Raw genomic sequence first — 144,179 nt, forward strand, 5'->3', positions numbered from 1 at the left:
AGAGTTTCTGTAAAGATGAAATGCATGCAGAATACTTAGCAGTTTGGCAGGCACACGGCAAGCAGTCCAGAAAGGTTGGCTCTTACGCCTACCCCTGACGACTCAGCATAGTTACTTCCCCTCCCGTACAACCTCCCCCTTCTCTCCTTCGGTGATAGCTTGTGTTCAGGGCCTCTTTGCTGCACTCCTGGATTGTGGCAGTGGTCTCCTATCTAGTTTCCATGCCACCTGTCTCATCCTACCTGCCTATCTGTCCTGTGAACACCTACTGAATGTCTTTGTAAACCAGCATTTCGTTCACGTCTCTTCGAAAACATCTTTAAAGTCTCTCTCTTCCCACCAGATAAAACCCAAATCCCTCAAATGTGACAATTCAACGTCTGACACAATCTGCTCTCATCTCCCTTTCCAACCTTACCTTGAGCCCCAAATATGAATTACTAATTGCCTCCCATAACCCACCAAGAGCCACCCCCTTCTCTGCTGCATACCTTTCCTTCTCCAGGGGCCATCTTAATTTCCTTTCCTCCATAAAGTCTTGTCTACCTTTCCATCACTACTGACCCATCCCTACAACAAATAAACTCTGCTTACTATTGCCATAGCTCATTTGGCACTTAGTTATAAACTATAACTATGCTCTATGGTCAGTGGGCTTTTGGGGAGCAAAGACTATATTTTAGACTGTTCTAGATTTCTGCCACTTCCACAAAGTAGATGCTCAATAAAAAGTTTGTTGAATGAATGAATAAATGGAGAGACATTAAAATACAGTAAAACCTTGGTTTGAGAGCATAATTCATTCCAGAAACATGCTTGGTATCCAGAGCACTTGTATATCAAAGTGAATTTCAAGAACCACCGGCTCAGTTGTGATCATGTGACATTCGGTGTCACATACTACTCGTATTGCAAGACATTACTCATCTGTCAGTTTAAAATTTATTAGAAATGTTTCCTCGTCTTGCAGAACCCTCACAGAATAAGTTACTCGCAATCCAAGGTTTTAATGTATAGGATATAAGAGGTCAGCATTTTACAATCTAAGAATCACACTCAATGATAAAGACCAAAGGCCCTAATTTATTATTACTATACTAAACTTTTCTACCCTATAAATGCATAAAATGCTATCACTCATAGAAATGATGTTGAGATATATGATTGACATTCCTTTGGGCTATTTCTTGTGGATTAATATTTCAGAGAATTTGGTCAAATCCAAAATAAATGCAAAAAAAAAAAGGTATATTTAACTATCATATTAATCTCATTTCAGGGGCATAATCCTCTGAGATCTATCTACCTTCTACTAAATGTCCAGGGAACAAAGTCCATTAAAGATTATCTAACCTACATACACCAAGCCATCAAATATAATAAGTTAGAGATTCAAACAGATCTTTATTTTCTAAATATATACAAAATACCCCGAAGCCCCTTTTAAACCAATATTCACTGCAAAGGCAAGATAATTTGCTCTGTGCATGGAGAAATTTGATAATGTTTCAACACTGCCCAAATGTCTGAGACATATGCTACCCATCAGACCCCCCAAAAATGTATAAATGCATCTGTTTTTACTCAGAGCCCCCTTTTACCTCTCTATGAAGTGAGCAAAACTGAAAAGTCACAAGGAATAAAAAGACGTCGTAACATACACACACTAATCCCTTAATCCTCTTGCTAGCGCCCAGGGTGTCAGGGCCAAGGACAGTAATGCCGATGCTAATACATGCTGTCTGCGGGAGCTGTCACCGCCGCCCGTGTCCCCAAGTTCTATGTGTCAATACCAGAGGGATTACAGAGAGGCAAAGTACATAACTGAGTAACATTTGTGTCCAACATGGATCCAGTTTCCCTGTGTGTCAGTGAATGCTGAGGAGCCAGGAGCACAGCGATGACACCAGCTGAGCTCTCTGCAGGCAGCTGCGGGGGAAATTCGTGTTGCAACACAAAGTAATGGGCCCAAGAGCCCAGAGAGAACAATTCGGCGGACCTGATCTCCAAAACAGCAGGGCTCGCTTAACTCATACTTCACCAGACAAGTTCCCATACAGGTGAAATCTAACAGGAGGACGTGTTGGCTTTTGAAACATCTGGGTGCTTGGAAACCAACATCAAAAACCACCTCCCCCGCTGTTTGAGCCAGAGCAACCACATAACTGTCTCAGCCTCCCACTGCTCTGTATGGAGAACAACTGCTGGGGGGTTTAGTGAGGCTAAGGGAAGCAAAGGACACAAATGTCCCTGGTATGGCTCCTGCAACTCCTGGAGCTGGCTTGCAAGGTGAGAAAGCAGAACGCACTGCTTGGTGGCCCTTCCCTGACTGAGGGCTACACACCTCTCTCTCTGCTTGGGCTGGGAATGTCCAGGTCAGGGGAGGCGCCACACTTGGCTTATCTTTATTTGAAAACCATCATCTAGGGGCACCCGGGTGGCTCAGTCGGTTAAGTGTCTGACTTCGACTCAGGTCATGATCTTGCAGTTGTGAGTTCGAGCCCCACGTTGGGCTCTCTGCTGTCAGCACCGAGCCAACTTTGGATCCTCTGTCTCCTCCCTCTCTGCCTCTCTCCCACTTGTGCACAGTCTCTGTCTATCTCTCTCTTAAACATAAATACACATGTATACATAAATAAATGGCATCATCTAAGACACCAGTTCTGCCCCACCACATCTTCCTAAAAGCCTCCATTCCCACCCAGCTGGCATTTGGAGGCAAAATGGCAAAATGGATTGGGTCAAGAAGCCAGTGTTCCCGGGAGTCAAGGTTGATTATGGTTAGAAGAATGACAGGGAGGCGATGAAAGGAAAAACTCCTCTCATGCACCAGCTCTGTGATGTTAGGAGCTTCATCGGGCCTCTTGCCTCACCTGGAGAGTGGCGATCATCATGTCTACCACTTTAGTCCAGTGAAGACGGAAGGAGATGATTTATGTAAACAGGACCTGGCATTGTTTCTAGAACTTTGTAGCCACTCGAAAATATGCTATTAACATCCTCTTCCTGAACACAGAGAATTCCCAGAACACGAAATGAGTAGGGACAGTGAGACCAGAGTGGCTGGTCCTAGACTCTACCAGATCCATGGAGTATAAGAAAAAGGCACTCGACCCCAAGGAGAGAAATATTCTAATACCTTCACAGTTGCTCTGACAAATAGGGGCTTCACTTTCCACATCCCGCTGTAGGACATAATGTCACTTTAGCAGGAGGTAGGAGGCCTTAGCCACAGTCCTTTGTGCCTCAAGAGAGAATGGAAAACACAAAGGTTTGGGGGTTCTCAGCCTGTCATAGCAAGTGCTCAGTCAGATTTTCTGGATACTTTGTCTCTTATAAAACAGAAAAATGAGCTGGGAGGGCTGGGCACAGTGGATATCCAGTTTAGGGGAGGGACAAATAGATTAGGGGAAATTTCGTGTAGGTATTAACAAAATTGAGGCTTACTTTAGCCCAAAGTTTGCTTTCCATCACACTATTCCATTTTTTTTTATAAATTTTTTTTTTTAATTTTTTTTTCAACGTTTATTTATTTTTGGGACAGAGAGAGAAACAGAGCATGAACGGGGGAGGGGCAGAGAGAGAGAGAGAGAGACACAGAATCGGAAACAGGCCCCAGGCTCTGAGCCATCAGCCCAGAGCCCGACGTGGGGCTCGAACTCACGGACCGCGAGATCGTGACCTGGCTGAAGTCGGACGCCCAACCGACTGCGCCACCCAGGCGCCCCCACACTATTCCATTTTTAATGTGACAGAGAATACCACGTGTTACGTTTCTTACTAAATACATTGTTTATATTCCAAATCTCTGAGGACCAGTCTAGACGAGGAGTGGGTAAAAGGAAGGACTTGGGGCAAGCCCTGGTCCCCCTAAGTACTGGGAATAACAAGCCAGACATCCACACTTCAGGGCCTCTGGTTCCCTAACTTGCCTGCTGGTCTTTGAAGATGGTCCTCCTTATGACCCCGATGAGGTTAAATGACACAGTGTCATGTAAAGAGAGACTGTGAGAAGCCAGCACCTAGAAATTAGATAAGAGTTCCAGATGGCCTTTGATCCTCTGCCAAGGTTCACATGAGCACCTGTGCTGGGCCAATTTTTGAGAGTTATTCTTGTTACCTTACAGAATCCAACACCAAGATGCCTGCTTGACTTCATCTCTTCCTACTCTCCCCTGGCTTCACACAATCCAGAGCCAACTGGCCTCCGTGATATTCCTTGAAAATGCATGCATGTTCCAACCCCAGGGCCTTTGTACTTACTATTTCCTCTACTCAGAACACTCTTCCCCAGATACCTTCATGGCTTGTTCTTCACATCATTCGGGTTTCTGCTCCTATGTCAACTTCCTGGAAAGATCTTTCCCAATCACTGCATCTCAGATAGCACCATCAGACCTCACCTGCCCCCCCCATCACTTTCACCCCTTAGTCTTTTACCCTACTTTGCTTTAATTCCCAGCAGTTATATATTCTTGTATGTTATACATTCATTTGCATTTGTTTATTGTCTGTCTCTCTCACCAATGTGTAAGCTCCACAAGAGCAGAGGCTTTTCTTGTTTTGTTTATTGCTGCGTCCTCAGTTACTACATGTGACTTACTAAGTGCTCAATAAATATCTGCTGAATAAGGAGAAGAATAGTATTCCTCATATCACAGGATGCTAGAGCTGTAAGGAGACTTATAAACTACATGCTTTCATCCTTTGTTTCACAGAGGAGGTGTCTGAGCCTGCTGAAGGGAAACCGCTTACCTGAGAGCCCACAGTTCCTAAATCTAAGACCATAGGAGACAGGAGAGGTGATCAGCATAAAAAAGCAAACATATCTAGTGTGGAGAAAAAGCAGTTCTTGGGGCGCCTGGGTGGTGCAGTCGGTTAGGCGTCCGACTTCAGCCAGGTCACGATCTCGCGGTCCGGGAGTTCGAGCCCCGCGTCAGGCTCTGGGCTGATGGCTCAGAGCCTGGAGCCTGTTTCCGATTCTGTGTCTCCCTCTCTCTCTGCCCCTCCCCCGTTCATGCTCTGTCTCTCTCTGTCCCCAAAATAAATAAACGTTGAAAAAAAAATTTTTTTTTGAAAAAGCAGTTCTGGCCAAAAAGAAAAAAATTGAAAAAGAAAAAGAAAGGAAGAGAGAAGGAAGGGAAGGAGGAACAATATCTACACATTTCACTGGCGAACAAGAGACTAGAATCCAAATATGTTTAGATAAACCTGAACTAATATTTTATATCTAAAAAAAGTACTTTGCAAATAATATCTCTTTTTCAAGTAGACAGTCTGCATATAGGAATGGCCCCTAAGAGGTCCATCTGTCCATTCATCGTTTCGGTGCCATGGGAATATCCTAACTGCTGAGGTTCATCTAAAGAGCAATTACTACTTGGGGTCAACTCTCCCACGTGCAGCGGAACTCCTCATTCTTTCTTTCTTTTTTTTTTTAATTTTTAAGTGTTTATTTTTAAGACAGAGAGAGAGAGAGAGAGAGAGCACAAACAGGGAAGGGGCAGAGAGAAAGGAGACCCAGAATTCGAAGCAGGCTCCAGGTTCTGAGCCGTCAGCACAGAGCCTGATGTGGGGCTTGAACTCATGAACTGTGAGATCCTGACCTGAGCTTAAGTCAGAAGCTTAACCAAGCCACTCAGGCACCCCAGAACGCCTCATTATAGACAGAACAAGGGAAGGGGGAGGAAAGAGACATTGAACTAGGCGCTCTGCCAGGGGCTTTCAATGGTCTCAGTTAATTTTCATAACGTCCCTGCAACCACTTTCCAGATGAGAAAACTAAATCTCAGAGAGTTAAATGAACAGTTCAAAATCCCACAACCAATCTGTGGCAAAGCCAGGTCACTTAACTTGGGTCAGTCAGTCCAACTCGAGAGCTCATGGCTTTTTCACTCTACTTGGCTGTTCTCTCTAATTTGTAAAGAACTTCAGAGAAGAACCCCTCAGCCCCACTGTGTGTGTTTTCACTAGCTTTTTTACACCCACCCTGAGGCAAGGTTGAGTCACTGGTCTTTTTGAGGCTTCTCAGTTTTCACAGAAGGATCTGATTCTACCACCCAATCATTAGTCTGCAAAAGCATTCAGATTTGGCCACACAGAACACACGCATCCATCAGTATCCCCAAAGCCACTTCTAAATAAACATACAATCCAAGTAAGAGCAGAGCACTTGCTGCGTAACAGCAGCGTTGAAACTCCTGGCCTAGCACGAGGCTGTCCAATTATGCAGGTTTGCCTGGGACCAAGGTGCATCTGGGGATGTGGGATTTTCAGCCCCTAAACTGAGAAAGTTCTGGGCAAACTGGAAATAGTTGCTTACTCTACCCAGCATCCACACTGTCAACCAGACTGTCCCTCTTAAGCCTCCACCCCATGAAGAAATTCTGAGGCCACTATTTTCCTTATATAACATCACACTGTCTTTTGCCCAACTGTTGATTGAAGCTCCATTGATAAAAAATGCCATTTATAGAAAATGGATTAAAACATATGCATTTTATTCACTTTTAAATTTTAGCTTTTAATCCTGGATTCATTGGAGCTCTACAAATACGTACCAATAGATGAAATTTTTTAGCGCTTTCACGTAATTCTTTTCAGGGGATGGGCTTTGGTATTTTGCCCTTCTGTAATATTGAAGACACAGTAACGATACTATTGAATTTAGCAGGGAGGAGGGGAGTGATGAGGACAATGGTCACTATATTGACACTACTCCAGTGTCATCCTTAATCTTCTAGAGAATTTATTTCAGATTTAAGTGCCAGGAAACTTTCTGTCTCCCTTGAGAAACTATATTTTATAAAAATTAGTATTGTATACCTAATGTTGTTTCCCTTCTTATTTTGACCAGCAGGCAACTAATTGCCAAATTTGTTGTTCAGTATTAAAAATTGTGTAAGACTCTTTTGTCTACATATTCACATTTTAACTTACTGCATTTTCCAGATCTTAACTGTTTGTGTACCGTAACAAGATGATAGGTGAGAATAAGATCATTTGTATATTTCATTATAACTTTCACTTTCTCCTTACAAGTGAAGTGGGTATTATTTAGGGGATTTAAAGTTCATGTTGGAATCTGTCAGACAAAAGAGAACTTCTGGTTCAGCACTGGAATGGGAACTTAAGACCAGAGACAGCTGAACAAACATAGAAATGACTGGTTCACAATTTCCTAATTTATTTCAACATTTGTCAACACCTTCTATATATTACCTAGGAAAGGTGGAGAATACCCAACTGAAAGTTTCATGGCTCCCACCCCTAATTCACTCTATTCACATGATCTCGGGTAAAGTAGGAAACAGCCAACAGTAGGTCCTGTTGATCACCAGGTGACAAATAATGAGGCTTAGGACATGCAGTCTTATATTCTCAAGTTACCTAATGGCAGCCTGGTACAGGGCAGGTGATGGGTTTGGAATGGACTCTCAGCCCCAGTGTTTGTCACCAGTGTCACCTTGGTATGTCATCTAAACAGTTCGAGTCTCTATTTGCTCATTGGTAAAGAAGGAATAATAATATCCACCTTAGAGAGTTATTAGGAACACTAATTAAAATCACGCATATGAAAGCATCTCCCCCACCCCCACCCCCAGCCTTACCCCCCTGCACAGTGCTTGGCATAGAGTGAGACCTTAAAAAAAAAAAGGTCTTAGTTGTTACTACAGAAAAGTTAATCCTCAGACTGACAGGGTTCACACTGTCCCTGGCAGTGACTGGAGATTTTATCATAAACCTCTGGCAGCGTTGTCTAATATAACTTTGGCCACTTTTGCTCATTTGTTAAAGGATACTACGCAGGCCCAAAGCAGAGGCCCCACATTAAAGCGGTTATTATAGTGGGTCACTGGGGTTCTTTTTCCCCAGGCAACAATGAAACTGCATTAACAAGCATTCACCAGGGTAAACCATAGGCGAGGAACATTAGAACTTTGCAAAAATAATAAACTCTTAAAGAGATACGCTGCTACCCAGGCCAGCCTTTGGTGATTCTTGCTTTTTGCAGATACCTCTCAGATTTTGTTAGCTAAGGACACGTTGCCTTGTTCTGTCCCTCTCACCTCCGGCTCACTTCCTTCCTGTCTCCATTCATCATCCTCCCCTGACTGAATTCGATATTCTGTGAGCTTTCCCACCACATCACCCTCTCCAAATTTAGGTGCTGAAAGAGGCAGGATAAACAGAACTGGTTACAAAGTTAGCCTCATTCTTGAGATCACAGATTCCACCACCAGAAACAGAGAGACCAACAAGGAAGATCAATAAGGTCAGGGCTCCTGAATCAACAGCTGGAAGCATCAAAATGCTTCTGAAATGCTCCAGGCTAGAGATTCAAAGAGGGAAGGGAGAGCGCCAGGAAGCAGAATGGCAGAGCACCTCCAAATAAGCTCGGTTCCAGGGTATGATTTGAATATGTGGAGCCTTCAAGCACAAATTCGCAGAGCTGACTCTTAAAGGTTGTTTGGGCCAGCCCTGATTTGGTAGATAAATCAATCTCAGAAAATTTTCACTAGCAGAGAAATGAAACCTGCCTGAGAGGCAGCCCACACCCCTTTTGTAAGAACTATACAAACTGGCCTGCAGTTCCTCTTTCATATTGAAACTATCTCTGTATTTAATGAGCACCTGTTGCGGTGTTGTGCTTTGGGCAAAGGGGGTGCAATGGGGAATTCTGAAACAAGAGACACATTCCCTGTCCTCGTGAAGCTTACAGTCTAGATGGGGAGACAGACATTACTCAAACTTGACTGATGGGCATGGGATAAGTACTCTGAAGGAAGGAGAAAGGATAGTTCCATGGCACTTAGGCCGTAGGGAAGGGGACAGGGGAGAGGTAGCTGGAAATCCTCTCTGTTAGAGCATTACCCTGGGGGCACGTGGGTGGTTCAGTCGGTTAAGCGTCCAACTTTGGCTCAGGTCATGATCTCACAGTTCGTGGATTCGAGCCCTGTATCCCGCGGGCTCTGTGCTGACAGCTCGGAGCCTGGAGCCTGCTTCGGATTCTGTGTCTCTCTCTCTCTCTCTCTCCCCAACTTGTGCTCTGTCTCTTTGTCTTTCAAAAACATAAATAAGTGTTAAAAAAAACATTTTTTAAAAATAGGAGTTAACCCTTGAATGGGGGTAGGGACCAAGGCCATGCCAGAAAAAACAGCTCGTTCTTTGTGGCAGGAGGGATCATGATGCACTCAAGGAAGCAACAGATAGCCCACATGACTTCAATGTAAGGCAAGTGAAAGAGCCAGTAGGCCATCCAAAGGATTTTGTCTTTATTCGCTAAGTGGTGGGAACAATTCAAGGTGTGTGTGTGTGTGTGTGTGTGTGTATGTGTGTGTGTGTGTGTTGGATGCAATATATGCACCTACTCATATTCCTGCCTCAACTCTCTCCCCGACCCCTGGCTACTTACTTTTGGGGAGCCTTAGATGACACAGCCATGGGAGCTGCCACCTCACCCCTAGCACCAGCCACTTTCTAAGCTCCCCCTGCCCCCCACTGCATGCATGTCAGGCTCCAGCATAGGCTCCAGCAATGGCCCCGGCTGGCTTAGTCCTGCCAGTTGGCCCCTATGGAGGCTTTGCCTCCTCCCGCCACTTCTGGGACCAGAGGAAACTCCATGTCTTAGGACTGGGGTCTGACTTCTGTAGGAGCTGCATCCAGAGGAGATGGGAAGGAATCAACAAAGAAATTCTTTCACCCTGCTTATCCTTCCTCTTATGGAATGTCAGAGTCCTGCTGGTTCCACATGGCTTGTCTGGAGATGCCCAGCTGATTAAGCCACTACCTGGGTCTCTTTGTGGAGCTGTACTAGCCTCATAATCACACCATCATCTCCTATTTCCTTCCTTTTTTCCATACCTTACTTCTCTTCTACCTGGCTCTTTGTTCCAGACCTCCAACAAAGTTCTGCCTCAGGCTCTGTGTTCTGGAGAAATTGTGTTATGTAGGCGTGTGTGTGTATGTACATGTGTATGCATCCAGTGTATCTGGTGAGAAGAGAAGGAGATGGGACCATGACAAAGTCATGCAGAGTCAAAACATTCATGTTTTGTAAAGGTCACATGTGGCCGCATATGGTGAGTGGAATGGGGTGCTGAAGGCAATGGCAGTGGTCCAGGTGAGAGGTGATGTTAACTTGGCCTCCTTGTTCCCTGTTAGTTCTTTCAATGTTCCAAGATAGTAGTTGCCCGCCTGTGAAGCCTTCTCTTCAAGTTAAATACTTGAGCTCCTTCAAGAGCCTTCTGTTCACGCTCATCTGCAGAGTTAGCTTGTCAATATTCGTCTTAACATGTGTTTCCTGGAACTGTATGCAATAGTCCAGGTATCCTCTGACCAGCCAGAGTAGAAAGAATTGTCAATTCCCTCTTCCAGACAGCATATTCCACCAACATGGCCCTAGTACTGAACCACCATTTCCTTCCCGGATGCGCTTCAAGTCTTAGAGCCACAGCACCAGTTCTGGAGTCAAAGACACCTTGCTCATTCTCTGCTTGTATCCTAGTTACTGCTATTTTTGTTGTTGTTGTTTTAACTGGCATGTTGGGCCTTGTATTCATTCCAATTAAATTCCATCCTATTGCGTTTGGCCCATTGCCCCAGCCTGTTGCAAGTTTGAAAGGAGATACCTTGTAGCGGTGAAGAGGCAGGGGCTCAGAAAGCAGACAGTCCTGGCTCCAGTCCTGGCTCCTTCTCTTATTAGGTGTGTGATTTGTGGGTATTGTTTTAAGTTCTCTAAACCTAAATTTACTCATTGAGGAGATGGGTGGAAAAAGAGTACTGCCCTCTTAGTCAGTTTCTGTTGAATAATAACAAACATTCTCCAAATTTCAATGGCATACAGCAACCCATTTATTTTTACAGTCATGGGTCCACAGATTGGCTGTGATCTGGCAACCAGGGCTGGACTCAGGCTCCCAGTTGCATTCGTATCTGCTTTACCTGAAGTCCAAACTGGTACGTAGGCTAAAGGGCTAGAGACTATCTGGGGCTTGCTCTTCATATGCAGATCACAGCAGTGAAAGAAACCAAGCCAAATGCCCCAAAGTCACATAAACTGTTCCTTTGATGTCTGCTAACATCCCATTGGTCACAGCAAGTCTCTTGGCCAAAGCAAACATCGGTGGGGTGGGAGCTCACACTCTGCCTACACTAATACTGCAAAGTCACATGGCAAGGGGAAGGATGTATAATTTTGTAACCAGAAGAGAGGGAGGAATTGGGAAGTATCGTCTTATTTTCCATCATTACCTTCACTGGCCTATTGTAGGGAATACCCAGGTCAGGTCTGTGAAGGGCTCAGCACAATGCCCCGCAGAGTCAACATGAGGTAAGTATTAGCCATCATCACTGTTTGTTCCCAAGCTGTCACCCAACATTCTCACCAGTCTTTCCAGATTTAGGTCATTCAGAGCCACACCTGTCCTCTTTAACTGGCAAATTCTTTGCCACTGATATAATTCATTGCAGTCTGATGCAGAAAAGGTGCCCTGCTGCCAGAAGCCTGGGGAAATGAGCAGTGGTAAAGAACAGCCAGCCCCAAATAGGCAGAGACTACATGAGGCAACCATGCCTCCCTTAGGCTTCTGCGACATCGAAGACCCCTTCTTGCATAAGTAGGATGGGCATCAGGGAGAAAGGGCAGACTTTTGAGAACTTTAAGAATTTTTCAGGAGATAGGTGCCTCGGTGGCTCAGTTGATTGAGTGTCCGACTCCTGATTTCTGCTCAGGTCATGATCTCACAGTTTGTGGAATCGAGCCCTGTGTTGGGCTCTGCACTGGCAGAATGGAGCCTGCTTGGGATTCTCTCTCCCTCTCTCTCTGCCTTTCCCCCGCTCATGCCATTTCTCTCTCAAAATAAATAAATAAACATTTTTTTAAAGAACTTTTTTTAACGTTTATTTATTTTTGAGACAGAGAGAGACAGAGCATGGATGGGGGAGGGTCAGAGAGAGAGGGAGACACAGAATCTGAAACAGGCTCCAGGCTCTGAGCAGTCAGCACAGAGCCCGACGTGGGGCTCGAACTCACTGACCACGAGATTGTGACCTGAGCAGAAGTCGGATGCTCAACCGACTGAGCCACCCAGGCACCCCGAAATAAACATTTTTTTAAAAAAAGAAGTTTTCAGGAGAATTTTGCCACTAACATGTTTTTAAAAAAAAGCCCCATATTATCACCTAGATGACTTTTTCCCAACTGGAAATGAGGAGAAAATTGGCAAATCGGCAAAGAAGAAAAAGTGACTTATCTCAGACTAAAGTGAGCCTTCTCTCACCAGCTTGCTTTTGAGGTATCACCTGACTGGAAGCACTCCTGGATGGTTCAACTGAAATGTTTATGACAAGAGAGCAATTTCTCAATACAATTTTCACTCTTGTATTTATAATAGAAAAAGTAATAGATAAACATATGAAAAAGGGCTCACTCTCAATAGTCTTCAGGGAAATGTAAATTAAAACCACAATGAGATACTGCGGCACACCCAGCAGATTGGCTAAAATAAGAAAAACTGACAGTAATAAGTGAAGGTGAAAATGTAAAGCAACTGGAATTGTCAAGCACATCCCAGTGGAAGTGCAAATTTATACAACCATTTTAGAAAACTGTCTGGCAGTAACTGTTAAATCTGAGCATACACACACCCTACGATCCAACAGTTTTCCTCCTCAGTATACACCTCTCAAAAATGCTTACATATGTGCACCACCAAATAAGAATTTTCAAAACAGCATTATTCATAATAACTCCAAATTGGAAACAACATAAATTTCCATCAACAGTAGAATGGATGAATAAAGTATATGATACATGATGAAATATACCATATGTCAACTAAAATTAACAAGATACTCTACATGCAACAATATGGGTGTATTTAAATACGATGTTGAATAAAAGACACCAGATGTAAAAGACAACACAGTGGGGACACCTAGGTGGCTCAGTCAGTTGAGGGTCTGACTTTGACTCAGGTCATGTTTCACAGTTCGTGAGTTCAAGCCCCACATCGGGCTCTGTGCTAACATCTCAGAGCCTGGAGCCTGCTTCGGATTCTGTGTCTCCCTCTCTCTCTGCTCCTGCCCTGCTCTCACTCTGTCTCTCTCTCTCTCAAAAATAAAACATTAAAAACTTAAAAAAAAAAAGACAACATAGTGTATGATTCTATTTATATAATTTTTAAATAGGTTAAAAATGACCTCTCCTCTTAGGAGGGATAATAATTATCTATGGAGATCAGAGAGGGGTAGAGACTGGCAGGGGACATGAGGACATTCTATTTCTTGACCTGGATGGCAGCCATATTGGTAATACGGGCTGGATTGTATCCCCCAAAAGATATCCACCTGGAACCCCAACCTTATTTGGAATAAGGGTCTTTGCAGATGTAATTAAGGTAAGGATCTGACGAGAAATCACCTGGATTAGGGTGGGCCCTGAAGCCCACGATGGATGTCCTTATAAGAAATGGAAAAGGAGAAGACACACAGACACAGAGTGGAGAGGGTCATGGGAAGACTCCTGTGAAGACAGGGTCAGAGATTGAAGGGATGCCACCACCAGCCAGGAAATGCTTGCAGCCACCAGAAGCTGGAAGAGGCAAGGAAGGATTCAGTCCAAGAGCCTTCAGAGGAAGCATGGTCCTGCTGAGGACCTGGATTTCAGACTTCAGTCTTCCAGATCTGTGAGAGAATACCTTTCTGTTGTTTTACACCATCGTGTTTGTGGTAATTTGTTATTGCAGCTCTAGAGAACTAGTACAGATTTTGGTACTAAGGAGTAGGGTGGTGCTGTAGCCAATGCCTACAAATATGGAAGTGGCTTTGTAATTGGATAATAGGTGTAAGCTAGAAGAGTTTTGAAGCAAAAGATAGAAAAAGCCTAGGTTGTCTTGAAGAGATGGTGGAAATATGGGCTTTAAAGGTGATTCTGGTTAAAGCTCAGAGAGAAGTGAAGGTCAAGAAAGGGAAATCTCTAACCTCTTAAAACTACGTTTGTTATCATAAATAGAGTCTTGAACGAAAGGCAAACCTTAAAGGTACTTGTAGGGAGGGACATGTCTTTAGAAACCGGAGAAAAAGCAACCCATGTATAAAGTATGAAAAAAGTTGGCTGAATGGAGTTCTGCTGTTGGGTGGAGGGTAGAACTTGTGAGCTGTGAACTTGGATATTTAGTTAGCAGAGGAAATCTCCAGGCAAAGTGTAGAAGATGCAGCCTGGTCATTCCTTGCTGCTTATAGTGACATTCAAGAGGAAAGGGATAAATTGAGGAAAGGAACTGCTAAGCAGCACCTGATGATACGAGAGGTTCTTGGTGTATCCATAGGAACTAACACAACAGGCATGCTGTGCTCGCTTTGCAATGTACTCATCAAGCTGGTGCTTACAAGTTATATACTTTTATGTACATGTGTTACACTTACATTTTTTTAAAGGGCAATACAAACTCATGGCTGAAAAATTAGGAAATAGACAAGCACAAGTAAGAAAAATGTTTAAATTTAAATTTAAAAAATTTTCACTACCCATATTTCTAATACCTAGAGACAACACCTGTAACATTTTATTTTATATGTATTAAGATTTTCTTCTACATGGTTTTTTTATATTTCTACATATATTTTTGCCAAAATGTGAAATGTCTTATCACACATTCTGACCTATTGGCTACTTTTTTCTCTTAACGATGTATTTATTGGCAGATAATTTTTCCAATAAATATACTCCTATAGGTCACTCTCAAGGCACAAGATAGAAAAATCCTAGGCTGCCTTACCATCAAAAAGATGGTAAGTGCTTTACAGATTTACACAGATTTCACAGTAACATGCTTTATTCTTGTTATTTTAGTTGAATGTCCTTCTTTAAATGTATTCAGGAATATAGACATTTATAAAGTTAAAAAAAATATCTTATTCCTTAGGGTAACTTATTTAAATTTGCACTTCTTTGATTATAAGGAATATTAAATACATTTTCATATTTGTATTGCCATTTCTATTTCTTCACTGTGAACTGCCTATTAATAGCCTTTGCCCCTTTATTTCTATTATAGTGTTTATTTTTTTCTTATAAACTTGTGATGATTCTTTACATATTGAAGATAGTAATTTCCTATTTGTCTGATATGTTATAAATATTTTTCTCAGTTTTACTATTTGCTTTTCATTTTGTTTATGATAACTTTTTATGCATAATTTTATATTCATGTAGTTCCATATCTAAACATTTTTCATGGTTTCTGTCTTGGGGTAATGCCTGAAAAGACCCACCACATACCCAGATTACATGAATAGTTAACTAAGGTTTCCTCTAGTGCTTTTATGGTATGCTTATCTTTTTGATTTTTGATCTTCCTGGGATTTCTTTCAGTGTATGGTGAGAGGTAAAGGATTAACTTGCTTTTTTAAGTAAAAATTATTCTAGCATCATTTATTGGATAATCCTTCATTCACATTATTTTTAAATGCTCGGTTTTTTCCCCCAGGTACAGAAAATAGACATATCCTTGCTTTGGGGGTCCATTTAGTTATTCCATCTATTCTGTTTCAGGTTCTGCATGTTTATTTGAATGCAACTTTATGTTTCAATTTACTACCTTTCACTGTAAGGTTCCCCTCCAATTTCTTCCTTTTACATATGTTTTTGTTATTCATGTGCACCTATGCTTGCAGATAAACTTTAGAAGTTACAAAACCAAATCTATTTGCATTTCAATTGTCCCCTCATCTGAGGTGGATATGTTCCAAACCCCTAGTGGGTGCCTGAACCCATGGATAGTGATGAGCCCTATGTATACTGCTTTTTCCTATACATACAGACCTTTGATGAGTTACATTTGTGAATTTGGCACAGTACGAGATGAACAGCAATAACTAATAAGATAGAACAGTTATAACAATATGCTATAATAAAGGTTATGTGAAAATGCTGCTTCTCTCCCTCTCAATATGTCTTATAGTACTGTACTCACCCTTCTTGCCATGAGGTAAGCTGATAAAATGCCTACGAGATGAGGTGAAGCTGGGCGGATGATGTAGGTATCGTGGCATAAGTTCGGTGACTGACTGTCTGATGATTCATCAGAAGGAGGATCATCTGCTTCTGGGACCGCAGTTGATGGTGGGAAACTGAAACTATGGAAAGTGAAACACAGATAAGAGGGTACTACTGTAGATTAATTTTGTGGAGAGCTGCCATCTTCTTAATAAAGACAGAGTATTCAGGAACAGAAATGCTGAGTATCTGGGGAAACGGTAACAAACACACCTGCGCGACTGATGGAAAGTATTCCTGTAGAATCCTGTAGAAGCAGAGAGACGGATGATACTGCATCATTAGGCTGTGGCCAGACGGCATTTAGATTTCTCTTAGAAGCAGTACAAAGCACTTTTAAGAAAAGTTAGTCTCACAAATGCACATACACTAATGAAACTGGAGAGACACAGGATGCAAGAGACTGACGGGGGGGGGGGGGGGGGGGCGCAGTGGGGAGGTGGCGGAGGGGGGGTTGCTCCTGCACTGGTTTCAAGGCAAAAGGAATAAAAGGATCACAGAAGTCGGGACCTGGGGCCTCTCTGCAGGTGTGAGGAGAGAGAAAGGAGGCTCTTGCAAGATTGCTGATCTGTCAGGCTCCTCTGACAGGGAGAAGCCGCTGCCACCAACAGAAACCACGAAGTCAGGAAATAGCTCCTAAAAGGCAAGGGAGATGCCCAGCTCAGGTTTAAACAGGCTGAGATCAAGAGATGGTGTGACTTCTATGTGGAAATGTTCTGAAGGTGATTATAGATCCTTCCTGAGAGTGAGAATTGCAGAAAACAGAGAACCTGGTACACAGGAAACCCTTGATACATGTATGACGTTGAACGGAATAAGCGGTAAGTTTGATAGGATGTGAGAGCTGAAAACCACGTTGCAGAAGAGGGAATATTCACGGAGCGTCCCTAAATCTTGTTGAATACTTTATTTACAGGACAGAAGGAAAACTAGAGTCAGAAGAGGAAGCAGGTAAAACAAAGCAGCAAATAAGCAAACCAGTGGGTAGGATGGTTGTGAGTGTAAGCAAATATTGCCAAACATTATCTAATGATGACTTAAGGTGAACACAAATGCACAAATGCAGGTTTTAAGTCACCTCATTTGATCCTTGTAACAATTATGAGGGTAGAAAATGCTAGAATGCTCCCACCAGCGAAGAGTGGCTCTAATTCATCCAAAATTTGCACAGCTCATTTGAGCCCCATCATTTGTATTTGAGAACATGACTTCACGTCTACGCAGCCAGCAAGAAAGAAAAATATCAATTTAAATAGGATTGTCATGGGGACAGAATGTGTGGACTGCTCAGCGCAATCTGTAGAGAACCCTCACCTCATGGTTTATCATTGTTGTAACAGGCTGTGTGCACAGATATGTACATAGAACATGGTGAGCAATTCAAGGGATTTTCAAGGGTAATCTTGACTCTGCATGATTTTTGCCCTTGGCAATGACTTCCATATTCTAATTCTTTCATGACACAACTTCACTCTAACTTGGTCCTTTCACATAGTTTTTATCATGTCATTTTATTACACTCAAGTTGCCATGATCCCATTATCTGAGCTCAGCCTTAGAGTTCTAGGTAGAAATTTCACACAGATCACATAGATGGAAAGGATGTAGCTGGGACTCACACTCATATCTATTGTCCACAGACCGTTTCATCACTACTGGAGGGGGAATAATACAGTGGCTAAAATAATGGACTCTAAAGTCAAGCTGTCTGTGTTCAAATCTTAGCTCTACCAGGTTTCATCTGTGTGATCTTGGGCAAAATACTTAATCCCTCTGAGCTTCAGGGATCCCAGCTGTAAAATGGGGCTGAGAATAATACCTAGCCCATGAAATTGTGTTTAGGTAATTGTTAAAAGAGTTTGATATATGTGAAAAGTTCAGAACACTGTAGCTATTAATTTTAATTAGCACTCCACAGAATTTTCCATCTGGTTAAGTAGTTGGATAATTTACTCAAATACATACAGCTAGTAAGTGGCTGAACTTAGACTCATAGGCTTCTTGACCAATTCAAAATCGTGTCTACTATTTTATCTTTGCTCAAACATGTGTATACTCAAGGTAATGAGCTATGTCCAGTTTGGGTAACAATATATATTTGGCAAAAAGCAAAGACTGCTTAATTTAATTTATTTTCATTAGTGCAGGCTTTCTGTGGGGCATGTTTAATATAATTGTACACACACACACATACATACACACAAATACATTATTGTGTATGACTGACATGTTACTGATCATACCACTAAAAGCTATTCTAGGGCCACTAGGAAGAGTGAAGAGTCCCCACAACCAGTTAACGACACAGGCCCTCTTGTACAAACTCCCAAGTCTGAAGAATGAAACCAATAATGAGTACCATTTAGTGGGAGCCTATGGTATGCTAAGCTCTTTATAAATATTATCTCTAAGTTAAGTCTCATCACTCCTATTTTACAAAGAGGAAAAATGGGGCCTAGGGAGGTTGTATGGCTTCTTGCAGGTCAACCTACTAGTAAGAGATGAAATGAATATCCAAGTCCGGGTCTAATTCCAAAGCTCTTATTCTCCCCTCCTCAACCATGCTGCTTCAACCAAAGCTAACAGAAATTAAAGAAGAAATTAAATGGTTAGGATTTATAGATGATGAACCACCATAAAAATTCACTGTTGTGCACTTTAAAAGGGGGAAAGCTAGCCAGTTGAACATTGGTTAAGGGAATGCTTTTACAACAAATACATTTTTTCCTTTTTTCATGTTGTCCCAAAACAAGAGAACAAAGGGTCAGTCCAAGTTCATGGCAGGTAAATTTAGGAAAAAAAAAATATTTTTTCCTCTCAGCATGGAGCCTCTCTATGGAATTCCATATTTGCAGAGCCAAATTTCAGAGTTATAGTTTTTAAAGGCATTTGGTTTGATTTAATGCCCAACACCAATGCTGGCTGTTGACTGGGCAAAGATTAGAGTAACCAAGTCATGCACTTCGGGGCTTCAGCTGGTTTCTGCTGAGGCCAAAGAGGGAATTTTCTTCTTTCTGTCACTTTTGCCATCTGTCACAGAACCCAAGAATCCAGAGGTCCCCCCACTGTCTTGTGGGGTTCCAGGTTCCCAGCAGGGCCAGTGTGTCATTGACAACCCACCCAACCAAGGCCCAAAGACTCAGTACCCACAGAAGTAGCTAATCCAGTCACTCAAGGGTTACCCCCTCTAAACCCCCAGCCACAAAGTGAAAACAGAGCAGGGTCTTTGTTTATTGATTTGCCTAGGACCCTCTGACTGGCAAAAGAAGAAAAAAATTACCCGGCACAAAATAAATGTTCGATTTCTTTTATGTAAACAAGATCAGGACCAACTTGGCTGTACAAAGCAATTCTTTGCATGTAAAGCAAAAAATAGCTCCCCTGAGGAGGAAGGAACCCCAGCCCTACTCAGCCTTCTCTCCACCCTTCCCCCCAACCCTTTTCGGTTACCACTGCTTTTCCGCCAATGAATGTCTTATTCAGGGTCCCTGTGCGGGAGTCACTGCAGGCAATGAGCTCACCCCCTCCCCATCACCCTATTCAAAATGTTTTCTGATCAAGATAAAGGCTATGGAGTCTATGCTGAAAGTCAGTATTATTGCAAATTATCTCCATAAAAAGGAAAAACGTTTATCCAAAAATCGCAGTCTCCTATTTCTTTCTGTGGGGCTCTGACCAGTCCCAAACTGCTTTTATGTGGGTTTAGAAGTGGACCAAAGGGAGAACTAGAAAAAACAAAACAAAACAAAACAAAAAAACTCCAAACTTTTTTTTGTCAAATACCCAGATGGTGGATGGCAATTTGGATGCTAATCCCTTAAACAAGGGTCTCAAAAACTTAGTTCATCTTTTGGGACCAAGGAAGTTAATCCTAAATCCTTGTTCAATCTTTATTCATGCCAAACTCCAGTGACTTAAGCAAAACATCTGCCAACTTGGATCACATGACTCGGCTTCACTAGCCAGTATATCTATGGATAGGAACGTTTTAAGGAAAACAAAAATCTAGCTGAACCTTCACCCAAAACTCAACGCCAACACAAACGAAGACACTCAAATTTCAGAAGACCTGATTTCCTGTGGAAAAGGGGCTGCTTTCATTTTTATATAGGTCCCATTTTCTTAGTGCATTCAAAATGAAGGCAGGACAAATCTCTCTGGAAAACCCAGTTCCCTTACAGTGACACCAAGCCAACTGGGCATCAGGCATTTAGAGGAGAGGATATTAGTGATGCTTCTAAAGCTTTAACTGTTAGGGAAGCATCTGGGTTCATAAGGTTTCACGTTATTGAGTGAATGCAAAGGAGATAGAAAAGAAAGGATTCTTGTACCTGATGCACTATTTCTCCCACTGAGGACCCAAATTCTAGGGGAAGGCTCTGAGAGCATTTAAATGCCCACTGACTAAGGATGCAAATGCAAGAATTTTTTCTTGGACGTACTCAGTATGAAAAATCCTCCACAAGAACACATGGAGCACTCATGAGAATAAAAATGGGGCCATGGTGGTGTCAACACTATCTTTCCTTCCTGATTGCTATGATTTCATCACTTGGTAAGGAATGCCCCAGGAACTGAGTGTCCTTATTCAACAGGACAGGAGGGGACACAGGGGCATACCCTCTCCTACCTAATCCTGCCCTGTCCCGACCATCGTGGTGCTCAGGGGAGAGCTCTTGGGTGTGGAAAGAGGCAGGTATAAGAAACAAATGACCAAGTCTTATAGGGTCCCATGCAGAGTCCTAGTACCCTTACAGCTCCCCGCAGGCCTTGAGTGAACTTGTGGCAACTCAATTTTTCTAGGTAGTAATGAGAACAGCCTAAGAAAATGAGCAAGAAGAGCTAGTGAAATGTGTGTTCAAATAGAGATGCATTTATAGCCTGACTTACTCCGCCAAGGATTTTAGGGTGCAGTGACTTCATCCTCAAAGGCCCAGATGAAGCTCTTCATAATGGTTGACTCAAATAGAGGATTCCAAACAACCACAGGACAAAATTGGGGAACAAGTCAACAGGCCCACCTGGATGCAAGCCTTTGGTGGAAAATGCTCTGATGGTTAAGACTTTTCTGTATTTGGCATTTCCACCTTAGTACAAACTATGTACCACAGATGGGGACTTCTTTTCATTCACTATGACGTCTGTCTTACCCACAGGCTACAAACCAACTATCTTCAAGGCCAATCTCATCTAAGGTTTGCCAGAGGGGAAGGATCTACGGTACCATGGATATGAAAGGTGAGAATTATTATCAAGTGATATATGGCATCCACCCGTTTCGTATCAAAAAGCTGCAAATCTCTAAGGCAATTATTAGGAGACAGGGCAATTTGAATTAGAAAAAAAATTGGAATTTTAGACTTTATAAGAAGTAGATTTTATTTTTTATTTTATTTATTTATTTTTTTATTTTTTATTTTTTTTAAATTTTTTTTTTCAACGTTTATTTATTTTTGGGACAGAGAGAGACAGAGCATGAACGGGCGAGGGGCAGAGAGAGAGGGAGACACAGAATCGGAAACAGGCTCCAGGCTCTGAGCCATCAGCCCAGAGCCCGACGCGGGGCTCGAACTCACGGACCGCGAGATCGTGACCTGGCTGAAGTCGGACGCTTAACCGACTGCGCCACCCAGGCGCCCCGTAGATTTTATTTTTTAGAGGAGTTTTAGATTCACAGAAAGATCAAGCAGAAAGTAGAGAGTTCCCATGTACTCTCCCCTGCCCCCACATATGCACAGTCTCCCCTTCTATTAATATCTCCCACCAGAGTGGTACATTCGTTCAATTGATGAGCCTACACTGACACATCCTCATTACCCCAAATTCATAGTTTACATTAGGGTTTACTCTTGACGTACATGCTCTGGGTTTTGACAAACGTACAATGACACACATCACCATTAGAGCACATACAGATTGCTTTCACTGCCCTAAAAATCTTCTGTGCTCCCACTATTCATCTCTCCCTTCCCACCAGCCCCTGGCAACCACTGATCTTTTCACTGTCTCCATAGATTTTCCTTTTTCAGAATGGCATATAAATGAAATAATACAGTATGTAGCCTTTTCAGATGGACTCCTTTCACTTAGAAATATGCATTTAAGATTCCTCTATGTCTTTTCAAGACTTGATAGCTCATTTCTTTCCAAGTGCTGAATGCTATTCTATGCCTGGATGTACCACAGTTCATTTTTCCATTCACCTACTGAAGGACATCTTGGTTGCTTCCAAGCTTTAGCAATTACGAATAAAGCTGCTATAAACATCTATGTGCAGGTTTTTGTGTGGACATAGATTTTCTATTCATTTTAGGAAATACCAACACATGCAACTGCTGGATTGTATGGTAAGAATATGTTTAGTTTGGCAAGAAACTGCCAAACTGCCTTCCTTAGTGGCTGTTCGATTTTGTGTTCTCACAAACCATGAATGAGAATTCCTGTTGTTTCACATCCTCAAAAGCATTTGGTGTTGTCAGTGTTTTGGATTTTGGTCAGTCCCTAAGCAAGTCCAGAAAGTTTTTCCACAAGTACATAGGTAGCAGTGATAGGGAAAGAGCTTTGCCAATTTTTGGCTATGCAAGAAAGATTCTTACGGAGAATATAGAGTTATTGATTTCATCAGGGGTGAGGAATAGCCTTAGATATACTTGTAGAGAGTACTTTCTTGTGGCCAGCATAGTGAAAGACACACTCCTCTAATTCTCCTTACACCCCCCACCCCAGACCGGGAAGGACTGTACCCCACTTAATATATGAGAAGAATGGAGTTCAGGAATTTGCCAGAACTCAAACAGCAAGCAGAAGAGTCAAGATGTGACCACCAACTTGTCAGCTCACAGGCCCAGCCACACTTCTACTATCCCACATTGCAGAAGGCAGATAATTTTTGCCTAAATTAATTTTCCTCAAGGATCAATTTCACTTGCGCTCCCAGGACCTTCATTGTGAAGGGAAGGCTGTATGAGGTGATCTCCAAGGACCCTGTAAATTCTAGCACTGCCAGAGGCTTAATGTGATTTTTAAGCCAAGATGGGGCTGGTTTCACAAAACCGCTTAGGTAGAGAAAACTGCCTTTATTATTCCACCTCTGATATAAGTCCGAATTAACAGCTTTGATTTTCCCATTTCAAAAAAAAAAAAGGAATCCGTGCCAAGCCTACCACTTGCTTCTCTCCAAATATATCCTACATTCCTGAGAGGCATATTTATAACTAAACAAAAAATGAAGATTGATTATAATGTCATGAGAAAAAGCAGGGAATAAACTATTTTGCCAAATCTAGCAAGGTTATCACCACTCTTTGAAAGTATTCTTTTAAAAATGCTGCTCACTAAGTACAAAGCAGAGAAATCCAATCCAAAGCAAAGGATAAGGAATGGGTTGGGTGCTTCACAATCTCTGTCTTTCAAGTACGGGAGCTAGAGTCACTAGCCTCCAAAGGCAAGGTGGGGCCAGGAGTATTGGTGATAAATATTTAAATTCAGTGTCCACTGACCATTTAATCTGTGCCAGGCAGTTTGTTAACTTTAAGACAAAAGATGCCCAAGATATAGTCCTTACCCCCAAGAGCTCCTGGTCTTTTCTGGAGACCTTTGACTCTGTTTCTATCAAAACACACATGGCCAATGACTTTCATATCCCTGGCACACTAAGATAAGTGATTGCAATGTTCAGTTATACCCAATTCACATTCTGGGAACTATACCTCCATCACTTTCTCTGTCTCTATCTCTATCTCTGTCTCTGTCTCTGTCTCTGTCTCTATCCCTATCCCTATCTCTATCCCTATCTCTATCTCTATCTCTATCTCTCTCAGGTGTGTATATGTTGGAATAAGGAAAGCAAAACCAGCAAAGCTCACTCACAGTAACAGCGAACTAGCAATGATGATCTTGGCTTTCTTTAACTCATAACAAAGAAGGAACATGTTTGAAAATGTTTGTACTTTATTATTAGACGGCAGTGACTTGCAACCACCAACTAGTGTATTGACACAACAGCACACGGAACCTAACATGAGGCTAAGATTCATTGGTCATGTGGGAACGGAGGCTCAAGTTCAGGTTGCTGCAACCTGCCTTGCAGGTTGTAAACTACACAGCTCCAGAGGGTGCCATTCACATAGTCTGTGACGTGAACAATGCCCCCTGGAGTTGTGTAATGAGATGAGCCTGCCCAAGTTGGACTTTAAAACCAGTTTGGAACTTCTCACATACCTGCTTTGACCAGACTAAACTTCCACCCTACAACCTTCCTTGTGGCCAAACTACACGGACTGTTTTTCACAAGGGAGTCCCCTAACCTGACTTTCTGACTTTGTAGGGAAGAAGAGAAAAACAGGGATGCTGGTTTTCACCCTAATCAGTCTTTAGGATAACTTGGTTTCTTATGAGCCTGAGATCTTTAATACAGAGTACAATCCATCTGTACAGGAGGGAAAACTAAAGATGATAAGGGATGTCTCCACCCCCTTGTTTTCTGTTGTCAAAGGAAAACAATAATCAAAGCCTAGGGCCAATCACATGGGAAGGACCGGATAGCACAACACTTGCCAAACACCTGGCAGGTGCTGGGGTCATGGGGGTTCTGAGGTGGGGGCAGTGCCAGAGGCACATTCTAGGGACAGCAGGTAGCCCTGCCTCTGCTCTGGTGACAGTGTGTGACCTGAGCAATAAGTAGCTCCAAGAGGCTGAGAGGGATGCAGAGTGTCTTGACTTTGTCAGTCTTGACTTTGTCAGATTTTGTCTCCTCCTCACCAAACCTCCTTTAAAGACACTGTGTGAAGATGGTTTATGAGTCAGGTACTCTGGCCTGTCCTATGAAAATGCCTCCCGCTCGCCCCGTAAATGAGCTCAGATGTTTTGGGCACCTCTTTAATATAGCCTCATCAGAGTTTCTGTACGGAAAAAGGCCGTTAGGAGTAAGTGCTCCTCATTCCTGAGAAAACTTCCTAGTCGTCATGGCTGCTTCATTTCCTTGGACAAGCTGCTCCAAAGTTATTTCAAGATGGCAGCAGGAGAAAGATGGATTGCCTCTGTCAACAGGGAGTCCTAAAGTCCTGCCATTCACTGAGCAAAGAAACGTGTGCCTGCCATGGGCGGCTGATAAGGGAAGTGGACACAGGATAAACTTCAGCCCAGCCAGCTGACAAAGCTCAAACACAGCCTTTGAAAAAACAGCAACTCCCGGGCCTCTGCTTTGTGAAGGCAAAGACTGTGGGGCTTTGTTCGATTACCAGGCTGTTACCGTCAGTGGGAGGCTTGCAATTCTGAGCTACTACTGCCTGCTGCGGGGACAACAGGACAGTTTCCTCGTAGGAAACTAGAAGCATGAGTTGTCCAAAAAGGATCTTTCACCTCCAATGCCTCACCTTTCTGGTCCTCATCCCTGTCACATAAAGCTCTCCACTCTGATCATTATAAGGAGCATTTGTAAGAAATGGACTTCCCAAAGCTATTTCAGAACTGGACGACTACTAACACTTATTGGAGCATTTACTATAAGCTTAATAAAAGTAAAGGTTTTACATGCATAACCTCATTGAATCTTCACAACACTCTGGCGTCATAAACACAGCGTTTTATAGATGAAGAAATTGAGGTATAATAAGGAGACGTGCCTTGCCTAACATCACACAGTTAGTAGGTGGTAGCTGTGGGATTTGACCTCCAGCCAGATGGGTGTGATTTCAAGACCAAATCCTCTTCTATTAAGTGCCCTGCTTCTCTTGCCCCTTCTTAGTCTACGGAAAGAGGTCATACTGAGACAAGTTTCATAGCTTGCAAAGGCTTTGGAAGCCTGGATTACAGGTTTGGAGAATCATAAAGTGTGCATGCTCCAATGCAATAAAATAATAACCCTGATGCTAATAATAACCATGACTCGTTTCAGGAGTCCCTTGTGTCTATGCTTGTCCCCTTTCGAAAGATTGTCCACTTTGCTCTTTCCTATCTTATCTTGGTTAATCAAGCCATCTTTTACTTTTCTCTGGCTCCTATAAAGATCTCCTTGAAGCTCTCCCCTGCTAGATAAGCCTCCCAGGGTTCTTTCCCCTTGCCATTAGTCACAATTTCCTAATGTTGAGCTTCTGCCAGAAGACAGAGGAAGCGGCTCCAAGTGCAAGTGATTAGCTTGTGTGTGGGGCTTTGACACAAAGTTTTGGTCACTTACAAAGGCAAACACACAGCTGGCTCACGGGCAGTGGCTTGTCATTTTCCATCACTGAAAAAATGCAAATATCAGTAACTGGTTGCTTCAAAACATCTAGTCCCTTAACTTCTGTGGGGATGACGAGACAGACATCTGAAGGCGGTTACTGGATCTCCACAGCATTCAGGCCAGTCTGGGAGCTCAACTAATCAAGGCAATGTGCACATTACTGAGGGCTGTTTTCTAAAAAGCACTGACGGTCCATTAGGACCAAGCACCCAACCATACAGAGAGTTACAAATGAAACATGTTATTCATATGCCGTTTCTTTAACAAACATTCGCCTCATTGCAGTGTAGAGTCCAGAGCCAGAATACAAAACTGTATAGGAAACTTAATGAAAACTGTTATCAAAGAGAGCGGTTTTGAATTGCATTTAAGTACATTTCTCGAGTGGCCATTATTTTTTTAACAGGGGTGGAAATTCTATATTTTTATTAATGACTTTCTATTTATCTCTGGGATTTAAATACCTTATTTATGTATGCCTTCATTCAATTAACATTTCATTGAACAACTACTATGCACTTGCAAGACAATAGGAATGCCTAGATAATACACTGAGGCCCGATGAGTTCACTGTCCCATAGGGATGACACACGGTAGCAGGAAAGATTAGCCAGCTTATGCTGCAGAAACAAACAACCCTAATATCTCACTGGCCAAAATTAGCAAAGATTCTCACTTATGTTACATGCCCATTGTGGGTCAGCACTTGCCTTGGTTGATGAAGCAGTCACCATCTTTAACATTGCCAGTCAATATGCTAGAAGAAAAATGTCTGATGAGACTTGCAGAAGCAATGAAATGGTCCATTCCAGAAATGACACTCCTCTCTTCCACTCTCAATTCATTGTCCAGAACTAGTCATTGGTCTCACCCAACCACAAGGAAACCAGGAAGGGCAATTCTACCTTACAGTTAGATTTGGGAAGATCCGGAAACATTTAAGAATAGTCCTTGGGGTGCCTGGGTGGCTCAGTCGGTTGAGCGTCTGACTTCAGCTCAGGTCACGATCTCATGGTCTGTGAGCTCGAGCCCCACATCGGGCTCTGTGCTGACGGCTCGGAGCCTGGAGCCTGATTCGGATTCTGTGTCCCTCTCTTGCTCTGTTCCTCCCCTGCTCATGCTCTGTCTCTGTCTCTCTCTCTCTCTCTCAAGAATAAATAAAACATTAAAAAAAATATTTTTTAAAGAATAGTCCATACACGTTAGCAGATAATTGTGATACAATGTGAAAAGTGTTATAATAGAGAAACGGAAAAAAGAGGGACCAATAAACTAACAACATTTATGGAGTAATTACAATAAGTTCCTATAGGAGGTAGCATTTGAGTTTAGTGTTGAAGGATGAAAGGTACCTTTCTGGGGAGCTAGGATATGAGCATTCTAGGAAAAGAGGAATTATGAAGGCAGAGAATAGGAAAACACCTTTCATCTGAAGAGTGGAGGGAAATTCAGTGTGGCTGAAGCACCACATTTGGGAGGGGCAGAGGGAGAGGAGAGGTGGCAGAGAGCAAGAGGCCAATTATAGAGGATACTTTGCCTTTCATGGGAGTTTGGTCTCAACCTGTGGGCAACAGCAGAAAACAGAGAGTATCCTACAGGGGAGAGTCATGCAGTGGAGTGTCAGGAGTATGTTTGTTTGTTTTTTAGAAAGAGAACACAGAGGAAGCATGGATGAGGAACTGGAATGGAGAGGGAGGCCTGCTAAGAGGCTGTAGCTGTAATTTAGGTGAGAGACAGTGAGCCTGCCTCAGGCCTGCCAGGGAAGTCTGAGACATAAGAGGCATTTCTGAGGAAGAACTGATAAAACCCTAATGTTTTTTCATTAAAATTATTAATGTTTTTAATTAATGAGGGGCTGGTGACTTGGAAATCTTCAAGACCACTTCAAGACTGCTAGTTTAAGAAATGAGGCAAGCTCTGGAAAACAGTTTGGAGGTTTCTCACAAAATTAAAAATAGAACTACTCTACGACCCAGCAATAGCACTACTAGGAATTCACCCAAGGGATACAGAAGTGCTGATGCATAGGGGCACATGTACCCCAGTGTTTATAGCAGCACTTTCAACAATAGCCAAATTATGGGACGACTGGGTGGCGCAGTCGGTTAAGCCTCCGACTTCAGCCAGGTCACGATCTCGCGGTCCGGGAGTTCGAGCCCCGCGTCAGGCTCTGGGCTGATGGCTCAGAGCCTGGAGCCTGTTTCCGATTCTGTGTCTCCCTCTCTCTCTGCCCCTCCCCCGTTCATGCTCTGTCTTTCTCTGTCCCAAAAATAAATAAATGTTGAAAAAAAAATTAAAAAAAAAAAAAACAATAGCCAAATTATGGAAAGAGCCTAAATGTCCATCAACTGATGAATGGATAAAGAAGATGTGGTTTATATATACAATGGAATACTACTCGGCAATGAGAAAGAATGAAATCATACCATTTGCAGCAACATGGATGGAACTTATGCCAAGTGAAATAAGTCAGTCAGAGAAAGACTGATACCATATGTTTTCACTCATATGTGGCTCTTGAGAAACCTAACAGAAGACCATGGGGGAAGGAAAGGGGGAAAAATAGTTACAGAGAGGGAGGGAGGCAAACCATGACAGACTCTTAAATACAGAGAACAAATGAGGGTGGGTGGGGGGTTGGGGGAGCGGGGAAAATGGGTGATGGCATTGAGGAGGGCACTTGTTGGGATGAGCATTAGGTATTGTATGTAAGCCAATTTGACAATAAATTATATTTTAAAAACAATTAAAAAAAAAAAATGAGGCAAATGTGATACCATTCCCCAAGACAGGGAATACAGCTGGAGGTGATAAGCTTAGAGGCAGAAGAATGATGAGCTCAGATTTGGACATGTTGAACTTGAGGTGCTCATGGAGATGGTCTTCAGAATATAGGGCCCGGAGTCTAAATCCATTAAGAGATATGACTTTGTGATCGATGTGATCTGTGAATAATGCATGTAGTTGGCAGCTGAGTCCTGCTAATAATACAGTGTCTCATAGAGAAAACTAAAGAGTTAAGTGAGGATATATAGAAACATTCTGAAGTCAGTTCTGTTAAACATTTAAAAACATACATGTACGTATAGTAAAAATTCAGGGGCAAAGAATTTGGGAATATCTCATCCACCCAAATGCCCTGAGAAAATTTACTTCCAAAATTTTAGTTAATATCTACCCCCATCGAAGCAAAAAGTTCTTGCCTATGAAAATGTAGATAATTTAGAACAAGGAGATGTATATATTTCAGTCAGAACTGATTTGATGTTTAACCTGAGGAAAGAATTTTGAAACTGAACTTTTAATGACAATTATAAGTAATCAATGCAATTTTTCAAGTGACTAATCAAGTTTGCAGGCTTTCTGCAAATTTGGGTGGCCATCCATAGGAATTTTCACTAAGCTAGGGTTTTTTTTTTTTCCTTTTAATTTTTAATTAAATTGGCCTAAGTCAGCAATCAAGGTTTCCATGTTACTATGTAATGTATAGGGTAGCAAGTACGCTGGGCTCCCACCAGCTCCGAAAGAGATCATTTAGAAGGCCAGAGGGAGAAATCTGAACTCTCATTGTCAACGTTCCAAGAGATAAACAGAATATTATAAGTCGTTCTGAGGCAACAGGATCAGGGTTTTTAAATAAATCATATTAATATGTGAATAAGACAAGCATTATTCTCTTCTTTCAAAATTTAATAGAGCTTTTGTTTTTGCCAAGTAGGAAGGTAACTGTTGAGCTGTGTGGCTAGGGAACATATCTCGGACTTTCTGGTCTTGCCCAGGTTACACCCACTTTCTAAGTAGCTAACCCTGACTCATGGGGTCAGTCCACTTCTGGCAGGCCAGCTCAGCAGCTAGCTACCTCTTATGGTAGGAAAAAAAAAATCTTTCTTCTGGGATAATGTAGGTATTGGTAACAATCTACCCATTTCCAGAAGTGAAAGGAAAGAATAAACCAGTTGGATTCTACCAGGCTGTTTTCTAGGTGTGACTTTTTCATAAGCCCAAGTAACTGAGAGGGGTCCAAGCCTGTATTCTTCACACAACAGGCCCTACACGAAGCATGGGTCTGTCTAAACATACTTTTTCCTCCCTTGCTAATCTATGTTCTGAAAAGCACTGGCTTGCGAACTTTGGGGGCCCGACTCACACTAAAAAATACAAATATTACTGAAACAAAAGTCTCACAAAACACCATTTGCCCTTACAGCGTGCAACATGCCTGATATTTCCCAGTCTGTTCTATTTCATTAAGAAAGGTCTGCTTGTATCCTTCTAAATGACTCATGACCCACTAATTGATTTTGACCCACAGTTTGGCAAATAGTATTGCAGAGCATCCCTTCCTAAAATATACATTTCAAACTGCATTGAGGAAAGCAAATAACATTGGTAATGCTTTGACGCTCTCAACAATATAGAGAACTATTGAATTTCTGAGGTCATCAATTCAGGGCTGATTATCTCTCATTTCACATGGACACTGAGCAGATTCCAGTAGGACTCAACTCTGTGGAACCAGATGTCGCTTTTGAAAGAATTTTCACCACCAGCCCATTTACTGTGTTTGGCCTTTACCTTCTCAAAGCCCCACCCTTTTTTCACTCAACTTCCAGCTAAGAGGTACTTTAATTTGCTGATCCTAGACCAGCACTATTCAATAGAACTTTCTGTGTTGATAGTAAAGTTCTATGCCTGCACTGTTCAAAATGGTGGTCATAAGTGGCTGGGAACATTTGAGATATGGCTAATGACCCTGAGGAACAGCATTTTAAATTTTATTTAATTTCAATTTTTCAAACTTAAACAGCCATGCTGTAGTTAATAATTATCACACTGAATAGTGCCAGCTCTAGATAAACCCTCAAATATGTTTCCATTTTTTTCAGTATATACCTTCCCCTATTACTGCTTTTGGTTAATTGCATTGGCATCACTTGACTTTGTACTCTTCACACATTATCTGCTTCACTCTTGGTCCTTTAAAATTATGTTTATAGACAAATGATTCAATCCATGAATTCAGCACTCTCCATTTTCCTGCCATTTTCATTTTTTAATAAATTTTTCTTTTTATTTCCATCATAGCCTCATTTCCCTAGACCTTCCAACATATTCATTTTTGCAATATAATTTCATGTTTTTTTTTTTTTAATTTAAAAAAACCTAGGGGCGCCTGGGTGGCGCAGTCGGTTAAGCGTCCGACTTCAGCCGGGTCACGATCTCGCGGTCCGTGAGTTCGAGCCCCGCGTCGGGCTCTGGGCTGATGGCTCAGAGCCTGGAGCCTGTTTCCGATTCTGTGTCTCCCTCTCTCTCTGCCCCTCCCCGGTTCATGCTCTGTCTCTCTCTGTCCCCAAAATAAATAAAAACGTTGAAAAAAAATTAAAAAAAAATTAAAAAAATAAAAAAATAAAAAAACCTAAACACTGGGGCGTCTGGGTGGCTCAATCGGTTAAGTGTCTGCCTTTGGCTCAGGTCATGATCTCCCAGTTCGTGAGTTTGAGCCCCGCATCCACCTCTGTGCTGACAGCTCAGAGCCTGGAGCCTACTTTGGATTCTGTGTCTCCCTCTCTCTGTGCCCCTCCCCCTCTCATTCTCTCTCTCTCTCTCTCTCTCTCTCTCTCTCTCTCTCTCTCTCTCTCTCAAAAATAAGCATTTAAAAGTTTTTTTTTTTAAAAACAAACCTAAACACTAATCGTAGACTCAGTATGTAAACTATGGCTGGTGAAGAGGCAGTGGTTGAGATTGGTGGTGGTGGGTGGAATGGACTTGCTTTGGCTCTGGAATGTAACTTTTTTGCATCTGTAGGTTGGAAACCTGTATATATTTTGTATCTGAGATTGGAGAGTGTGTAAGTAGCGAAACTAGTCTACTTGAACAGAGTAATATGTTGGGGAGTAAAAATGATCTTTTAAAAAGACACTTTCTGTCCTTTTGATCGAGGGAGGTAGACAAACATAGGTAGAAGTAACTTTACTATGAGACTTGTAAGGTGATATCGCTGTGAGAGTGGTATATTATTGACGGTATTGGAGAAAGAAGAGTTCTGAGTTGGGAATGGAGGTATTGAGGGCACCTTAGAAGAAGTAACTTGTAGCTAAGTCTAATGCATTGGCAATTATAAGGATTTAGAAACAGAGAAGAGCACTCCAGGGTAGGAAACACACTTAAGGGAGAATTACAGAGCTTGAGTGTGTGGCATATTCAAAGAAAGTTAAGTTATCTAGTGTCTTAATGTCTGATGTGTCTAATCAAACCTGCATTTTAGGAAGATGAACTCATCAACAAATATTTACTTTGGACAGCAAGATAAAAATAATTGGTTAGAGGGAAATGAAACTGGACCAGGGAGATCAGCTCCTAGAATAATTAGATAAACTAAGTGAGTGATAACCCTCTAAGTCAGGAGATAGCAAACTGTCCCATGGGCTATTTGGGACCAACAGTCCATTTTTGTAACTAAAACTTTATTGAAACAGTCATGCCTACCTTCCCATTCACATATTATCTATGGCTGCTTTCACGGTACAAGGACAGAGTTAAATAGTTGCAATAAAGACAGTATGACTTACAAAGCCCAAAATATTTATTATCTAGCTCTTTTAAGAAAAAGTGGTCTTAAGAAAAAGGTCACCAACCTGTGGTCTAGAGTGGTAAGAGCAGGAAGGGTGGAATGCACACCAGGGAAATGATGGAAGTGAAATGCACAGGATTCAGAGACTGATGGCACCATGGGATTCATTGACATGGGAAGTTTAATTCAAGGTGTCTTTAGGCTCTCTAGCCTGGGAGACATAAAGGAAACCAATTTTACTGAGATAGGGATGAGAAGAAGACAAGCTAGGCAAAAAGGTAAGGAATGACGTGTTGTTTTTGAGACCCTGTGGCGCATACATGTGAAGACGAATAGATTCATCGTCTCTGGAGCCAAAGAGAGACATCTCAACTGGACACGTAGACTTGGGGGCCATTCTCCTGGAGTTGAGAGGTGATAAGAAGATGATGGACCAAAGAGAGAGGAAAGGAGAGAACAGGAACACACAGAAACTTGGGAAGGACATGTCAACATAAGCAGCACACAGAGAAAAGAGAACCAGTGAAGAATTCAACAGGAGGGTAGGAGGAATATCATGGCATTATGGAACTAACAGATGGCAAAAGACGTATGGGAGAGAGAGGATGGCCAGCAGAATCAAAAGCTGTCCTAAAAGTCAAACAGAATTATGATGTTTGGGAGGAGGTGACTGAACACATCAGAACATCACTGTTGGTATTTGCAGACAGAACCCAAGAAATTAACAGAAGAACAAATTGTGACAGCAAATGAAGACTAATCCTTTGAGATCTTTAGCAATTAAGGAAAGATGAAGACCAGATGGAAGGGGAAGCAGGTCTAAGGAGGGCTTTCTTGAGGAGAGGGTAAGCTTATTTTACACAAATGTCAATAGACTGGCATGAGGACATTTCCCAGACTTTGGACAGTTTGCAAATCACTCAGAAGCCTTTGTTTGCTTCCTTTGGAATGTACATCATTGCTATGGTCTGAAAGGTTGATGCTTCTGGAACCCAAGTGCAAGCAAAATGAAATGCTCCTTCTAACTCCATGTAAAAATCTTCTTAAGGTTTCCAAAAATGTACCAAGGCCTTTTAAAGATCTTTACATATAGATCTTCATGTCAAGAGCTTCATATCCTTTGAGTTCCAAAGGTGGGAAAAGGCATAGTGAAATCTGCCAAGTTGAGAAGAGGTTAGCATCTGGAGTCTTTGACTTCCCCAAGTGGAACAACCCTCTCTCCTAAGCCCAGAAGGTTTGCCCCCAGACTTACTTTTATGGAGCCCAGGGTTCCAGCTCTCAGGAATGTGCCTCATCTTCTGGTGCTGTCTTTGAACCGTCAACTTAACATTCAATTGCAGACAGCTTTACCTTAGAGAGAATGGAATAGGAAACGAAAAACTTTCAGGTTTGGAACCAGTAAGTCTTGGGGTTAAGCCACCAGTCCTCAACCAGGGTCTATTTTGCTCCCCAGCAGATCTTTGGCAATGCCTGGAAACATTTTTTGGTTGTCACAACTGGAGGTAGGGTACTAGCATTTAGTGAGTAGAGGTCAGAGATGCTACTAAACATCCAATAATGTATAGGACCTGCAACAAAGAATTAAACAGCACAAATTGCCAATAGTTCTATACAACATGCTCTGATACACCTATTCTACTGGAAAAGGTGTCATTCATTAATTCACACTATGACGACTGACATTATATTAATGTGTCATGTTTGCTGATGGTACTTTTGGTTGCCTGTCCAAAATCTATCTTCCACTTCTTTTTTCCTAGCAAACCTTCTGTTTACTTCAGAAAACCACCTATTCCCAGACATAAAGGGTAATTAATACATGGCAATACAGGTTTCGGGGTGCACATGGAAACTATATTGGCCCAAGCAAACTAAAGGACTGGAGAGTAGTACTAATGAATGTTAACAATAGGCTGTTCAAAGAAAAGTGTATTCATACATACATGTAGACACCTATGCCTAGAGACCTGTATGTATATATACCTATATGTATACCTATATACATTTATTACAAGTATTTACTCATCTAATGGATGTGTGGAAGCCAATAGGCACACACACAAACATAAAACATGCATTGCTCTTTAGTTTCAATTCTACACAGCCAATTGATTTTTAGAAAATATTTTAATCGGCCTTGCCATTCTTACGTCTATAACCAACCTATGTTTACAACGAACAGGTGAGCGAGTGTAATACTGACATGAGTGTTGGCTGCTTTCGTATATGTTAACAAGACGATGAAGAAACATAGTCAGAACTCCACTCATTTGTGCATGATGTGAATGACTTCTTTGCTGAATCAGATAACACTGGAAGAATAGCCCTGGAGTTTTTGTACTATTCACAATGTAACAGCTTTAGAACAACACTGTTTAAAGTTTCATCTTCATTGTTTGCCTTTCTCCATCACTTTCTTAGTAGACAACCAAAACATAATAAATCACGACCTGATTTATAGCATTTGCCAATTTCTGAGCTGTAAATACTCCCACCATGGCTAATTTCAAGCCACTGATGGGGGGTTGGAGAGGAAGTACAATGGTACATCGCTACCTTCCGTCACCCTCATACAGGTAGGATAGATGTAAACCATGTCAAGGGCATAGGTAATAGTGAAAGTAGCAAAATAATTAGGAAGTGATGAGCCTTGACTCTTTATTATCTTTGTTTTTTTATATAATTCATTTCATTTTACATTTATATAATTTAACTTTTAGTAACAACTATGTTTAACAACTAGCATGCAAAATTCCTAAAAATTTGGCAATTGGTACTCACAAGCGCGTACAAGCCAACACCAGCACACCAATGACTGGGGGCAAGGTTTTCTTTTTCTCTCCTGCAGGGTGCGAATAAGTAATCACATAAACCCAATTTCCACTGGCAGCCATTATAACCAGGAGAAGATCCCGCCTGTGGCAAAGGTCAGTGGTAAGGAAGGCAATTTGGAGAGACAGAAAAAGCCTGAGTCCTTCATGCCACACTTCAGTTAGTGATCAAACTATGTCTGGAAGACATCCCTCCACTGATCTTTTCTGCTCATGCAAAATAACTCATGTCCCTACTGTTCAAGCCACCTTGTATCACGGTTTTATGCTGTTTGTAACCGAGATCATTCCAACCAATACAGTTTTGTTTTTGTTTTTGTTTTTTCTCAAGAAGGAATGCCTTAATGAAAGAAATTATCCCTAATTATAGAAGTTTAGGCCTTTGAAGTTGAGAGAGTATTTTTAGAAGCTTCCAGAGGACAGGAGAGAGATTTGGCTTATTTTACCCATACTCTTTATTCTTTTCCCTGTCATCCTGCCTATGCCAGGCTCTCCTTCAAAACTCACTTCACTCTGCTTCTTGTCTTTGAAGGCTTCTTCTCCTCTTCCATTCACCGAAACAAAGTAGAATTTCTCCCTTGATGACTTGGTGTATACAAATTGCGTATCATGTTTCATGAGTTTTTTTTACAAGTCTATATGACTCCCAGCTTCCCAGAGTCCAGCTTGTTATATAATTTTTTTCTGTATCTCCAGTACCCAGCACAACAGTATTCAGTAAACGTGTCAAGGACTGAACTGTGTCCCTTCAAAGTTTATATGCTGTACCCTTGAACCCTAATGTGACTGTATTTGGAGATGGAGCCTTTAAAGATGCAGTTAAGGTTAAATGAGTTCAGGGTCACTGGGGTGGCTCAGCTGATTAGGTGTCTGACTCTTGATTTCGACCTCAGGTCATAATCTCACAGTTCGTGAGATTGAGCTCCAGGTCGGGCCCTGTGCTGACAGGGTGACAGCATGGAGCTTGCTTGGGATTCTCTGTCTTTCGGCCACCCCCGCCCCCCATTCTTCTGCTCCCCCGTCAAAAATAAACATTTTTTTAAAAAAGGTTAAATGAGGTCACAGGGTGAGTCCTAAACCAATAGGACTGGTGTGCTTATAAGGAGAGGAAGAGATACCATTGTTACAGAGCAAAGGCCATGTGAGAACACAGAGAGAAGGCAGTCATCTGCAAGCCAGGGAGAGAGACTTGGGGAGAAACCAAGCTTGATGGCATCTTGATCTTGGACATCCAGCCTCCACAACTGTGAGAAAAAAAAATTCTGTTGCTTAAGCCTCCCAGCCTGTGGCATTTTGTTGTGGAAGCCTGAGCAGATTAACACAAAAGGAGTGCTGAATGAATGAATAAGTGTCCTTTAAGAGAGATAGTTCACACATATCCGTTGATCCCCTGCTCTTAAGCACTTACATGCTTTCACTACACCGAGAGTATGATTTTACCAAAACTCTGACAAATTAATTTCATTTTGGCTAAGAAAAGGAAGAAAACAGCCTCTTTGCCATAGAAAACATAAAGAAAGGTATTTTCTCCATAAGTCCTTCCATATCCCTAATTTCTGATTTTTTCTCTTTTAGGTTTGCTTTACACAGAGAATGATGAACCCAGTGGAGACCTGGGAACTATACACAAAGAGGAAATATGACCAAAGAAAAGGGTCGCTTTCATCTCTCATGAAAGCAACGCTGTTTTTGTTGATACATATGGAAAAAATCAGGGCCAATTATGCATTGTGATTTGGCACTGGGGTTGCAGGCTCACCACAGGCCTTTTCTTTCTTTCCACAGATATACCGTTACAGTCCACAGGAGCCCCGAGCCCTCCGTTACTGGCAAAGCCACTCCTCGGCGAGATGGACCAAGCCAGAGGCGTCTCCGTCACTGTCAGGATGGGCTTCGAGCGCAAAGAGCATTTCCTGTCTGCTGGCTCTAAGGAGTCAGAATTATACTTGGTGAAGGCAGCCCCGAGTTAGGTTCCCAGGGTAGACAGTCACACGCTGTTTCACACAAGTGGGTGTGGGCACCCTGTCTTAGCGCTCTCTCTGACCTCAGGGAGCCCTCAAAACTAGTCTTCCTAGTATTTCACTAGCTGCTTATTTCACACGGGCTTCAGGTTGATGACGATCAATCCTCTTTCCTGATCTCCTGGTCTCAATCAACGATATTCAGACTTTTTTTAAAAGTGGAGACTATCAGGGTGTTAGGAGACATGGTTCTGGGCCTCTTGTCTGCTAACTCACTGTGTGACTTTAGGCAAGTTCCTGCCCCTTTACGGACTGGACCACAGTCTCCTCATCTATGAAACAAAGGTGTTGGATTAAGTGGGCTTCCAGCTGAAACCATCTCCTGTGCTGCCCACTACAGTAGCAACTAACCACACATTGCTGTTTAAATTTAAATTAGTTAAGTGAAATTTAAAATGTAGTTCCTCGGTCTCACATTTCAAAGGCGTTAATAGCCACATGTGGCTGGTGACTAGCATATTGGACTGCACAGATAGACTATTTTCATCACGGCAGAAAAACCTGTTGAACAGCCTGGATCTAATGCTCTCATTTTATCATGACTGTAGATAATCTCATAACAAAGCCTGACAGCTGACTAGCACTTTCGTGTTTATCACAAAAGTGTATATTTTGTGTATATTTCGATACATCATTACATTTAACCACCCAAAATAGGTAAGAGAGGTATTATTATGCCCTACCTTATCAGATGAGGATGCAGACTCACAGATTAAATGACTTGCTGTAGGGTCATGCTACTAAAGACCAAATGCACTTTCCAAATCCAGCACCCTAACACATGGCACTAAGTTACAGGGAAAAGACGTGCGTGGCCTCGATAAGGCCACTCCAACCCATGGTGGTGAAGGAACTAAGACCCAGCTATTAAGAGCTGATCCAGAGATGTTGTGCCTTAGTTGAGATTTTAGCTCCACACGCCCTGGCTGTGTGAACACAGACACATTATTTAATGCCTCTGGGCTCCTTTACCCTCTTCTATCAAATAGGGATGGCACCAGTATCTGCTGCTTGTGAGAATTACAGGAGCAGATGCAAAGAGAGTGCTTAGCTCAGGAAGTCAAGCACATAACAACTACTCGCCAAAACTTAGCTACTGTGATGATGAACGCGAGCACTACCTTTATTCTTCCCCAGGACTGCATTTCCTCTCCAGCCCAGCGGACACACTGACAGCTCCTGCAGACTTACTGCTAGCTTATCTGAGGAAAGACACTACTCTTACACATGGACAACAACTCCCTTTTTCGAAACCTACTGAGGAATTTGGCCTCATAAACTCCTGTGGCCATGAGTTCCCCAGATTAATTACAAGTTGTTTAGGAAGAGCTCTCTCTGAGGGATTGGATTAATCCTCCTGGGCAGTGTGCCATGAGCAAATGGCTTTTCCCCTTTAATTTTTCCAAACTTTTTTGGTGCCAGGAACACAACATGTGCCTGCCCTGGAGGAAGGCCTGGCCACAGTAGGTGCCACCAGTGCATGGGGATGAGGGGTGAGGAGGTAGGGGTGGAGGGCACCTGCAGAGCCTTCCTGGTGTCTCTCCTCGAGAGCAGGCTACAGCAGCCTGACTGCAAAGCTGGCTCTGCCCAGCATGCACTACGTCTTCTGGAAAAGGCACGCAGACACGTGTCCCCCAGTGATGACTTTTCCTTCCCTGTCCCACCACAGTGGAGTGCCTCAAAGAACAATATTTATGCCGACGGAGCCACAGAGCGTGGGGGGCCAGGCTACAAAGCCCAGCTCTACAAGAGCTTGGGGGTTGGGGGGCTGACCCCGAGCAGGCCGGCGGGGCACAGGACAGACTCCACAGGTGTTTCCCCTCATCCCGCCCACCCTCTCCTGGGGCCCAGCCCAGGACAGAGGAAGTAAGTGAGGATCCTTTGGCCATGCTTCATTTTCCCAGGAGCCGGGAATGGAACTGTGGTCAGACCCTCGGTGTCTCTCAAGGGGAGACAATGAAGTGCTTTTGCTACTGGATGCAGCCTGTTGAGCATCTCGGCACAGAAGTTGTGGTGCAAAGCACCAACGGGGCCCGTTTGTGGAGGCTGTCTGCTGCCTGTCACATAGCACCTCAGCCACAAACCACATGCACACCTGCGCCAAAGAGGCACTCACAGCCTCGTTCATCCGTCCATTCATTCATTCATTCATTCACTCACTCACTCAACAATAACTTACCAAGCACTTGGTCTTGGGATGATTCTGGGAGAAGTAAAACTCAGTTCCTCTCACAAGAACCTCAGAGACCAGGGGGGAAGCGGAAAGGATGAAAGAAAAATTAGGTGACTGAGACCTGAGCAGAGGGCTAAGGGGTACACACAGGTCCAACGGCCTCTCCACGAGGGGACGGCATGTGAGTTGCGTCTCAGAAGCTAAATGAGAGTTTAGAGGTGCTGGCTTGGGGGATGGGGCGCCAGGGAGAGCTCTTTGTGCAGCCTTGTCAACCACTATACAGACTTTTACTCTGAGGGATGGAAAAAGCCTCTGGTGGGTGGTGGGAAAAGGTGTGACGTGATCTGAACATACATTTTCTTTTTTTTTATTTTTTTTTTCAACGTTTTATTTATTTTTGGGACAGAGAGAGACAGAGCATGAACGGGGGAGGGGCAGAGAGAGAGGGAGACACAGAATCGGAAACAGGCTCCAGGCTCTGAGCCATCAGCCCAGAGCCCGACGCGGGGCTCGAACTCACGGACCGCGAGATCGTGACCTGGCTGAAGTCGGACGCGTAACCGACTGCGCCACCCAGGCGCCCTGAACATACATTTTCATGGGATCACTCTGGCTATTCTGTTGATAACAGATTGTCGAGGGGAAGAGGAGGGACAGATGCAAGAAGACCAGTTTGGGGGTCTCTAACAATAATTCAAAAGACAATGATGTGGGCTTCTTAACCCAAGCCCCAACAATCAGTGTTGAAGGAAGGACACACACGGGCATTATACCATCCACTTGTGATATTCTTTACCATCTGGTCAGATCAAACCTCCCTCCTTCAGCAAGGACAACGCTCAAATAATAGTTACAGTCTCTATCTTCTATTCCTTGTTCTAATTTTCCTCCAAGTCATCAAATAAACACTAGGCTCATTCAATTTCCCTTCACAGCATGCTCTCTGAATCTAAGCACTTTGCAGAGTGCCGGCTCCATGTTTAGGGTGGTAGGAACCCCATTCCATGGAATCAAGGGGACCCTGCCTTTGGAGAATAATACTGGATCAAGCCGGACAAGCACAGGGGGATCCTAAAAATCCCCTCAGACCCAACATTTCTCTGAGGCTTCAGTACCAGAGACATAGAATGACAGATACCTAAACGCCACGTGAGTACAATAGATACTATTCTTTCCAGAGTTCTTAGGAGAGACCCTGGCTGTCTTAGAGCAGACTCTCCTTTGTATCATTTCTCTCCCTTCCATGGTGAGCAGTGTCCTTCAAAGGAAGCATTTAGAGGAAAATGTCTCCACAGGCCTGATCCTTTTCTTTGAAAACATAATAACGCTCAAGAATGACAACAATGTAAATCACCAGAATCATTAGGCAGAATCTCAATGAATTAAAATTGCTTACATCAGGGTAAGATTAGGTCAGCTGCGTCTAAGGGAACTAGAGCGCTGGGGTTCGCTGACTCCCAGCCTTTCAAAAGCAAATACTGTCAGAGCTCCACCGTCTCGGTAGCATGGATAGTCAAGCCTGATAAGACCAACCTTGTCTGGAAAGGGACAAATTATCATGCCACTCAGTCTCTGAGACCCCTTCATTACCCATCCCACAAAGACAAATTACCCTGGAAACACTGATAGGATTGACCCTCCAAAAAGCTAGGTCTGTCCTGCAAGCATGGGCCACCTCTGCTCAGAAAGTGGGTGGTGGAAGAGGACAGGGTTACCCAGAAGGTCCAAGATGCTGCCTCGTGAGAAGGGTTACATTCAAATCACCAAGCGAACCCAGGAAGGTCTGAATGCCCCAAGGGGGGTGGAAATCCTAAAAGCAAAATAGAGCCATTATGTCTCAGGCCTAGGAAAAACCTGAGAGATTCTGGTGCCTGAAACAAATAACAGGAAATATATGTCAGACGTATGGCTGCAGCATACATCATGAACAAAAAAAAACAATTAGAAGACGACAGAGGAGCGGGTACAACTCTTGATAACTACTGAATACAATTTTCACCGCGGAGAGGCAGGCAGTTTGTAACCACACTTATTTTAGGACGTCAGGAGTGACTTGCCTTGGGAAACTAGGATGAGTTCCTTTTTCTTTTGTCTAGTTTGTAAGACAGTAACATTTATCTTCCAGAAATTGGGACTTGATTCCTTCTGAGAGTAGAGGGTACTCCAGACCTCCACTGACCATGACAGGAAGGAGAGAATCGCCTGAAGGATTAAATATTGCTGCAAATCGTCCAGTTGTGTCTGAATCCCACGTTCCATTTCCTGGTGTCCTTCCCGTTCACGTACAAGTCTTGATTTATCTAAATTGTGCTGCATGACTTGGGGCCTCATTTCTTCATTTGTGCAATCTCTCCTAATGGGGTGAACCAACACCTGAAGGCACAGTCCTTCATGCTTGGGTTCAGAGGTCAGACAGCCTGGGTTCAAGTTGCACCCTGCCACTTCTTTTTTTTTTTTTTTTTAATTAAAAAAATTTTTCAATGTTTACTTATTTTTCAGAGAGAGAGAGAGAGAGAGCATAAGCAGGGGAGGGGCAGAGACAGAGGGAGACACAGAATCCAAAGCAGGCTCCAGGCTCTGAGCTGTCAGCACAGAGTCCGATGTGGGGTTCGAACCTACAAACCACAAGATCATGATCTGGGCCAAAGGTGGACACCTAACCAACGAGCCACCCAGGCACCCTGCGCCCTGCCATTTCTCAGTCAGATAGTCTCAGGGAAGTTGCATAATGACTCCATACCTCCTCCCCTTCTCAGTGAAATTTTATTCTCAGGAATAAAAAGAAAGCATTCAAGAAGATTGAATTAGATCATCCACGTAAACCACTCAGCTCTCATAAAATACCTGCAGAATTGGGGCGCCTGGGTGGCGCAGTCGGTTAAGCGTCCGACTTCAGCCAGGTCACTATCTTGCGGTCCGTGGGTTTGAGCCCCGCGTCGGGCTCTGGGCTGATGGCTCAGAGCCTGGAGCCTGTTTCCGATTCTGTGTCTCCCTCTCTCTCTGCCCCTCCCCCGTTCATGCTCTGTCTCTCTCTGTCCCAAAAATAAATAAACGTTGAAGAAAAAAAAAAAATTAAAAAAAAAATACCTGCAGAATTGAATTAAGAATAAACTAGGGATGAGGAGAAGGAAAGAACAAGGTTCTGCAGAATCCATGAAACGTAAGCCTTAAACCCTTGGTCCTTGGGTAATCAAGAGCTGACCTAATGAAAACAGTAGTGACTATTCAACAGCAATTCATTTTCATTTTGGAGAAAAATGGTTTTTTTATTTTAAAAATTAGCAATCATTAGAGAAAATGATTTCAGATGGGTAGCAATGCAGTCATCACGGTCACCAAAATAAAGGCAAGTGATTCAAAGTGGCCTGGGCAGAAAGAAAGATCTAGAAAAGGTTTATCGGCAGTCTCTGAACATGGCCATTCTCTCTACCCAGCAAGGAATCCTCCTGGTTCATCAGAGGGAGTTTAAAATAGACGATACGGGAGCCAGCCTTCCCAGGAAATGAGAGGCCCAGAATGGAAAGGAAAGGTCCAACAATTCATTTTTTAAGATATTACATGATTCTCAAGTATTATTTAAATAACAACAGCTCAATGAAGTATCTCCATTTTACAGATGAGGAGAGTGAGGCTCAGGAAGGGCCCCAAAGTCAGGCCACAAGTTAAGCAGAAAAGCTGGGATTACACTCAAGTGTGTCTGACTTCCAAGTCAGTGCATCCAAACATCAGGTCACTAACCCACACATGCGGAAAGACATATCAGTTAATCTACTATGCCCCTTAACAAGCCAGTCTTTCATTAATGACAGATAGAAATGATGGTAAAGTGACCTTTATTCTTTCCCTTACTGGGTCTTCCCTCTCTACCCCCTCCCGTAATGTAGCTACCCTTGGGCATGTTTCTGTGAGACAATATGAGGTTTCAGTGTCCCATAATGTCAAGCTGCCAAGCAGGAAAGGAAAGCCAGTTTTAACAATGCATCTCATTTTTCACCTAATTAGTACCAACACACTTAGGGATGTTAAGGGTGAAGTCTGACTTGTCAGCTGCTGGCAAACACAGACCCATCAGTGTAAATCTCATCCTGGACCAGGGGAGGGGGTGGGGGGATTTCCCCAGTTGAAGGCTGTTGTTCTTGGCTGGGTGGTTGACGAAGCAGGGTCCCTTCCCTTCTACGTCTATGGTTCTGGGAGGGTCTGGTGCTGCCTCAAAAAAAACGCTGACCTCCCTTCCAGCTGAGGACTCTCATGTGATTCTTTGCACCTAAGAAGGCTGGCTCTGAGGGAGTGAAACGACAGGGCCACCCCTTCTTTCGCCCGGGGAATAGAAGCTGCATTATATCAACTGTCCACCACTATGGATTCTCCCTGCTCTCTATTTACAAAATGGAAACAGATGAATTCAATCAAACATAAGCCCCCCGAATTATGGCTTCCTTTATACCTTGTGGTAAAGGAGTTTATACATAATTGGCACATGATTTTCTCCGGTGGTTTCAAGTTGTTCCCAAACGTAAAAAGGAACCTTTCAGTTTGGGAATGAGATGGTTTTGTTTCAAACCAATCCATCATGCCTTCCAAAGGCAGAGAGGGTGGGTCGGCTCAGTGAAACCAGGAAAGCGGCCAGCAGGTCGTGGCCTCGCTGCTTTAATTGGGCAGATTGAGGCAGGCGGAGGGTCAGTGAGAAGAGAAACACAAAACCTCCTTTTTGGCACTTGCGGTGGTTCTGGGGTGAGACTCTGTCACGTTCGGGATGGAAAGGCACTGGCTCCCCCACATTTACCACTGCAGTCTCTGTTATTGGACAATGAGATACAGAGGTAAGTCCTCCCCTTTTAAAGGTCAAGATCAACCAACACCAAACGACTCCACCTCTTACAGATTCTATAGATCAAAAACACCCTCCACCAGCAAAAGCCAATTTCCATAATTGGCTGGCACCAAAAAGCAACATAGTCATCCTTCAGCTATGTTTACGCAAATCTTTAATGAGAGTCAACAGAGAAAACAAGGAACGACCACTCTACACTTGGCTTTAAAAAGCTGGGTTTGGAGCCTGAGAGGTCATCCTAAATTACTATTAACAAAGTCAACAGGTTAATATGTGTTCAAGGCTTCATCCAAATGGGGCGGCCAGATAATGATCCTATTACATTAAGGTAAACAAAAGGGTGATTGTGCTCACCCCGGATCAGGAGGCATCTTAAAAGCTCTTTCATATTTATTTTCCACAACTTAGCAAGCCCACAAGGGAAATGTTCAACTTCGTTAGAGAGGATTGCTTACATGTTGTGGAAACAGCAGGTCACTCCAGGTTCTCAAGGCATTAAAGATTCATTTAGGAATTTTACCGCGATCATAGGCCTTAGCGGTTCTGCCTGCAAACTTTCCTTGGAGACGGTGGAGACAGATTTGGGATGAGAGAAGTGCCACACGATAAGAGAGAACATCTGCCACAGCGTGTTACAGATTTCTGTGTGGGGGCAAAGAGGCCTTGGTGATCAAGAAAGTCTGGATTGAGGGGTTCCTGGGGTAGCTCAATCGGCTAAGTGTCTGACTTCAGCTCAGGTCATGATCTCCTGGTTTGTGGGTTCGAGCCCTGCATTGGGGTCTGTGCTGACAGCTCAGAGCCTGGAGTCTGTTTCTCTCTCTCTCTCTCTCTCTCTCTCTCTCTCTCTCTGCTCCTCCCCTACTCATGTTCTGTCTCTCTGTCTCTCTCTCTCTCAAAAATAAACTGTAAGATAAAAAAAAAAAAAAAAAAAGGAAAGAAAGTCTGGATCGATTGTGAACCCATAGTCTTCCAAGCTCAGGAAATCAAATGTGACCCTTTGGGGTGCTACACTGAGTTTGGTTCCTCTTTGATCCCTCTCCCAGACAAGCAGGAGCCAGGGGCTCTGGTCCACAGAGGAGAGTAACCTGGCAGGAGCCCAGGCCAAGTGTGCATTGGGTAGTGAAAGCCAAGGGGCTCAGGGTCCTGGGAGAAAGCTTTGTATGAATATTGCTAAAATTAAAGCCTGGACCATCTGCTCAACTGGGGGCAGTGGAAAGGGACCACTGGAGGCAGAGCAATGGTTTGGAGATTGTGAGACAGCCCCTGAGGAGGAGTCCCGTGCCACTATTCATGAGACCTGTGGTACACAGCCTCTAAGATGACCTCCAATGATCCCTACCTCCTGGTGTTACAGCCTTGTGCAATCCTATCCCCAGAGCGTGAACTGGACCTAGTTCTAACTGAGAGAATATGGCAGAAGTGATGGGATGCTATTTTCCAGATGAGATTACTGTCAAAGTAAACCAGAGCCAAACAGAAGTTAGAGGAGTGAAGGAAAACTTTATTCTGGAATGATTACAATAGAGGAAGAGTGGCCTCGCTATAGAACTGGGCATGATTCTGAGTCCAAGAAGGACAAATGGGGATTTGTGGCCACAGAGCTGGGTGGGGATCAGTGGATAGAAAACGACTGAGAGGAAACATGAGGAATGAGGGGGATCTGGCTAACCTGACCCAGCAGGATTCTTGCTGAAGGCAAGCCAGGGTGATAAGATATGGAGGGTTGGGAATGAGGATTTTATCAGGTATCAAGAGTGGTCAGATACCAAGGGTAGGGGATTCTCACTAAACTGATTCAGTAGGATTTTTGCTAAAACTGGAATAAGCCAGCCAAAGACAGAGCCAAGGTCTGAGCTTTAAGGACTTAGAGGAGCCTGACTTGAGTTAGGTCAAGTAAGGTCATTACAAAGAGAACTGGTTTCTGTCCTGCATACCCTTCTTGCTCTCTCATGTGCTTGCTCTAATGGAATTCAGCTGCCATCTTATGAGCTGCCCTGTGGAGAGGTCCATATGGCAAGGAACTGAAAAAGAGCTCCAGTGGACAGAAAGAAAGCTTTCCATCCATAGGCTTCAAGGAGTCTAATTCTGCTTGGGAGTGGTCCCCCCCTCAGCCTTCAGATGAGACCACAGCCCCAAATGACAACATGATGGCAACCTTGTGCCTCAACCTTGAGGCAGAGACACCCACCTAAGCCACACTTGCCCTACAGAAAGTGTGAGATAAATATTTGTTATTTTTTAAGATGCTAGATTTGCGGGGGGGGGGGGGGTGGTGGTGGTAATTTATTATGAGGTAAAATAAAACTAATGCAGGGCCTTTATGGTGTCAGATGAAGACCATGTGATTCCTTCATTTGCTATGGAATCAAATGAGCAGGAGTCCTGCTGTAATTCACCATCATTAGGCACCACAGCAACTCACAAAGGCTACAGCAATTGTGGAATAAAGCAAAGGGAACAGAAAGGAAAACCTACCAGGGTATTCTCTCCAGATAAGTTTTATGACTAAAAAGAACAGAATCCATGTCCAGGATAATAACAACCAAATGGAAGAAACCCTTAGGGTTTACAGAGTGTTTTATATCTGTGATGTCATCTAACCCTCACAAACACCCTGCAAGTTTCTTCTTGGACCTCGAGGGATCATTCGGAAGGATTAGTAGAGGAGCACAATTTCCCACATACTCAAGTCCGAAAGATGGTCCTTGTTTATTTGAGAAGGAGAATGACCTCTTTGAGCACAAAGCTTCAGGTGAGGAAGGAAGGGGCTGCCTGCCTAGCCAGCCAGATAGGTTGCATCGGTCCCTGCCAACACACAGAGAGAAAGGCCACAAGTAAGTCATCCTCACACCTGCGCCCCAGAGCAATGGCTATCTTCAATTCTGCTAATGATGGCATTGATATTTGTAGAGCTAGTCTAAGTTAGCATAGCCAGGACATGGCACATGTGGAAATTGGGCCCAGGTCTGACATCACATCCTGTGGCGTTTCCACATCCCAGGTTAAGTTGTTGACTGATTAGCATACAATCCCAAGTTAAGACCACTTCCTAAATTGCCCTTGCACTTTTCTCCCTGCCTCAGCAGGAAACAAAAGAACAAAGAGAATATGAGAATATTAACAAAGAGGCTTTCGCATTTGGAATTATCTCACACCCTTTGATGTAAAAGATCAGAATGAACAGGCATTCCCAGTATGTTGGGGCTGAAGTTTATCGTTCTTCCTCTTCTCCATTTCTCAGTTCCAATCAATCCCCGATCATTTGCCCTCCTAAATATGGAGCAAATCTGTTTCTTCTCTTCTTTACTGTTCTCACTGCCACAGTGCAGGTGACATCCTCCCTCACCTTGACTGCTGCATAACCAGTCACCTCATCTTTGGGCTGGGGCCTTATCCATTGAGCAAATTTGTCAAAACCCAGATCTGACCCTATTGCCTGTTTCTTTTTTTTTTTTTTTTTTAATTTTTTTTTTCAACGTTTTTATTTATTTTTGGGACAGAGAGAGACGGAGCATGAACGGGGGAGGGGCAGAGAGAGAGGGAGACACAGAATCGGAAACAGGCTCCAGGCTCTGAGCCATCCGCCCAGAGCCCGACGCGGGGCTCGAACTCACGGACCGCGAGATCGTGACCTGGCTGAAGTCGGATGTTTAACCGACTGCGCCACCCAGGCGCCCCGCCTGTTTCTTTCAAACATCACAGTGTCTCCCCCAAAATTACAGGATAAATCTCCCTTCTTAAAAAACACACAAGGTCTTCCATGGAGGACCTGCCTGCCATCTATCTCAGCAGCCGCAGCTGTTACCCCTCCCTGCCCCCTAGTTTATGTTCTGGTGCGTCTGGGACTGCTTCTGTTTGCTCAGACGGATCATGTTGTCTCACACTCCAGACCTTTGCTAGTACTGTTCCCTCAACATGAAATGCCCTTTTTCTCTTACACACTTGACTAAATCCTACTCCATCCCTAAGACCTAGGCACCTCTTCCTGCCCTTCTTGCCCCACTCCAGTGTAGTCCCTCCTTCCTGTGTTCCCATTATACTCTGGGCATCTGTCCACCACCACCAGACATCACATTATAGCATCATCCATGAATGTGGCCTACCTCCCACACCAACTTGGGGCAGAAGCCTGAGAGGAAAGCATGCACAAGTGGCCAGAAAGAGTACTCAGTTTTGAAATAAAAAGACAAGCAAAGGAGTGGGTTCACACATTTACCTCCTTGGATACAGATTCAGGCTTGCTCACTTGCTCTTTTCTCAGAGCAAAATGGTGACGTAGGTCAACCTAAGTGGCAAAAAAAAAAAAATCCTCTTTCTGGATTCAAATCAAGCACGACACTGAGGGCATTCTAGGCAGATGCCAAAGAACATCAGGCTAGCAACAGCAGAAGTATGGATATGTTTCTCAGAATAGTAATGCCACCAAATGCTCCACTGAAAAGCATGTGAGGGGCAAATGGATTTGTAAGTTCTCTAATATTATCTTTTCTGGGGGAAGAAAGTATTTTCAGGTCAAATAAATTTGAGAAGTGCTGCATAATTGTACATTATTGTATATTAAAAGCTCTGAGAAGTTCTGCAGCTGTTTTTAAAAGGTGTAAATGTTTTTGATCTAACATTCCCAAAATACATTGGATTATGGCCCATCCTTCCTTGTGTTTCTTTTCCACAACATCATCATCCACAGTATTCCCATTCTAAGTACATTTTAAGAAGTGCTAGTTTAAGGAAAGTACATTTAAGCTACAGAATCAAGCAGCCCCCAGATTGAGTATCTGCCCTACCATGTTCTAGCAGCCTGCGCGGCTCATTTGAATTCTTACAGCCTGGGTTTCGTTGCCTCTGCAAGAATGGACAGCAGTATCCACCCGGTAGGTTGCTATGAAGATTAAAGGAGATACCTTAAGTTAATCACTTGACACTTAGTAAGTATTTAGTCACGAATTCAATTTCTGTCCCCAGTATTTCCTTATTATTCTCCTAGAGCCCTATCTGCATGGCCTTAAAACCTCTGGCAAAGAAGTAAATGCCGACTGCATGAATACTTGCTTTTTAGGACACCGAGCAAGCAAACACCAAGCTTTTCTAAGTTGTTCTACTAAATCAACCTAAAACAGCATTCGCTGCAGGCAAACCAGCAAACCCTCCTGTTGAAACTGACTAACCACTATTTCCAAATAACGACTCCTTTTGTGCCATGGATGTCAGAAGACCATGACACAGACAATAAAGCAGAATGTCCTGGCGCCCGTGAGACGCTCCGTTATAAATTAGCTCCCCAGCTAGAGAATTGGGGCCACCAGGGTACTATTCAGGACGCACAGCACACACAACCTTCGTCTTGTTTCTCTTCCTTTGAATAAAAATGTGTCTGATGCTTCACCTCCAATGAAAATATTCCACAAGTTGTAAAAAACAAAAGTAATAACACACTTCGTAGGCATGCATAACCATGAGATAATTGTGCTTCTCAGTTCATTGATGTCACCCCCCTCCTAACCAGGGCGTTAGAATGTATGCCTTGTTGTGTGGTTCCCCAAAATATTATTCGTAGGAGGTTTATAATAACAAAGCATTACCATAATAAATACTGGTCACAAGAGTCTTCTATCGAAGGAGAAGCCTACTAAACGTGCTCACATTCCCTACCCTTGAGTCGAGATTAAATTTCACTTTTTTAATCAAAGATTCTAAATCCTGAGAACTCTAAACCTTGAAATTGATACCCTTTTTAGAAAGAAAAGTTAGATCGGAACTGTCAGAAGGAGAGATCAAAATGACATGAGGCAAATCAGATGACGTGTGTGTAAGAGGTTTTCTTTAGTTCAGCTGTCAGGAAAACATTGAAGCGTCTTATCTCCGCAAAAGCCCCAAAGCCACTGTCCCAGGCCAGGCAAGCCGAAATTGTTTTAAGAAAAAATAAAGGCACAAAAGGCTTCTTAGGAAATTCACATTTAAAGTGTTACTTAAGCCCACAGCTTCGACCAGTAACAAATGGGGAATCCAGGATGGAGGTAGGCAAATGAGAGAAGAAATTATTTATACTAAAGATCAAATCCTGTTAAGAAGAACTCTGAAGAGACCAGGGTTGTTTAATTATTCTACCCTATTACCCTATCGAATATTCTTTCAAGTAAGTGGGTCAGGATTTAGACCTTAGAAATTCAATTATTATACATAATTTTGTTGGAGAAGCATTTGTTAAAATGTGATTTGACCTTCAGCTTTGATTGAAAAGAGAGCCCACTTTTAAAAAACCCCCTTTATAATGAAGTATTGGTAACTTCTCTTGAGGGGTCACTGTCTGGAAGTCTCTCAGGTCATTTAAAATGGACACTGCAGCAGGATTAAATCTGTAGTTAAGCAATATGTGACATGCTGGTTTTTAAAGTCGCTGTGTTTTAAAAGTTCCATTTGCCTTAACCCTTACAAAAAATATCCAGAAAGGCTTTGCACGTGCGCTCCTGTCTTTGTAAGGAGTACATAGTGATCCTGGGAGAATAAATTACTCGCCCAAATTCTTCACCCTCCCTTGCCCTGGCCTCGTCATGGGCCAAGTGTACGTCCCTAGCTATATCAGTAAGTGTTCCATCAGAGAAGCAGAATCATGATGGGGGATAGGCTGGATTTATTATAGGGATGAGAACTTATGCGATCTAGGGAGTGAGTTAAGCAGTCCATTGATGCACTGTGCTCACATCTGGCGCCAGGCCTGAGGCCAGCAGGACCAGCACATGGGAAGGAAATCTGCATGCAAAGCAGGGGAGAAATGGCCAACTGGAGCCTACAAGGATGAGCTAGTTCCTACACGGGTGTCTCACTGCCTCCAAGACCCCAGCATTCAGGCAGACCTGCAGAAGAGTTGATGCATTCCTCCCAGCACGGGGCTGCCCGTGAGCCCAGCCCACGGTTCAGAACCTCTGGAGAAAGAAGTCTGATGGAACTGGGGCACCTGGGTGGCTCAGTCAGTTAAGCGTCCGACTTCAGTGCAAGGTCAGCCCTGCGTTGGGCTCTGTGCTGACAGCTCCGAGCCCAGAGCCTGTTTCAGATTCTGTGTCTTCCTCTCTGCTCCTCCCCTGCTCATGCTCTGTTTCTCTCTCTCTCTCTCAAAACTAAATAAACATTTAAAAAAGAAAGAAAGAAGTCTGGTGGAACTAAAGGAGCTGGGGGTGGCTGCTCCCCAACACCAACAAGGCAAGCCAACCGATTGCCAGTGAGAGCAACAGCTGGAGACATGGCCATGGCTTCACTTCCACCTTCCAGATAGTGTAGCCCTTGTGGGGCTAGCCCTATTCCAGAATCATGTGAGAAAGACCATTCTGAGAAACATAGCTCCAACTTAGCTAAGCCACTTAGCTAAGTTCAAAGTCAGCCATTGGCTCTGGCCAATGGTATGTGGGCAGAACTGACGGTGCACCAGTTTAACATCCAGAACTTAAGAGACCTTAAGTTCCACCTGCCCACGTGTGTCATCTTGTGCAGAACTGAAGAGATAGAGCAAGTTCAACACGACCCAGCAGCCACAGCCTGAAGCAGAGGACTCCAGCCAAGCCCCAACTAGACGAGCTAAATTGCCACCAATCTGCAGGTGTGTGAGCAACAACAGGTGACTGTGGAAGCCCCTGGGTTTGGGGAAGCAACTGCTGCAGGCCTACCTTTACCTGATGATCAGGGACCCCTCTCCCCACCTATCACTCTCAGAGCCCGAATCCCTGCAATGTAGCAGGCCCTGCTGTCTACAAGCAAATGCCCACTGAGTAAGGCAGCTGAAACCCTACAACAGGAATCTAGCCCACTTGCCTAATTTCAGGACACCCTCTTTTCAAAAACAAAACAGCATCAATTCAATGTTAAATCCCAACTATGGCCATAACAATACAAAACATTGAGCCTTGAGAAATGCAGTTAAAGCAATACACAAGTCCCGCATAGAGACAAACCTAAACTCTGATTGAAGGACATGAAAAAATGAAAAGATACACCATGTTCCTACATGGGAAGAATCAGCATTGTCAAGAGGCCAGTCCTCCAAATTAAATTATGAATGTCCTGCAATTGCTCTTAAAATCCCAGCGGGGTTTTGGATGGGGAAATCTTGGTAACATCATGAGGGAAAACAAGTGCATGGGAATAGCCGAGAACTACTTTTCCAAGGTAAGGGAAGCACACTTGGAGCCTGGTGGCGAAGCCTCTTCTGGCTCCGAGGATGCCATGAATCTTCGCTTCAAAGACCTCCATTTCTGTTTCCTCTCAAGGACACAGAACTCCATTTGGAGACTTAATAAAAGCTGATGAGGTAAGCACATATCCATGAACACACAAATGAAAGTTGTGTGTGTGTGTGTGTGTGTGTGTGTGTGTGTGTGAGAGAGAGAGAGAGAGAGAGAGAGAGAAAGAGAGAGAGAGAGAGAGAGAGAGACTGTGTTTGAATTTTAGACATGCCTTTCCATTTCTTGAGCTACTTCAAAAGTCTGGAAGTTGGAATTTGTCCCTGGACAAGAGAGAAAACAAGAGGCACCCCAGTGGCTCCCAAATTCGCCCCTGGTGGTGCAGAAGCTGTCAACTGCTTGGTGGTGATTTAGACTCAAAACAGACCGCTGCCCAAACCAAGCGTAAGAGAGTGATGTGAGAAGTTTCAAGTTTTGGAGTAGATCTGAGATGGTCACAGCTGAGGTTAGTTTGGTCTTTAAGAAAAAGGCTTCATTTGCACTCAAAAGCCTTCTGTTTGTAACCATGAAAGCCCTGAGTATCAAGGAAATCACACACTAGCCATGAAGACTCAACTGCAGTTTTTTCTGACTGCTAGGCTGTTCTTGATGAGAGCAGCATCAAGCTATCGCCTTTACCGTGATAAGATTTCGTGAGAGAGCTCAAGCAAGCAAGTTTACATCAGCCAACAAATGGTCCCCAGCTCCTGTGTGCCAGAGTCAAGAGGAACTCAGAAAACAATCTAACCAATCTTGGCCTGCTCCCAAGAAGGCCATGGCCCAGAGGGAGCCTGGAGGTTGAGTGAGGTCTGTGGATAACAAACCTGGGGCTGAATGTGGTGAGTGAGGCAGCTTGGCTAGGGGGAGGATTCTATAGTAGAAAGTCCTGGGTTTAAACTCCTCTCCCATAGACCATATCACTGTGAGCAAACTACCTGGCCTCTTAGAGGCTTTACTCCCCATCAGCAAAAGGAAGGTAATCCTGGATCCTACTTGATAGATCCTGGTGGGATTAAATAAGAAAATTATGTAAAGCCCTTAACACTGTGCCTGACACACATTAGCACTCTGTAGATGTTTTGCATATAAATGATTGTTGAAAATGATGTTGTAAGTGCTGAGCTGTAGACATTTTCAATAGGCAACAGGGGGTGGGGCTGGAACTATTGATTGAGTCTAAGGAGTTAGATTAGGCTTCTCAGAGGATGTAATGTTTGAACTCGAGCGTCAAGACCGAAGGGGATTTCAACAACTGGTGAGGAGGGAGGGCTTTCCAGAATGAAGAAAGAACAAGTGCAGAGGGTGGGTGGAGGTGAAAAGGGACATAGTGGGGGTTGGCCAGTGCCAAAGTGTGGAGTGGGAACTTCATCACATAGGCAATGGGTGGTCATGGAAATCTGTGAAGCAGGAATGATCCCCAGTCCGATAATATCCATTTCTTATACCCCCTTTCCCTTCTAAATATAAAACTTGAAAAATCAGAGAAAAGCAAATGAGGGATGGCTAACAACTAGGTGGCCCCAGAGTCCCCTCGTCCACCACACTACAGATGCTGTGCAGCCTATTATTACACTGTACTGCATGGGACCTAATCTTCCTGCCATACCCTGGGCGGGCAAGCCTGGTTGCCAGGCTGTTCCATTTTCCCAGAGCCCCTTCAGGTATAAGAAAATATTTTTCCATTGGGAGTCTACTAAATGTCATGTCTAATTTAATCCTAAATACATTTCCACAGAAAAAGGAGTCAAATGAGTAAACCTCTCCTATGTCCCTGATTTCTTGTTTCCCTAGCCCTTCACCCACATCTCCGTTCCATCGTTGTTTTTTTTTTTTTTTTTTTTTCTTTTCCTTTTTCTTTTTTTGTAAGGGAAGTAAAAGTGGACAGGGGAGGGAAGGGGGGAACTCCGCCACTTACTAATTTGTTTTCCATCCTCAGCCCTGCATTTCTTTCTCTGTGACCTGCACTGAGACAGGACAGATGGAACAGTGCCAAAGGGAGACTAACTTATTTATCGTGAAAGCATAAATTACCTCCAATTATCAGGATACCAATTATATCCAAGTGAGCACCTCTGCCTGTCCTTAAACATTTTGGTTTTCTCAGCTGCTGGTTGAAGTTTTCACAAGGTAGTAGAAGGTCAGAAATTCAGGGAGGAATTTAGCTTTGCTGTAGATCTAAGCCCCCTCCCCATCCCACCTCTGTTTTCTTCCCTGCTCTTCCTCGTGGGAGGACATTCAATGATTCTGACCAGAGTCAGATGGTGGCAAGAGCCCTGGTTAGGGACAGGAGACCTGGTTTAGCATTGGCTTGCCACCACATTCCCATGTGAAGCCAAGCTCCCATTTCCCCTAAGGCTCACACTCCACATATGTAGAATCAGGGGACCAAGAATGTTCTCCTCCAAGATCCCCTCACTTTATCACTGCCGTGACTTCAAGATTTCTTTTTTTTTTTTTTTAATTTTTTTTTTTCAACGTTTATTTATTTTTGGGACAGAGAGAGACAGAGCATGAACGGGGGAGGGGCAGAGAGAGAGGGAGACACAGAATCGGAAACAGGCTCCAGGCTCTGAGCCATCAGCCCAGAGCCCGACGCGGGGCTCGAACTCACGGACCGTGAGATCGTGACCTGGCTGAAGTCGGACGCTTAACCGACTGCGCCACCCAGGCGCCCCTGACTTCAAGATTTCAACTCAAATTCACCTTTTGTTTCTGAATCATGCTCAGTTTAATTTCAAATGATTTATTAAAACCCCCGGTGCTGTATGTGTTAGCACAGAACTACTCAAAGTGTCGCCATGGACCCAGGCCCATCTCCAGACTGTTACTAGCCTGTGATGAGATAAGCAGGCAAAGTTGAGAGTAAGCATCAGAATAGTTCTCGCAATTGGACATGGATGTGACACCCAAGCATGTGACAAGGCGCCTCACTGGTTGCACTTGGCCTGATGAGTTGCGTGTGGCACCAACTGTGTCTGAGTTACATACAATAGGACCACATAAACGGAATGGAACTCAGAAAGAAATGAACACTCCAGCCAGATGATCAAGGTCAGCATCAATAGTCATAAACCACATTGATAGTTTGTACCCTTGATGTTATGTGGTGAGGGTGGCCTCTGTGGTCTTCCTCCTGATGGCTCATAACCCCGGTCTTAAGAAAAAATACCAGACAAATTCCAATAATGGGACATTCTACAAAATGCTTGACCACTACTCCTTAAAACTGTCAAAGTCATGAAAAAAAGGCAAGTCTGAGAAACTACCATAGCCAAGAAGAGCTAAAGAGTCAAGCCGATTAAATATAATGTAGTATCCTGGACGGGATACTAGAACAGATACGTTAGGTAACGTATGGTTTTTACGTTAGGTAAAAACCAAGGAAATCTAAATAACCATGCACTTTAATACATTCATTTCTTAAAAAAAAAGAAGCAAACTTGTCCTTACCACAAATAATTTAAGAAGAATCATTCTAAGCTACACTACTTGCAAAAGCCCTGGAAGGTATGGAGAGTAAGCATTACGGTTGCTATTTTATGGACTTTATGGATGAGAAAACCAAGTCAGCGATATTTGGCGAATTAGGAAAGAATCAGGTTTGACCCCACTTCTTTTGAATTCTATTCTCTCTCTTGCTTTGATACACTTGCTTTTCTAGGTAGATAGATAATTATTCAACTTTAAGCTAGTTTTCTGATTAAAAGTAATATACTTGGTATAAAAAAGTAGAAAGTATATACAAGAATAAAAAAGATTCCTGGGGCGCCTGGGTGGCGCAGTCGGTTAAGCGTCCGACTTCAGCCAGGTCACGATCTCGCGGTCCGTGAGTTCGAGCCCCGCGTCAGGCTCTGGGCTGATGGCTCGGAGCCTGGAGCCTGTTTCCGATTCTGTGTCTCCCTCTCTCTCTGCCCCTCCCCCGTTCATGCTCTGTCTCTCTCTGTCCCAAAAATAAATAAAAAACGTTGAAAAAAAAAAAAAAAAAAAGAGATTCCTTAAAAAAATCACAATAATTTCCCAATCCAGAGCAAATGGTTGTATCTTTAGTCTTCCTTGTTTTTCCTTTTCCTGAGCATTTACCACTCACAAGTGTGAAGAGGAGAAAGTGGGTAATGGAATTCAGAGAGAGAGAGAGAGAGAGAGCAAGCACTGGGCGGAGAGGGCCATCCAACAAGAGATTAGGATACGGCACATCCCCTGGAGAGATACAGCCTGCTGGTGGAAAAGGGCGGGGGACAAAGAGCAAAAGTTTAGGGAGTAGTGGAACAGAGTGAAGCTCTATCTAGACCAGAGTAGCAGGATCGGATCATCTGTACAAACGAGAGGATGCTAGCTGAGATGAGGTAGACTGAAAATGCAAGGGAAAAGGGGCTAGATGGTAAAACAAGGCACTGGAGGAGGTGAGAGGGATGGGGCCAAGAGGCAGGGGGGGGGAGGGGAGGGAAGGGCCAGCATCGGAACAAGAAATGACTGGATTCCTCAGAATCAAAGTAAAACAAAGAGAAGGGTAAAAAATCCCAGCAATTTCTAAAGCACAAAGGACCTAAGCCAAACGACCTCATCTTTGTTTGGCAAAGTAGGATTTGAGGTCACCTACTCCTAACGAGGGGACAAAAATACAATCAGAGTTTAAGTTTGAAACATTTCACAGCTGCATCCATGGACAGTGGTTACACTGGAACAAACTGGATTTGACATCAGTGCCCTTTTGACCTCCTGATAGCAAAACCCGAAAGGAAGCCCTGTAGTCACCGGTAGGCTTTCCCAAGCCTGGCACTAATTGCTTCATCTGCAATGGATTGAATTCAACATTCTCCACGTACAGAGATGTGACTCAGCTTGAGCCACACTTGTAACCCTCATTAGCCAGAGAATGATGTGATATCGCACGGTGCGATATTCCAGTGAGGAACCTGAGGTCATGAAGAACATCAGGGCCCATTACAAAAGGAAAAAGAAAAACCACAGTGAGAACAAACTTCTAGAAAATGTTGAGTAGAGCAGGACAGGGGGGAGTTATGGATGCATCCAAGGAGTTAAGAGGAGGGAATCTTCTCATAGGTCTGGTAGACACTGCCACTGTCGGAATGGTATGCCCTCTCCCCTCCTAACTTAGAAAGAAGGCCCGATTTTGTTGGGAACAAGATGCCCAGACGAAAGACTATACTTCCACACCTCCTCTTCAGATGGAATGGCATATGGCATAGTTCTAGTCAACTTAGGTAAGCTGACGTCAGATGACGTTTCCAGAGAGCCTCTTAAGATGTGGGGATGGGAGCAGAAGGAGGAGGAACACAGATGGAGCCATCTTCTGCGGTTTCTCTCTTTGTCTACCCCCTTCCTCCTGCCTAGAACATGAAAGAGATGCCTGAGGAGAATGGGGAATAACCATTACTCTGCAGGGAAGAAAGCCAAGAGATCACCAAGAACCTGGACGCTAACATCCGTTGCGCCACGGTTCCAAGATCAGCAGCTGTGTGCCTCCAGACTGCTCATTGTCTAAGAAAAATAGAACCAGTAATTTGTTTAAGGCTCTGCTTTGGGGGGCTTTGTTTCTCTCAGCCGAACATAATCCCCAGTTCATAAACTAGGCAACATTTCATTTCGATCATTAATTTAGAAATAGTGTGTCAGATATTTGCTTGTACTAGAGTTTCACGTAGCAAATGCCCCCTTGAAAGAACCAGGCCATCCTTTAGGGGCTTGGAAATCCTTTTGTAGAACTGAGTGTTTTGTTTTGGGGGTGTCTGTCTTTGCTGTAAAGCGAGCTGACCTACATGCACAACATATGATAAGCATGAAGCGGCCCAACTGGTTTTATTAGTTTTCCTTGGGCTTTGGTCTAAAAAGGTTTCTTGCTGAGTTGATTTCACCCCCGATAACTTCCTTCACACTCCACTTCCTAATCGAAAAAGGCCCACATCAGGGGTAGAGAAACGGAGACCAATTCTTTCCCACCCCTCTCCTGGGACTCCTTAGCTCTTTACTATACCGCTGGGCTGGCTTAGCAAAAGCAATTTGATGTCCAGAATTTCCTGGCAGCCTTCCATGAGTCTGTCTGCCTCATCAGAAAACTCCAATCAGTAAGTCTGTGGGCTAAAGGGAGTCTGATCTCACTGGTAGTGTTGCCACATTTTGTTCTTTCTCTGATATGTTCTGTATTCACAGTGGTTTTGTTCTTTTTCAGTTCTGAGAGCTGACATGATTTTGGAAAGTGAACGTGCTTCCCTAAATTCTGGACCATACCCCCTCAGGTGAAACTCTCTAAGCCATTAACCTTAAGGTAAATCTCCCCAGAAGAGGGCTTTTTGTCTTAGATTCCAAGAGCTACCATTCCTAAAGCCTTGATTTTAAAATTGTTATTAGTTGCAATGTAGCTTTCTAAACTAAAGGGGGAAGGCCAATACACAGAACCAATAAAAGCAGTTGTTCTGATTAAAGTGTAGGGAGGGTGAGGGGAGGGAGGATGTATGTGATGGGGAGACAGCTGGGAGCCCCTTCAGATTAACCATAGCCTTTCTCCAAGGACAGGATCCATGGGGATCCTTCAAGGAACACGGGGATTCCAAGAACACAGTCTAAAAACCATTTTGCCAGTAAGCCCAGAGTGGCAGGAAAATATTCCAGATTGTCTTTAAGATAAGGAAGCTAGGGGTGCCTGGGTGGCTCAGTCAGTTAAACATCCGACTTCAGCTCAGATCATGATTTTGCAGTTCACGAGTTCAAGCTCCACGTTGGGCTCTGTGCTGACAGCTGAGAACCTGGAGCCTGCTTCAGATTCTGTGTCTCCCTCTCTCTCTTTCTCTGACCCTACTCCACTCATGCTTTGTCTCTCTCTCTGTCTCAAACACAAATAAACATTAAAAAAATTTTTTGAGATAAGGAAACTAAAGGCAACTTGCATCTAGGACACTGGAGACTTGGTATGAAAAGAGTCTACTTAAACCTCTCCCTCCATTCCCAAATCATAATGATCATTTTCTTTTTTTTTTTTTTTTTTTAATTTTTTTTTTTTCAACGTTTATTTATTTTTGGGACAGAGAGAGACAGAGCATGAACGGGGGAGGGGCAGAGAGAGAGGGAGACACAGAATCGGAAACAGGCTCCAGGCTCTGAGCCATCAGCCCAGAGCCCGACGTGGGGCTCGAACTCACGGACCGCGAGATCGTGACCTGGCTGAAGCCGGACGCTCAACCGACTGCGCCACCCAGGCGCCCCCATAATGATCATTTTCAAGTCCCTTGCATTTTGTCCGGATTTGTTTTCAATGGGCTTGAAGAGCTTGTTGATTTGCCAAACTAAATGGACTTGGATCATTACTACAGCTCCCTAGCATTTTCTAGGTTGCAAAGTAATGATCCTGCTGTGTCGGCAGATGACTGTATTACATGACCCACAAGCAGTGACTGAGAATTAAGGACTGAATTAAGGGACACATTCCTTGGGGAGTGGTAGTTAGGTAGTTAGGTCTTCCCTCACCCACAATGCCAAATTAGATTTCTTTTATATGTTCTAAGGTTTTACTTTGCTTTCCTCCAATATCTGCCCATGTCTCAAAGTGGACAACTTGCCCTCCATATTCTATAAACATATATAAGCAGACACACCTAAAAGACAAAAGACCCTTATCCACCAGAAACTCAGTCTCCTTACCATACCAGCCAAATGGGAAGAGTAATCCCAGGGATTTCCTAGAGCAGCTCTGGGGACCAAAGGAAATAAGGTCACAAGAAAGTTCTCGACCGCAGTGCCCAACACACCCTAGAAATTCAATTTCTTTTGTCCTTCCTTCTCCTTGCCTTAGGGGGCACAGGAGAGGACAGAGTGGACACGCGCTGCATAGTTCAGGAAACTCAGAGTAGGTGAGTGGTTGGCGTAGGGAAAGTCCTGCACTGGGCCGTGGCCAACCTGTGTGAGCAGCTCTTCATCTTCACACACACCAGCACTCGCTCTCTCTTCCTTCGGCTTGTTTGTCTTTTACTCGCTTGTCGGGCCTCTGAGAGGGGCCCTTCACCACTTGCAATGGTGATCTTTGTTCTGCCTTGAACAGGGCAGCTTCCAGTTCATTCCAAAAAAACTGGCTCCTTAGAAAGGGTTTCCTTTGACCAACAACGGAGTTGAACGTTAGAGTAAGGAAAATGTTTCCCCTTTCCTGCTCTGATTTGGACCCACTTTGACAGACTGGGAGAGACCTAGACCCCAAGTGGCATCATATTCAAAGCATGGCGAAGAAGCCATGTCCACTCAGACCTCATCCTGCAAACCATAAAATTCCACCACAAAGCTGTCTTTAAATTTCCCCGATGGTTGGAAGCTATACTACATTCAGATTTTATGAGTACACCAAGCTTTGGTAGCAACTAATAGAAGAAAACCTCCAAATGCTGCCTGACCTCCGACTCCATCTTGCCTTTTAACATTTCTAAGGAAGTTTCTGTTCTGCCTCTTGCCAAAAGCTGGAGGTAGTAGTAAGAGAACTGATATATTTTGATTTCTTCTTTCAAGCCAGGCCCAGTGCAAGACACGTGGCACCACTTTAACCCATGCAAGAGCCCTTAGGGCCAAGGATCAGGAACCCCACTTTAAGGTGAAGACATTGAGGTTAAACACTGCAGAGTTCATCACTCAAATGACGAAGCTCCTGGAGAGTGGAACTGTGCTGTGTTCACTTTTGTCCCCAGACCATAGTTCCTGACATTTCAGGGGGACTCTGTCAGAAGGGTCAGTTCTATGAGTACAGGGATGATGACTGCGATTAGAAACTCAGGCAAATGTAAGGTGTCAGTGAGTGTGCGCAGGCTGATGGGGGGAAGGTCTGGAGAAAGGCCTTCTGCGCGGGGCTGGGGAGGCTGCTGTCTGGACTTCCTCACTGATGGCTTAGGGGTTGCAAAGAAAAGCAGGCTTGGGAATAGGAGGGCAACACCTGAGCTTGAATCCCCACTCTGCCAGTTACAACCTCTGTCACTTTTGTCACCTTATATGGCCTCTTTGAACCTTCATTTTCCATCTGAAACCAACAGAGATAACAATATTTATCTCAGATGATCATGTGTATTAAATGAGAGAACACACGTGATGTTTCCTAGCCCACAGCTTGGCATATAAAGGATGATCCATATATATTTGTTTCTGCCCGTACATATTTGTTAGGGTTTGTACTAAGCATCACCACAACCTCCAAAGTTCACGATCTCCATGTCTTTATGAAACAGTATAGTATCTAGAAATGATGGCTTTTTTTTAAAAAAAAATTCAGAACAATGAAACGAGAATACGATACAGTGGAATTACTGTCTTCATTTCACGTTTTTTCCCCCTGTAATTGAAACCATTTTCAAGTTTTATTTAGTACAAAATTAATTTCACATTTTCATCAAGGAACTCATGTGGATCCCAGGGTGATTCAAATTTTCCAACACAGAAATTCATAGCATTCATTACTGGTATTTTTCAAGACAAAAGAGTTTATGCCAGAGGAGACCGTCTCAGTCCTGCTATACGAGCAAAATAAAAAAACTTTTTACATGACACTTCCAAATTCAGGGTGGACATTAATGTTTTGTAAGAGAGCTGATAAAAAAAATTCATCACTCAGCCTCAACTGTCTCATTACCCAAATAAAAAGCATAATTTCATTTACCTTAGAAATAAATTGGGTTCCTCTTGAACTGAACTCAGAAATGACACTGGATTTGCTTGTCAGGGAGAAACACACATTATGTCAACATGTGTGGGTAAAGTTCTAGCCACAGAAACCGGGACAGTTGGCATCCTGCACTTCCCTGCTGGCCCAGGCTACCTGGAGCGACCCCAGGGCTGTTGCACAGAGGCTAGGGTGATACCACATGGCGTCAGAACTAGGGCCCCTTGAGGCTGGATTCTATCTCAGGCAAAGAAAAGCAGAGGCTGCACTTCGGGACATCAGACCGAGGCATTTTAGGGAGCATTCCCTGCTGTTAGTCTCCAGAACATAATCTAGTGTCAGATAAAACAACCAAACTGGGGCAGGTGAGCCAGGGAAAGGTGAGTGGGTACCTTCTGGACACCCCTGTGTGCACACTGCTTCAACGTGTTCCCATCAGTCCTGACCCCAAGATTCCTTACCTGCCTCTTTCTGGTGCTGGAATCAAATCATCCTCTTCCCTAGCCCTGCCCCAGGCCCTGGGAGCACCTCTTAGCCACCTCCAGGATGCGTCAGTCCTCAGTTCCCTTGCAGTTGGGAGATTTGACATTTGTTCCCTGGCTTAACTCTCTTAGTTCATGGTCCCTCTCTCTCTCTCTCTTTTTTTTTAATTGAGGTAAAATCTACTTAACATAAAATTTGCCATTTTAACCATCTTAAAGTATACAAGTCAAGGGCTTTTAGTAAATTCACAATGTTGTGCCACCATCACCACTCTCTAATTCCAGAACATTTTCATTACCCCCAAAGAAACCCCATACCCATTAAGTAGCCACTCCACACTCCCTGCTCCCCCCAGCCCCTGGCAACAGCTAATCCACTTCTGTCTCTATGGATCTGCCTATTCTGGACAAGTGGCCTTCGTAAGCAGCACTGTGGAACCCTTGGCAAAACCATGAGGAATGAAGTTCAAAAGATGACCCAACCCTTTTTAAGATATCAACATGTCTTCAGCAAAACAGTAAATCGCCCTCAGAGTAGATTTAGTGTATTTTGTTCTATTATCTCGTTCCCTAAAACCCATCTGTGGCATTGCAGATGCCACAGATCAACAGCATGCACGCATGGACAGCTCCACGTGTCTAAATATGTCACTGCATATGCATGTGTTATGTTATGACACATATGTGTTCTGTGAACACAGAAAGGTGACTTCCCATGGTTTCTATACTAAAAGGCTTTGTTACTATCAGCTGAGAGGTAGCACATGATGAAAAGGCTAATGAGAAGGGCTCTCATTATAGCCCGGCACAGTGGGAAAAACAGGGCCATCTGATTTTGGCCAAGTCGCACTTGTGTGTGGGTTTCACGGAATCTGTTTCCCTCTGGATCTACTGTCTTTGCCCGTGGAAGTTCAGGAAGGGGGTTGTAATGCATTGATCTGTCCGAGGCCTCCTGGCAATACTTGAGGAGCACAATACAGTTTTGTAGAATTATGTTCAAAGGTCAACCCTACTTGTTAAGATTCTTAAGGTGTCTGTTTCATTTAAATCAAGTTTTGTGTTTGTACATGTGTGTTTTTTAAGGGAGAATGGAATCTCCTGAGAGAACAATCCCACATAAATTAGAAACACGTGCAGGCATTCCGTAGGTCAGCTCTGTAAAGATGTGTTATTATATCTTATGTTTATAGGAATTTTATTCATAGACAAGGCCACATATGAATTGTATGATTCTCTGGTGCCCAGGCTAGCGGGTTCTTTCCATCCCAGTATAGTTGTTTAAGATACAAAAAGTCTTTTCCTCTCCTTCAGATAGAGATGAGGAAGAAAAACTATTATAAATTAAAGAGCTAGACATTAGCTAAATAATGGGGACACTTGAAACATTTCAATGCAGCATCTCGTTTGATACCAAAAAAGTAGAAGAGACACAAGGTCTGTGTGGACTGTATTGCTCTATAGTGGCCTCAGCCTGTTTTGCTTCCATTGTGATAGCACTGCCCACCTAGGGGCCAAAGTCCTATCTAAATATGAGGCAGATTTAGACACAAGATTAATACTGTTCATGGGACTTTCTTCACTTAAAATTAAATACATAAAACTACATTACATATGCTGTTTACAATTACTGCTTCTTCCCCTGCCTTCCCAAAATTGTTTTATCACACATGCCAACATAATGGACTAGGAAAACAGGAATAAGAAGGAAAAGAAGACTAACATTTATTGACTGCCTTGTCCTCTATATTGGGCTTTACTCTATTTGATCTCATTTTATTTCCTCCTTAATGTTTGTTTATTTTGAGAGAGAGAGAGAGAGACAGAATGTGAGTGGAGGAGGGGCAGAGAGAGACAGAATCCAAAACAGGCTCCAGGCTCTGAGGTATCAGCACAGAGCCCGACGCGGGGCTCGAAGACACGGACCATGAGATCGTGACCTGAGCCACAGTCGGGTGCTCAACCGACTGAGCCACCCAGGTGCCCTGATCTTATTTTATTTCTTAAAACCACCCAGTGAGGCAGATAGAATTCTCTCCATTTTACAGATGAAAAAGCTGAGATTCAGAGAGATTGAGTACCCCATTCAAGCACATACAGCAACCAAGCACTGGAGCTGGCATTGGAAGCCAAGCTGGTCCAACTTTAAGAATCACAAAATGTTGTTGGTATTCGACTAGAACCTCCCAAATATAGTAGGATGAGCGTTAGGCCCCTAAGCATTCAGGGGCCCTTAGGGAGGGGCCACAGCAATGCTGTGAGATAATCTGGGCCTCACTCTGCCCGGTGGAGCCATGGGAATAACACTGTCTGCCCCTTGGGCCTCTCAGGAATAGCATGAACCTCAAACAAAGAAATTTATGGTGGGGGACATGGGAGAGACTTTGAAATACAAAAGTAAAGTCATTGTTAATATGGTTTAGTGATCTGCAGATCTCCCCACAGTGGGATGCACAGGACACTACATTGGAGTAAGGGAAGAAATTAATTCTTCAAACTTATTTTTATATTTCATTTTACCTTTGAAAGAGCAAAAATACATAGCTATTAATAACAGAGGACGTGTATCATTTATCAATAAATTCACAGATATTAGGAGTGGTCGCCCCCTCCGCAATTTTTTACTGATTACAACTTGATCAGAAATGGTTAAAGACCCCAAATCTATGCAATAAACAATATATATCCAAAAATACTGTGATATTGTTGGGAGTATATGGGTAGTCGTGGTTGTAGACACACAGTGAAACTATCCCAAGTGAGAAGTTCAGAGTTCTACTAAATGTCAAATATTTGTTACATTTGTTTTTAATGCATCCCAGCATAATGGCAAACCCATAAAAGTCACTTTTTTTGTTTTTGTCTTTTAATGGATTGCAATAATGGAGTGGAATTATTCATTACATTAGTTCAAACACATTGTCACCTTTGGTTTATGTAAGGTGAACTTTTATTTTACTCATTCATTTACTCATTCAGTCAGTCAGTTACAATACCATGAATACTCATGAGCCCACTACTCTATTTATGAACATAGAATATATTTTCTTTATTTATCTGTATATCCGGCCTTCCCACCCAGAGGTAACCAGGATCCAGAATTTTATGATTATCATCCCTTTGCTTTAAAGTTTGATCACATACATATGAATGCCTGAATAACGTATTGTTTGATTTTGCTTGTTTTTGAACTTTATAAGAAGAGTATAATGTTCCAAGAAGTCATTTGGGACTTGTTTTCATTTAATATTATACTGAATGAAATCCATGTTGTTGTAGGTGGCTGTGGGTCACTCCATTTCACTGCTGTGTGATATTCCATTGTATGATTATACCATAAGTTATTCATTCATTTCCCTGAGGACGGGCATTTGGATTATTTCCAGTTCTTTGCTACTAAGAACAATATTTCTTTGAACATTCTTATATGTGTCTCCTGGTGCTCATGTGTAGGAATTTCCTTTGGGAATATACCAAGAAGTTGAAATTGGGGCAGTAAGGGTATGTGAAAGTTCAATTTAACAGAATAAAATCAAATTATTCTCCCAAGTAGTCATACCATAGGGGCACTTTCTTAGCCCATTTTATTCAGTTTTCTCATATGGGAAATCTGACTAAAGTGACTACCTTACTGGTACCCGTGAAGACTAAAGTAACTAAACAAGAAAATACCAGTGCCCTCCCTAGAAAACAAAAAACTGTCCATAAATTAGCATTTACATCTCTTTCTCCCAATTAGCTTAAAGTCATACTTGGCGCAGACATTCCTTCCCATCTATACAATGATGGAGCAGGACAGGAGGAACTCTATGCCCACTGTATTGACACTTCATGAGTTAGTGACAAATGCTGGACTAGGAGCAGGATATGCTTTCTCACCACCCTGGTACTTATTCCCAAAATCTGTGGAGCACATGAACTCTTTGGAATTCCTGCAAAATTGGATGACAGCTGGCAGGTCCTTGGTGCTAAATAATGGTGGAAATTACAACAGGAAGAGAACAAAACTGATGATAAAAATGTACTTAGAATGAAATCCAAACTGTCTCCCAAGGTCATGTGTGACCCATCTTTGCTGACCTCTCCTGCCTCATTCCTCCCTAGCAGTTCACCTCTTTGCTCTGCAGGCCACAACCATTGATCTCTCTCTCTCTCTCTCTCTCTCTCTAAGTTATTAATTAATTAATTAATTAATTAATTTAGAAACATGAGCAGGGGAGGGGCATCTCTCCACTCTAGAGAGGGAGAGAGAATCCCAAGCAGGCTCCATGCTGTCAGCGCAGAGCCTAATGCATGGCTCAAATTCATGAACCATGAGATCATGACCTGAGCTGAAATCGAGAATCAGATGCTTAACCGACTGAGCCACCCAGGCGCCCCACAGCCATTGGTCTTGTTCAGTTCCTGAAACACTCCGGGTATTCCCTGCCTCAGGGCTACTGCACATGCTATTCCTTCTGCTCAAAATGCTTTATACCCCACTCTTTTTGTGGCTGGCTCTTTTTCATGCTTTAGCTCTCTGCCTAAAGTTACATGCTCAAAAGGCATTTCCTCTCCTACCCTATGTGAAGTAGTTTCATACTTACTCCAAATATTCTCAGTCTCAGCCCTTGGGGTCTTAATAACATTTGCCCACATTTGTAGTGATTATATATATATTTATCTGTTTACTTTTATTTTCTGTTTTCCTACTAAAATGTTAGCTCTGTGATGGCAGAATCTATTCATCTTAATCATTCTTCTACTCCACAGCCTCTAGCATAGTGCCAAATGTTTGCCGAATGAATGGATGTATTAAGTCTCCACTAGACATCAAGTTTTATGTAAGCCATTCTACACACGTAACTGCTTTCATTCTTTCAACAACCCTGTGGCATAGCTTTATTATTAACCCCATTTAGAAGGTAAGGAAGTGGCTAATGGAGGTTAAGTAACATCTCCAAAGGCTTTCACATATAAGGAGTGGTAGAGCTGGGATTTGAACAAAGATCTGACTTCAAAGTCTGTGCACTTTCCACTGAATCGTGAAGACCATAGGCAAAGATATTTAAGGAATCCAACTGATGTCGGGTGGCCTTTTTAAACTGCCAACCCAGAGTTGCCCTGGGAATTTCTCATTTTCTATCCTAAATCTTGGAGCAGTGTTTTGCAGTATTGCACAACATACAGATAGAAAATGTCACCTGACTTCTTTATCTGTTAGACAAACATTAAGAACAGCTATTTGGCCAAACTCCTGCTATTGTTCCTTCATCTATCACAGGACAGTATTACTTATCAATGGAAAAGCATGTTCCCAAAATGTCACAGCAGGACTTTAAAAGCTAAATAGACCCGTAAATCATCCTTCTAAAAGCAACAAAGCTGACCTCTTCCTTAACACTCAGATATTTAATCTGTAAATTATTCAGCTTGTGCTATTTCTTTTTCCCAAAGTTTAAATAGTAAAGCAGCTATTTCTACTTCTTTTCTTATTTCCCCAAGTGATTAGAAAGAGGCACTCTTTAGAAACACAGGCCACAGTTATATTTTCAATAAATAGATTAAAACAATAGGTTTCCTTGGCCCACAAATGTACTATGCTCTCACTAAAGGAGCACACCAAAGGACAATTGTCAGAATACAAGGAATTCCTATTTTCAGGTAATAGTGGGACAGTTATTCTTCTGTGGGCCATCATTTTAGAAAAGACTGGACGGCCACACACCTTTCTGCCAACCTCACATATTATTTCTCTCAAGATTTAACTAAAGACTATGTCCCTCGGGGACTCTCCCCTGGACTTGTCCTGATTCATGCTGCTCAATCCCATTCTCAATACTTATATATAACACTCAGAGCACATTATTAACTTTGGGCTTAGGTGCTTCCTTATGTTTCTGTTAGTTCCAAAAACTTGCTGCATGAGCAAACATCCAGTCTTGTCATATTTACATGGCAAACATTTCAAGTGCAGGGGCAACTTCTTTTCATTCTTATGCGTCCCACACACGTCTGAATGCATGCAGTCATTCTTCCATCCCTGGAGCCATTCCAGATCTTTTCAGAGCAACTTTAAGGTTCTAGAAATGGTGCTAGAGGCTCTTGAAAGATGTATTTACAAGTTGAATTTAATGCAAATAAAGAGATACTAATTCAATATGCATAGAAAAAAAATACACCAGAATGTTGACAGTAGTTGTGTTAATTAAGTTGAATAGAATCCCTTCATTGATTTTTTCTATATTTTCAATGAGAACACAGATTTATTTTATATCAGAGAAAAGCTATTTTAAACTACATCGAATCTCTAAATGAAAAGAATGAAGTCAAACTTACAAAACAAAGAGGCAGATAGAAAGAGTGAACAAGCGCTTAGATAAGACTTAAGAGTTTGGATTTGAGTTGAGACTTTGCCCCTTACTGTGTGATCTTTTTAAGACTTGGTGTCCCTATCCATAAATTGAAGATGAAAATATCTCCTTCATAGAGTTGTTCGGAGGATTATACGAGATAATGTGACTGAAAATGCTTTGCAAGATTGTGAAAGGCATTAAGTAATGAAAGGTATGATTACTTATGTTGTGACTTGGGTCTCGTTTCAATTGGCCAGTGCTGGAAGTCAGGCCTGTTGCCGACACCACTGAGCATATTATAGGATTAGGAGGCTCAAGGCCAATTATCCACAGCACTGGTTTAAATGTTTGATTCCTCCCACCCCATGGATGTCACAATTTGCTCCAGATGAGTGAACGTCAAAAATGTCGTACTGATTCAAGTGCCTTCCCTACTTGAAATTAAGACCCAGGCATTGGGGACCACAGAGAGTGGGTTGGCGATTTCTTGGGCTCATGTTTCTTTTGTCTTTTTCTGGGCTAGGATAAAATTACAAAGGTCTATTTTGAATTTATTCTCGTAAGTCAGGGAAACTATAGGGAGCAAGTTGATTTATTTTTCCTGTCCATAAGAAAGAAAAAAAACAGTGGAATTCTGTCTATTTCTAAGATAAGATGGTAAACTTTGGTTTAGAGGAGAACAAATTGCATTTCTACCCTGACCAAGTCTAATATTTTATATTATCCCTCTAATATTTTATATTATCCCTCTCCTAAAACTCCATTAAAATTATTGGAATTTACTGTGCCTCCTGCAAAGCTCTGAGGCAAATCTTCATTCCACATGTCACTTACCTAACTATGGAAACAAACCCCTCACAGTACATACTAACGCATTATTTCCCCCCATTCTAAATTTCTATGCACTAAGCAAAAGGAGTTCTTTTCCAAAATTACTCGACAAAAGTTGGGTAAAGTCAAAAGTGACCTAAGAACTGCCAAGTAGGTCATCAGACATAAGGCATCCTCACCTCCTCTGAACCTCAAATTTTCAAGCATCCTCTCTCCCTTCTCTCCCTCCCTCCCCCCCCCCCCCCCCCCCCCCCCCCCCGCTTCTCTCTCTCTCTTTCATTAAATGGAAAGATAATGGCTGTTGAAGTCAGATTACCCTGGGTTCAAATCCCGACTCCACTTACAAGGCTTATGGACATGAGTAAGCCAGTTGGCTTCTCAAAGTCCTGGTTTCTTCATGCAAGTAAGAACACCTAATGTGTAAAACTGTTATGAGGATTAAGTGAGATTGTTGTAAAGCATCAAGCATGATGCCTGGCACATAACCAGGCTCAATAAATACTAGTTTCTATCTCCACTCCTTGGCCTACTTAGTGCTAGTTTGAGCACAGCATATGTCTTGATTATACCTTCATCACAAATTCCTGGACCTCTGGCACCTCAGATGTTCCAAGCATTCAGGGGTAATAAATTGGGGGAGTCCCCAGGGCTGTGGGAAGCCTGGCTTCCCAGCCTCTTAAGCAGACCACCTACTGCTGTCTGAAACAGCCACCCTGTGAGGAGAGCAGCTGCCAGACAAATGGACAGGGGATAGGTCTCCACCTGCACCTCCACCCCCTTGCCTCTGTACAAAGAGGGCAGCCATGGTTCCCCAGGAGACACCAGGAAGACGTTTCAGTGTTTCAGATGACAGATCAGCTTGTGCTCTCTGACCCAGATTAGACTTGACCCAGAACCAGTTTACCCGCCTATGTCACCAGCAAAGGATTTTAATTCACTCCCAGGAGACTGTAAGGAACACTTGGACCAGTAACACATGTAATCTCGCTGAGCTCTGCAGTGAGCGTGCGTAAAGCTGTAGGCTTCACATGCTCCACTAATATTTCACTGACCTGTCAGCCTCAGCTTGTCTGTGGGAGCCAGGCTACACATTCAGCACTCCTGTGTCCTTGGAAAGTTGGGGGAGCGAGAGGTGAGGAGGAGGCAGGAGAAGACTCCAAAGGGAAGAAGAAAGGAAAACATACTTCAGACCTAACAGTGGCTTTCAGAGCGTGGCCCCAGACCAGTAGCAGCAGCAGCATCCAGGAGCTTGTTGGAAATACAAATTCTCAGGTCCTATGAGGGCGCTACTGAATCAGAAACTCTGTGGTGGGGCTGCACAATCTGTGTTTTCACAAGCCCCCATGTGAATCTGTGGCATGTTATAGTCTGAGAACCACTGACCCAGCCAAATAATGTTTAGGTAGACTTAAAAGTCTAAGTTTAAGGAGAAAAGTAAGAATCCAGGGAAGTATAATTATGATAAAGGAGAAAGCCCTGGATTTGATCAGAAGGCCTTCATTTGAATTCCAACTCCAATAACTGCTAACTGTGTGATCTCAGGCAAGTTGCTTAACTTTCCTGAACCTCAGTTTCCCTGTGTGTGAATAGAGGTAATTAGACCTCCCCTAAAAAGTTGAGATGAGCTCTCCAAGGATGGTCTAGTGTTTATAAACTCGTTGTTTCTCCAGCTACATCACACAATTTCTCCTGTATAGCCTCAGGTCAGGGTCTCTCAACCTTGACACTATTAACATTTGAGTCTGATAATTCTTCATCATGAAAGCTGTCCTGTGCATTGTAGGATGCTTAGCAGCATCTCTGGTTTCTACCCAGTAGTTAACTATAGCTGCCTCCAGTTGTGACAACCAAAAATGTCTCCAGACATTGCCAAATGTCCCTTGCAGGGCCAAATTGCCACTAGTTGAGGACCACTGCCTTAGAGTGTTCAGAGGCAGCATAAGCAAAAAGCAAGAGCATTGTATTCCATCAGAATTAAGATCTATATGCTAGTTTGTCTACCAACTGGATATCTGACCTCAGATGTATCTAGTAACCTGTCTGAGCTTGGATTCCTCACTTGCAGAATGGTGATTAGAATGCCTCATCACAGGGATGGAGTAAGCAAGATTGCAGAGTTATTATACATAAGATGTTCAACAAATTTTCAATTCACAGTGAAAATCTGATCTCGGCTCCTTTGATTTGACTACTAAGAGGCAGAGGGATAGATGCTAGGAACTTTAGATGGTATCTCTTAAATTACAAAGTAAGGGACAGCTAGAGTCATGAAATAGAAAGAAGGCAGGCCAGGGTCAAAGAGAAGGGTCTTCACCCTGCTGAGCTTGGTACAACAAAACACCTCTCTTCAGGAAAAGGACAGGAACAGGCAACTCTTTTGACAGGTCATATGACAGCCCATTTCCTCAAGTCCCCCTTCTGAAACTTGGAGGCAAGTCAGTATCAGAGAGCTGCTGCTCCAATCATATCAGCATGGCCACATGAGAAGCAGTGAAGAAAAGGGAGTGGTTAAGAGCTTTGGGGTCTGATGCTCACAGACCTGAGTTCAAATCCTAGGTCTATGCATCTTGGTTCTGCGAGCTTGGCCAAATGACTTAGCTCTCTGAAGCTCAATTTCCTTATTCAAATGAGGAGACAAATAGTGGCCACCTTAGAGTCTTTACAAAAAGGTATATGAGCTCATGTGTGTGCAACACTTAGCACAGTGCTTAAAAGTTACCATAACGTTAAGAACTATGATTCTTGTAACGTCATCACATTTGACCAGGCTCAGGGCAAGCATGCATGATAAAACTGAGAACATTGTCTCTTAACAATGAGCACAAGAAATGATACATTGCAGTACAAGGAGAACTGGTTCAGTATTTCATTCTCTACCATGCAGTCTTTTCAAGATCATTCTGAACCTCAGAACTGTCCAAGCAGGGAGGCTATAGCTTTCTGCCAAGCCCTAAAAGATTAAGCACAATACAGCTTTAAAGAAACACTTTCTTTAACACCCCTAGGTGTACGTGCATGTGTGTGTGTGTGTGTGTGTGTGTGTGTGTGTGTGCACGTGCAGAGTGACAGAACAAGAGAGTCTTCTTGAACTCAATAATGACTAGCTAGAATGTTTTACTTCAAAGACAGGAAGAAAAGACCTCTTCCCATAAGGTCACTAAGGGATCACTTACAGTAACATGGCGTTACACACACTATTCATTTTATCTTCACAGTCACCACTTGAGGTAGATATTATTATAGTCCCCATTTTATAGATGAAGAAACTGAGGCTTATAGGGATAATTATGCTTATATATTATTAGGCAGACAGAGGACTAAATAATTATTTTCCTAATTCTTAGAGAGATTTTACAGCCAATCTTTGTCATCTATTTCCTTGGCTAATATTTTCCACAATCAGAAGAATTATCTTCCTCTGCACTATGTTCAAGTTGCTCTGAGACCTGATTTAGGGAGGTGAGAGGTGCTGGGCTGAAGCCAGGGTCACGGATTTATGGTTTCCTCCAAACATCTTTATCTCCAGGCCTGGGAAAGAAAGTCACAAAGCTCTAGTTTGGTGTTCCTAATTTCTGCACCAGGATGGGGCTCTCAGTCTGGATAATGCCTGCATGATAATGCCTGAATGGCAGCTGGCAGACACCTATCTACATCTTGGCCATATTTGGCACCATTCTGGGAAGCTGAGGTCCTCCTTTCCTTTTTGAAGGTTACCAGATGTCACTGATTCACACACTCTTCATTTTCAGAATCCCAGTTGATCATAAATGTAATGGCTCTGAAATCTGCCCATTATTTATTCTGGGTCTGCATGGACTGAGCCATCCACAATCTCTGGACTTCTTGGGTGGTTTTTCAGACATAGTTGTACTTTGCTGTCCTCCTGAATTCTCTAAAATCTAGACACTGAGAATACAATGAACCAGGCTCTAAAATTTCTTGCCCTGGACTCTTCTCAGTGGTTTCCTGCAAGAATCCCTAATAAGAAAGATTCTTATTAGATTGGTAATCCCATGGCCCTGATCAAATGGCAAATTATGTTTTGGAGGTCTTCTTTAATTTTCTTGGTAAAGTTCACACTTTAGTCCCTTGTAGCTCCTTTATTTTCAGCGAAAATAAAACAAAATCATGTCTCCCAGGTGCTCCAGTATGAGTCCACCTGAAACCATTTGGGACAATTCATTAAGGAAGATGCTTCGTCAAGGATGGAGTTGGTGGATATGATGAAGTGACTCTAATTAGGGTTAGCTTCTAATCTTAGCGAAGACTGGCTGGGAATCACTTTTGCCATAAAACTTTCACCTCTTTTAAGCTTAGTCCCCCTGTCAGTGAAAGAAACCAAATAATAAGCAAGCTTTGTAATTGGATTCACAAATGTCCATGTCTAACGCATTGGCACCATTGGCTCTTGAGTCACAGCACTCACGAAGCAGTGAGAAGTAATGTAGAGGAAGTGAGGAACGTGGCCTGTATTGATTCCCAATCTAGCAAAACTACAGCTCATGCTGGAACTAAACTTGTCTCCGAGGTTTTGAGCAACATTTGGTCTTACCATCTTTTCCTCTCCCAGACACATCTGGACGGCTGGGTTCCAGGCAAACTGAGAATGAAATAAATGATGAAATCTTGCAGCCAGAAAACCTGTTTATTTTTGTTTAAAAGTCTTAAAAATTATATCTTGGAGGAAGTGTGGTCTAATTGTTAAAATTGCGAATGATCCCTAATATCCTGGGTTCTAGTCTCTTTCACTGTTAGCAACTCATCAATCAAGTCCTTTGGTGATTTAATGTAAACTAAATGTGTCCTGATTTTCCCAGTGAGTCCTAAGAGCTTAGAATTAAAGATGTTAGGGGCGCCTGGGCAGCTCAGTCTGTTGAGCGTCCGACTTTGGCTCAGGTCATGATCTCACAACTTGTGGATTTGAGCCCCGTGTCAGGCTCTGTGCTGACAGATCGGAGCCTGGAGTCTGCTTCGGATTCTGTGTCTCCCTCTCTCTCTGCCCCTCCCCCACTCTCAAAAATAAGCGAACATTAAAAAAAAGAATTAAAGATATTATTCATATGCACATACGCATCTGAAATAGAGAGTTTAATCCTACGCAAGGAGCTAGAATTTACAACCAAACTTGGCCAAGAAAAAGAAGCAGGTATTAACTACTTGCAGGGAGGCACCCAGGAATTAATGATTTGGTTCTCAAACTGGGCTTAAAGATGTCCCCTCTCAGAAGTCTTCAGAGGCAATAATGAGTATCAATGAACAATTTCCAACACTTCGAAAAGTCCGGTGGAAGCTGCATGTTGATCCTTGGTAAGACTGTGTAGGCAAACTATCTAAAGTTCTACTCAACTGGTAGTAGCTGTATTCTGAGCAGAAGCTCTGATAAACAGTCTTTGATTAATAAAACATCCAAAAATAAATTTTATTACTAATTTAATTTTGTTTGCTAGACCGAAGCATTATCTATAAGGGAAAAAAAAATTATTTTAAAAGGGTACCTGGTCCAGATGTCTGTTCACTGGACTGTTGGGTGGTGAGTTGGTTCTGAGGAGGGTTGAAGAAGTGGGGTAGAAAGCTAGCATGAGTATAAAAAGAAAATACAGTAGGGGTTCCGGGGTGGCTCAGACAGTTAAGTGCCTGACTCTTGATGTCAGCTCAGGTCATGATCCCACAGCTCATGTGTTTGAGCCCCATGTTGGGATGCTGAGAGCACAGAGCCTACTTGGGATTCATTCTTTCTCTCTCTCTCTCCCTCCCCCCGCCCTCAAAATACATAAACTTTTTTTAAAAAGGAAAGTAGTGGTTCTCTAAATAGAATGCTTCTGGGGTGTGATACCCTAGGTATTTCCAGGGTACCTTCAGGTGTGTTCTCCCTCCCAGAATGAGCCCCTGAAGTGCTGATTGACTACAACTTGATAGTTTGTCCAGAGTGGTGAGGGGAAAGTGTTCTTTTTGCCGAAGTTTCTTCCCGACCGGTTGTGAACCATACATTGCTACCAACTTCTGAGCATCAGGCTACTTGTTGATACACATTACCACCCAATACAACTTTCACACAGGCACAATTCTGCCAGGAGGTGGGCTGTGTCTCCTGGCAACCTGAGGAGAAGGCCAGGGGATGCTCGTTCTCCCCCAAGCACACACGGCAGACACTGTTAAGCGACCACAGATCCCAACAAGGATCTCTCTCAAAGCAGCATTCCAGACACTTACTACTAACCGACTGAAGTTAGCAGAAATTCTACTTGCCTACCCAGCCTAAAGATGAAGAGGTCACGTAAACTTAAGACAGCGCTCTTGGGAAGCAGTACGGCCCAGGATCATGGGCCCACCATCACATTAAACTAGTGTCAAATCCCCACTCTGTCACTCAGCGAGCTGTGTGTGCTTGGGCAAGTTACTTTGCCTCTCTGGGTCCTGGCTTTTTTCTCTCTTAAACAAGGATTGTGTCATCCACCAACAGGAATACTGTAAGGATTAAGCGAGAGAACATTTTAAGCCCAGCAGCACAGTGCCTGGAATTTTGTATGTGTCTAACAAATGCTAATTCCTGTATTAATGACAAAAGCAGTTGGGCACCTCCCCTAGAACTCCAAATTCTCTTTGGCTCTTCAGCTCATGAGTGTATTAGATTCAGCTGATAAGTAAAGGTATGAAAGGAACAATACATAAACTCTATTGTGAATTTAAGGGTACGTTGAGAAACTAAATACAGACTGAGAAATGCCAAACATTAAGTTTTATGGATCAGCTTTGACCCTATACGACCCAGTATTAACAGTCCTGTTGTGCCCAATGTAGGCACTAAACAGATGGTTAAACCTATGAAATCACATACATATGCCATGAAAGCAAAGGGAAGAAAAGCAATTAGGGGACAGAACTGAGCAGACCCACCATTCCCTAGGCCATTTCTGGCCCAAACCTTTGTTCCAGGTCCTGTGACAGAGAATCATTTGCCTCAGCAATCCAACTTCACCATGCAATCTTCCTCTGCTTCCTTCCTCTGGAATAAATAGAGCTTGTCCAGGGTCTGCATGACCTGATTCTCCGAGCAGATACCAGCTCTCACTGAACTCACAAGCGTAGAGGGGAAAACCAAAGAATCAACAAAGAGAGAAGGCTACTACCTTGATCTATTTCTAAAGAGCAACCCTGCTGTGTCTGAAGGGGCAGACAGGAGCTGTGAATGTAATTATGACCAATGCTAAGATTGAACCCATGAATGGTTTGGCTTGAGTTTTTGCAAGAGATCAGTTGTGTAGCATAGCAGTGTTTACAGGTTTATAGATCTGCCTGGGGCGTCCGACGCCCTTGACTATGATTTATTATTACAGGACAGAGATTATCTCAGACTGGGCTGGAAATGGATCTTGGCTGAGTTATTTACTCACCGGATGCAATGTGTGAGAGTTGATGGCCTTGTTTCTCAATTTGTCAGTTGTAAAGGGAGTCCCCAAGGCTCGATTTCAGACCCGGTATTGTTTACATAGCCCAGCAATAATACATCACATGTGGCAAAATATTACAAATTCATTTTTATGCTGATGATATGGCTCATGCATAATAGCAGCTAATGTGCTTCTCTTTTTAGTTGAAATTGCAGCTAAGTTTCTAAAGGCACAAAGGGCCTTTTGTGTTTTGAACCATAAAGAAGAGAAAGTATATGACAGTTTTCAGAAGGACTAATGAAGAGTTTGATCTGACTCGGCTGCCATCTGTAAGAGTCCCATTATACCAGTTACGGTCATTATATACCATACCATCTGAAGATATCTGTCAGAATTTTTAAGACTATTATTATTAGTAGTAGTATTTTGGAAGCTATGGAAAATGACTTCCCATTTTACTGTTTGCATTTAGGTGATGGGAAAGGAATAACCTGAACGATGATTTCCATCTGGTACTTTATTCAAATGGCTCACACCAACCATATGGAGACAACACACTGGCACATACACTGTGTACCAAGGGATACACTACGTTTAAAACAATCTCCACATAAATCAACTCACGATGAGTCACAACAAATTGCCTGTACTCTGTGTCTGAAGAATCTTTAGCAGAAAAAAAAAACCACCAGCATATTTTAAAGAGCACAGAGATGCCCCAAAAAGGCAAAAGCTGTGTTTGGTTTCTGGATTTGGACTCTGAAAATACAAATCCTGGGCATCTTTCTTAAGAAAGATGCCTTTTAAATATGATTTCATGCTCTATGACACTAACAAATCAAAAAATAAACAAATAAAATGGCAGCCTCCTCAGGAATTTGGCGGGTTTCAGATGCACATTTACGAAAAGGAAAAGGAACAAAGCGATTTCATAGCTTTTCAACAGATATCTTCTAGCCCTAAAAAGCCCTCCTTTTCCCCACACTGAAAGACAGCAAGTAGCCGCTTGGCCACGGGTAATTTGGATTTAATTGCGTTTACTTAAACCATACATTCCACTCCCACACCATAAAAATGAACCCTAGAAATCTCAAAGACTTGAGAAGTCTAGAGCCTATGTCTTGTTTGCCTTCTCAAAGGAAGATTCCCAGGAAAGCTTCATTGCAACCTATGTGTTTACCTTTGATATCTTTCTAACACACATGCCCAGCAGCACTTCATTTTAAAGCATTATGTATCAAAACATGCAGACAAAGTGCCTCCAAAGAGTGGTATCATAGCCAATTGTTAGAGGAGGTGAATCAGACAAGGTGGGGATGGACCCCCAAAGCCTTTACTCTCATTTGCATGTTGCCTGAGGAGCTTACAATCATTGGTTCATTCGTTTTTTTTGACAAACATTCGTTGAGCACCTCATCTATGCGGAGAAGAAGAAAGCACAGTAGTGAGAGCACAGGCTTGGAAGTTGATGAGCCTGAGTTCAATAAAAGGCTTTGCAACTTTGTAAACGAGTGACCTTGGGTGAGTTATTTAACCCCTTTAAACCGGCACAAAGTAGGAGGTCAATGAAGCTATGCCAAAGAAATAAATAACTAAGTTTTGGTTTCTTAATCTGTAAAATGTGGCTATCAGGGCCTACCTTGTAGAGTTGTTGAGGATCTGATGAGAAAATGGACGGATAGTGCTTTTCAAGTAGCAGTTCTTCCATTAGCAGTCAGTGTCTCCGACCTTTGATCTCCTGGGGAAGCAGACAAGGAAATCAACAATTATTCTGCAGTGTAATTGAAAACCAAACCAAGCTGGGGGTGAGAAGACACATGGTGGTGAGATTCAGAAAAGGCTTCTCAGGAGAAATGAGTCGAGCTGTTTTATAAGACAGGTAAAACATAGCCAGGCTACAGAAGGGAGGGATGGCATTCCAGGTGAAGGGATTGGAACGTATAGCAGCAAATAGGCGTGAGGGCCTGGTGCACGCCGATCAGGCTGCTCTGTGTGGTTCAACTTTCAGGCCAGAAGACTTAGGCCCTGTGCCGACTCTGCTGGGTCTGGCAGGATAACGTGAGGAGCCTGCGTGTGCTCTGAAAGCTGTGAGCTATGAAGAGCCTGCAAGGGCACTTTGGGTTCTTCAATTCAAACCAAATGACAACGATGGAGGATGTGATGCTGTGACTTATAATAAGAACTATATATCTGATATTCATCCCATTTCTGACTCAGAGCTCCTAAAACTATTGGAATTTCCTAAGTGCTGGGAGCGATAAAGGTGGCTAATGTTATGTAAATGAGGTGATTTGGGGGGCCTCACCTTAAGATGGGGCTGGTTGGCAGGAGAGCAAAGCAGGAGATTAGAGGGTTGGAACTTTCATTCCCACCCCACTTACTTCCAGGTAGAGAGGATGGGCTGCAGGTTGAATCCACAGCCAATGGCCAGTGACTTAATCAACCATGCATATGTAATGAAGCCCTCATAAAAACCCACAAGGAGTCGGTGCAGGGAGGTTCTCTATGGTGAAAGTACAGAGATATGGGGATAGTGGGGCATCAGGAGAGGACACGGAAGCTCTGTGCCCTTTCCCCACACTTTGCCCAATGTAACACTTCCATCTGACTCCTCAGGAGTTCTCTCTTTTTATAATAAACCAGTAACCTAGTGAGTAAAATGTTTCTCTGAGGTCTGTGAACCACTGTAGCAAATTAATTGAACTGAAGGAGGGGATTGTTAGAACCTCCGATCTACAGCTGGTTGGTCTGGAGCAGAGGTAACAACCTGGATTTGAGATTGGCACCTGAAGTGTTGAGGGTGAGGGGTGCCTGGGTGGTTCAGTGGGTTAAGCTCCGACTTCGGCTCAGGTCATGATCTCACGGTTGGTGGGTTCGAGCCTTGCGTCAGCCCTGTGCTGACGGCTCAGAGCCTGGAGCCTGCTTCGGATTCTGTGTCTCCCTCTCGCTCTGCCCCTACCCCAACTCATGTTCTGTTTCTGTCTCAAAAAATAAATAAACATTAAAAAAATTGAAGTGTTGAGGGTGCACAGAGCGGGGTCTGGCAGGGCTGAGCCGCTTAATCTGTGGGATCTGATGCTGTGTCCGAGTAGGTAAGGTCAGAACTGAGTTGAATAGTAGGACACCCAGCTGGGGTCCGGAAGCTCTGTGCTTGGGTGTGTGGGGAACCCCTCCACCACCCCCCCCCCACATTGGAATTGGTTGCAGAATCTTTAGAAGCACAGGTAAGAAAGAAACCCACAAGAAGGAAACCAATCCCTGCCACAATTGCTGCTGGACAGTGGGAGGTTCCAGGAGCCAGCTCTTACAGAAGCCACCAGAAAATTTGTGGGAGCCACCAAGAAACCTATCATTCCCCTGAAGCACTCAACTATAAAGGACTTCTGAAATCTTCGTTTTCGTATTTTCAGCCTAGTTGTTTCAATCCTGAATTCCTGAATGTAATCACCAACCCCACCTGCTTTTGTATTTTCAGCTTTTCACCCCTGAGCCTTTTATCTTAACATTTTACCTCTTCTGCTTTCATGTTTGTATCCTTTTATCTTGTTAGCTGAGCCTTTTATCTTTTATTTTAAATGTTCTCCATTTTATTTCATGTATCTTTTCTTACAAAGATTTTAAGTGGATTTCTAACTAATCCCCCATTCCTTTTCCTTTACATTTTTTTTCCTTGCCTTGATGGCAATGTGGTAGTTATATTCTTGTGACTTTCTAGCTTCCTTTTTCTTTATTTATTTTTTTAAATTTTTTTTAACGTATATTTATTTTTGAGACAGAGAGAGACAGAGCATGAACGGGGGAGGGGCAGAGAGAGAGGGAGACACAGAATCTGAAACAGGCTGCAGGCTCTGAGCGGTCAGCACAGAGCCCGACGCGGGGCTCGAACTCACGGACTGTGAGATCATGACCTGAGCCGAAGTCAGACGCTTAACCGACCGAGCCACCCAGGCGCCCCCCCCCCCTTTTTTTTTTTTTTAAAGAATCTCTTCTTTTTCTCAATTTCCTCTTCCTGCTCCTCTTTGCCTTCTTCCTCATCTTCCAATTTACCCTGTTTGCATTTGGGTTTTTAATGTCTGAGAAGACAAATGTTAATTGGGAAGGAAACACCATAAGAAGCTGCCCATGGGCAAAGGAGGCTAATGTCCTTCTCAGGTAACTGCAGTCCCCTCTTGGCCACCCTGAAAATAGAACCTGAGCTCTTCTCCCCATTCCTATAACCCAGCTCCCTCCCCAGCTCCACCAGTGATTTGTTAGGCCCTTTAAAGCATGGATTAAGAGGGGCCCCTGGGTGGCTCAGTGGGTTGAGCGTCCGACTTCGGCTCATGTCACGATCTCACGGTCCGTGAGTTCGAGCCCCGCGTCAGGCTCTGTGCTGACAGCTCAGAGCCTGGAGCCTGCTTCAGATTCTGTGTCTCCCTCTCTCTCTGACCCTTCCCCGTTCATGCTCTGTCTCTCTCTGTCTCAAAAATAAATAAACGTTAAAAAAAATTAAAAAAAAAAAAGCATGGATTAAGAGAGTGAGAAAGAGAAAGGAAACTTGCCTATGAGAATAATAGGTTAACACCTCCCAGGGGATGGTTCTGTGACACCGTCCACATATACGCATAAGTTACTACAATACTTTTTCTTTCTGACATTGTATCCAACAGACTTTATGGGAATTTTTCCACATGTAGGAGCAGGGTGTGTGTGTGTGTGTGTGTGTGTGTGTACACGTGTGTGCATCTTCTCTTTTAAGAAAATAAGATTATATTATACATACTATAAGGTAATACACTTATCTCATTTACTTAATTACAAATACATATCCACATCAGGAAAACTCATCCAACATGACTTATTTTTTATTTTTTTTCTTCAGTATGCTTTTTTTTTTTAACTTTTTAATGTTTATTTACATTTTAGAGAGAGAGACAGAGAGCCAGAAAGTGTGTGTGAGCAGTGGAGTGGCAGAGAGAGATGGAGACACAGAATCCAAAGCAGGCTCCAGGCTCCAAGTGGTCAGCACAGAGCCCGACGCGTGGCTCGAACCCACAAACTGCAAGATCATGACCTGAGCTGAAGTCGGTCGCTTAACTGACTGAGCCGCCCAGGCACCCCTCTTCAGTATGCTTTTTAATGCCTATCCCATTTCATGGGTGAACTATAGTTTGTGTGATTCCTATCGTGCCATTTTTAGATATCAGACATAGTACAGCAACCAACATCCTCGTAGCCACATCTTTGGACACACCCATGATTGTTTCCTTCAGTGAACTTCCTAGAAAGAGTCTTCCTCAAGACTGCACATCTTAATGTGTTTTTGTGTATGTGTGTATGTATTGCCTAACGGCCATGCAGGAAGGTTGTAGCAATTCAGTAACGTAAAAAGTGCCGGTTTCTACACACCCTTCTGGGCATGAGGCATTCCCATTCTTTGGAATTATTCTTTATGGCCTTTGTCAGTGTGATCGCTGGGAAGCGGTGCTGCATTTGCCTTCTGTAGGTTCCCAGTGATGTCGAACGTCTCACACAGACACGTTCCTGGCTCTACCTTCATCCCTTCCCAAACTACTTCTCCCAGCCTGAACTTTGGAGTATTGCCCTGAACGTACATTGGCCAACACTGTGAAGGAAAGTCCCACAACACATGTGTTTGGATTCACTGCAAGAATGTTGTGAAGGGTTTGGGTCATTATGAAAAATAATGCCTTTTCTTAGGACTTTAGTACTAGGAATAGCTGTGCTTCTTATGAATATCCAATTTATTTTTGTCTTATTGATAACATGCAATGTGCAATTGACTGTGTTGTCTTTTTTTTTTTTTTTAATCAACAGCTAGAAAGCTCAGAGTGTTTCCTTCCAACCTCCAGCCAGTTTATCCCACATGCCTATTTGTGTACCGACCTCACTCTTGGCTCCTTCTTATCTTTCCAACCCTTATTTCCCTTTGTCATATTTTCTTCATATTTTAAATTGGATTGCATCTTGTTTGGCAGGCATTTATGCAATGCTGGGTGTAAATAAATAAAATATGGTAATCTATGAGTTGATTGTGGCTCATTATGGTTGGTGCCGCCCAATGCCTTAGCAGTCACTGATACTGAGCCAATGTGGTACTTCCAAGAATTTTTCACCTCATGGTGAGCATTGAAAATGATGATGTTGGTATGATTACTGAGGTAAGTGGAGAAGATGCTCAGAGGCAGAGGACATTGCTGAGGGGGTCCTATACCTACCCTGTCCCATTTCCCAAGGTAGAAAAGACCCATTGTTGGCACACAGGTTGAGAGGTACCGGGCTGGTGGGGAAAAAAAAAAACACCTCACAAGAGTAAAACTAATAGAAGAAAATAAAAATCATTCCATTTTTGTGCCTATTTAAAAAGAAATGTTTTCCCCCAAAGAAATATTTACTCTTTAGCTATACTACAAATACAGTAAGAACAGTTCGCCAGTATGGAAACAACCTATGGAGAGCTGCTACCCTTCCATCCTTCCTGGAATTTGTGCCTGTGTATCCTTTCTTCCTTTTTCCCCCATGTTCCTTTAACAGTATTCAAGCTCTTCTCAGAGCCTAAAGCTGGCATTTTCTATTCACGGAGCTCATGCATTCTTTGGCTCTTTATCTCCTCAACTAACTCCTGGGTATCCCTTTGTCTTTGCTGCACGCTCCACAAACTCTGCCCGCCTCCCTCAAGACTTTCTCGGTAGTATCCACCTTTCCATCTCCTTGGTCTCCTCCCTCTGCTCCCCCACCAAGCCTGGCATCAGAGTAGGACTCAGACAACTGACCTCACTATTTTCCTCTCTCACAGTGGCAGAGGCAAATTAGATGTTCACCATACCTGCTTCACTTTTCTAGGCACACAGCAAAGCCACCTTTTCTATTTTCTGGCACACAGGCACCCAGGTCCAGTGCAGGACTGCCTTTCACCCACGAAATGTGAGAGAATTGGCCAGGTCACTTCTAGGCCCAGGGAGCCAAGAGCGTGTGTTTTCTCCTTTCTTTCTCTCTTTCCTCATCTACTGCTGGATCGTACCACAGAAGCTTCAAAGTCCCATTCTAAAGATGGCATAGCCACAGCGTGAGAGGAGTGGAGACCCCTCAATGACTGTGTGGAACAGAGCTCCCTACTAACTGCACTAGATGGTGGCATGGTGGGGAAATCAACCTTTATAGTTTAAGATCACTGAGATGTAGGAAATTATTTGCTATAGCAATTAGCAGACATGAATTAATATATCAATTTTTCTTGCTGTTTCTAAAGAAAGAAAAAATAAGCCTTTCTAACATTTTATAGCTTGTTATTATTAATCACAGAGGAATAAGATTTTTTTTTTAAAGCAGGAAAGCTTTCAGGATTATCAAACTCTTAGAACAATGTTTCCCAAAGAATAGTTTGTAGAACATGAGCATTCTAGGAAGTACATGGTAAAAGAGTGGACAAAGGGGGTTATTTGGTTTAACAAAATTAGGGAAGGCAGAATGAATAGAAACAGGCTTCCTCGCTGCAGGACTTCTCAGAGCCTTTAACATTAAGCCGTATATAGTGACTCTCCACAAGGGGGCTCCGTGGAACAGATCTGTCTCGGGTGAAGCACTGAAGATCAAATCTGAGAACAGAACAAGAACTGGCTCCTTTCAGATGTGAGGTTTCTACCTCTAAGTCCCTTTGGATGCAGAAATTTTATTCCATTGAAACCCTGCTATAGTGTAGAGTTCCTTCTAAAACTGACCTTCTAGTGACTCCTTACTCCCCAGAAGAGGAGCCATTCCAGGGTTGACTGTTCCATCATCTGCCTCATCATATGCACCAGACCCACCAGTTTGGGCAGGGCCAGTGCCACTCTCCCTGCATAAGCTTTGGGCCCCTCCCACTTGTGAGCTCTTGCTACTTGAAACAGTCATGGCCTCTTTCTGGGAAGGCAATAGAAATGACAGCCTCTGATTGCTCAACAGTCACTGCAGTTGAATAGTTGACCTGGTACAACTAAAGAGAAGGATGGTGAGGGGCATGCCATGTGTGGCTGAAGGGAAAGAGTGAGGAAAGACAATACAGTGGAGGAAACCAAACGAGTGAGAAAAAACAACTGAAGTGTGTGCTTAATGATAGTCCAGAGGGGCAAGATACATGGTTGTCCAAAATCCATACGAGCACATTAGCAGCCAACTGCCTACAAGCTTCCTGGCAAATAGAGTTGAGATTTGCATAAATTTCTGAAGGGGAGACTGTCTGAACTTGCTCTGAATCTCATCCAACTGAATGTTGTAATGTTTTAGTCTTCAAGCCTCAACACCAACTCCAAATGTAACACCTGCCTCTGCCTAAAACCCCTAGACTCCATCCCGGGGGGCTCACTGAGCACAGAGCTCAGCAGACAGGACTGCTTGTGAGATATTTCTAAGACACACTAAATGTGCATTTTAGGTTTTACATCTCATCTGGAAGATTGCTACACCACCAGGAAAGGTCTCTGTCAGCTCCAAACCAGAAGGAGCCATTTTCATCCCCAGAATAAGGCCTGGCCACAGGAAACACAGAGGAAGGGGCAGTCCAGGATCCTGGGTGCTGGATGTCTTGTATGGCATCATCTGGCATTTGTCACTCCATTAGTGCATAGATGTAAGGGTCAATAGTGAGCACCACTGCTCCATCCTCGGTGTTTTCCAAAGGACCGCCATCCTGGAGCTCAACAGATGCAAGTAATTCAGCACTCAACAATAATTCGAATCGGTGAGATGGGATGAAATACATGCAATAATGCATTTGTGATCTCTAACTCTAACCCAGTAGCCAGTAGTCTCTTTTGTTCACCTTTGGTTTCCTTACCATATCTCCTAAGTGTGTTTAGTTGTTTGCGTCATCGTCATCTCTGGGGTACTTTTTTTTTTTATTTTTTTTATTATTATTTTTTTTTACCATAGAAAAAATAAATTTTTATTTAGCGCACATCTCTGAAAATCAAGAGTAATTTCCGGGGTACTTTTTAAAGCACAATGCCAAGGCCCCTCACTAGACATTGCAAAGCAGAGTTAGAGGGAAGTGCCCGGGAATCTGTATTCTGAGAATTCTGCCCAAGAGACGCTTCTCCACGCACAGTCTGAAGAATGCTGTAAAAACAAAAACAAAAACAAAACAAACAAACAAACGAACAAAAAACCCCAAAGCTGCTTAGAAATGAAAAAAAAAAAAGAATGTTGCTTTGGGGTTTCTGCTTCCGGAAGTCACCCCTCCCACCAAGAACCAAGAATGAACTGCAGACCTACCCCACGTGCTCACCCCCTGCTGCCCTGAGAACACCAGAGCTCCCCGTTGGTGCTCTTTCCCAGACCTCCACCAAGCCAGTGGGACCTTGCCTCCGAGGCAGAGTCGTATCCTTCCTGCTCTCACCGCAATCCCACCTGTACAGCCTCCTCCAGGACACTGCTCCATCACATGAACTTAGACCCACAGCTACTGCCCAGTGAGGTTCCTGTTCTCCTCCTCCAACCATGAGAACAGGAACAAGTGTCAGGTTTTTCTTCCCTTCACAATCAAATCTCTTAAACCTCCTGCCTGCACCTGTTCCCCTCATTCTCTCCCTCCTACTTACTCTTTAAAAATCCTCCACCACCAGACGCCTGCCCACACCACCCTCCTGAATCAAATCCGCAGCATTTGTCATGAAAATGATGATATATTGCACCCAAAGGTACTTTACACCTAATAAAGTACTTTCACACACATTTTGTCATTTGGACATCATGACCCTGTGTGGGGCGGAGAGTGGTGGGGGGAAGAAGTATGGAATATCTCAGAGATTCCCAAACTTCAGTCTAGATTACTGCACCACCTTCCCAATTTTTGTCACATATATTTGCCCCTGCATTACTATTTCCTTAGTGTTTTTCTTAAAATGACTCCTATCTTAACTTGATTAGTTTGAAACAAAAATGTATGCAGGTGGAGAATCACTATCATTTGTCATAAATGAGAGAACCCATTAAGAGAAGTTCAGTGAATGGAAAATAATGTTATTAAAGTTTAAAGGCAAAGCGACTCTGGCCTGTAGGCCTTTAGTCAAAGGTAGACTTCTGAGCCCCTGAGGAAAGTCAGCTGTCCTGTTTCTCCACTGCCTCCACCCAGGGAGCCAAGGAGTAGAAAGACCCAGCTCTACTGAGTTTCCTCATGGCCTTTCTGGGTTCACAAGGGGTCAATATCTACCTCTTTCCCTCTCCAAATACCAGGCCTTTCCCAGGACCTAGAACCAGACACTGCTCCCCAAACAGTGTCCAGCCCGGGGGAAGAAGCACCACACCTGTTTTCCTATAAGGATCTCAGCAGATCTCAGCGCCTCACTCACATCCAGCTGCCCACAGGTTTCTGCCATGGCCCTAGAGGAGGCAAAGAACTGGGGTAAAGGCCCCCTTCAGATGGCCATGTTGTTAACATTACTTCTATAATTCTAGCTGGAAGCTATCACTTGCCAAGGCTTTGAGCCCAAAGACCATTCACATCTTGTTTAAAAATGAGATTATCACATATATTAGGATGGCTATGAAAGAAAGAAAGAAAGAAAGAAAGAAAGAAAGAAAGAAAGAAAGAAAGAAAGAGGAAAGGAAAGGAAAGGAAAGGAAAGGAAAGGAAAGGAAAGGAAAGGAAAGGAAAGGAAAGGAAAGGAAAGGAAGCAACAAGGGTTTTGGTGGATGTGGGAAAATTAAAACTGTTGTGCATTACTGTTAGGAATACAAAGTGGTGTAGCCATTGTGGAAAACAGTGTGGTGGTTCCTCAAAAAAAATTAAGCTTAGAATCACCATGTGATCCAGCAATTCCTCTACACAAAAGAATGGAAACTAGGGTCTTAAAGAGCTATTTGTAGCAACATTATTCACAATAGTCAAAAGGTGGTAACAATCCGAATGTCCGTCAACATAAGAATGGAACATTATTTAGCCTTAATTAAGAATAAAATTCAGATCCATGCAACAACATAGTTGAACCTGAAAGACATTATGTGTAGTACAATAAGCCAGCCACAAATGAACAAATACTCTATGATTCCACTTACATGAGATACCTAGAGTAGCCAAATTCATAAAGACAGAAAGTAGAAGGTTGGTTACCAGGGGCTCTAGGGAGGGAGGAATGAGGAGTTATTTTTATGGGTACAGAGTTTCAGTACGGAATGACGAAAAGTTCTGGAGATGGACAGTAACGACAGTTGCACAGCAATGTGAATCAATTTAATGCCACTGAACTTTACACTTAAAAACAGTTAAAATGGTACATTTTCTGTTATACATATTTTACCACACTTTTTTTTAAATGAGAGCAGCAGTTTTACGTTAGAAAGGTGTTAAAGTCAGATTAGCCCTAAATTGAGACTTTCTGCATGACCAAATCAAGACTGAAATTGAAATGGAGAGCAGATAACTTTCTCTCCATGTGATTCAATATTATCGAAGGTCACATTCCAGCATCTCCAAAACCACCAGTAAAATGTTTACCAAGTTTTAAGAAAACACTCTCATAATATCTTAGATACTCGTTACACAGATAAGGACACTGAATCCCAGACACAATAGATATAATAAGTGAATTTCCCAAGGTCACACATGGGAAATGGCTTGATATAGGTTGTTCTGATTCCCAATTTAGTGTCAGCCCCATTAACTCATAGTGTTCCTTCCTACCCCGCTCTCTTTTCTTCTTCAGTATCCAAGACACTGACCTCTTTTTGTTCTCCTCCTACCCATGTTTCTTTCTCTATGTTTTCTTGTATAAAAAGAATTAATAGGCGGGGCGCCTGGGTGGCGCAGTCGGTTAAGCGTCCGACTTCAGCCAGGTCACGATCTCGCGGTCCGGGAGTTCGAGCCCCGCGTCAGGCCTTGGGCTGATGGCTCAGAGCCTGGAGCCTGTTTCTGATTCTGTGTCTCCCTCTCTCTCTGCCCCTCCGCCGTTCATGCTCTGTCTCTCTCTGTCCTAAAAATAAATAAACGTTGGAAAAAAAAATTAAAAAAAAAAAAAAAAAAGAATTAATAGGCTTTGTTTTAGAGCAGTCTTAGGTTTATAGAAAAATTGAACAGAGAGTACAGAGAATTCCCACATGTCACTCCTTCCCCCAGTTTCCCTTATTATTAACATTTTGCATTAGTGTAATACCTTTGTTACCACTGATGAGCTAATATAGATGTAATGTTATTAACTAAAATCCATAGTTTACATTACGGTTTACTCTGTCTCACACATTCTGTTGGTTTTGAAGAACGTCTGATGACATGCATCCACGGGTACAGAATCAGACAGGACAGTTTCACCACCCTAAACACCCTCTGTTTCTCTTTTTTCACCCAAGTCAAACGATTCTACGAAGTTTCAATCCTGACCTGTTTCTCTTTTTGTTCTATTCTCTCCCTTAGGGGACCATTTTGATCCCCACATTTTCAGGGACCACTTGCATCCTAACAACTCTCCAAGTTAAACCCCCACTAGCCTGCCGTACATCTCCACTTGGACGTCAGAAGCAAGCCAGCTGTGTACTCAGCCCCCAACCCCTGACCACCTATTTCTCTTAATGACAAGTCTCCCTCCTAGTCACCTCATCACCCTGGAATCAACTTTGACTCTTCCTTCCTTATCCTTTGAGGCCGAGGCCTTAAAAAGAGGGGGGAGGGCACCCAGTGACAGGCTGGAGTCATGTTCGTGACGAGCTTAGACTCTCTGGCTGCAGGAATCTGTCTTCAAGTCCTCTGACCCATGCAAGGTGAATGGCAAAAATAATGACCTGGTGAGCTAGCAGCCATTTTCACAGAAGTGCTTCTTTGTAGTCCACCTAGAAAGGCCTCTCCCTCTTTTTTCACATCAAACAGGTCTTTCCCCTCCTCACCCCCAACCCCCCGTTGCCTTTGATGTCTTTCTTCTCTAACCCAGGTCTTGGCACTGGTGGGAAAGAAAGTCAAGATGAGACCAGATTCACTGATCACCAATAGAAAGATGGAGCTTATTCTCCGAGGTCACAGCTCAAAAAACTCACTAAAGTTTTTTTTTAATATAAACTCATCAGTTTAATAACAATGTACTGTAAAAAACTATTGATAACTCAATGTTTGCCCTCAAGTGGTTCACTGAAGAGTTGAGGAGAAGCCTATGTAAGTAAGTAATGAAAATTAAGTGTGATGTGTATAGTAACAGAAATGTTACAAGTTTAGAAAAAGACAAAGGAGTGTATTGGTTAGAATTGTGGCCAGGTGCATGTAACAAGAAACTGAAAACAGTGACATAAGCAAATTGGGGTCACTTTTCTCAAGTTACAAGAAGTGCAGAGGTTAAGCAGTCTAGGGCAGGCATAGAAGCTCCATGAAGCCATCCGGGACCAAACTCTTTTTATCATTCCCCTCTGCCATTCCTCATTTGTGACTTTCACCATCTTGCTTGCAGGATGGCTGCATGCATATCCAGACATCAAATATGAATTTGGGGCAGGAAACACAAAGTTTAAAAGGCACGTGCCAAGTGAGAAGGTCCCTTTTGACCAAGAAAGAAACAGCTGTCCTGGAAGTGCCACCCAGGAAGTATAAGCTCCACTTACATTTCACTAGTCTGAATGGTGTCACAGGGCTGCCTTAGGTGCAAGTGAGCCTAGATATTCAAGATTGTAAAGTGAGTGCATCGCTACACTGAGGAAAATTTGAGATCAATAAAAATGAAGATCTGGGACAAGCCAGCATCATATTGTGGGGATACTCCATCAGCCCTGTGGAGAGGTCTATGTAATAAGGAATTAGGGCATCCTGCCAACAATCAGCTCTATTATGCCAGCCATGCAAGGGAGTCGTTTTAGACACATGTGCTCCAGCTCCAGTCAAACATTCAGATGAATGCAACCCACCTATAAGCTAACTCCAGTTGCATGGGAGACCCTTAGCCAGAACCACCCAGCTCAGTCACTCCTGTATCCCTAACCCTCAGAAATGGTGTGACATCTTAAGCGATTATTGTTTTAAATGAGTTTGGAGGCAATTTATTACATGGCAATGGATAACTAATATGGAAAATAAGAAAGAAGAGATGGAGGGAAGATAGATTGAGCAACTAACTATGCAGGTGGGGGACCCCTTTTAGGTAGACAGAACACATGTACAGCTCACCGAGCCAACACGGGGTGGTCACGGGGAGTTGGAAGGAACACCACCACTTCCATTTTGCTTCCATCTATTGGTGGCATGGAGGTAGGTGAGGTGGGGAGAGAAACACAAAAGAAGAAGGAGATAAATGTAAGAGCTGGATCATTAGGGGTCTTGAAATTCTTCTTAGGAATCTTGGTTTTATCTTACAGGCAAATGAGAGCCGTTGAAGGTTTTTAGGATGGGATAGTCATGATAACGTTATATTTGAAAAAGATCACCCTGGAAATAGTGGGGAACACAAATGAAACACAGACTTCCTAGGACAGTTAAAAGAACATTCTGTTTGTATAATTAGATGTACAATATTTGGCAACCATATGGCTTTTAGGTGCTTTGCAGAGACTGTGGGCTAGTTCCACAAGGCCTAAAAACAACAGGATATTTGGCATCCCTATACCCAAAATGCAAATAGGGGACAATGAGCAGAGTATACCTGCCTGGCCTCTGAACTTAGACCCAGGCCTGAATCACACTCTGCTACTTAGGCAGCACCTCACCACGGGTGAGTGCACAACGCGCAGCCAGGCAATCACGCTGTCACTTCTTTCTGGGCGGTAAGAATAAAAGTCGAGAAGCATCAGTGAAAGATGATATGAATAGCCAAAATAAGGGCAAAGGATTTTCCCACAAAAACGATTTCTGGTCTTCTTTCCCCTGCTTCCAACTTACAGATCTCTGATCCAACTTACTTTAGTCTTTGCTCTCAGTCATAATGTGTCATAAGGCAGCTGATAGAAGGTGATGTGCTTTTCTAAGAATGATCTCTTTTTACTCCCATAACTGTTCAGTGTGTAAAAAGAAATTAGCGCTTGGTTTTGTCACTTACGTTACAGGTATATTATTTTAATTCGGAAGAAATTGAAGACCTAGCATGTGCTGGTTATTGGGTACTTAAAAAGATAAATAGGCCAGGTCTCAGCCTGGAAGAGTGGAGTATTTTGTGGGGGGAGTCACATCTTGAACAAATACCAATCATGCCAGACGATAAGCCCTACCCTAGAGGGATAAACACTCTGCCCTGAGGAGCACAGACAGGGGAGTATTTCAGGCTATTCAGAGTGGCCCCCAAAGGTGTAATGAGGGCACACTTGAATTTGGTTTTGAAGAATGAGTGGAAAGCTCACCAGAAAAATAGGTATTTGAGCCAAAGGGGGTTAGCATGAGTAATGTTCAGGAGCATAGACATGCAAACTGTTCGGGAAATGTGAAGTATTTCAGCGCTGCCGGAGGGAGGCGTGTATAAGAGAGTGGCAAGGGATGAAGCTGGAAAGAAAGACCCTCACCAGGGAGATTAGGCTTAATTTTCAAGGTGGCGGGAAGCACCTGGGATGTCTGTAAGCATTATGTTCAGCTATTGGACTTTGGAAGAGGCATCTACCATGGCTCCTCCTTCTGACCACTCAGTCTTACAGGATTGGGGTTCTTCACACAGCGGGCTCCCATGGGGAATGCGAGTATCCATTTTATTGCGGACTGAGTCTGTCCTTCTGTCCTCCAGCCCACTGGAGTCACAAATGAGAAATAATGTGAGTAAACTACATGACTGTAAGACACTTAATCCATTTGTGGGTGGTGTGTCCCGAGGGTGATTTATCAAGAAAGCAAACCCATTGCCAAAATAGAGGAGAAGGCTCCTAGAGTTGATTTACACTTGCCGGGAGAACACTAATGTCACTGCATTTCATGTTCCAGTCAGTCACTGGTCCCTGGCCACTGGAATGCCTCCTGACCCTGCACAGTATGATTTGGAAGTAGAACAGCACCATTCAGACCATAGCACCAACCAAGCAGGAAAGCTTTAGGGTCCACAAAAGTTGTCACGAGTCTCCCCTCCATCACAGGCTCCAATGATGTGATTGCAGTCCTCGTGGTGGCCTCATCCGGGGGCCAGCCTGGGTGCTCCATAGAGACACCAGGCGCCACTAGGACTGAAGAAATTATTTATCGCCTGCAGCTTACAGGGTTGCAGGAGGAGGGAAACCTAGAAAACTCCACTGTCCCATGGTTCAAGGAACACCCAGCCCAAATATTATTCTGCACCAGGCATTTACTGCCCTTCTCAGCAACGCTCTGGATTCCGGCTCTGGGGCATCACCATGCCCTCCTCCGTGGGAGGAAGCCCCTGCCATCTCCACCATCCCATCCAGCCCTCTCAAGTGACACTGGACCCAGCCAAGGAGCATACCAATCAAACTGGCAACCGCCGCCTCACTACCCATGAGACACATAAGTATCTTGGGGCCAGGACCTCACGCTGTTTTGTAACATAAGCACTTTCCACACAGGGTGCATAAGTTAAGGAGGGTCTGATTGTGGACTCCAAATAGTCCCTATCGCAGTGTTATTGTAGCCTCCCTTCTTCCTCCTGATTATTCCACTCAACATAATCTACAGCATTCAGCGATAAACCTGCTGGCACTCAATTTATAGGCAAACAATTCCCGTCTCTTTTCAGCCACTTATCTTTTCCAGCAGTCAAAGAAAAACTATATATAGTGTCTCTCTGGCGTCTCATTCTCTCTCTCTGTCTCATTTTTTTTGACACAAGGGAGACCTCACGGTTTCATGTGGGGTAAATGAGCAGAGTCTAGCTTCTCCCTGGCACATAACGAATGTGTACAAGAGCAGTGCAGGCTGGTGATGCATGACTGTGTGATGAGCCTTCACACCCAAACTCAGATGTGATAAAAGCAGAATCAGCGTTAGGAAATAAAACAGCAACAATACCAATTCACAATCATAGTCCTTTACAAAAACATCTACTGCTTCTTCACGGGGCTCAGTGCCAAGGAAATGTCATGGGAAGTCTGCGTAGTATTTTATTTATTAAGCATTTTCAAAACATCTGATCGCATTTCCGTAACAATCCTAGCAAGAAGGTAGAGGTGAGAGCTAGCCTCATTTTTAGATGAGAAAATAAGTTCGGTAAATTTATTTGTCAACAGTCATAGCACTGGTCCGTAGCAAAGAGAGGGATAAAACGGACAGGTTTCTGACATTTAATCCACTGCTTTTCTCATTCATTCTTTTGTAGTTTTATCCACATTAGGCTAACTCGGTTGTACCCACACTCCATTACACACACACATTCACACCTAAATACAAGTATGCAAGCTGGAAAAGCTTGGAAAAGTGGTTAAAACTTCTCTTTGTTACAAAGTTTATGATATTCTCTACCTTCTTCATTGATGCAGTTAATCACTGCTAACAAAATGTTCTTAGCACTGCAGAAGGAAAGTTAACCTTTACTTGGTTGAGTATTTTCTGCTCTCTACTTTTGGAGAAAAATACAAAATCCCCATAAAACAAGTAGATAAATGGGACTTTATCAAGATTATGCCCCAGATTACTCAGCTTCATTCCCAAACCTGCATCTCTAGTCCTTTGTCCTATGAGCAGAAAGTGAGCGTCCCATTTGCCTCTCCCTCACCTACTGAAATGGGAAAGAGATATGTAGTTTAGGCAAAATAGCATCAAGAATTAAAAGCTAGGGGCACCTGGGTGGCTCAGTCAGTTTAGCATCCGAATCTTGATTTTGGCTCAGGTCAGGATCTCACAGTTCATGGGTTTGAGCCCCACATCAAGCTCCGTGCTGACAGTGTGGAGCCTGCTTGGGATTCTCTCTCTCTCTCTCTCTCTCTCTCTCTCTCTCTCTCTCTCTCTCTCTCTTTTTCTCTCTCTCTCTCTCTTTCTCTGCCCTTCCCTTGCTCATGCTCTTTTTATTTCTCTCTCTCAAAATAAATAAACTTTAAAAACTAATAATTAAAAACTAAAAGAGGTTTTGCTTAGGCTAAATTAAAAGAATAAAACTCCCCATTTCCCGAGTGTTACAGGTAATCAAGGTTTTTCTCTTTGGGACTTTAGGAGGTTTTTACAAAACTTCTCAGAACAAAATGCAAAAATCACTCACTACAGAAAAGCACCTGCCCATTATTTTTAAATGTGTTTTCAAAGACTGGACCCCCCCCCCCTTTATCCCAAATTCCAGATCACATTCTACCAGAAATACTGTGATGAGAACATGTTTCTTTCCCCACCTCTAACCCTGGACCTATTTGGTTCTAATCAGACTTCTTTAACAGCAGCACTTCCTGAACAAGGATTCTGCTGGGAGTCCTGTGTGATATAGGTCCAGGAAAGAGGGGGTTCAGGCAAAGTGTGGGGGCAAATTCCAGACACATGAGGTGCTTAGCAAGTGCGTGTCAGATGGAGGACAGAGCCATATGCAGTTCAAGAGTAAGGAAAGCTATCTGACCCAGAACAGGGAGAGAGAACTGGGGCGCAGACAGAAAGATCTTGGTCCTCATGGAAGAGAGAAGCTATGTGAAGTTGGAACAGAGGACAAAGGGCAGAGGAGCTCATGGTCTGATGGAATGAACCAGCGAACCAATAAGCATCATGCATGTGAACAAAGAATGATCAGGCACAGGAGGGGTTGTGAGTCTGTCTGATACTGTAGTTCAGGCAAGGTATCATACTGAAGGTGATCCTCTCCCGCCCCCCTGCCTCTGCTGCCCCAGAGTGGAGACTGGCAGGATTTTTCTAGTTACAGAAGGATTGGGGAAGAGCTCAAACAAAGCTAAATAGATTGCAGTGGGTTGAATGGTTGTCCCCCAAAGTATACCCCCATCCTAATCCCTGGAATCTGGGGATACAACCTTATTTGGAAAAGATGTAAATGAGTTAAGGATCTCCAGCTGAGGTCATCCTGGATGATCTGAGTGGGTCCCAAATCCAATGGCAAGTGTCACACACAGAGGAGAGACCTACTCAGAGAAGAGAGGGTCATGTGAAGAGGGAGGCAGATATTCGAAGGATGCAGCCACAGCCGAGGAACCGCAGAAACCATGAGAAGCTGGAAGAGGCAGGGAAGGATTCTCTCCTAGAACCTCTGTCAGCCTTACTGACACTTGATTTTGAACTTCTGGCCTCCAGAATGGTAAGAGAACACATTTCTGTTGTTTAAGGCCACCAACTTTGCGGTAATGTGTTGTGGCCACCACAGGAGATGAGTGCAGAGGTGTGAGAAGAAGGCTGGTCCCGGCCCTGCCTGCCCCAAGGTCCATCCCTCACCTTTTTCCTGCTTTGCTCTCTGTGGCAGGGGCTGAGCCCTGCAGGCTGCATTTCCCAGACTCTTGTGGTTTCCAGGGGCTCAGCCAATGGGAGGCACTTGGCAGGAGACTGGGGGTGTGAAGAAGGGAGCATCCAGGGTATTTCTTCTTGCTCTCTCAGCCTCCAGAGGTACCTGCAGCAGCTGTGTCTCTGCCTTGGCTTGCATCCCCACCAAATAGGATCTCTGTGATTCCATGTCTCCCTGAGTGATCTTAGCCCCTGGTTCTAAGTCACAATAGTTTCCAAAAATGATGAGTGCACTATGATTTGAGCACAGGACTTTGTGGGGAGGGGAAGGAGAATGATAGGCTGATGCCAGATTGGGCTGGGCTAGGCCACATCCACTGAAAGCCATCAGGACACCAGCAGCAGAGCTTTGAGGCTGCTCTGACCAAGAAAATCTCAACAGAAGCTGTGGGTTCTGATCCCTGACTTGACATCCACTGGTACCCAGCGCAGTCACATGAAGTGTCCAGACAGTTCCTGGCAGGGGACTGTTTTACTTGCTAGGGCCACCATAACAAAGTAGCACAGACTAGGTGGCTTAAATCACAGAAATTTATCTTCTCCCAGTCCTAGAGGCTACAAGTTTGAGATCAAGTTATTGGCAGGGTGCTTCCTCATTTGTAGACAGCTGTCATCAGCTCATGTCTCCACATGGTCTTCCCCCTGTACGTTTCCACGTCCAAATTTCCTCCTCTTCGAAGAACATCAGTCATATGGAATTAGGGTCAGCCCTAATCACCTCATTTAACTTAATTACCCCTTTGAAGACTCTGTCTCCAAGTGCACTCACATTCTGAGGTAGTTGGGGTTAGGGACTTCAATATATGAAGTCAAATCAGCCCATAAAAGGACTTATATACCCACGGCAGACAGAGATAATGAGAATCATGGCACACCCAATGGGAATCAGATGTAGTCAGCAGGTGTTCAATAAAAAACAAAGGTGCTGGATGGAGTCAGGGGTACTTGGTAGAAACTGTAAGGTGCTCATCAGGTGACAGCAGCCCTGCCCAGCGAACAAGGCCAGAGCAGGGGAAAAGGAAGATGCCTTATGGCATCTGACCACATGGACAGTTAACAGTAGCCTCCGGGAGCATGTGAGGAGCCAGCAAGGACTACCAGAAAGCTTCAGTTGAGATTCTAGTGGCTGGTAAGGACAAGAGTTAGCAAAAGAAAGTTTTGCATTATTAATGTTTGGGTTTTTTTTTTTATGGCTACCCACAGGTTGATAAAATCTGCAAGGTAAAATCTGAGCATTTTGGAAGGTATTAAGTTCTCCCTACCACCACACCCTCCCCACCACAACACAAACACACACAGATGGTGTCTGGCCTCCTTTACATAGCATCCCTGTGGAGATAAAAACAAGAAATCAGGGCCCGCAAACAGTCACTGCAAGGGAAGGGAAAATCAGACGGAGGCAGCAGGAACTTGACTGGGGGCCCGGTTCAGTTGGAGCAGCTATGTTTGTGTGTTGGCCACATGTAGATGTGCCGCAACTCTAGGACCATAAGCCTATGTCCAAGGGAGCCATATACACGTGCTTTTGCAGATGAGACGCAATTTATTAATATGAGACTCTGCAGGGTGCATAGCAATAAATTGTAATTCGTGAAATTTATAAACTGAGATAGCACTAGTGAGGGTCCTGTGAATTGTAATTCTCTCAACCTGACAAATGAACTGCTCTGAGCAGCGACAGCTTCAGCAGGGTGAGAGGAATAAATCAGCCGGCTGAACTGTGGTAAGAAAGCAAACAGTTTTATTGGTCTACGGATCTTGAGAAATGTTGATTAAGTCAGATCTGGAATCCCCCCACGGTTGTTTTACAAGCTGCTTTATCCTGGAGACCCCCCAGGCCTCCCCATATTACCACAATCTCCCAGGAAAAACGGGAAATGAGTTGTACTGTGTTTGGGGTAGGAAACAAAAATATATTCCTTTATGGTCTTGGGAAAAGGTAAGTCTGACCATTCAAGGAGTCTTCTGTGTTTCCAAGGTCTGCATAGAAGAAAACTTTACGGGAGGTTTTTGATAACCTCTCAGTCTCCAGAGAACAAAGAACAGAAAACACCTTCAGTTGGGGGACCCAGTGTTTGAGAATATATTTAGAATAAGCAAAGCTCATCGGAGGTTATGAACTCACAAAGTATGGATTTTACTCAGCAAGAGTAGAAAAAAAAGAATGTGGTGGGCAACATTTAAACCAGAGACACTAGAACAAACTGCTTTTAATTACATTTGTGTCCCAAGAGAATCCATTTGCTATCAAATAACTAATGTGCTAATGACAGTTCTGTTCATGAAGCAGGTCCCCTAAAGACTCCATTCTAGGAAACGGTTGGATTTCAGCAAATGGTCACATTTATTCTAAACTGTAGCCTTCAAATTCAACATGTCATGTATTTAAGACTTATATTCCCTCTAGTTGATCTGAATTACCAGACAGGAACTATTTAATTGGGAAGTTTATTTGCAAGAAACAGCAGGAGAGAGGTAGCAACTCTGGAGAGGGGAAGGAAAGGGAGTAAGATTGGTTAGCCATCCACATGCCCATGAGTGCTATGCTCAGGCTCTCATGACTTTCAAGAAGCTACTATCCTCCCCTGTTAGAAGACTGAGACTCAGAGACAACTGAAAAAGGCAGAAATTAACTGACAACTAAGTTCATGCCCTTTCTTTGCAAGTTGAGAACCCTGGAATCCTCCAGTTAAAAGAGTTCTCTTGGGGTGCCTTGGGGGGCTTAGTCAGTTGAGTGTCTGACTTCGGCTCAAGTCATAATCTCACAGTTTGTGAGTTCAAGCCCTATGTCAGGCTCCATGCTAACAACTCAGAGCCTGGAGCCTGCTTTGGATTCTGTGTCTCCTTTCCTCTCTCTACCCCTCCCCCACTTGTGCGCGCTCTCTCTCTCTCTCTCTCTCTCTCTGAAATAATAAATGAGTAAACTTAAAAAAAAAAAAAAAAAGAATTCCCTCCATGCCATGCACCATCTCTTTCTCCCTGCAGATGCAGACTTAGCCAGGTCCCAGACCTAGACCGCTGCCTCCCTTATTCATAACCACGTCTAGGGAAGGACCAACCACCTCCTCCCTCGGGCAAGAGGCCCAGGAAACTCAGTCTGGGCTGCCCAATCAGAAGGGGTGCCATGCTTGAACAGAGAGAGAAGGTGTTATAGGCAATGCTCCTCCTGTCCCATTGGAAGTAGAGCCCGCCTGTGAGGCCCAGGGGAGTGTCCAGTTTCAGGAGCTGGCTGCCCTAAGACTGAGAAAAGCAGGTCACAGCGGTGCTGCGGGGCAGACCCCAACAATTTGTCGCAGCCACAGGGAACTTCCGAAATGTCTTTCACAGAAGCTCTGGCCCTACCAGGAGCAGGAGCGTGTTTGTGTGGCTGCAGGGCACTGGCAGCCCTCGCCGCTATCCCAGCTCCCCAGGGTCGGGCAGATAATCAGCCACAGCGATGAAATCTGACTTCAAAAACACAGATCCTGGGGATGTCCACTTCCCAAACATACATTTCCTAATGCTGTGCGACATCTGGGCTGATCACCAAGATTGCTACTGCCTGAAGGGAAACCGGAAGGTGGAGGCCTATCTTGCTGTCGTTGCTCTGGTGACAGGACCTACCTCATCTGACCCTCCTCCTCACTCCCTGCCCACCCTGGGCTTGTGGCCGTGGGCTCCTAAGTGAGAGTTCTCTACCCATTCCAGTGGACTCATTCCCAAACACCTTCACACCATCACATTACTGAAAGGGCGGGCCTACGCCAGCCGACTCCATCTTGTTCTGTGTCCTTCACCTTGACCACACCTCCTCCCCTTGAGTAACCCCCCCTCACCTGCCTAACAGGACTCGGACCCTTCCCCAGGACCCTTCCCCAGCCAATCGGCTGAGGCCATAGCCATTACCTCACCAACTGCCCCCAGGCCCCAATAAAACCTTTGTCCTTTTGAAACTCGCCCTCTTTCCCTGGTATCTCACCGCTGCGTCGGTGCAGGTAGGGGATTGAGCTCGAGCTAGCTCGAATAAAGGCTCTTTGCTTTTGCATCGGACTCGGCTCCCTAGTGGTCTTTGGGGATCATGAATTCTGGGCATAACAATTACCTCCCACCCCTCCCCCCGCTCCAAAATCTTTCTTGCTTCCTCTTAGCCGAGAGCAGCGTTTGAATGAAGACACAGATCTCCTGGGGTTCCTGTTAAAATGTAGTTTGTGATCTCCTAGGTCTGGGTGGGCCTTGGGATTCTGCATTTCTAAAAGCTTTCTGGTGACTAGGATGCTGCTGGTCCTTGGAAAACACTTTGAGTAGCAAAGACCAATAGGGTATGCCCCAAGTTTTTTTTTTTATTTGTTTTGTTTTTTCAGTTTACTTTATTTTGAGAGAGAGAGGGCCAACACAGGAGGGGCAGAGAGAGAGGGACAGAGAGAGCATCCCAAGCAAGCTCAGTGCTGTCAGCGCAGAGCCCAATGGAGGGCTCAAACTCACGAACCATGAGATCATGACTAGAGCCAGAATCAAGAGTTGTTAAGCTTAACAGATTCTTCAACAGGGTGTTAAACGCTCTGGCCTACCTCCCCCCACTACCCTTCCAACCGCCTTTACCTCCTGTTCACTTCCTCCTCCCCACACCTCTGCTCTGCTCCAGGCACACAATCCTAGCCCTCGGGACACCTCCCTCAACCTACTGCAGGGCTCTGGGCCTGCCATTTCCCTTGCCAGCAAAGCTGGCATGCTTCTCCTTGCTGTTCAAATCTTTCTTCCATGCAACCCTAGCCTTCCCATAAGGACCATTGTCCTCCTAACAGGAAGAGCCGCTTTCCAGAGTTGTGGTGCACTAGGGAACAACCCCTGCTTTCTCAGGAAGCGTCAAAACCAGGGATTGTTTGGGAGACAAAGACCTGGACCACCTCCCTCCCCATGAAGCAAGCCCAGAAAACTGCCTGGGCTGGCCCATCATTCTCCAGCTGGAAGCCCTGCTCCATGATGGTTATTCTGGAAGCAGCAGAGTTTAGCTGTGTTCACCTGTTCAGGGCCCAGAGTGCTTCACGTGGTGAACGAATACCTGTGTCAGAGGAGCCAGCTGACACACATAGAGGAGAATGTTCCTGCTTCACATTGGTGCCGCCAAACACCAGCTGATGAAAAGCAGATCCTATACTTTCTATAAAAACACTTTATACCATCTGATATTTAATTGGGACATGAACTCTTAGCCTTCCTTTTTTTCAATCTAAATTTTCAAAAGCCCCTATCCTGACAAAGCCCCCGAAGAAAGGCTATCTGAGGCACTCCTTAATTTTCCCTTTTTGTTTCCAAACAATGAAACTCCAGCCAAGATTTTCTGGTTATGGAACCTCTTCCGATCCTGATATCTCACTGGCTGTGGAAATTATTGAGAACTGGAATGAAAATTTCCATCTTATCTGCCCTCTGTTATTTGGCAGGGAAGGGTGTGGCGTTACAGTTTGCAGTGGGGCTTGTGGGGGGCAGGTTTAGTCTTGCAGAGACTGAAGTGGGTTTCTCTCTTCCCCGGCTTTGCTGTCTGTTGTTTTGAGGGAAATGGGTAACCGGAACCTAGAATCCCTGGATGTGACGAGATAACATTGACTATAGGCAATTCTATTTACTGATAAAAATAATATATAGTTTTCAAATAGTCCCGTAATGAGTCACTTCTAAATAGTCAGAAGTACGTTTCCTGCAATTCTTCTTTGAGACTTGAATTAATAGTTTTATAAAATTACTCCCCTCACTAAGGTACTCTATTGAATGCACATAGAATTAGCAACATGGTCTTAAACTTGCCATAACCTAGACTTTGGGGACGCACCAGATATGAATCAAAGTCTGGAGTAGATTCTCTCATAAGAAATACATTCTGCTTCGAGCTCCTCTTCCTGAAAGTAACAAAGAATAGCATAAGATCAAGAGTTAGAAGAAGTCTATCAGCAAGTTTCCATATTGCAAGATCACTGGCAAAAAGCAAATATCCCAAGTCACTGATGGATGTAGCTGAAGCCTAATCTAAGATCGTGAGCGACACAGGGGACTCTTGAAGAAAAACTCTTGAGAGAACTTGAATGCCTCATCTTGCTCTGCCACTCAGCTCTGTCTGAACCTCAGTTTTCTTACCTGGAAAGTGAGATTAATAATTGTTCCACCTATCTTGCAGAGTGGCTCTGTCAGATAAGATCATCCCCCAGCAAGCACCTTCTAAATTTACAAGGATTTTAATGCCATGTCATCGGCAGGCAGTATCCTCTGCTGTTTGGGAGCTCCCTGGAGAAGTCTTCTTCCTCTGCTGCCCAGCCAGCCCTTCCCCCATACCCTGGTGACCTTTGTAAAGGTGGAACTGGAAGGAAGGAAAGTGACACGTATTTTAGAGGAACCAGAACCTTATCCAGTTTCACATGTGATTCTTTAAATGTCTCTCTTCCATTTCCTTCACCGAGTCCCCAAATTCCCCAGTCCTATTTTGTTACCTTTCTCAGCAACAGAACTGATTAATTCTAGTTAACCTGGACAACCTATCTTTCCCCAGCCCCAGGAAGCAGAGGCTGTCATTGTGTTTCCAAAGGCTCTCTGAAGGGAGATTATTGGTTATCTTCACCAGAAGATAGAGAAGGAGGCTGAAAGGAATTCTAGGGCCTCATCCAGGACCAGAAAGCACTAGAGACCTGGGTTCCCAGGCAGAAAGCTTCTACCTGCCTGAAAACCCTCTAGGGAGACAGCAGGGCCTCAGGGAGAAATTACAGCTATGGTAAAGCTTTGCCAAGAGAAGGTAGAGCCACCAGCCTCCAAGGATGATGAGGATTTGCAAATGAATACGTCCATAGTCACCCATGTGGACGAAAGACCAGACAGCCCTAACTGAATGCTTTGGGTGGACAGCCACAGGAACTGAGAGGAAGGGGGCATTCCAGGAGGGTCTGAGACTAGATTTCCTACCAGCCTGGCAGGATGGCTACAATAGCATATCAGATTTAGTTTAAAGTAATAAAAGAAATGTGACATTTCTTATGCCTGATCATGTGGCACAGAATTCATATGCCTGTTGTTCTTTCTGGGACATTCTAACAGATAACTCTGCTTTCTTTGGATGCTGCAGAGTTTGGGAGAAACAGTTTTAAAGATCAGCATAAGCTCTTTCTGGAGTTACCTTCCGCTCCCACCCCCAGTGAGAATTTACCCAGGGAAATACCAACCCAGCAAGCATTTCCTTCATAACCTGAAACTCAAACCCTGAGTGGCCTGCCTTCCCTTCACTCACTCATATTTCACAGCAAATCTTGAGTGGAGGAGAATGTTTTTATCTTTCTTACATCCAAAAAGTTACACTCAATAAACACATCAAGAAACAAATACAAAACATCATGACTAGCAAGCACTGTCCATGGTTCCCAGTCAGGAATGAATATTTGCTACCAACTAAACTCTTCATTTTGGAAGTAGAGATGTCATTGTCCTTATCTTACCCTGAGAAGACTGAGGCCCAGAGGCATTAACTAACTTGCTAACAATTTCAAGCTATGAAGTGGCCAGGCTAGGATTAGAACCCACCTCTGCATTCTGTTCTACTGGGCTGTGTATCCTAATTATCTGCCGTTCTTAGTAATATGCTTCTCTTTGTCAGTGTGTGTGTGTGTGTGTGTGTGTGTGTGTGTGTGTGTGTGTGTGTGTGTGATGAAGGGCCCAGCTGCTGAATATAGAGCACAGATTTTTAAATGTAACCATTGCCATATTTATTTAACTCTGGAAGGAGAAACTATGAGTTCCAGTAGGCGTCCGTTGAGCTACAGCTGAAATATGCCCATTGCTGATTTAATGTGATAATCAGGGGCGGGGGCCCTGGTGACAGACTATGATGTATTGGCTGTTGTTCTGCACTTTGATGTTCTTTGGAATTTGTCAAAACTTCACTTCAGCACTCCAAAAAGTGCCATGGCATCATCTGTCCCACTCTCTGACCGCAGGAGCAAATGGCAGGGGACTGGCTGCCACTTGAGTTAAGGTCAGCACCGGGTCAGAAAGTGGCAGAACTTTCCTGAGGACAGAGCCGGCAGCAGCCGCTCCCCAGGCTCGCCACCGCCCACCCAGAGGATTCCTGTCTCCGGGGGATAAACATCTTTGCTGTCCCTGACTAAAGAGGAACTGCAGATCCCTCCTGTCTCAGCTCAGGCACGGGGCTTCTGGAGAAGGGAATCATGTTCCACACTCTAGCTCATGAGGGATTGAGCCATAGGCAAGGAAGGCAGGCATGGAATGCAGGGGCATGCTGGCTAAGCTTACTACCTCCAGAATGTTCCCTCTCAGGGCTGGGCAGCCAGCAGCACGCAGCATCGGACCCCAGCCTCTGCCACTACTTTTGGCCACTGTGGTCATGGCAGAGGCAGCTGCGGGCAGGAGGGCGTGCTGATGCCCAGGCTCCTGCCGCCAGATGAGTCAGCCTGGGTCTCGCCAGCTGGAGAGGTATGCCTATTTCCCAAGGCTGGTCTGGGCAGCATAAAGATTTTGGAACAATGTTGGCACCCAGCACTGGGGACCTATAGAGCCTTCTTGGGAACAGCTGATTTCTGAAGGGTCATCCTGTCCTAGAGGTGAGGAATGGCGGAGTTTGGTTGCCCCAACTCTCCTGTTGGAGGAGACAGTGGTTTGCCTAGAAAATCCTATCACGCTATTGGGTTATTTCATGTTGGCCTCTTGAGGGGACTGGATCTGTCAAAGAGGATCTCAGTGGATCCCTGTTACTGTGACATTGGGATCACTGTTCTAATCTTCCCAGCACAAGATGATACCATCTCTATTAAGAAGCCAAGACCTAAGAGAATCAAGAAAAAGCCATGTAATCCTTCACTTTGTTTTTAGCTCTCCAAGTCTGAATCCTCACATCTATAACATGAGATTTGTAATGTCCAGGCCTAGGGAGTTATTCTGAGAGCTAAATGTGGCTGTGTATATTAAAATATTTCGGCACAGTGCCTAGTGCATAGTGGTTGCTCAATAAATGTTAATTTGTTCCCTTATTCTTTGTCCCCTCCCTTTTCTGGATCCATTGTCACACCCTCTAAATGTCCAAATTAAAATGAACACCACTTTGTAATAACTAAAGCTTAGGAAAGATGATGTGACGTTGTCCTCCACGACAAAGCCAGGGAGTTGGCTTGGTCCTAAGAGACAGCAGGATACTGCCCAATCTATTGTTGTCCCCCAACCTGGGAACAGAAAATTGTGCTGATCCTTTATGGATGGTGCCTAGCTAGTGAGGGTGACAGTTGTTACAACTGGCAGAGGCAAAGAGTCAAAGATTTAAAATATGAGGCTGGACAGCCCAGACATGGGTCTGCAGGAGAGAGAACCTCAGCCCAGAGAAGCCATCAATTTCCCTTCCACTTAGGCTTAAAGGAGGAGCTTCCTTTCCAACTTCAGGGACCCAAAAAGGGCCACTTCTCACTGCAAGCCAACAATTTCTGACAGGGAAGTGGCCTCAAGGGTCACCTGGGATTAACTACTGGGAAATGATTCCAGAAAGAGGCCACAGACATCGAGACAGTTTGGCTCCTTGTGCTGAGAAAGTGACGTCAGCCATACAGATAAATTCCAAAGAATCTACCACTCCCCCCACCCCCAACAATACTTTACTAGCTTGTAAAATGTTCCTGAGCTTTTTCCATACTGACGACTTCTGGGGGCTGTCCAGGGCATCCTGGAAAATTACAGCAAAAGGGTATCTTTCCAATTCTTCCTCACCCAGAGCCTAATTTCTCTTAGACATAGTCTAATTTCTTTCCATTGTATCAATTATTATTAAATGGGGAGACTTGTTCTAGCACTAATGTTGAATGCAGAGCAGGTAGCCCAGGAAAATTACCAACCTCTAGGCTCTGATCAGAAGATACAGTGGATTTGGATGATGACCACAGCATTGCAATTATAACAATTTTCCTCTTGAGTTCCCACTCGGTTGTTTAACACCTGCTTATGGGTACTTGTGTATCCATGCTACAGACCAAGAAACTGAGGTAAAGTCAGACAAGATGCAATCTGCCTGTGGGCATTCAGCAAAACAACTGCCCAATCAATGCAGAAGTCATGTTGCCTTGCCCCCAGACCTCCTCACCATCCTTCTACAGGAAAAGATAGAGACTCAAGAGATCTGATAAAAATGGGGACAGAAGGGTCTAAGTTGAGCAGGAACTCCCTCCATCTACCAACCCCCAGTGTCCTGTGGGGAGCTCTTTGTGAGAAAAGAGATTTCCAAGGGGGTGGGGGAGGGGGGCATGGGAACCAATCAAATTCAAGCAAACAATTTGCTACCAGCCCAGGTCACTGGGTGGAGAAGGCAATCTACTTGTACAAAAGAGCCTTTAAAAATATATTACACATCTCCTCACTTTTTGCTGACAACAGAGCTATGAGTACAGACTTATAATTGCCATTTTCCAGACGAGGAAACAGAAGTTTGGAGAAGGTACCTTGCCCAATGTCACATAGCTAATAAGCAGTAAAACCAGACCACCCAGCAACCCAGCTTTTCTGAATCCAAGTCCAGTGCTCTCTGCCCTATATTTCGGAAGTTCTCACACAGATGAATTAGCCAGAGCTTGTATCACTGGACAGCAAGGGAGACATTTATCAAAAGAGATGTGACCGTGCACTAGGGGAATTGACTTTTAAAGGAATATTCACTTGTTGATGACCCAAACTGTTCATTTAAAACTCAAATGGCAGAGGACTTCTATGGTGGGAATCACTTAAGGAGGCTGCTCTGGGTCAGGAGAAGCCTTAGAAGCCATTCTCTGCACAGATAACCCCTTAGGTCTGGTGTCCGTCCAAGATAGGAATCTCATGTTCACTTTAGTGTGGGTCCAAAATGGCCCTCGAGACCTTGAACCCTGGAGTCTTATAGGGAAACCCCAGGATATTTCAGACCCTCTGAAATCCTAGGATCTGCTCTACAAGGGAACAAATCTGGGCCTTATGTTCTTCCAAGATCTCGCAAGAGACCCAGGCTCCTGCGCTCTGTCCTGTTCTGCATGCAGAGAACTGAGCCTCCAGAGGTGAAGTGGGGATACAACAACGTCCCCAGGTGCCAACTGCAGCCTACACTCGGGCTATGGGAACCCAGTCCATAGCCAAATGGCTTGCCCTGGCCAACACAGTCGTAAGCAGAGGCGATCATACTCTAGGCTAAAAAGGCGGAAAACCAGTAGGCAAGGAAACTGTTTTGTCATCCAAGGACAATAAAGTTTATGTATTCCCAGATGGGGGTCCTCCCACTTAATCAAAGCAGAGGCTCATTCCAGTGAAAAGAGCTTTTCTCCAGCAAAATGGGAAGGCAGCTTCTTCGGGGCTAAATTTAGACTTCACCCACAGGGGAAGGACTCCAGTTCTGCAGGGCTGCTGACAGAATAAGCAAACGGTTCAGTGTCCCAGCTGGCCACAGCCAGCTCCAGAGCTGAGCCAGTATGAGTCCAAAATGTTCCTAGCCCAGGAGTGTGGGCTGCACTGTCCCCGGGGCCTGGGCTCTGGCCCCACCTTGGTCATAGCTTGGAAGGTATGAAGCTTTGGGCATTCTGTAGGACTGTCATCTCTGCTCGGCCAAGGGGCAGCCACTCAACACCCACTACTCCAAAGACCAGGATTCCAGAGGATACGTGCTAGAAGGCCAAACTTCTGCCCTCAGGCATGTCCTAAAGGTATCTTAGAGATCTAACACTGAGAGGGCGATACTTGGCAAAATGACCAAAGTAATATAGAGAACAATATACAGGGTAGTATGGTCCCAAAGAAGGGAGAATAAATTACCCACAGTCATGGAAGGCTTCAACGGAGTGTGGAGGGAGAGGGGTTTCTTATGGAGTAGGGCCTCTTCCCCCATCTAAAGCTTGTACTGTCCTCTCCCTAAGGTCAATATTTTTTCTAAATGACCCAAAAGCAATTGTGGCAGAATACTGAGAGGCATGCCCCATCTTGGGGAAAAGTTAGTGTGGTCCCTGCCAAAGAAATCCAAACAAGTTCCATTTATTTTTCTCTTTGGACAAGTAACAAGGAAGATGGAGGAAGGTGACATTTTCCCAAAGGCACCAAGATCAGGTTTCTCATCTTTAGCTCTCAGGAAGTGTGTGGTGAGCACATCCCACAGGGTCATCCATTCACTACTGTCAAGTCCGACCACAACTTTGTACCAGGAAGAGCTGGGAAGACTTGGAGGGGGACTGACAACAGTAAAAATTGACTATATTCTTCTCATCCAGAATTCTATAGGTATGAACCAAGGTTTGCTTAGAGCGTGAAATAAGATGAAAAATACACCTCCTGAAACAAGTCACATAGCACTCAGACACATTTCCACCTCTTTACGAACCTTCTGCAGATGCAGCCAATCACCATTTCCACTGTTCTCTCCTGACCCTGCACCCTTAGCTCAGTTACAGCACTCACTCCTCTGTAGGGTCATTAATGATTTACGTCAGCCTCCCCTGAAGACTGGGAACTACTCAAAAAAAGGGTCTTGATCTTATTGCCTTTTGAATCTCCAATTCCTGGCATACAGTAGACCTTCCATTGACATTAGATGAATGAATGAATGAATGAATGAATGAATGAATGAATAATACTCAAATGTATAAAACCATCTTACTTAAATATCCTTGAGCCTCCTTTACTAAGAGATTGGTATGATGCATAGATAAATAGACTTCCATAAAGAAGAAATGGTATCCCAGAACTATTCCGAACTATACTCACTAGTTCTCATTAACTGAAAAGAACTGAGCTACCTTGTGTATCTCTCTCTCTGCTTACCAGGGGTGGCTACCCTGCCTTATTCCAGTGTTGTGCCCCTGGCAGCAGATTAAAGCAGTATATCAAAGACCCAGCTGTACTCACTATCTGCAGTGAAGCCCCTCAGCAATTTCCCAGCCTGCCTGCCTCTGCACCAATGACCTTACTATTGACAGGTACCATGGGAGGGAGTTCCTAGACCTACCAGATAGATTCCAGAGGTCATTTTCTTTGAAGGACCCTCCCCACCAATCCTTGTCTGAAATACATACAGTGAAAATCCAACAGAGAATACAGGTGGGAAAATTCCCACTTAAGGAGTGTGAGGATTCTCAGATGACCTAACCAAGCCAAACAATTATTCTATCTTATAACATCAGTGCCAAGGATATAAATATTCAAAAGAGAAGCACGCTTATGTTATCATTTCTGAGCCACATTTTTTTTCTGCATTTTGGCCAGCCAACCAGGGAGAAAGGAAGAGAATGTAAATCTTATTATTTTTTAAAAGATAACTTTCATGGAAGACAGACATATCCAAAAGAAGCTTGGGCTACAAGGCAAAGCATCAGACAAGAATACCAGAGATCACTGAAAGGAAGGATTACTAGGATGGATGTGTCCGTTTCCTGTAACAATAAATATAAATGATTTTAAGTTGCCATGATTGAACTTCAGTTTGATGTTTTAAGGCGTTAGGCTTAGCTGATGGGAACTATTGCCCTCTACTGGATGGAATGTCACATTAACATCATGATTTCATATTTGCAGTAGCCTGGATGCTTTCATGCTTCCAAGGGTGCAGATGGTCCTGATGGTGGCAATGATGAGAATGATGATGGGGAAGGAGATGGAGGAAGAGACGAAGAGGGAGAAGGAAGAGATAATATCCATGACACTGGGGGAGAATCCCTTAGATTTATATAGCACTTTAGTGTCTTACAAAGAGTATTCATACAAATTATCTTACTTGAGCTTCATAATTATCCCATGAAGATGATGGTACTGCAAATGAAAAGACTTTGGCAAAGATGTTAAAGCATTCGCCCATGGATTCAGAACCAGTAAGGGGAAGAGCTGAGATTCCAACTCAAGCTTTCTAAATCCAAACCCTGGAATGATTTTCCTTCAATCTACTTACTTGAAGGGCTTTACTTATATGTACTTCAATCTAGTCTTTTCAGGAGAGTTTTTAAAGTCTTCTTTATGTGTCGAAGACATGATTCATTCACAAGCATTTATTATACACCTGCTCTGTTCCTGGTCCTCAAGCTATAAACTGGGGGATATCAGAGAATAAAGCAAAGTCCAGCTCTCATGGAAGGGTCAGTCAACAAACAAGGGGAAAAAATAAATAAGGATCATGAGGTCAGAGTGATAAATGGTTGGGAGGCAATGAAACAAGGTGAAAATATACAATGGCCCCAGAGTGAGAATGTGAATAGTAAACGACAAGTTTTGACAGCTAGTGTTTTCAGAAAGGTGACCTCTAATGGCAGAAGACCAGCTTTGGTCTTCCCAAACATAAATCTGAAAATCATTGGTAGATATCAGAAAAGTGGCCTGGAAATGGGCATTTGTCTAGATACCTCATTAAGAAGTCCTGAAGCATATAGGTAGGAAAGAATTGCCCTAGAAATGTGTACATTTTTCTATTGATAAAGATTAAGAGAGCTCATTTCTAAAATATCTCTATGACTGTTATGCATTTAATGTGTTCAACCAGTTACATGACTTGATAAGCTTTATTTGTAATACCCTAAACCTAGAAACAACCCAATGTCCTTCAACAGGTGAATGCTAATACAAATTGTAGAGGATCCATACCATAGAATACTATTCAGAAATGAAAAGAAACAAATTACTGATACATCAATAATTTGGATAGATCTCTAGGGAATTATGCAGTGTGAAAATGAGCCAATTTCAAAAGGTCATATCACTGTATGATTCCACTGATACAACACTTCTGAAGTGACAAACTGTAGAGATAGGTAAGTGGGTAGAAAAGAAAAGGAGGTTGTGGCTACAGAGGGTGGCTCATTTGTGGTGACAGAACGGTTCTGGAATTTGATTTGGTAGTGGCTGTATGAATCTATTCAAATCTATAACATATCATAGAATTATATACAAAGACATACAAAAAATGTGGGCATGTACTCTCAAATGCAGAGAACAAATTGGTGGTTGCCAGAGGGAAGGTGGATGGGGGGGATGGGTGAAATAGATAAAGAGGATTAAAGGGTACCAGCTGCCAGTTATAAAATAAATAAGCCATGGAGATGAAAAGTACAGCATAGGAAGTATAGTCAATAACATTATAATAATGCTGTATAATGACAGATGGTGACTATGCTTATGGTGAGTACTGAGTAATGCGTGAAAATGTTAAATCAATATGTTGCACATCTTAAGTTAATATAACATTGTGTGTTAATTAAATTAGAATTAAAAAAGCCCCCAAAAAGGTGCCCATGTAAAAACTGGTGAAATAGGATAAGATTTATGGTCTAGTTGATGATTTTGAGCCAATTTCCTTGCTTTATAATGTACTGTTCTATAAGAGGGCATCATTGGGGAAAGCTGGGTGATGGGTGCATGGGACCTTTCTGTGCTATTATTACAATTAATTGTGAGTCTATAATTATTTCAAAAGAAAAAGTTAAGAGAAAAACAGAAGAAGAAGGAAGAAGAAGGAAAAAGAAAGAAGGAAGAAGAAGAAAGAAGAAAGAAGGAGGAAGAGGAGAAGGAGAAGGAGGAGGAGGAGAACGAGAGCAAGAATGAGAAGAAGAACAAGAACAAGAAGAAGGTGGCCTCCTTAGTACTGCCTAACTGGCTCACCACTTCATCATTTCTGCTTTCCCTTAAAGAGGAGCATATTAGGGTCCTGGGCTTTGGAGGTTTATATGGGGGGCAAGTAATCTGACAATGGTGAGGATGTCATATGAGTTGTAAGAGACAAAGAAAGAAGAAATCAGGATTCATTATGAACACTGAGTTTTCAGATACAACAAAGTTCTGTGTGGAAAACTCACCCATCAATACAAGGACTGTCAGTACCAGGTAGTAGAGAAAAGAGCGAGGGCAGGGAAGCAAAGGCTGGGACAGGTCCTTCGCCCTTGACCTCTTCTTCAGTGCTGCTCCTCTGTGGTTTGTGGGGCCAAGAGCTGGGGCAGCAGCCAGAGCACCCACAGGCCCCACTCATGGCAGTCAGGTGAGATCTCTGGGGGGGTGTGGCAGCTCATGTGGCAGCTGCTTCAAGAGCTGGCAACACAGCAGGAAAAGCCTGGAGAGGGCACAGTCTTGAGCACTTTGGAGAACACTTGGTGGGGGCTGGCGCTGCTGCTGGGTTTGCTGGCGGGACACCTTGGTGGGAATTCAGTCAACTCTGAAAGGCATATATTTTTATTTTGGAGTAGATGGCCCTAAGGGCTATTCCGGCCCTACTGCGCTGCCTTTCTGTGAGTCACCTAAGCTAATCAAGTCACTGTGATTCAGCACTCACTCGTGCTTTTTGCCCTCAGTTTCAGGGAAGTCACCTTTTCTGTGTGCCAAGTATTTGACTCTCATCATAGACAGCTCGTATTATTGACTATGGCTTTATGAGTATCATGTCTCACAACTAAATTACAGTTTCCCCCTAAATTGTAACTATAGCTTGTAACCCTTGGGGTCATTCGCATAGCGGGTATAATTATAAAGTTTAATTGAATAAAACTCAATAATTTAAAAAATAGAAAGGATTGGTTGAAAATGTTGGTAGCTTGACCATTTGAGTTTAAAGTTTTGCAGAATAAAAATCACCATAAAGGCAAAAAGATGAATGGCAAATTGGGCAACAAATTAGCAAAGTATGTGGAAGATAATGATAATGGGCCAGACAAGAATAGGCAATTCACAAAATGAAAATAACAAATGGCCATTAAGTATATGGAAAGATATTCAGATATGAATTAAATCTGTGAGATGATGGCTTTTTGTTTTGGCTTTGTTTTTATCAGAGCAGCAAAATTTTAAATGAGTCAGAATACATAATGTTAGTGACAATCTAGAGAAGTGGGCATTCTCATTCTCCACTGGTGAAAGCATAAATGATGGCTTGCAGATGGAGTAAAATTTGATAGTAGATAACAAAAGTCTTTAAAGTGTGGCAAACAGTTTGACTATGAGGGATTTGTCTTAAAAAAAGAATTTCAGGGGAGTCTGGGTGGCTCAGTTGATTAAGCATCTGACTTCAGCTCAGGTCACGATCTCACGGTTCATGGGTACGAGCCCTGTGTCAGGCTCTGCACTGACAGTGCGGAGCCTGCCTGGGACTCTCTCTCTACTTGTCTCTCTGCCTCTCCCTGACTTGTGCTCTCCCTCCCTCCATCTCTCTCTCAAAATAAATAAATAAACGTAAATAAAATAGTCTTTAAAAATAATAATTCGAGAACAAGGAGATGGACACAACAATAGTCATTGCAGAATTGCTTATAAATTTGAAAACAAACTACTTGCCCGTTAATAGAGGAATGTCTAGGTAAATAGTAGTGTTTTCATTCAATAAGCTATTGCACTGGTTAAAATTCATGAACTAAAGCTAAAAGACACTGTTGGTTCCAAAGACAAGGTTGGAGAAGGAAATGTACAGTATAATTTTTAAAAATTGTGTACATTTTTAAAACATAGAAAACAATACTAATTATCTAATAGATATGTATTATCCACAGAAATGCAGCAAAGGTATTTTTTTAAAAGGCCCAGAAAATATCTTCATCAATTTTAAACCTGTGTTTGAGGGAAGCAGGTGAGATTAGAAAGGGATACAAATGGGGGTTCAACTATTTCCATGATTTTTTTAAAAAAGGTTGTATTAAGTGAGAAAATGCATAAAAGGCACTTGGTATAGTAACTGGCTTAATAAATAGAAATATCAGTTAATTATTTAGTGCATACTGTGGCTGCCTAAGTATAGAAAAAGAGGGGAACTTGAACTTCAGGAGGGAAAATACAGAGTGAAAAACAAGGCTTCAGGCTGAGCATGAGTTAAAAGGGGAATATGTATTGAAATGCCCCCATGGGCCAGGAATTGTGCTAGGTGCATGACATACTTTGTCTCATTGAATCCCCAGGGCAATCTTTGACATGATTTCGTTGGGCCCATTTCACTGACTGGGAAACTGAGATTGAATCACATCATATAATTTGGACAAAATGATTATACCTGCCAATGGAAACTCCAGCATCTGAATCACTGCTGGTCTGAAGCACGTCCCATCTTCTTTACATTGGAGCACACTGAATTCAGAAATGAAGAAATAAAGGAAGGTTCTGTACAGATGCTGGAGGAGGTTGCACAGAAAAGCAGGGCGACATGGACCTGTACTGCATGCTACAGTCCAATATCTGGGAACGGGCTTACCACTGAATGTCCTGCTTGCTTACTCTCACAATCTGTCCCAGGGCTGGGGACTGCATCACTGACCTATTAAACAAACGTCCCTGCTGACAAACCTGAAGGCTGCCAAGACAGAACATGGAGTGAGCAGGAAGTTGACCGGCAGATACCTGCACCCACAGCATGATCAGCAAGATTTCCACCAAAGCACTCAGCTCTGGAGGGTCAGGGTGCTCTCCGGTCTCTCTCTTTGTGGAGGCAAAAAAAGAGCACACGTGATAAGTAGAGAAGGACTGCCTGGCATGAAAAACAGAGCCAGAGACTTTTTGGAGGAGCGGAGTACATATGATTTGCAAAAAGTTTTTATTTTTCCTTTCTGTTAAAGTTGCCAAGACCTGAAGTTGGGAAAGGGAGAGACGGTGCTATTGTTACTGTAGATAATACAGTTTGTTTAGCTAGAAACTGCAAGAGAAATGAATAAAGTACCATTAGACTGGAGCATTTAGCAAAGTGATGATTATAAAATGAATAGCTACATACCAAGGGCAGCAGGGAGGAAACGTCTAATACCAAAAAGAAATCCTCTTAAGGAAGAGATAAACATGACATTATGATGAGCCCCTGGAAAAATCACCCTCAGGGCATGAGCAGGTGGCCTAAGAGTAAGACCAAGACAGGCTTCAGCTGCCCTGCATCCTTCATGAGCAGGAACAGGAGAGGCTTGGGGCAGGACACTGGGAGGAGGGAGAAGGAGGAAAGAGGAAGGAGGAGCCCAGTCATTTGGCAAGTGCCTAAAATTTGCATAGAAATTAACATTGCTAAAAATTTTTCCAGGGTTAAAATGATCTACAAACTTCCAAGAACATAAATAATGCCATAATGCCCCCTCCCCCTCCAAAACAAAATGTCTCAGTCTTAATCCCTAGAACCTGTGAATGTTACCTTATATGGAAAAAAAAGAAAAAAAAAGGAATTTGCAGATGGGATTAAGGATCTTCAGATGGGGAGATTCTCCTAGGTTATCCAGTTGGGCCCTAAACTTGATCTGCAAAGTTCTGCAAGATAAGCAAATATTTCTAATAAATTTTAACTTGATAAATGAGCGATGTCTTGCGATACGAGCAGTACGTGATGCCAAATGTCACATGATCACAAATGAGCCAATGGTCCTTGAAATTCGCTTTGAGGGGCGCCTGGGTGGCGCAGTCGGTTAAGCATCCGACTTCAGCCAGGTCACGATCTCACGGTCCGTGAGTTCGAGCCCCGCGTCAGGCTCTGGGCTGATGGCTCGGAGCCTGGAGCCTGTTTCCAATTCTGTGTCTCCCTCTCTCTCTGCCCCTCCCCCGTTCATGCTCTGTCTCTGTCTGTCCCATAAATAAATAAAAACGTTGAAAAAAAAATTAAAAAAAAAATTCGCTTTGAGATATAAGTACTTTGGATTACAAGCATGTTTCCAGAATGAGTTATGCTCACAAACCAAGATTTTACTGTAGTTATAATATAATTTAATATCTGATATGACAATTTCCCCTATTGCTCTATTGTTTTCAGATTTTTCTTGTTCTTTCTTAAAAACTTATTATTAAAGTAGAGCTGACACACAGTGTTATATTAGTTTCAGGTGCACAACGTAGTGATTCCATAGTTCTATACATTACTCATGCTCACCAAGATAAGTGTAGTTACCATCTAGCATCATGCAATGTTATTATAATATTATTGGTTATATTCCCTATGCTGTACTTAAAATCTCTGAGAGTTATTTATTTTATAACTGGAAGTTTCCTGATCTTTAGAATTAACTCAGCTATTGTTTTAAAGTCCTATGGGTTATTTTTTGTTATGATCATGTTAAATTTATAATTAGTGAAAATTAACATATTTATGATATTGTCTTCCCATCCAAGAACCAGTAGTCTCCCATTTGCTTGTGGGTGTATATGTGCCCACGCATGCATGCATGCTCTTCAAAAGTGATTGTAAAGTTTTCTTTGTATAGTTTTTGTTACTCTTATGAAGTTTATTTCTAAGTATTTTATCTCTTCTGTTACATGAAACGTGATTTTTTCAATTATGCTTTCTGAGTATTGTTTTATTTGAGAGCTATTTTTTTCTTTTTATTAACTTTGTACCCTGATATATTACTAAACTTTCTCACTTTCAATGGTTTTTCAGCTATGCTCTTGAGTTACAATAACATTTTCCACAAATTGTGATAGTTGTCTTTCCTCCTTTCTAGTTTTTGTAGCTATAATCTTGTGAATTTTTTTTAACGTTTATTCATTTTTTAGAGACAGAGAGAGACAGAGCATGAGCGGGGAAGGGGCAGAGAGAGAGGGAGACACAGAATCTGAAGCAGGCTCCAGGCTCTGAGCTGTCATCACAGAGCCTGATGCGGGGCTCTAACTCACAAACTGTGATATCGTGACCAGAGCTAAAGTCAGAAGCTCAACCAACTGAGCCACCAAGGAGCCCCTGCAGCTATAACCTTTTTCTCTTGTCTGATTATATCAGTTTGCACCTCCAGTACAGTGATAAATAATAACAATATCTATATACTATTCCTGACTTTGGTGAGAATGCTCTTGGCATTAAGTATGGTACTAGCTTTGGGGTTTGAGATATATGTCAATGAAGTATCTGTTATTAACTTATAGAGTGTTTTGTTAAGAATGGAAGTGGCATGTCCAATGATTTTCTCAGCATCTATGAAAATATTTTTTAAATTATTTTTCTTACATTAATATGATGAATTGACTTGTAAATTTTTAAATATTGAACCAACCTTGCATTCCTAGAATACCTACTTAGATATGATACATCATTGTTTTAATGTGCTGTTGAATCATGTTTCTTAATACTTAATTTAAGATTTTAGAATACATATTCATAAGAGATTATTCTTTAACTATTTTTTGCAATCTTTTTAGGGTTTTGGTATCAATGTAATGCATTTTATCAAACAAAATTGGAAGTTTTTCTTCTTTTTCTATGCTTTATGCTTTTTCTATGCTATGGAATTATTTTTATTTAAAGATGTGGTAGGATTGCCCAGTGGAACCATGCAGGCATGGTTCTTTTGTGGGGGATTACTCTTTGACAACTTTATGGAAATTGATTGGTTTGGATTTTCTTTCTCTTCTAGGGTCAGCTTTGGAAAATTACATTTTCCCAGAAAATTTTCCATTTCATCCAGTGTCTAAATTGTTTGCATATGGTTGAACAATACAGTCTTTTATGATTCGTATTTGCTCTATTTCTCTTATCTTCCTTTATTATTTCACATTTATGTAGAAAAATAGGAAAAATCCTTTAACTTTAGAGTACAAGACAAAAACTTTTTAAATTATGACTTAACATCCAGAATGCATAAAAAAAATTGATATAGGGGCACCTGGGTGGCTTAGTTCAGCATTCAATTTCAGCTCAGGTCAGGATCTCAGGGTTTGTGAGTTTGAGCCCCACATCAGGCTCTGTGCACAGAGCCTGCTTTGGATCCTCTATCTCCCTTTCTCCCTCTCTCTCCTGTGTGCACCACCCACTCAAATGTAAAATAAAACATTGAAAATAAAAAAAATAAAAGAATTGGTAAATTCTGCCACATAAATTTTTTTAAAAATCCTTGTATAGCAAAAATTGCTATAAGCAAAGTCAAAAGTATGACGACAAATTGGGGAAACATTTGTAAGTTACATAATAAATCAAGAATTAATATCCTTATAAATGTATGAGATGAGTTTTAAAAGCTTCTGTAAATACAAAGGAAAAGACCAACATCCAATAGAAAAGTTACCAAAGGATCTGACGGAAAAAACATTACATATGGTTCTTGAACATAGGAACAGATGCTCCCTCGCTCATAAGAGAAAGGCACATTAAAACATAAGCGAAATACCATTGTTTAAACATATATTGGCAAAATCCACAAGTTTCAGTACATACTCTTTGTGGGGTGGGCTGGGAAAAACAGGTACTTTCATATACTACAGGTGGAGGTAGAATTTCATACAATATCTAAGCAGTAAAACTTGAGTCTCCCCATCAAACAGGAAAATGATTTGACCCAGACACTCCACCTGCAGAAACAAGCTACATTTTCAGAACTGACAGGCAAATGCAGCCTCTGACACCATCTCTGCTTCCAGCAAGTTCCACAAACTCTCAACGGATGGGGACAGTTTTCACACAATGGAGGATAGGCGCCACAACGTGCTGACAAAATCACACTTGCTGATATTGGCCAGAATATTTCTCACAGCTGGTTCTCTTTCCTCAGGATCTCGCACCTCTCCACAGACCCCGCTATTCAATCTCATGACACAGCACCTCTGAATCCAAATGGTGAAAAAACACAAATGAGACAGGTGCTCCCACCACAGACTGGCCTAAGATGTGATATAAATTAAAGTCACCCTCCCCCGCTTTTTAATTCAAACTCTCTATTAATTTTGTTGCACAGGGATGATTACCCCCATTTTTCTAAATTTTGTTTAATAGCCTGCCCTTCACTTCAAATTTATTCCATGTTTCTAGCTAGAGAAGACCTTTGGTCGAAAGTGTCCTCCTTCCTTGTATTTACAAATATGTGCACGCTGTCTTCTCTGCCTTCTCATAATTGCATATTCTGGATGGCAATAGGGAAAGTGACATGAACTTTCTTTACCAAAAATGGTCATGATCCTAATAAAACATATTTCATGTCTATCTCATTCCTCCTTTCCCATCCACCCCCTTCCCAGATCAGTACAGTTCTTCCTCTCCTCCTGCTCTACTAGTGAATAAAAGATAACCAGAGGTGGTATCCTGGGCCCATGGGAAAGGCAGTGTTCAAAGGGTTAACCCCTTTCCCCCACAGAGTGAAGCATTTTGCTGACCTGGTGTGAGATGAGTTGGACCAAATTCAATTTAGCTGCAGTCAACAGGAAAGTAGGAAGGAAAAATAGGATTTCACAAACAAAGCATTAAAAAAAGGAGTCCACAGCAGGAAATAATTATTTGGACAATTGTTCACTTTGTGAAGGGGCTGGCCTGTATGAATATCTATCAGGATGCAATGCTGTGTCCGGGGGTTTCTCCATAGCACCCTGTCTGGTCTAATTAGTTACAAAAGTGGTTCTGTGGATTGAAGAAATTTGCAATTGTGTTGTATTTCAGGGGAATGAACACATATGTCATTGAAGTGGAGTCTGGCACCAGCTTATTCTGGTGAAACCTCGAATGGCCGGCCAGAATGGAATCAATACGAAAGGAAGCACTGAATGCCAACAGAAGTGGTTTACAAAAATAATTCACTGACCATTCCATCTGCCTTGGATTAAGCATGTTAAACGGTTCAGTTCAAGTTAACATTTCTAATATATAGATCTATATAAATAAACAAAACCACATATTTTTATCAAATATTTGCATTTGAAAACCTCCACCAACACACACGGAACTTGGACTGAGCTCTTTCATCTAACCATACATTTTCCCCCTTAGAATAGTTACACTAAAAACATGTAATCTGAAAAAGAACTTGAATTGTTCCATTAGAGAAGAGTAAACCCCCATTGGAAAGGAGGATGAAAATAATATTTTCAGGATAAAAATCCTTCAATCTGTAAAGGAGTTTTACACTTCAGTGTGAAGAAAGTCAGCCAAAGTTTCAACTGACGTGGGAACAGAGGGGGCTCTTGGGGAACCCAAGCCTAGCAGACAAGTTTATTCGCTGTCCCAACAACGGGTGCTAGAACCAAATGAATAATCTGTTGGTATCATAAAATATCACTTTGCATGTAAAATCCATTGAATGCATCTTAAAATCACATAAATTAGAAATGCAAGAAGACGACATGATGTAATAAATAGCACATAAAAGATGTCAACATATACTGAACACTTACTAAACTAAGTCCTTCTTGTGTAATTGTTGCAACCACCCTATGAGGTGGCTATTTTATTATTACTCCTATTTAACAGATGTGGAAACTGAAGCACAGAACAGTTAAATAACCTGCCCAAGGTCACAAAGCCAGTAAGTACATGAAGCCTAAATTGGAACCCAGGGTGTCTGACTCCAGATCATGCTCTACCCTGCTTTCCCATGTAAATAAAAAAGGCAAGACAGGGGACAAACAGAAACCCAGATCAGTTTCCCAGAGCAAGTCCTAGGAGCAGATGAAGCAAAATTCACCAACTCCCTTTCCCCTCTCTTCACAACCCCACATCCACACCCCCACAAGGTTCTAAAATAAAGGGCCCTCCATCCCACTTGTTTTTTACTGCCCAACTCAACTCCTGGCCTGCCTTAACTGGGGGCCTCTGGCCCCTCACCTATGGTAAAGGGTATAATGGGATAACTTCAAACATTCCATCAGGAGAAGGGAGCTGGCTGCTTCCCTGGAAACGAATTCCTGGGCCCAGGGCAAGGATGGCTTTGCAGACTGTCAAACTCCAGCCCTGCAAATGAACAATGTCCTGACAAGTCATGTTTAGGCCTCAGTGCTTTGGTGCCCCTGTCAGGTCATGTGGTCTGTGGTTTACTTGATCTAGTGAAGAAGTAGAGAGTGGAACAGGAAGGCAAAGACCTGATGATTTGTGAGCACCTACCATGAGCTTACACAATTCTTACCATGATAAGCATCTTCCCAGCTCACCTCATTTGAGCCTCACGTAAAATCCATGATTACAGATGGTGAAATCCAAGCTCAGAGTGTTTAAGTAGCGTGCTGAAAGTCACACAGGCAGGAAATAACAGAGTGGGGATTTGAGCTGGGCTCAGACTCCAAAGCCCTTATTTTGTTTGCCTGGTGATGCTCGGCAGCCCGGCCACCAGCCTCAAAGGCCACTTTGTACAAATTTGTCAAAGGTGCCCTTGCTCCAGACACCTTCCTGCCAACTGCCAGGAAATTGTCATAATCATTATAAAAACTACAGGATGAATGGCACCCTGCAAGGGGTAACCCTGATGGTGGAGAAGAAGGATTTATGTCCCAAGCATGTTCTCCATGCTGGGCCCCATCTGCCCCAACAGAGTCAACCTCCTTTACCCTCCTCTGACCCTCCCTGCATGGGCATATGCACATCCAGCTTCAGGCGGTGTGGGGTGTGAGCTCATGCAGCTCCCATTCGGGCTGAGCAAGACCACAGAGAGTTTCCAGCACTCAAGGTAACGGGAAATGTTGAGTGAAGTAGGTGAAAAGCCTTGTCTAACATTTCCATTTATCTACTTTGTCTGTCTGAATAAGTGTCATTAATTCAAACCATTTCAAAATGGGGCTTGATGATGTGTGAGAGCGGAAGCCCCCAAGCCCCAGGCCTCTCCTCACCACATCCTTGCTGATGCTATCTCTTGCTTGAAGCAATCAATTGAACCCCAGCAAATGTGCTGTGAATATTGCAGCTCAACTGACTGCTAATGTGTGTGTGTCTGTGTGTGTGTGGCAAGAGGAAAGGGGATTGAGAGCGGCAGCCCGGGGCTGCTCTTCCCAGATATGTTTCCCTGGCCTGACTTCCCTTTCTCCCACCAGCATCCCCTCCTACTGAAACCACCCCCCCCCCCACTTTGAGACCACACGAGGGACACTTCAAAGGAAGAAAAGACAGATGAGCATGATTTTCTCTCTAGGAAATACCTGGCAAATCAACCACCTCGCTGACTTCTCGCTGCTAATGCTGTTCGTATAGACAGCAGAGTTCTTACTGCAATACTAGCCAGCCTCAAAAACACCGTAAAAATTCTGCAGCAAGGAGGAAAACCCATCCCTTTCCAACAGCAAGAGAAAAGTCTGAAAGCTTAGCAACGCACAACTTTAATATTTTGGTTGATGATATGCCACGGACTATTTTCCATTTCCTTTTTGTTATTTTTCCAGTGATTTCAAAGGTCTTTATTAAACCTAAATATGATAAAGTTAGGTAACTTTTTTTCTAAAAAAAAAAGTACACTAGAAAAGCATATGCATCCAAATAAGTCTTATTCTCTTCATCGCAGATTACTATATGGGACTTGGACTTATTTCAGTGAAGCCTCTCTCCCCACTCCTCCCCAACACACACACACACACACACACACACACACACACACACACACACACACACAATCAGTTATCTATTGGTGTGAGAAATTGCTTTGCAATTGCATTCATCTCTTTGAATATCCTTTATGATTGCATAGTATGATTTGTGGGAAAAGTCCAAGAAGCTGAGTGCCATGTCTGATGTCTTAAAAAAAATAATCAACCTGGAGTATACCATTTGAGGGTCAAAATTAGATTGTACTAGAGAAAAAATAAGTTGATTTTTATCACATGGCTTACAGGTGGGCCCTGCAAACTATTTCAGGGCAGCAAGGGCCAACATATTCTGAGCAGAATGAAGCATCACTAGCTAAATGGGTTCTGGGGACATTGTGAAATGGAGGGAACTTGTTTCCTCACTGGTAAGACAGGGAAATTAACAGGTGAACCACCTGCCCCACAAGGCACCCTGAAGGCCATTTCATGAAGAAACATTTCTCCAGAAGTCATGTGCATTCTAGTCTAATACCCAAAATACATCAGAACAGAGCTGTTCCAGTTTGAGTGCCAAGGAAGAGCGCAGAGCTCTGCCTGTTTAACCTCTGATAGTCAAACCCTCTAGACATCTCAGTTGTCCCTGAGGCACCTCTGAGATCTCCCACCCCACTCTGCACAGAGCCCAGCATTCATACACCTAAGCCAACTCTAGAAAAGTCATTGTTAACTGCAAAGCCTATGATAAACATGGGTCTGTTGTCCCCAATTTGGTTCATCATCTGTAGATGTTTATGGTCACTGCTAAAATAATAATAATAATAATCATTTCAAAACATTCATCTACTGGTTGACTCTGGCCCTGACCTCTAGAAAATTACTGTCCACAAAGGAGTTCCCTGTCCTTTCTAATAATTTACCACTGTGGTAGACAGAATTCTAAGATGTCCTCCAAGATTCTCATCCCGGGCATTGAATCCAACACTAACCTAGGCACTCCCCGTTCACCAGCCAAATCCCAGACCAATTACATCAACATCTCAGGAAGGTGAGAGTCAATGTGCTTTATACCTCTCAAGTGATTTCAATGAAAGACAAATTTGAAAACCACCATGGTTAGACATGAGGGTAGAATAAACTTTGACTAGTTGGGGGAAGATTTCATTTCCTGGTAGAACTCAAAGAAAATGCTCAAGAACAAAAACTCATATTCAGGTGTTGGTAGGTTGTTTTGATGGGTTTATCTCTATTGTTGACATGGATTATTCAACAGAGAAATGTGCAGACATAATCTGTCTTGAATACTTTCGTATCCCCCAGAATTTATCAGGGCACATAGTTGGTGCTCAAAATGTTTATGAAGATCCTATCCAGTCAGTGATTCTCAGTTCCACTTGGAAGAGTGTGGAAACACTGCAAAGTTTCCTAATGTAAGAATCAGGTACATTCACAAAAGAAAAGGCCCCCTGCTCACCTTTTCTGGGAGCAGCCTTTAGGAGGACAGAGAAGGTTTTTCTCAGAAATGGGGAGGAGGGTAGTGTGGAAAGACTGTCTGTGGCCAGACTTTTCCTTAAGTCCTTGAGCCATGATGGAATTGACATTCTACAACGTGGGCTAATAGTTGGCTTTCCTGCATTTATGAGTTTCCAGAGAGTGTTTTAGAATCCTCCCAGTACTTTGTGCATTCTTAATACTTGGTTATCAGAACAAGGTGGAAGGGAGGGACATTTGTCTTTATGGTGACCTACTCTGTTGAATAAAGCCTGTAAGATGCATTTGTTGGCTTAAGTGTGAGTCCTTAGATACCAGGTGGGTTCAGTGTGATCACTTTTCAGAATCTTTCCCACGTGAATTGCATTCTTGGGCCTTCTCTGCTACCTCTGACTTAGGCACGATGACCCATCATTCTCTGTTGCCTGGAAAGTATTTCCCACATTCCAAACACCTGAGATTGCCCCTGTGTGGCTTCTCTCCTAGTGACTCCAGTTGAAAACTCTAACGGGAGATTTTCCCACACAGCAAGTGTGCAAGTTTTCTCTCTTGTATGGACTCACCTGAGGTCAGTTTATGGCTGAAGCTTCTCCCCACAGTGGCCCTGTGGATCTCACAGTGTCATGAGCCCATATAGTAACCACAGTTTGAGATACTCTGAAAATATAAGTTATTATTTCAAGTGTCCTTCTACTTCAGACGTGTGAATCTGTTTTTATCTGGCCAGTGGCCTAGACAAATACCATTAGCATTTCGAGCACAGGTTGGCACAACAAACTTTTCCATAAAACGTTTTTGAACACACAAATATTACTTTGTCAGAAGTTTTAAATGCTGCTATTCCCTGGCCCAGGAACCTCGAGCTGCTCCTTTGCAGCTCCTTAGCAGCCCCTTCGGACAGCCAGCAAGCTTAAAGGGAAATACAGACCTGGGGAAGCAATGTCTGGGGAGGGGAGTCTGAATATAAAAACTGTGCAACTAAAAGGTTTTCACAGTTAATGCAGCTCTTTCCCAGTGAGAAAAGCTACCTTTAAGAGCTGCCATTTCCTTCACATTAACTAAAAATGGACACATCTGTTGAAAGAAGGGGGAGGGGAGAAGACAATAGCTATTATGATAGTCGGGCAAAGTGTGCGTATGTATGTGTGCATGTGTGTGTGTGTGCATAGACCACTAAAGAAAGAGCAAAGAGGCAAGCCTGGTGAAAAGAGTACCATGGAGTTGCTGTCAGTTATTATTTATACAGCATCATAAATGCGTGGCTGTCAAAGCCAACGGCCATCTTACTTAACTACTACCTAAGTGCTGGCAATGCAAGACCTCAAGAAGAATGACTCTCCTATTTAATATTTAACCAGATGCTTCCATTTTTGAAAATATATTTTGCTCCTTGTGGAGGAAGGAGGGGAGGCTGACTTTCAACTTCTGTGATGTATGGGCTGTTGTTGGAGGAATCGAACACCAGGTTTTTTTCTTCTAACTTCACTGTCAATATTTCCATCATGTTGGTAAACAGAGCATTTGTCTAGAAGTTCGAATGACTCTCTACATTATTGTGTTCATTAACATGTTGATGAAATAGGCTAAGGTGTAGTTACCATGATCCTATAATGGAGATGTGACAACTAAGGCAGAAGGGGTCAATGCAAACTAAGGGAGAGATGCACCAGAACTTGACATTTTTTTAGGGCTTGAATTTTGTGGTATCATGGAAAGGCCATATTACCTAGGCTACTGAAGTCCCTCCAGAAATTACCCAGACTACCAGATGGATCAGGACTGCCAGTTCCACTCAGCACACATGATTGATGTGCTGGATGTGGATGTCAGTTGTACCCTTCTGCCACTGGCTGACTTCCCATCTCTCCTCTTTGAGTTCTCGCTCTCCTTGTCTCAGGCACATCCCTTGCCTCTCCATCATTTCCTGTGCTTGCCCCTCATCTCTGGGTCTCCACCAAGCCCATGGAAGTACTCTCTCAGATACCACAGCCACTGCTGACCATGCACAAGACCAGATGCTCATGCTTCCCATGGTCTCATCTGGAAACTGACTTAGATGGCTATCAGTTAATCAGTACAACAGGCAACAGGCACCCTGTTTACTGTGTGAAGCCTCAGAAGTTTGCCTGCCAGGACACCCTTTCCCTGTTCTGCAACATGAAGAATTTACTGTCCTCATGGCTCTCTATCCTTGCTTCCACCTGAGTGTGTAGCAAATCTTTTAATGGCTCTGAGCCTCTCTGCTCATGATGAGGGTATGCATGGAAGTGGTCAGCCCCTTGAAAGGTCTTCTATTATCCCAGGGCTATTATTGTTACAGGCCAACTGTCAAGCTCTTTCTCCCATATCTCTCACACATCATTTCCTCCTATGCCCATATATTTTAAAATTTTTTTTTCAACGTTTATTTATTTTTGGGACAGAGAGAGACAGAGCATGAACAGGGGAGGGGCAGAGAGAGAGGGAGACACAGAATCGGAAACAGGCTCCAGGCTCTGAGCCATCAGCCCAGAGCCCGACGCGGGGCTCGAACTCACGGACCGCGAGATCGTGACCTGGCTGAAGTCGGACGCTTAACTGACTGCGCCACCCAGGCGCCCCCTATGCCCATATATTTTAAATGAAAAATGTAAGGACAATAAGACAGTCTAAGAACAAGAGAGTCATATCCCCAAGAAGGAAGACTATCTGTTCTTGTTGTTTTTGGTTTACTTTAATCTCACCTTTGGGTCTCTTTAATACATCCCACCCTCCTATAGGGAAAATCAGAGAGACAGAGGAGGCTTGAACAATGAAGCATTTCTCTGCTCCATTCCCCACCTCCCCCACCCCACTGCCCCAGACCCCCTAGGGCTAAGAACGACTCCCATGCTTCGTGAAATTTCAGATAATATTGAGGGGAATGTCAGAATGACTTCGCTGGCCCGTACAGACAGCATCTGTATGGGCTCCTGAGGGAGACAGGATCAGACACAGAGCAGCCCCTTGTGCTGGGGACGGCATAAGAGGGTCCCATTATCTGCCAAAGGGATGTGAAATTGGAACAACTCCAGCTGAGAATGCAGCAAGCCACACCATTTACATGAAATATACGGTGTTGGGCCCGCCACAAAGCCGACTGGCTTTGATCTTGGTGAACTTTTGAATCATGTGTGACTAAAGAATTCTTTACAAAGAATTATTTCAGCTTTCTGAGTTAATGAAAAGCCAGCCTGCAGAATTTATGGAAGCAAGAGACCAAGCATTAGAGGGAGGGAAAAGAAGTCATAAAAAAAATCCCCAGGAGCCTTTAATGCGACAGTCCTCATGGTCTGTGTGGATCTCTAACTCCACATTTTTCTGTCAGATTTATTGGGTTTTATTGGAATTCATTCTTCTCAGCACTGGCGTTTTGTGGAGATAATCTTAGGGAGAAAAATGTGTCTGAGGCAAAATGAACCAGATTGATGAGACAAAATCAAGGGAATAAGTCCCTAATTATCAGGCAGTGATCAAGCCCAGGTACACAACACACGAAGCTGCATTACAAAACCAGCATCACATAAGCACCACTGTAGTCCCAGGAGGAAGTTACCAGAGTCTCTGCTACCTAGGATCAATTGGCTGTAACCGACATTGCAAAATTCTACAAAATCAACCTGCCATTTTTATTGCATGAAATGGCTCTGCTTCCTAACCTGCTTCATGATAGACAATGTATTCTTGGGGGAAAAGAAATATGGGAAGCCAGGGGAAAGTGACCACTTAAAAGCAGAGTGCATGTGTCTTCTGAAATGCATAATGACTGCATACGTTGGCCGGGAATTTGCTACAGAGCTATCATCCAGAGAGTAAATCACAGGATATGTACAAAGAGAGAAATTAGAGCAAAAAGGTTAAGATGTGAGTCATCTCATATGTGGGAAACCATTTCTCTCCCAAGGCTGGGCATCATTCACTTTCATTTAATCTTTCCCAAGATTTTTCTTTCAAGAAGAGATTAAAGACAGCAGTGATCTCTGAGAAGTCTTCATTCTTTATGCGGTGGTAATAATAAATCTAGTCCCTTTTGCTGGTTATCTCTCTCAATGAAAACCATTTTATACATAACCTGTCCTCTGGATACTGAGAGGACAGGGCTTGGTTGGGATAATTGTTTCACTACAGGGAGGCAGCGAGTGCCAAGGTTAAAAGCTTGGTCTTGGCCCCATGCCACCTTGGTTTGAACCCCCTTCCTAGTTACTTCTTTCCCTTCCCAGGGGGGCTCTGCACTTAGAGTCAGTCTCTGAGGCTCAGTTTCCTCATGGGAGTAATGCTAGTGTCATCCTCCTCAGGTTTTTATAAGGACAAAATGAGATAATAGGTACTAAAGAGTTTCTGGTATACCATAAACCCTCATTAAATATTAAATGACATCCTAAAACTAGGTGCCTTGAAAAATAGATTACAGATTAGGTCCTTTTTACTTATTTTAAGAAGCTTTCAAATTTGAACAAAAACATGCTATTTAAAAAACAGAACAACTGGAATGAAAATAGCATCCATTTATTACTCTAACAGAGCTTTCAATTTGACGAATTCCCAACAGCTATTTTTTAGGATGTACCTATGTGTGGGCATCATGCCAGGTAATCTGATGTTCATTATCTAATTTTAATTCTCAGTATAAACATTTGGAGGAGACATCTATCTTGTAGCCTTGATACGTTCGATGAGGTTCTATTATCAGCTCACAGTTGCAAAGTAGGAAGTGTCAGAGTTTGTATTTAAACTCAAAATTTCTTATTTCAAGTCCATACTCTTTCTAGACACTTAATTCCTACTTGGCTATATTCAAAATTCAGATTATTGTATGCATAGACTTTATTAATACTAATAATGGCTTATAATATTACAAAATAAAAAGTGGAGGGGTGCCTGAGTGGCTCAGTTGGTTGAGCATCCAACTCTTGATTTTGGCTCAGGTCATGATCCCAAAGCCGTGGGATGGAGCCCCATGTTGAGCTCTGCACTGAGCATGGAGGCTGCTTGAGATTCCCCTTTTTTCTCTTCCTCTGCCCTTCTCTCCTGCTCATGTGCTCGCTCGCTCTCTCTCTCAAAAAAAAAAATTATAAAAAATTAAAATTTAAAAAATTAAAAATAAATTTTTAAAAAGTGGAATCATATTATAATTTGTCCCTTAGACAAATACACATGCTTTTGCAAATCAGGGAAAGCAAATTATGTGCCTCAAAGCAACTAGTGACAATTAAGCACAGAATTAAGAATATCATCATTAAGGGTTGAAATTCAGATAAAAACTAAAAACCAAGTCAGGGAGTTGATATGAAGATCACAGAGTTCTATGAAATCTGCAAGAAAATAAAGTGAAAGGTTTTGGTTTGGGGTTATGAGGTTTTTTGGTTGTTGTTTGGGTTTGGGTTTTTTTTTTTTTTTTTTTTGGCTTTTTTGGTTGTTTGTTTTGTTTTTGGTTATTTGAAAAATAAATCCAGGGGCGCCTGGGTGGCGCAGTCGGTTAAGCGTCCAGCTTCAGCCAGGTCACGATCTCGCGGTCCGTGAGTTCGAGCCCCGCGTCAGGCTCTGGGCTGATGGCTCAGAGCCTGGAGCCTGTTTCCAATTCTATGTCTCCCTCTCTCTGCCCCTCCCCTGTTCATGCTCTGTCTCTCTCTGTCCCAAAAATAAATAAACGTTGAAAAAAAAAATTAAAAAAAAAAAAGAAAAATAAATCCACAAAAATACCTTCTCTCCTTAAAAATATCTATCCCATTAATAACTCGTGAATTCTTTTCACTGCTGGTTAAAAGTTAGTATTATTAAAGTACCCCAAGGGCTTTTTCTTTCTTGTCCAACATTCCACAAAATAAAAGGAAGCTAATCTGTCAGGTCTTACTCTCTTCCAATCCCATTTTTTAAAGACAAAAGGTCCCCATGCTGAGCCATACTAAATTCACAACTCATGCTTGGCATCTCTTGGGGATAAACTCAAGTTCCCTCCTGGCAGGTGCAGAGGAAAGTGAGCAGCTCTGACCGAATGAGGCAGCCCTTCAGTAGACTCGTTGCCTCTACTCGAAGCCATGATGCCAGAGCTGGTGGGCATACCAGTTTACTAGGGCTACTACAACAAAGCAGCACACACTGGGAGACTTAAACAATACAAATGTGTTGTCTCACAGTTCTGGAGGCTGGAAGTCCAAAGTCAGGGTTGTGGCAGGATTGATTCCCTCCACTGGCTGTGGGGGAAGGATGTGTTCCCGACCTCTCTCCTTGGCTTATAGATGGCCGTCTTCTCCCTGTGCCTCTCCACATAGCCTTCCCCCCAGGAGTGTTTGCGTCCAAACGTCACCTTTTTTTAAGAATAGCGTCAGATTAGGAACCTCCACCAAGATGACCTTACCTTAACTAATTACATCTGCAATTACCCTATTTCCAAATAGATCACAGTGTGGGGTAAGAAATTCAACATATGAATTTGGGGGAGACACAATTCAATCCATAACACTGAATTATGGCTCTAAAATTTTGCCTGACAAAAGTTAGTTCTAGTCACTAGGAGGATGAGTGAAGTATTAGCCAAATAATATCATGCCCATTAACATACTTTCTAAGAGCTAATTATTATACAAAAGTAGGTGGTATTGTCTCTATCATCTCTTCACAAATTATTTCCTCTAAGCAAACAGACTCCCAGCCAGTATAGTCATGAGCTCCAAAATGGCACCCTGACACTTAAGATGTCTACCTTGCTTTGGAGAGTATCTAACATCTGGAACTAAAAGGAAGAAGCGCAGGACTGGGGATGGGAAACCAGTAAGATAACATGTAGACACATTATTCTGTTGGAGTCACAATCCATTATTAAGACATGAATATTTCCTACTGGGAACAAAGGTTTGGGGCTTATTCTATGTAATTCATTTACAATTCAGATTATTAGAGTCAGTCCCATGTGGCATTCTCTGGATACTTTCCTCAGAAACCTCCCTCTGCTGCCTACTACCAAGCTGAGTTACCTGCCTTCTTCTGGCCTCCCCAGCACCCTGAGTCACTTAGGCATGATGATTCTTGGGTTACTGACATGTCTCCTTCAGAAGATTATGAAATCTTTGAGGAAAAGAGACCATAGTTAATCTCTACAGCCACAATTTAAAGAAGAATACAGTAAACATTTGCTAAATGAAAGGAGTTCAGTAAGTGTCTGCTGAGTTAAGATAGCAGACTCTGCTAGAGTTTGTGTACACCAGGGTGTCCCTACTTTATAGAAAGGAATGGCCAGTCCTCATTTTTTCCTGAAGACACCACAGAGGGAATAAGCAGAAAGTATCTCACCCTGGGCTTGGTGCTGGCTGTTTGCACCAGTCCCTTGCTGGGAGGAACACAAATGACATATCAGAGAGCACAGACCACAGCTGACCCCCTTGTGAAGATGGAAAGATTCTTTTAAACAGTTTTTGAGTCTCTTTTAATCAAAAGTAGTATGTTTTAATCTTTGTCCTCCTTTATCTTGAGCTATCTTTGTTGAATCTCTGGCCAAAGCAGATAGTAAAAGAATATATATATCTTTTTGCAGTAGTTTATCTTTTATGAGAATATCTCTGTGGCATTTTCCCCTATTTTATTTGGGCACATTTGGTTTCTCCCAAAAGGACTATATCAGCTGGTATTAGGAAACTTTAGAAATGTGTTTACACTAAAACACTCTTGAAATGGAATCTTTGAAATGACCCAAGTCTAAAGGGACTGTTATTTTATTAACACAATTCTGTTTTCTCTAAATTTGCTTTTGTGAAACTAAATTTTCTCACATGTTAAGGTTGGGTCAGTAAGCAACAGGAAAACTTATATTAACTCCTTATCAACTATAAGTGATGCCAAGAGGGGAAAAGTTGACTCCATTTGGGTTCCCATCTCTGAACTAGCTCAGCATGTGGCTGAACTTGTGGCAGCTCTGAATTAACTGCCTTCCAAAGTGCTGTCTTCAAGTGTCTTCTTGAGCTACCTTTGTATCCAAATTCAAATTCAATGGAAAGAAGTTCAGAGAGGTGTTCCAGGATCCCATGATGATGTGCTCTGCATAAAGAGTCTAAATTAGTCTTAGTTTGACAACATTCTTCAAATTGCAGAAGAAAGGAAACATTACAAAATTACTTCCTTATTCAGTGGCATTTTCATCAGATGAACTCTAAGCACTTGAGGGGAAAAAAAGGATTCCCTTCACCTCTCATACACTTGGTTCCATATATGCATTGTTCTGGGGCTAAGCTATCTAGCCTTCACCATGGGAGAAGAAAAGACGGCTGTTATTTAACATGCTAGTCCACTGCAGTACAGACAAATCCCTATTTTGCTCCATGGAGGGTAGTGTCAAGAGTAGATGTGCAATCAGAATACTGAGACCTGAACCCCTTCAGACCACCACCCCCTCCCACCCTTTCATTGAACCCTCGTAGCCTATCCTAACCTTTACTAATACTGTTGTGAGCTCTACAAATCATTCCACTGAGCAAGGCTCTGTCCATGAAGAAGATGAGCTATTCTTTTATTTTGGATCAACCTACTCTTTATCAGTTCTCTATTAAATTCAAGAAATAAGGGGAAACTCCATGTATTAGTTTCTTACTGCTGCTATAACAAATTGCCAAAAACTTAATGGCTCAAAACAACTCAGTTTATTATCTTACAGTTTTGGAGGTCAGAAGTCCAAAATCAATTCCACTAGACTAAAATGAAAAGTGTCAGCAGGGCTGAAATTTCATCTAAAAGTTTTAGGGGACAATCAGTTTTCTTGCCTTTTCCAGCTTCCAGGAGCTGCTTACATTCCTTGGTTCATGACTACTTCCTCCATCTCAAAGTGTATCACTCCACCTCAGTTTCCATCCTTACTCCAGGACTCTGATCCTCTTGCCTCCCTCTTAAAAAACATTCTTGTGCTTATATACAGCCCATATGGATAACCAAGGATAATCTCTCCATTTAAGAATCTTTAACTTGATTACATATGCAAAATCCCTTTTATCATGAAAGATAACATAATCATAGGTTCTGGGGATTTGGATGTGGCCATCTTTGGGGGTACCATTATTCATTCTACCATACTCTATGGAAAACACAAGTTTATTCCATCACACCTCTGATGAAAAATGTTTAGCTCTCTCCTTGTACTTCAGGATAGAGTTCAAGAACTCCCAGCACCCTTCATGACCCCATCCTGCTTACTTCTCTAGCAGTTCAAAGTAACTACTGAGACTACATACTCAGAGTCTAGCAATATGTGTTTTTAGGGGCTACAAAACCTAAAGGCAAGTTATTTGACCTTTATAAGTTTTATTTTCCCATCTAGAAGTGGGAGAAATGATCATCTATCCTACAGAGTGAGGATCCTCACTGGTGGAGGATCCTCACAGTATCCTACTGGTGAGGATTCAATGAGATAAATAATGTAAGTTTAGCCTTTAGCTGAGTTTCTGGCACATAAAAGAGGACCAATAGATTGTAGTTAGTCCTAAAAATATTATACATCAGTAAAAAAAAAAAAGACAAATATTTCACCCTTGTAGAGTTCACATTCTGGTGAGAAATAAACACACACAAGAAACGAAGACAGAGAAAGAAAGAAAGAAAGAAAGAAAGAAAGAAAGAAAGAAAGAAAGAAAGAAAGAAAGAAAGAAAGAAAGAAAGAAAAGGCAGGAAAAGAAAGAAAGAAAGAAAAAGAAAAGGGCAAGTTAGAGAGTGATACATGTTTGAGAAAAATTTACAAGAGCAAGGTTAGGGCGATTGGGTGCTGGAATGGGAGGTCCTATTGCAATTACAGATGAAGGGTGGGGGCCAGTGGAAGCCTCATGAAGTAGGTGACTCATGAGCAAGGGTCTGAAGGAAATGAGTGAGTTCACATTCTAGGCAGAGGGAAAGAGAAAGAGTGAGTGCCAAGTCTGTAAGGTGGGAGATGAAGACCACATTTGAGGAACAGCAAGCAGGCCTGAATGGCCCAGGGAGAAAGGGTGAGAGTAAGCCACTCTGGATGGGAATGCTACTCAAATCAACTCTTTGGAAAGTTATAAGGATCCCAAGAGCCTCATAGACATGGTAGAGACTTTGGCTTTTACTCTGAATGGAATGGAGGCCACTGCCATGCTTTGAGCAAAATAGTGACATGCTCTGAATTTTTTTGTGTGTGTTTTGGGGTTTTGTTGGCTTGTTTATTTTGTTGTTGTTGTTGTTAAAGACATTCATTTCTAGGTGTCATGTTTGCCATAGTGCTCAAAATTGAAGTTTTATGTTACTTTATAAACATCTTTATACCTAATCTCTAGCTTCAACCATATCAAATTGGTTCAGGTTTAATATGGTTTACCATTTTCTTTTTTTTTTTAATATTTATTTATTTATTTTGAAAGAGAGAGAAAGAGAGAGCAGGGGAAGGGCATAGAGAGAATCCCAAGCAGGCTCTGCGCTGTAGTGCAGAGCCCGATGTGGGGGCTGAGTCTCACTAACAGTGAGATCATGACCTGAGTTGAAATCAAGAGTCGGGTGCTTAACCAACTGAGCCATCCAGGTGCCGCTAATATGGCTTACCATTTTCTAACCAAATTTTACAAAAAAAAGAACCAAAACAACAACAACAAAAAAAAACTTTAATGTAGTGCACCCTCCCCCTATTGTTGGTGTATTTATCTTAGAAAATAGGCAGGAGACCTAGAAAAGCAGAGAAAAATTAGATAGATAGATAGATAGATAGATAGATAGATAGATAGATAGATAGATATAGATATAGATAGATAGATAGACATATAGACATATAGATATATAGATATATAGATATAGATCAATCACCGGGTCAAAAGCTTGAGAAATCTTACACAGTGATCCTTTGTAGTGATAGGCAGATAGATAGATAGATAGATAGATAGATAGATAGATAGATAGATAGATAGAGAGAGATAGAGATAGATTAATCACAGGGTCGAAAGCTTGAGAAATCTTACACAGTGATCCTTTGTAGTGCCTAATTTGTTTTTTTATTTTTTATTTTTTTAAATTTACACCCAAATTAGTTACCATATGTTGCAACAATGATTTCAGGAGTAGATTCCTTAGTGCCCCTTACCCATTTAGCCCATCCCCCCTTCCACAACCCCTTCAGTAACCCTCAGTTTGTTCTCCATATTTATGAGTCTCTTCTGTTTTGTCCCCCTCCCTGTTTTTATATTATTTTTGTTTGCCTTCCCTTGTGTTCATGTGTTTTGTCTCTTAAAGTCCTCATATGAGTGAAGTCATATGATTTTTGTCTTTCTCTGACTAATTTCACTTAGCATAATACCCTCCAGTTCTATCCACTTAGTTGCAAATGGCAAGATTTCATTCTTTTTGATTGCCGAGTAATACTCCATTGTGTGTGTATGTGTATATATATATATATATATATATATATACACACACCACATCTTCTTTATCCATTCATCCATCGATGGACATTTGGGCTCTTTCCATACTTTGGCTATTGCTTATAGTGCTGCTATAAACATGGGGGTGCATGTGTCCCTTCACAACAGCACACCCATATCCCCTGGATAAATGCCTGGTAGTGAAATTGCTGGCTCATAGGGTAGTTCTATTTTTAGTTTTTTGAAGAACTTCATACTGTTGTCCAGAGTGGCTGCACCAGCTTGCATTCCTATGTAGTGCCTAATTTGTAACTTCTGATTTTCTTGGTGATATGCTCTCTAGAGAACTGACACTATTAACTGAAATTTTTTGAATGGTGAAAAAAACATGTCCAAAAATTATTTAATAATTATTCATCTATCAGAAAAATTTTTCTCAGTAACAAAGAGTCTGCAGAGAAGAAATTGCAGCCATTAATTAATAGACTTTTCTTTTAAACTTGAATTACAGAGATTCTTTTTTTGTCATCACTTATTTAATTATTTTTTATTAAATATAATTTATTGTTAAATTGGTTTCTATACAACACCCAGTGCTCATCCCAACAGGTGCCCTCCTCAAAGTCATCACCTGTTTAGTTTGTGACCTAGATAAATACTATTTGCATTTTAATTTAATTTAATTAATGTCTTATAGGAAAAAAATAATTATTGATCTGATTAAATATTTGCTTCATCTTTGAATATTTGTACAGAATAATGTAGTTTTTAATTAGAGTTGAATATCAGATGTATATTATCACTCAATCATTTTATTTATTTTTTATTTTTTAACTACTAATAAGACCCCAGCGGATCAAGAAGATACCACTGGCTGACTTGGGTTTTAACAGTATCCTTCTGACTGCTATGTGGGGAGTCCACTGAGGGGAGGTAAGGGTAGGGCAGGAAGACAGGGGTGATAGTAATAACGCAGAGGAGACATGGCAGTGTGTCACAGCAGGGTGGTGGCAGTGGAAGAATTTAGAAGTGTTCAGATTCCAGGTGTATTTTGAATATAGAGCCAATAGAATTTCCTTATGGAGTGGATTTGAGGTATGAGAGAAAAAGAGGAATCAAAAATACTCCTAATCTACAATATGGATGAACCCTGAGAACATTACACTGAGTGAAAGAAGCCAGACACAAAAGGCCACAAATTACATAATTTTATTTGCATTAAATGTCCAGAATAGGCAAATTCATTGTTATAGAAAAGTAGATTAGTGGTTGCCAGGAGCCGGGGAGCTGGAGAGAATGAGGAATGACTGGTAATGGTTAAGGGATTACTTCTGTGGATGATGAAAATATTCTGGAATTAATAGTGGTGATGCTTGCACATTATGAATGCACTAACGGCCACAGAATTGACCACATTAAAGTGGTGTAAAATGATGAATTTTATATTCTGTGAATCTTACCTCAATTAAAGGAAAAATGTCTTGTAGTATTCTGGCTTGAGCAACTGGAAGAATAAAGTGACCAATGGAGGTGAGGAAGGCTGTGGCAGCCTAGGAGGGGGAAGATTAACAGTTTCGTTTTGGACATATGGATTCTGAAAGGTCTATTAGGCACCCAAATAGAAATGTCAGAAAGATAGTTTGTAGGCAATTTTTTAGTTTGGAAGAGCATTGAGGCTAGGACATAAACATTTGAGAGTTCTTGGCACAGAGATGGCATTGAAAGCCATGAGACTGAATGAAATTAAAGGTGTGAATGTAGATAGAGCAGAGGACTAAGAATTGAGCTCTCAGAAAGTCTGAAGTTAGGAACTAGGGGGAAAAAATAGGAACCAGTCAAGGAGACAGAGAAGTAACCAAAGAGTAGAAATAAAACCCAGAGATTATTATTATCTTCTATCATTCTCCCATGTTTACCTTCTCAATAACATATCAAGGTCCTGGTCAGTGTCATGATATGTCACACCTTGAGGAGGCTTCCTACATGCTGATCTCTGTAAGTAGAAGGTTTTTGCTCCTTTCTCAATTGGTTAACTCCTTCTCATCCTTCGAAACTAATTTCAAATATCATCACTTTTAAGAAGTCCACCTTTCTCTTCTAGTTTGAGTTAGACGCTCCTTTCTTGTGCTTTCTCAACACCGTATGCATAATTTACCATGGCTCTTGTCATGCTGAATGGTAAATTCACCCTACATGCCAACCTCCCCCTCCAGACTAAATACAAGGGTGTGCCATTATAGCACACTTAGCACTTAGTCCAGCATTCAGCACATAGCAAGTACATAAAAAATATTCATTGAATGGAAGACAAATATATAAATGCCTTACTTTACTCCATAGAAATGTTCTTAAGTAGTTAAATGTACATCAAAGTGCCTTGGAACTTTTCATATTCATAATCCTCTGTTAAAGCAAACTGGGTGGGAATGCTACTTAAATCAACTCTGTGGAAAGTTACTTTATAAAGCAAAGAATTCTACTGCAAAAAAAAAAAAAAATCACCTCCAAATCAGCTGCTATTGCAAGCTTATAATTCTACACACATATTTGGGATTCTTATCTTATTCTAATAAAACAAATTTGAGGAGATACTTTCATATTGCATTTTTACATGTACTTTCAAATATACAATTATATTGGGATATTTGGGTAAAATAAAATCTAAAAACAAATGCCAGAATATTTACAAATAAAGTTCCCCACCTTTAACTTGGGGATCTGAGACCAGCACACTATGTAACGTCTCCTAAGGATGTAAACTATCAAATGAAGAACAGTTAAAATTATACACAGGCATTTAATGAGAATTAAAACATTGTGCTCAAGGCTTTGCACTCAAAAAATAATAATAAATCAAGAATCTCTCAGGAATTTTTTTATCACATGAAAAAAGTTCTCTCTCAACTTTAAGAAGTTTTGTAATCTTATTAAAGGCAACATAAACTCTGACCCTTTAGTCATTTTTAGAAAAAGTAATTCCATATGTTTATTAAATTAGAAAAGGTAATTATGTCAGAGGCCAAACATGCAGAAAATAAAGACAACTCTAAGGTAAAGTCACTTCATGACCACCCTTTTTTCCTGGAGATTAATCTTTACCCACGAGAGAAGATTCTAAACAAGGCAGAAGAGGTAACTTAGGTGCTATGAAGGAATTCAAATTTTGGATCTGCCGTTTAAAGGAAAATAAAATAATAGCAGGGAGTTGCAACAAAATTCTTTGAATGGTTGCCTTGGCATGGCCCTAGTACCTGCTATTAAAACTTCCAGCTCTCCTGGGCTTTATGGTCCATGCTCCTGTTTCCGCTTTTCTACCTTTAACTTCTGAGGAGTGTTTGCATGAGAAAAACAATTTAACAACTCAGGGTCTTTCATCTAGATTTGCTACAAGCAGAGTTAAGTTACAGGCTAACTTGGGGAGCATTCTGGACTTCTTTCGGTCTCTTGGTATTTACCAAACATCATTCAGCGAGGAATCGGCAAGCTAAGTCCAAAGCATGTGGCAAGACTGTTACGTTACCACCTCGTTGCTTACTGAATGGGATTCAGTGTAATCTCTCTCAATATAAAGCTTGTCTTTCTGACAGATTCTGAAAGAGGTTTAACGGGAACAAAAGAAGGAACACCTTAAAAATCAGCCTCACCAATCCCTAGCCTCACAAATATCTCACTTGGGCTCTCAGCCACGCGCACCACACACAGCAGCTGTGATACCTGATTATGTAGCCACTAGAGGAATTATTTGTACATGTCAATCACAGGACTAAACCGGCAGAAGACTGCTGCAGGCCAACCTATTCACAAATATGCCTTCTCCTGACCAAAAACATGCAGTGTGATGTAATCTTCTTAGAGTGTCTATTGTTCGGGACTTACAAAGAATGTTAGGTTCGTATGTGTGGTGGCTTTGTGGAAGGACTAGTCTATACACCTAAGAACACATCTAAGGAGATTTTTTTCCCTTAATGTTGAAGACTGGCTGGGTTAACCCTTCACTACCCACATCTCTCACTAGATTCCAGGCCCCAAGTCTGTCATTTTTAACATCAAAATCTTTTAGTTAATTTTCTTGTCAAGCGTATTTTTTTCCTATGCAGTGTGTGTATAAACAACATCCAAAATATACAGCAGTCAGGAAAACATATGTGAAAACATGTAATTATAAACACTCACTTCTCAGGCCAGAGTCCAGGCCCTGAAATTCAATAACATGTCGGAAGGCGACTCCAGAGCTGTGGTCACACAGTTTTTTGACATGCAAACTTAGCTGTCCCCTCCTAAGAGGTTTCCAGTCTCAAACCCAATCATCATGATGAACTGGGTCTAGTTTTAGAACTTTAAGACCATTATACTTACTGTTTTCTGTGCCACATGCCCTAGAAATCACCCTTCTCTTAAACTGAATTTTAATGTATGTTGCTTCATCAACAAGAAGTATATACCATGACTAAGACAATTATTCCTTTAATCTGCTAGTACATTTGCTTCATGAGGGCAGAATTCAGAGAATTCGGTGCCTGGAAAATGTTAGATCTGTACTTAGCAGTGAATAAATGAATATGTCATACTAACGTGAGTCAATCTTGAAAGGCTTCAAGGTTTCAGTTCTAAGAGTTTTTGCATGAGAGAGCATAGGTATACCACAGCTTTTAACATGAATCTGGAAGTATCGTTACATTATTGAGACTCTCATTTGACTTCCCTTTCTTTAAGAAAGGACCTAAGCCTTATCTGTCTTTTTAATGCCTCTAGGACCTGCACTAGCTGCAACCTATCTTGCTGTTGGTTAGAAGGCAATATTTCACCTCCAAAATGCCATGATCAACAAATATACTATGAATTTTGTTACATTTATCTTAGGTTGAGATACTCATCTCTTCCTAAGAAAGTTGCATAAAAGACATGAAATGATGAAAACAAGATCAATAGAAGTAAATAAAGAATTTAGAACTGGTTTAAACTTTTTTCACTTGGCAAATGGATTATGGCTTCTCTGTCTTACCCTAAAGTAATAAAATAGCATTTCCCCAAAAATACGCGGTAAAATATGTTTTTCAATAATTTCTATTACTTTCTCTCTTCTTTCATCTCAACTCGTGAATTTTTTGCCTTAAGAAAAAAAGACTTCAAGGGCCACTATTAGTCATTTTGATAACTTTGTGTTTGATAGCTGATTTAAAGCCAAATGGATATGGGTAGAAATAATAATAATAATTGCAACTTTTATTTGAACAATATGAAAAGGATTTTCATGTTTATTGTTGTCTTAGCAAAATAATCATAGCACTTACTACTTCTAAAAGAAACAGAGCAGATGACTTTCTGTTGTAATTTGTTCAGAAATCTTTCTTTCCATAGATATACCACTTGAAATCAAATATCCAGTACAAATATGTCACTGTAAATACATCTACAAAGTGATGGTATTTATTGCCTTTTAAAAGAAAGGCAGAACTTAAATATTCCCAGTACAGTCTTGTTCTTCAGGGAATTCAGCTTGGGAGGACATCCTTATTTTCTCTATGGAGCCGTCTCTAACAACCAAGGAACTGGTCACTATTGAATAACATATAATATATATAAGACATAGGAATATATGAACACTATAGCATTTATCATACTCTGTTTCTTGTATTTCCTGCATGCCTCCCCCATTCCCACCACCCAAAGTGGATGGATCACTCATCAAAGGATAGGCTGTCTCATCATTTTCATTTCTAGTACCTAATAGGGTATCAGAATAATAATAATAGGCCATGACAGATATTAGATAAATAAGTGAGCCAGTGAATAAACTAAAAATTATTAAATTATGCTAAATTTTTCTTTCTGAAACTCTTTTAAAACTACCTTCAGAACCATTTTTACAAGGCATCCAAGAAAATGGTTCTCATTACTTCAGAGTGACACCACATGCACAAATTAAAATTATACTCCATGCTTTATCCATAAGACATGATTGTGTGGTTTCCACAGTGGAATTCTTCCTTAAAAGGATGAAATTAATTGACAATATCTAATTACTGTGCTTCAGGATCTTAAGACAGCATTGACTTCAGAATCCACCTTCCCAAGGGAATACCACGACAGAGGCCATATTCATCTCTATGATTTTTACCATCCCTTTCTAGACACATTTAATAGGAGAAAACCACTATCTTGACATAAGCTAAGCTCAGCAATAGTAAAGCTTCACTATGCTCCCATATAAAATATCAGCAAAGCTATAAAAACGAGTAGAGCAACTTGTATAATGTCCATGTCAACTTGTCCCTGATTCTAAGGAGAAGATTGAGAACTTATAGGTGGTGAATGCAACCCCTTTTGTGAATGATCTAATTAGAAAAGTCCATGTTAACCTCAACAGCAGAGTTTTAATATTGAACTGGAATTCCCCAAATGCCTTACATGAGAGGGTTATATCTCAATTCCATTGCAGTCGTTGGCTGGAATACCTTTTCAGGGAATTCAGGAATAGGTAAACCTAACTCAGTGCTAGGAAATAGTCCCCTTTGTAGTATCAGTCTGTGCACAGGGATTTTCATCAAACATGACAGCTGTTTTCATAGAGAATTACACAGAGAGTTCATAGAGAAGCACAGCAGAGTGTAACCTAATAGACCACATTAGTGTATATGTTGTGTCTATTATATATACATGCATATTAGATTATACTCTAATCTAATATACTAATGGCAGGGGTCAAACTCAACTGCTAAGAGGAAGAAATTGGCTCCCTAATGAAACCTCTGTGAAACCAGCCATACACAACAAAACACAAGCTCACCTACACACATACACAACACACACTCACAGACACACACACACGTGTATAAACACACACGCACACATACACACATCTTGCAGCAGCTATACCTGATTTATATGACAGATATCTCTATATGTTGACTCCAAGAATTGAGAACCTCTGGAAATTTTAGTAAGACAACATTTAGGGCTGCAGGGAGGGAGGTGACTAACATTTCTGGAGTGTAGGAGTCTTTGTTAGGTGGCTCATTAATACTAAATCATTTTCACTTTCCTGTACAAACAATGTTGATTCTCACCTCTATAATCTTTGTTTATGCTGTCTCCGTAACATATTCTTTTACTTCCTCTTCATCTGGGTAGTTACTGCTTTTCTGTTAAGATCTGCCTCTCAATCTCAGGTATCACTATATAGGGAACAATCCCTACATGCTCTTACACCCCCAGGACTGGGTTGCTTCCTCATCATCTGTGCTTCTACAATCTATCCCAGCACTCACCACTTTGCACCCTACAACCAATTGTGTGCTTCCCTCCCCTGCTCTGCTGCATCAAAGATTTCTGGCTTACTCATCATTGCATCTTTGCACAATGGCAAGCATAATGCCTGGCCCTTAAAAGAAATCTAGGCAATGTTTGTTAAATTAATAAATGAGTTAACTTCTTAATTTGCTTAATATTATCCAGAACTCTGGTATTAGTTTCCCCAGCTTATGAGAGAAGAGACTGAGCTTGTAAAATTGTTTAAGTTGTCCAAGTTCACAGAGTTCATAAGGAACAATCAGGATTCATACTGTGAAATAATTAGAGAGCCAATTATCTTTCCTTTGCAGCAGATTAAGATAATTGGAAGCAAAGATGAAGAGCATGAACTCTTTCAAATGGACATAAGCAGCATGTGGCACTGGTCTTAAAAAGAGACCCACAAAGTGAAAGGCCCATTGACCAGGAGGCTCTGTTTACCTCATTGCCAATTCTCCTCCAAGAAATGCTTGGGATATTTGGCTAACTTGATGTTGAGGATCTGAGGCAACTAAATATAGAGTCAATATTCAGCACAAGTTCAAAATTCCATGAAAATCAAACCCAATTATTATAAAAAGAGGAAAGAAATTTTGCTCCGTTTCTTTAGTGTTCAGATATTAATTTGTAGTTGCAGAGAGCAATGTTCTAGTATGTTCTGATATAGAAGTTAACACTAGAATCTTAATGTTTCAAGATGACATAATAAAGACATTTCTATCTCCTTGTCTTTTTCAAAATCATCCCCCAGAAAGTAAGGAGAAACATAAACTATCTTTAACAGTATTAGGAGACATCTATAACCTTATTCCATAATATACACAGAAAGAGGATTGATCCAACGGGGGGCTGGACCAAATGCCTCCATCTAGATGGCTCTGTTGATAAGAAGCAAGCTGAGTCATTCTGTGAAACTTTAGAAATGCTGGGGCATTGGAAACACAAAGAAGGCAGGGGCAAGGAGGGTGGGAGAACAGGGAGGTTATCTGAAGTCTATTTTAGAGTCAGTTATAATTCTAGGTTCCACC

General features: G+C 42.7%; 1 long non-coding RNA gene across 1 annotated transcript; it reads right to left on the bottom strand.

Moving 5' to 3' along the window:
- Positions 1-15,293: 15,293 nt before the first annotated feature.
- LOC147583138 (uncharacterized) lies at positions 15,294-79,350 on the bottom strand. Its single transcript, XR_015242884.1, has 3 exons — positions 79,232-79,350; positions 34,106-34,203; positions 15,294-16,140 (listed from the first exon to the last, which is right to left on the bottom strand). It is a non-coding gene; the product is annotated as an uncharacterized LOC147583138 (long non-coding RNA).
- Between the last annotated feature and the right edge of the window lie 64,829 nt (positions 79,351-144,179).

Source organism: Puma concolor, chromosome A2 (genome assembly GCF_028749965.1).
Source record: "Puma concolor isolate L17-30 chromosome A2, mPumCon1.1.hap2, whole genome shotgun sequence".
Taxonomy (NCBI): Eukaryota; Metazoa; Chordata; class Mammalia; order Carnivora; family Felidae; genus Puma; species Puma concolor.